The sequence below is a fragment of the Dryas octopetala genome, chromosome 5 (genome assembly GCF_963921425.1).
Source record: "Dryas octopetala chromosome 5, drDryOcto1.1, whole genome shotgun sequence".
Lineage (NCBI taxonomy): Eukaryota > Viridiplantae > Streptophyta > Magnoliopsida > Rosales > Rosaceae > Dryas > Dryas octopetala.
The window spans coordinates 14515016-14636911 of record NC_141370.1 but is presented as its reverse complement, the minus strand read 5'-3'; the positions used below and the strand labels follow the sequence as shown (position 1 = coordinate 14636911).

General features: G+C 35.5%; 15 protein-coding genes, 4 long non-coding RNA genes and 2 other non-coding genes across 29 annotated transcripts in view; 7 read left to right on the top strand and 14 right to left on the bottom strand.

Moving 5' to 3' along the window:
• Positions 1-543: 543 nt before the first annotated feature.
• On the top strand, positions 544-1561 carry LOC147284673 (GATA transcription factor 19-like). The gene is made up of 2 exons (XM_086245271.1): positions 544-1005; positions 1226-1561. The coding sequence occupies exons 1-2, from the start codon at positions 544-546 to the stop codon at positions 1559-1561; spliced, it is 798 nt and encodes a 265-aa protein (XP_086101397.1).
• Positions 1562-4575: 3014 nt separating this feature from the next.
• LOC147284672 (nucleolar protein) lies at positions 4576-13069 on the top strand. The gene is made up of 26 exons (XM_086244002.1): positions 4576-4828; positions 4991-5152; positions 5375-5540; positions 5656-5772; positions 5867-6000; positions 6079-6229; positions 6692-6759; positions 7209-7307; positions 7404-7519; positions 7670-7844; positions 7936-8046; positions 8127-8205; positions 8341-8484; positions 8600-8713; positions 9567-9688; positions 9777-9859; positions 9943-10067; positions 10191-10311; positions 10393-10530; positions 10782-10878; positions 10955-11080; positions 11680-11772; positions 11861-11966; positions 12094-12236; positions 12343-12429; positions 12559-13069. The coding sequence occupies exons 1-26, from the start codon at positions 4673-4675 to the stop codon at positions 12685-12687; spliced, it is 3162 nt and encodes a 1053-aa protein (XP_086100128.1). The 5' UTR covers positions 4576-4672; the 3' UTR covers positions 12688-13069.
• Positions 13070-14072: 1003 nt separating this feature from the next.
• On the bottom strand, positions 14073-16695 carry LOC147284671 (Maf-like protein). 3 transcript variants are annotated; one of them, XM_086244228.1, is made up of 9 exons: positions 16655-16695; positions 16487-16558; positions 16329-16403; positions 16035-16118; positions 15523-15592; positions 15352-15443; positions 14999-15040; positions 14829-14909; positions 14073-14367 (listed from the first exon to the last, which is right to left on the bottom strand). In XM_086244228.1, the coding sequence occupies exons 1-9, from the start codon at positions 16664-16666 to the stop codon at positions 14296-14298; spliced, it is 600 nt and encodes a 199-aa protein (XP_086100354.1). In that variant the 5' UTR covers positions 16667-16695; the 3' UTR covers positions 14073-14295. The 3 variants fall into 3 exon arrangements, with proteins under 3 accessions (XP_086100354.1, XP_086100355.1, XP_086100353.1); XM_086244229.1 differs by having other exon boundaries at positions 14073-14363; XM_086244227.1 differs by lacking the exon at positions 14073-14367 and having other exon boundaries at positions 14469-14909.
• A 387-nt stretch (positions 16696-17082) lies between these two features.
• On the top strand, positions 17083-23821 carry LOC147284669 (uncharacterized). Its single transcript, XR_015122511.1, has 3 exons — positions 17083-17357; positions 22347-22415; positions 23798-23821. It is a non-coding gene; the product is annotated as an uncharacterized LOC147284669 (long non-coding RNA).
• LOC147284670 (protein RADIALIS-like 3) lies at positions 17463-20125 on the bottom strand. The gene is made up of 2 exons (XM_086243106.1): positions 18723-20125; positions 17463-18068 (listed from the first exon to the last, which is right to left on the bottom strand). Exons 1-2 carry the CDS (start codon positions 18992-18994, stop codon positions 18047-18049), a joined length of 294 nt encoding a protein of 97 aa, XP_086099232.1. The 5' UTR covers positions 18995-20125; the 3' UTR covers positions 17463-18046.
• Positions 23792-28627, top strand: LOC147284668 (FAD/NAD(P)-binding oxidoreductase family protein). Its single transcript, XM_086243103.1, has 16 exons — positions 23792-24111; positions 24214-24375; positions 24447-24632; positions 24773-24830; positions 25240-25290; positions 25536-25618; positions 25835-25922; positions 26046-26087; positions 26173-26247; positions 26398-26466; positions 26557-26672; positions 26754-26866; positions 26973-27052; positions 27388-27508; positions 27896-27962; positions 28102-28627. The coding sequence occupies exons 1-16, from the start codon at positions 23846-23848 to the stop codon at positions 28235-28237; spliced, it is 1713 nt and encodes a 570-aa protein (XP_086099229.1). The 5' UTR covers positions 23792-23845; the 3' UTR covers positions 28238-28627.
• A 168-nt stretch (positions 28628-28795) lies between these two features.
• On the bottom strand, positions 28796-30881 carry LOC147284667 (Clathrin adaptor complex small chain family protein). Its single transcript, XM_086243105.1, has 7 exons — positions 30749-30881; positions 30617-30659; positions 30450-30511; positions 30205-30301; positions 29635-29705; positions 29195-29286; positions 28796-29110 (listed from the first exon to the last, which is right to left on the bottom strand). The coding sequence occupies exons 1-7, from the start codon at positions 30815-30817 to the stop codon at positions 29044-29046; spliced, it is 501 nt and encodes a 166-aa protein (XP_086099231.1). The 5' UTR covers positions 30818-30881; the 3' UTR covers positions 28796-29043.
• A 2545-nt stretch (positions 30882-33426) lies between these two features.
• LOC147284666 (uncharacterized) lies at positions 33427-34271 on the top strand. Its single transcript, XM_086245720.1, has one exon. It carries the CDS (start codon positions 33474-33476, stop codon positions 34269-34271), a length of 798 nt encoding a protein of 265 aa, XP_086101846.1. The 5' UTR covers positions 33427-33473.
• Positions 34272-34323: 52 nt separating this feature from the next.
• EMB2754 (Vacuolar sorting protein 39) lies at positions 34324-40729 on the bottom strand. Its single transcript, XM_086245334.1, has 12 exons — positions 40264-40729; positions 39950-40161; positions 39726-39857; positions 39477-39620; positions 39262-39374; positions 38084-38519; positions 37287-37616; positions 36454-36675; positions 35997-36239; positions 35456-35908; positions 35062-35160; positions 34324-34813 (listed from the first exon to the last, which is right to left on the bottom strand). The coding sequence occupies exons 1-12, from the start codon at positions 40691-40693 to the stop codon at positions 34613-34615; spliced, it is 3015 nt and encodes a 1004-aa protein (XP_086101460.1). The 5' UTR covers positions 40694-40729; the 3' UTR covers positions 34324-34612.
• Positions 40730-41033: 304 nt separating this feature from the next.
• On the bottom strand, positions 41034-41107 carry TRNAI-UAU (transfer RNA isoleucine (anticodon UAU)). The gene has a single exon. It is a non-coding gene; the product is annotated as a tRNA-Ile (tRNA).
• Positions 41108-42045: 938 nt separating this feature from the next.
• Positions 42046-44379, top strand: LOC147284663 (MIP18 family protein (DUF59)). 2 transcript variants are annotated; one of them, XM_086244050.1, is made up of 5 exons: positions 42046-42230; positions 42359-42462; positions 42610-42676; positions 43366-43411; positions 43916-44379. In XM_086244050.1, the coding sequence occupies exons 1-5, from the start codon at positions 42117-42119 to the stop codon at positions 44014-44016; spliced, it is 432 nt and encodes a 143-aa protein (XP_086100176.1). In that variant the 5' UTR covers positions 42046-42116; the 3' UTR covers positions 44017-44379. The 2 variants fall into 2 exon arrangements, with proteins under 2 accessions (XP_086100176.1, XP_086100175.1); XM_086244049.1 differs by having other exon boundaries at positions 42050-42230; positions 42577-42676.
• Positions 44380-46113: 1734 nt separating this feature from the next.
• On the bottom strand, positions 46114-49318 carry LOC147284662 (uncharacterized). The gene is made up of 6 exons (XM_086243522.1): positions 49092-49318; positions 48460-48556; positions 48029-48205; positions 47472-47570; positions 47115-47360; positions 46114-46682 (listed from the first exon to the last, which is right to left on the bottom strand). The coding sequence occupies exons 2-6, from the start codon at positions 48526-48528 to the stop codon at positions 46383-46385; spliced, it is 891 nt and encodes a 296-aa protein (XP_086099648.1). The 5' UTR covers positions 48529-48556; positions 49092-49318; the 3' UTR covers positions 46114-46382.
• Positions 49319-59340: 10022 nt separating this feature from the next.
• Positions 59341-61301, bottom strand: LOC147284661 (uncharacterized). Its single transcript, XR_015122497.1, has 2 exons — positions 61058-61301; positions 59341-60946 (listed from the first exon to the last, which is right to left on the bottom strand). It is a non-coding gene; the product is annotated as an uncharacterized LOC147284661 (long non-coding RNA).
• Positions 61302-68710: 7409 nt separating this feature from the next.
• LOC147284660 (uncharacterized) lies at positions 68711-71247 on the bottom strand. The gene is made up of 2 exons (XR_015122298.1): positions 70851-71247; positions 68711-70687 (listed from the first exon to the last, which is right to left on the bottom strand). It is a non-coding gene; the product is annotated as an uncharacterized LOC147284660 (long non-coding RNA).
• An 807-nt stretch (positions 71248-72054) lies between these two features.
• LOC147284659 (late embryogenesis abundant protein) lies at positions 72055-72891 on the bottom strand. The gene is made up of 2 exons (XM_086245134.1): positions 72564-72891; positions 72055-72480 (listed from the first exon to the last, which is right to left on the bottom strand). The coding sequence occupies exons 1-2, from the start codon at positions 72755-72757 to the stop codon at positions 72270-72272; spliced, it is 405 nt and encodes a 134-aa protein (XP_086101260.1). The 5' UTR covers positions 72758-72891; the 3' UTR covers positions 72055-72269.
• A 2364-nt stretch (positions 72892-75255) lies between these two features.
• On the bottom strand, positions 75256-77869 carry LOC147284658 (GRAS family transcription factor). Of its 4 annotated transcripts, none has more exons than XM_086245243.1 (2): positions 77711-77869; positions 75256-77603 (listed from the first exon to the last, which is right to left on the bottom strand). In XM_086245243.1, exon 2 carries the CDS (start codon positions 77569-77571, stop codon positions 75706-75708), a length of 1866 nt encoding a protein of 621 aa, XP_086101369.1. In that variant the 5' UTR covers positions 77572-77603; positions 77711-77869; the 3' UTR covers positions 75256-75705. The 4 variants fall into 4 exon arrangements, with proteins under 4 accessions (XP_086101369.1, XP_086101367.1, XP_086101366.1 ...); XM_086245241.1 differs by having other exon boundaries at positions 77707-77868; XM_086245240.1 differs by having other exon boundaries at positions 75256-77598; positions 77707-77868.
• A 7526-nt stretch (positions 77870-85395) lies between these two features.
• SDH1-1 (succinate dehydrogenase 1-1) lies at positions 85396-90733 on the bottom strand. Its single transcript, XM_086244909.1, has 16 exons — positions 90468-90733; positions 89807-89974; positions 89597-89684; positions 89207-89353; positions 88960-89100; positions 88370-88455; positions 88167-88259; positions 88014-88077; positions 87704-87847; positions 87419-87606; positions 87135-87309; positions 86882-87052; positions 86612-86681; positions 86409-86529; positions 86290-86327; positions 85396-85735 (listed from the first exon to the last, which is right to left on the bottom strand). The coding sequence occupies exons 1-16, from the start codon at positions 90570-90572 to the stop codon at positions 85633-85635; spliced, it is 1902 nt and encodes a 633-aa protein (XP_086101035.1). The 5' UTR covers positions 90573-90733; the 3' UTR covers positions 85396-85632.
• Positions 90734-95388: 4655 nt separating this feature from the next.
• On the bottom strand, positions 95389-100142 carry DWF4 (Cytochrome P450 superfamily protein). 2 transcript variants are annotated; one of them, XM_086245036.1, is made up of 8 exons: positions 99723-100142; positions 99272-99596; positions 99027-99179; positions 98686-98928; positions 98468-98560; positions 98287-98365; positions 98036-98145; positions 95389-96112 (listed from the first exon to the last, which is right to left on the bottom strand). In XM_086245036.1, exons 1-8 carry the CDS (start codon positions 99932-99934, stop codon positions 95837-95839), a joined length of 1491 nt encoding a protein of 496 aa, XP_086101162.1. In that variant the 5' UTR covers positions 99935-100142; the 3' UTR covers positions 95389-95836. The 2 variants fall into 2 exon arrangements, with proteins under 2 accessions (XP_086101162.1, XP_086101164.1); XM_086245038.1 differs by having other exon boundaries at positions 95389-96109.
• Positions 100143-113877: 13735 nt separating this feature from the next.
• On the bottom strand, positions 113878-116377 carry LOC147284655 (uncharacterized). Of its 2 annotated transcripts, XR_015122366.1 has the most exons (4): positions 116246-116377; positions 114916-115043; positions 114393-114829; positions 113878-114301 (listed from the first exon to the last, which is right to left on the bottom strand). It is a non-coding gene; the product is annotated as an uncharacterized LOC147284655 (long non-coding RNA). The 2 variants fall into 2 exon arrangements; XR_015122365.1 differs by having other exon boundaries at positions 113878-114829.
• Positions 116378-116470: 93 nt separating this feature from the next.
• Positions 116471-116542, top strand: TRNAE-UUC (transfer RNA glutamic acid (anticodon UUC)). The gene has a single exon. It is a non-coding gene; the product is annotated as a tRNA-Glu (tRNA).
• A 270-nt stretch (positions 116543-116812) lies between these two features.
• CHR1 (chromatin remodeling 1) overlaps positions 116813-121896 on the bottom strand; it is a 6212-nt gene continuing 1128 nt past the window's right edge. The window contains exons 4-15 of the mRNA XM_086244808.1: positions 121297-121643; positions 121000-121189; positions 120725-120900; positions 120014-120083; positions 119740-119929; positions 118933-119028; positions 118755-118849; positions 118558-118677; positions 117876-117995; positions 117674-117772; positions 117466-117570; positions 116813-117317 (exon numbers count right to left, since the gene is read on the bottom strand). Of these exons, the coding sequence (XP_086100934.1) occupies positions 117081-117317; positions 117466-117570; positions 117674-117772; positions 117876-117995; positions 118558-118677; positions 118755-118849; positions 118933-119028; positions 119740-119929; positions 120014-120083; positions 120725-120900; positions 121000-121189; positions 121297-121643 (1845 nt within the window). The 3' untranslated portion in view covers positions 116813-117080. The remainder of the gene's footprint in view (positions 117318-117465; positions 117571-117673; positions 117773-117875; positions 117996-118557; positions 118678-118754; positions 118850-118932; positions 119029-119739; positions 119930-120013; positions 120084-120724; positions 120901-120999; positions 121190-121296; positions 121644-121896) is intronic.

The following is a 121896-nucleotide window of genomic DNA, read 5'->3' as shown; positions in this document are numbered from 1 at the left end:
AGTCTTCTTCTACTTGGGTCCATCTCTCTCTCCAATACTTTCTCTCTCTGGAACATGCAAATTGGGTCCCTCTCTGTCTCCATCTTTTATCACCCCACCCTTACCATATATAATAGAGAGAGCTTATATATAATGCCCTCTATATGCATTTGACGACAACGTGGACTGCAGGTGCTGACTGGTATTTCGCCCTTTTATTGGCTTATAAAGCTAACAGACAACAACCCCTTCTCACCCTTCTCACTCCATCTCTCTCTCTTCCCCTTGTACTACCTTCAGAGCTATCTCTCCCAAGTTTTTTTCAAACATTTATTATTACACTTCGCTCCCAGTATACTATTTGGCTCGTACCCTCTCTGCCATCAGCTCTCTCTATCCCTAACCCCCTTTAACTATAAACCCACCTCCCAGTTCCTCTCCTTCTTCCTCATACATACACACACTGTCTGTCAGTCACTTTGCTTTCATTCAAAGCAACTCCATTTCACTACCTTGCTTCCACAAACAGTTTTGACTAGCTACCATCAAGATCGGTGAAAAACGATGCCTAGGTGCAGCAGTAGTACTAGCTCTCATGGCAACATGATGGGGCCTTGTACATGTGGTCTGTTTCACCACCACACCCAAACCAATTCCTCTTTCTCCATGCTATTTTCTCATCATCAAACACCTGCTGATCATCATCCCATGTACCCCTTCACATCCCCACCTTCCTCTTCTTCTGTCGACTGCACTCTATCTCTCGGCACTCCCTCCACCCGTCTCACCGAAGACGACGACAAGCGAGTCCGCCATGAACGCCGCTCCGTCTCCAACTTCTGCTGGGACCTATTGCAGCCCAACAAGTCCGCAGCTTCTTCTCACCACAAAAATGGTAGCCGCGGAGGCAACAGCGGCGGCGGCGCCACCAACACAGCCTCCAATGATCCCCTCCTCGCCCGCCGCTGCGCCAACTGCGACACCACCTCCACCCCTCTCTGGAGAAACGGCCCTAGAGGCCCAAAGGTATTACCAATAATGCAATTAACAATAACGTACAACAAACAAACAAACAAACATTTCTTTGTAATGATGGGATTCCATTCCAAGCTTCTTGTCTATAATCATTGTTACTTCCTCTGCCAAGTCAAAGCACCAATGATATGGACTTTTATTTATATTTGCTTTCAACTACATTTTTTTTTTAAATGCTAATTATAATTTCAAATTCCTTTTTTGGCTGCAGTCGCTTTGCAATGCCTGTGGAATTCGGTTCAAGAAAGAAGAGAGACGAGCAACTGCAGCGGCCGCCACGTCATCAACGACAGCAATGGAGCCGAGCTACAGCAACAACAACCACATGTTCAGCCACCACCACAACAACAATTCGTGGATAAATCCCCACGCGCAGAGCCAGAAAATGGCGTGCTACTCGCCGTCGTCCATGAACGGCAACGAGTTTCGGTTCATCGAGGACGACATGAGTGGGACCCACGATCAGCCCGACACCGGCATTCCATTCCTCTCTTGGCGCCTCAACGTCACGGACAGACCAAGCCTCGTCCATGACTTTACGAGATAGATGATGAAGATCGATCGGTCGGTCGATGTTGATTCATATGATGTCAATGGCGATGGCGATGGGTTTTATGTGTCTATCTGCGTCAAAATTCTTTTTCTTTTTCTTTTTTTGTTCTTGTTCGTACTTGGCTTTTTTTCTTCTTTTCTTTGAACTTCTTAATCTCTTTAACTTTTTACATATTATAAACCTACCTTTCTGTTGGTTATCTTTGGCAGTTAGTGAGATTATAAATGACAATCACAATGACGATGATCATGATCATCATATGATGATGATGATTATAAATGCATGCGCACCGTTTGATTAATTTCTTGATCGATCAGTTTTGGGCATTCGCTAGATAATACAATAACCTAGGACTAGTACCACTTGTGTTAAGTACGCTATCATATATATGATGAACTGCAAGTTCAGCTCACCTGAACCGAATCCGAAGCTTTTATAATTTTGCTAAATTTCACAACACACACAGAGTGTGTGTGAGAGGTGCAATACGATTGTTTACTTTCTGGGGATGCATCTGATTGTCCAATGCGATTCTTAGATTACTCTGCGTTTCGACTTGGACCGGACACGAGTCTAGTGCGGTTCAGAACAGTAATATGGTTTTGTCTTGTTCTGTCCCATTCGATCTGACCGTCCAATTAAAACTGTGGTGGCAGAGTTTTGGGGCACTTTTTCTCACGTCATTGCAGATGAACAATTTCCTAATGTGAAATGACTCAAATGAGGAATGTTAGTTGCATACTTTTTTTTCTTCTACTATTTATTATGCAGTTTTGTATATAAAAAATGTTTGTTTTCCAATTCACTGTTTTAAAATTATCTGTATAAAAATTTAATTTGACAGCGGTTAAACTCACCATCTGTCATGCAAATATATGTGTGAAAATATGTGATTTGTCTTGTCGGTATTTATGTTTTAACTCATTCATTCTAAAGAGGGTGCAATTAATTGAAACTGGTTTAGTACGTGAATGTAATTAATGAAATAGAATGATTTGATCGGGTCATGCGCTTTTGGATGTCATCATCTTTGACCATATTGTGGCATTATGTGTCACATATGTACTAGAAGAATGCCTAGGACAGTTTCCCGTGAGCACGTGACTAAAATTCCAAACTTTTCAGGTATCTTGGATGGATGGTGAGGGGTTTTAGATTTTGTGGTTGAAAGTATTTAGCCACATTTGAGATCACGAATATATATAGTACACTTGCATTTGAGATCACCCACGTTCGTATGACCAGCAACTGTTCATGGTAAATTAGTACATCTCTAGTTTATACATAGCAAAAATTAGAGTTAATCATTCTAATATTTCTTATTTAGAAATTTTTTTTATAGTTTTTATTTTTTTCAAATAAAATCATTATTTTTTATAAAAAGAGTTTTACTATTGCATTGTCAAAGAAATATGTCATTATTTTTTTATTTTTCAAAAATATAAGGTATGGGTTCACCTCATATATTCTTAGAATATAGAAGGAGGTTTGTAGAAGCTGCATGTTAGTGTTAAAACTTAATATAAAATTGACAAACTAGGACTTGATGAAGAAGTAAAAAAAATAGGAATTAAGGGCCCGTCTAGTAACGTTTTACAAAACAATTTTTTAAAAACTATATTGTAAAATGAAAATGACAAATTAAATTTTATATTCTCAAAATATGAGAAGGCGTCTGGTAGCATAACTGGAAAACAATTATATAAAACAAAAATAATGAAAACACATTTGATATTAACAAATTATTACAATCAAATAATTATATTCACAAAAGATATTAATTATAAATAATTATTAACCAATTTCATAAAATATATAATTAAAAAAGAGAGAAGTTTCATAAAACCCAACCCATCTCGGCCAGCGCACTACCTTGGAGGTGGAAGAATTGTTAGTAATCGTATTATTAATGGAGACAAGACTACAAACACCTATGATTTGGTTGAACGAATGTATTTTTTCTATGTAAGGGTTGTTAAGGCTTGTGAGCTTCCTATCATGAATGTTACTGGGAGTCTTGATCCGTTTATTGAAGCGAGAATTGGAAACTATAAAGGGATTACAAAGTATATATTTTGAGACAATGGTCAAAGTTTAGGTACTTAATTGGAACAAATAAAAGTTTAGGTACCACATTAAGACAATGGTCAAAGTTTAGGTACTAAATATGAAAAAAAAAAAAAAACCCTTTTTTTATTTGTATATGTGTTCTCTATGTTTTCTAAATTAACTGAAAACATCATTTAGTCGTTTTCTGAATTTACACTGTAAACTAGAAATTCTATTTTGTGTTTTTCAAAAACTGTTTTCTCAATACGGCAACCAAACACATTTTTATCATTTTTTGAATTTGTTAAATGAAAAACCGTTTTGTAAAACGTTACCAAACGCACCCTAACAGACCAATATTATGTAACATAGAATAGTTACAATATTATTAGACTTTAGTTAGCATTTTAAAAGTCATAAAACTTTAGTCAATAAATTGTAAAATTAAAAAACCTAAATGAAAGTCTCTCTATTAACCATTAGATTTAAAATTTAATCACAAGATTTACGTAAATCCAATTAATGAAAATATTACGCTTATGGCTCGTTTGGACGGAGGGATTTCAATTTAAAGAATGAATTTGGATTTGGCTCAAACCCATAATGAATTTTAGAGGCCCAAATTTATGAATTTCAAATTCCTTCTCAAGTATTTGAAATCCCATCTCCCTACTTTATCTCTCCCTCACCTTCAGCCACCATCTTCAGCCACCACCGCCGGCGACATCTCTGGCAACCACCGTACAGGGTTAGGATTTCCAACAATGTAACAAAAAAGTATAGGGTTAAACTGAGCTCATGCCAAGATTGGGCCTTTTCCAAGTATTCTAAAGCCCAACGGACCGGCCAGTTAGTATCCTAATTCGAACGTTGAAAATACATTGGGCCCAGCTTTGGTTAACCTCTTATTCCCGTTCTGAGTTCCCTCTCTCTCTCTCTCTCTCTCTCCCTCTCCCGCCACCCCTTCCATTAAACCCTAAACCCTGACTACCAGAAGCTTAACACTTACTAGTTCGGTTTCAGCTCAAAAAGCAAAAGCAAAGCCAACGAAGAACAATGGAATCCGGTACAGTCACGGACTCGATGGACCTGAAGGTGAGGGAGCTCTTGAAAGAGGTCCAGCTAGACTATTCACCTGCATTCACCAAGTCCGTGGACGACGTCGTTTCATCCATCCAAGAAGCCATCGATAAAATCCCAGAAGACCTCACGGTTCGAATTAGTTGTGTTTAATCTCGGTTCTTGAAATTTGAAAACAGCTTATTAGGACACATTGTTGTCAGAAATTGATTTTTGCTCTTATTTGGCTTATGAATTTTTGTTCAACCATTTACCTTGAGCTCCCTGGTCATGCTTGGACTGAAAAATGGGCAGGTTACGGCTGACGAAGCTCCGGGTTTCATCAGAGACATTGGTGCAGACAAAGTTGAATTCAAGTTTAAGAAGCCAAAATTCATTGCTGTTGGTGGGAGTTATGCTATAGAGTGCATTGCAGCACCAGAGGTTAATGTGGACCTTTTCGTTCGGTTGCCCAAGGTATCCGAATAGCTAATTTCAAAGTTGTAACATGTTTTTGTTTTGATATTTAAAAATAATGTGTTATATCCGTATTTTTTTTGTTATTGATTCCAGTTAGTGGTTAGATTAGTTTGTGGGTAACAAAATTAGGCAATGAGGAGTTAATAGAGATTGTATTTGCTAATGTGGGAAGTTCATAAATCTTTAAAAAAAAAAAAAAACTAATTTTCTCTGTTGCAGGAGTGTTTCCACGAGAAAGACTATTTGAATTACCGTTACCATGCGAAAAGGTGCATGTACCTTTGTGTGGTTAAAAAGTATTTGATGTCTTCTTCATTAGTTGATAAGGTTGAATGGTCCACCTTACAGAATGAAACCCGGAAACCTGTATTGATTGTCTATCCAGGTTTGTTTTCCTGCAGTCCTGTTCTTAAATTATGTTTTTCTTCCATCAAATTGCAAGAGTGAATATATGATAATATATGTGCAACCTTTTGAATACAAATAAATTGGTATCACAGGCAAGAAGCTTGTTGATGCCCCTGGGTTTTCTGTAAGGATAATTCCGACAGCACCATCCCTTTTTAGTATCTCAAAATTGGACCTGAAGCGGAATAATGTTCGTGCTCTGAATGAAGGTAAAGTATGTTCTTTGTTTTGAGCTATTTGATGATGTTTTCAACTCACAAGTTAGAAGGTCAAATATTTTTGGAACTTTATTTCTTTTTCAAGGGGGCATTCCTCAGGCTACTCCTAAGTACAATAGTAGTATTTTGGAAGACATGTTTATAGAAGATACTGAAGAGTTTGTCAAGAAAACTTTTCTGGGATGGAAGGAATTACAAGAGGCTTTAATCTTGCTGAAGGTATAATACCTGCAGTCTAATGCCTTTTAAAATCTTAATTTAATAGATTTGTGACAAGGGTTTTTCTTATTTGTGTAGGTCTGGGCTCGTCAGAGGATCCCGATATATTCTTATGATTGCTTAAATGGATTTCTAATCTCTGTCATACTGTCATACCTTGTGGATAGGAGCCATATTACTAAATCAATGAAGGCAGTGCACATATTTCGTGTTACAATGAGCTTCATTGGTATGTTTATTTCATCCCTTTGCCACAAACACTTTCTTAAAAGTCACCAAACTTAGTTTTGTACTCTGTTTTATTTTGCATGTTTCCTATTTGGATATACATGCATTTTTTATGCCTTAGCAAAATTTATTTGTAAGAGTTGATGTTGATGAAAAGTGAAACATGTTTAAGATATTAACTGTTGAACTTGAAACAATAAAGAAAAATTGAAGCAGTCTGCTACAAGCCATAGAATTTTACCCATCACTTATATAAGAATATTTGGCACATATACTATTTAATTTTACAGGATTTTCTTTTCGTGTAATACAAGTATCTGCCTTGCACTGCAGAAACTAGATTCTCCTAGTTGGTTTTTTTTATAGCTCAAAGATGGCCTTTCAGGGCTCTACAAATAATTTGATATCAGAAATAACAGTACTGTGATGAAAACTATACCTACTAATATTTTTTCATTTGCAGCCACTTCAGATTTGTGGAAACATGGGCTCTACTTTATGCTGAAAGGCCAAAAAACTATTCCAAAGGAGGTCTGCTGCTTATTGGACCTTCATGTTTTCAATTATGGTTTTCACTTGCATTGTTGTTTTTGTTCTGCATTCTAGATCACATGTAGTGTACTCATCATTGTATGTCTGTGTGTGTTTTTTCAAAAACTATGAAAAAGAAAAAGATAACATGATTGTGAGATCCAATGACTATGTATTTCTTACTTATGAAATTCACACTTAGTCAATTTACCCTTTATTATAGTGTCAGCCTTGGGACTTCTATTTGCTCATTGAGAAGTCTATTGATGTCTCTAATCAGTTGAAATAATTTGAAAAAGTTAGTTCTTTTTTTTGGACTGAAGCTGAGCAAACAAGCATCCTTTGAGACTTGGTTGTTTCTTCAGTGTCTACTTGAAAGTTGTACAAAAATGCTCTCCCCTCTATTGTATTTTACTGATGTTAATCAACTATGATCTTTGGGATTGCAGAAAAGGTTACCTTTCAAAGAATCATTTCCGGTTGTTATTTGTACTCCATCGGGACACTTTAATTTGGCTTTCCGGATGACAAGAGTTGGATTCCTCGAGGTAGTATTTAGCAATTAAATTTTGCTCCACAATAATGATTTATAGTACAAACTCGATTAACCTCTTTACAAAATAATGCATCCCTCGTCATTTCAGCTCCAAGACGAGTCTGCTTTGACACTTGCTTGCATATTGAAATGTAGAGATGGTGGATTTGAGGAGATTTTCATGACTAGGATTGACTATCCGGCAAAATATGACCATGTCATAAGGCATACTTTTTTAACCTAATTCTTATTAGACTTGTCTTTATTGCATACAATGCCTTGTGCTAACATTGAATGTGATACTGCATTATACCTTCCCTCTTTTCCTGCTTGTGTTTTGATTTGCCCTTTTCATTTACATGTTTGCTCTTTTAGGTTGAACTTAAAGGGGATCAGTGAAGTTCATACATCAGGATTTTGCTTGGATGATGAATGTTGGAGATTGTATGAGCAGAAGGTGCATGGTATGTTAATTCATGGGTTGAGTGACAGAGTGAAGTCTGTACGTGTTACCTGGAAAAACATGTTATCTGAATGCATCATAGAAAAGGTATGGCATCAAGTATTTAACTTTAGCATATCATGTCAAAGATATGTTTATGTATCAGATCAGCTTGTTTAAATTTGGTCTGTGACTCCAGGGCTTGTCAACACTCAATGCAGAGCCATTGCTTATTGGAATTTCAGTTAGCTCTTTAGATAAAGCTTTTAGGGTTGTTGATATTGGTCCAGATGCTGATAATAAAGAGGAGGTATATAGTACCTGTTTGGAATTATAAGTCTATTATTTATTTTTATGAATGTAGTGATTTTACTCATGTTCTCTCACTAGGCTCTCAAATTCCGCAAGTTCTGGGGGGAGAAGGCAGAGCTCAGGAGATTTAAAGACGGTAAAATTGCAGAAAGCACAGGTTAGGCATTTGTTTTGGCTTTTTTTTTTTTACTTAATTGATCTTAGTTGTATTCAATATGATCTAACATTCCTTAGTCTTGCTAAAAATTGTCAAGATGACTAAAATGATGAAACTGTTTGCACAATTCCTTAGTTTGGGAAAGTGAGCAATGGAAAAGACATCTCATTTTAAAAAGGATTTCTGAGTATGTGCTTCTGCGGCATCTTTCTCTATCAAAAGAGAATATCATGCACATCTCGGATCAACTTGATTTCTCTTTGCTCTATGGTGCTGGAGGTAACTAGAGCCATTTATTACTGTTAATTTTCTTATAAAAAGAAAATTTATGTAATTTCTATGCCTCCTTAGTTTTATACATCGCTTTATGGAAACAACATTGTAATTGCTTCAGATCCTATATCATCTTCTCGGAGTTTGCTTGGGGCATTCGACATTCTATCGAAGCGCTTGCGTCTTATTGAAGACATTCCTCTGAAGGTTTCTACTGTGCAGCCCCTAGATTCGGGTATAATTCTTAGCTGGAAAAAAAAGCTCTGTTTTATTGGGTGTTGCATCTTTCCTTTTGTATGGGTTGTTGCCTAGATGGGAACTATTGCATCTTGTATTCTCCGCAGATTCTTGGGTATTATGTCTTATCCTTTTCCAAGAAGTCTACAACTATTGAATTAGTACTGAGGACCTACAATGCCTAGCTTGGATATCTACTCCAAATATTTGATTATGCCTTGTCTTTCTACTATTACGAGATTTGTGGATAAGATATTCTCCCCATGTTTGGGATTAGGAGGTGTTTCAAGTTATGCTGCATTTTGTCTTAGATCAGATTGTTGTTATTCATTGTGGTTGTTAAAATCGACCCTATGTTTCAATAATTTTACTTAAAAAGTTGGACCCTCTTTTTGAAATAGAACAATAGTATGAAAGGTGGTGGAAATATTCTCATTATATTATCCATTCTCCTCTGTGTAACTCATCAAAAGTTTTTGGATGTTTAAATTAAGGTTTTCTTCACATACACACATGTACACACGCAGACACACACATACTCTAAAAGGTTGGGGTAATTTGAATCATTTTTCAGTGTTGTAGATCTGTGCAGACACTTCGGCCCACCTGGGTCTTTCTCAGCACGTTTATACCTTTGCTTGATCAAACGGACTAGCAAATTTTATTCATTGCTAAAAAAATAATAACAGTCATATGGATTGTAAAAATTCATTATTAATTTGATTTTGAAATGTTTTGGGCATGATATAATTTGTAATAAAGGTAGTCTTTTCATATGGCTTTTCCTTAGCCTCACCCTCATCTGCTCAAGGTCAAGCAACATGAGCTTATCATTCTATATATATACACAGCTTTCAGGTTTTCATCTGTCTTCCCACCTGAACCTCATCCGCTTGCTAATGAAAAGGGTGCTTTTCTAAGACTACATAGGTTCACTCCTTCCTGCATTCAGCCGCTGGAAGTTATGATCCAGGTACGACACGATACTTGTTGACTATTCATGATTCATTTATTATTTTTTCCAGTCAATTAATGAAGCCTTGTTACTTGATCCAATTTAGTTGGAAGGTTCTGGAAACTGGCCAATGGATGAAGTAGCGATTGAGAAGACTAAATCTGCATTCCTTCTTAAAATTGGAGAGAGGTGGGAAGACTGGGATTCCTAGTTCTTAATACTAAGTATACTGTATATTGAAACAATTATCTGATGGTATTATTATATGGCAGTCTCCAGAATAATTGGGGGATGACATGTACAGCCACTGAGGATGATGTGGATGTTTTTGTCTCCGGATATGCTTTTCGCCTTAAAATTTGGCATGAGAGAGGCCTGGCTTTATTGAAACGGGAAAGTAAGAACTCACTTATGATTTTACATATCCACTACCGAGATGTCAATTTTTTTTTCTCCTTTTTGATTAGAAGGATGCCAGATTCTACTAATGCTGATCCCTTCAACTTATTTCTGACTGCAGTTGGAAATGATCATGTGAAGCCGGTCTCTTGCATGGATAAGGAACTATACTTTCGCAGTCAACATTCCAGCATGATTAATGGATTACAGGGTTGTTACCCAGCATACGGGCCAGTTGTTAGGTGAGTTTTAGCATTCGAGTCCTAATTTATTTCCTAGATATAATCTTTTACTGCATATAACTTGTTTGATCTCATGTGAAGGCTTGCAAAGCGATGGGCTGCTTCACATCTGTTCTCGGCTTGCTTGGTGGAGGAGGCAATTGAGCTACTGGTTGCATATATTTTTTTGAAGCCCTTACCATTTAATCCTCCATGCTCACGGATCACTGGATTTTTAAGGTTGAGATTTCTGTATCTAATTTCCCGGACATTAGATGGTTCTCAATGATACTTTTGCGTAAAAGATAGAATTACTAAAATGCTTGCTTTCACTTTTTAATTATGAACATCTAATGCCAGATTAAGTGGCAATTAAATATAATGTGTAGTGCACACGCACACACATAATTTTTGCCAAACTTTACAATGGTGTATTTCATGTCTTATTTAGCTAAAACTGTCCTCTCCTATGCATGGTGATTTAATTGCAGGTTCCTGCGATTACTATCAGAGTATGACTGGACCTTTTCTGCATTAGTTGTTGATATAAATAATGATTTGACTCCAAATGATGAGAAAGAAATAAGTGTAAGTTCTGCAGTTCAGCCATTAATTTGGAGCTGCATTATTTTCTTGACTGCTACTAATTGCAGCTCAACTTCAGGATAACTTTATGTCAAGTAGAAAAGCTAATGAAGAAAATGTGCAAAATGTAAACCCAGCAATGTTCTTAGCTACAGCTTACGACAAGGCATCCGAGGCTTGGACCAGATTCTCACCAAACTCAATGGTTAGTAGTTTAATTATTTTTCTATTATTACATTCCTTTTTTGTTTTTTTTAAGTTCTTAATGCTCTCTCTAGTAATCAGGTCTGTGATCTTTGTTCCCTGTGCCGATCCTGCCAATTTAATAGCTTTATTGACTTTTCAATGCATGTTCCCTTTCCATTAGAATGCGTTCTCTCATTGTTACACTCCGTTACTCTCAGCAGAGAGAAAAACCAGAAGAATGCGTTCCCTCATTTGCTTTTTTTTTTTTTTTTTTTTTTTTTCCAGTCATGCCATAATATCAGTTTGAAACTCAGTTTCCATTAATGGATGTATCCCTAAAATTTGCGACTGCTGGCACTCTGGAAGCCTATGTGGCTGCACTGTGCAGAAACTCTTTTGTTCTGAATGGAAAATTGGGATTTGTTGAAACCATTAATTGACAGAACATTGAAATGAATAATATCCATAAATGCATGTATCTTATAAATTTGTGATTGCCAACATTCTGGATCTGTATGGCTGCACCAGGTGCAGTAACTCTTTTTTAAGAATGTGCTATGAATTATGGATATGTTCTTTCTTATTTCTGATCGACATATTGATCTTGTTGAATGAAAGGAGCTAAAACGGTTGATGGCTTATGCGGGAAGCAGTGCAAGCTTGTTGACCAAACTCATATTGGAGGATCATAATGATTCTTATAAATGGGAGGTGAGCCTGACAAATTTATTCAAGTGTTATCCGCCAATGATTTTTTCTTAATGCATGTTTTGATAAATACAACTATTGGAACTTGCAGTGCCTTTTCCGAACTCCTTTGAACAATTATGATGCTGTGATTCTTCTCCACAGAGATAGATTACCTTATCCCCAACGTCTTCTCTTCCCATCCGAATTAAATCAAGGTATAATCTTTAGGGTACCCATATGTTTGCATGGTTACGGCTTTATTGTTGTCCTCTCCTTTCCTGAAAATGCAATACTCCATTTTTTAGTATAATCTAAGTTTCATAATGTACATTTCCTGGTCAGGGGTGCATGTGGCCCGTGGGAATGCAAGCACGGTTTTCCACCCCTTTCTTTTGCCTGGAGACGTGAAAGGAAGCTCAGAGGAACTAAGAAACAAGCTATTGGTGAACTTTGATCCACTGAGGTGCTTTGTTGGGGATGTAGAGGCAAGTATTATGCAATGTCTTGATTTTGATCATGATACCATTGATGTGTATTTTTGTTTTTTGGGGTGATGCTGTCTTTGCTTACGACCTCCTTTCTTGAATGTAGAGAGAGTACTCCAACACTTTCAAGCTATGGTATGATTCTCTTGGTGGTGATGCTGTTGGCATAACGTGGGGGAGATACAGTTCAAAGGTATAATTGGACGCACACCCTTCCCGCCAGAAAAAATGTGTATCCTAAATTCTCAATAAAAAAATTAATAAATTATTCACTGTTTACATATCTAAATGACTTGTATTCTTGGATCCTAATGTTTTGCAGAAACGAGGGCGGGAAGAAGCAGCTGAGGAAGTAAAAGATCCAGTTGATTTATTAAAAGGCGTTGGTAAAGTTGGATTAGGGCTTGTGAGGGGTGTTTATCTTCTCAAATCCCCGAGGCGGAACATATAAAGGGCCTAAGAGGGGCCATGGCCGCTGCAAAGTTTTGATAAAAAGAATCAATATAAGTTGTAGAATATCATTTTATTCTTCTAAAAAAATTAATGTGTTGAGCATATGTGTCACTTGTAAAAACAGTTTTTCTTCTCTTCTATTCTATTTTCTCATGAACATTAAACTCAAACTTCACAACATAATTAGATACTTTCTTTATGGTTATGAGTAAATACGAGTTTATTTTTCTTTTGTATTTAAGTGATTAATATTGTGTTTTTTTTTTGTTAAGAGTGGGTTTATTTGAACCCAATTATTTTGTATTTAATTATTGGCTCAACTTCTTTTATGTCATTTTTCCCTTACATTTATAATTGCAAAAAACTACAACCATTTGTGATTTATTCTTGTAATATCTTTTGTTTTAAGAACTAGACTTCTATAAAGCCCAATTTATTGGTTTAAACCCCTCTTAACCTAAATACTAATGTAAAATAATTAGCCAATAAACATCAGTTAAAAAAAATTCAAGTATACAATTAAATCGAAGAAGAAAATCAATATTTAAGACCTGGATATTACACAAAGAGTCAACAACATGCTTATAATAAATAAACTATAACAGTAGATGTCCAGATGAATATACAAAATTCTTATAAATATATTTTGAGGGTATATAATCACTCAAAGAATGTGTCATACTATTCATACTAATCATATGATGATTTAATATATGTATAATGTACAATTTCATACTACTTTTTTTTTTTAAATAATGAAAAATACCTATTAATTTTGGACACTATTGAGAATTATGTGAAAAGTATTTTGAGATATTGGTGAAAACTAAATAGTTATATTTCAGTCTCCCAAACATAAAATTATGTCCCCATCCTTAGCAAAGCCCTATGGCTCGTTAATTAATCTATTATCTTGTCAAATGTAACGCTTCAAGGATCACAAGATTTATTGGTATAATTGTACTACTTATAGCAGAAAAAAGAAATTATTATTAGTTGTATTTAAGCCAATGAATCTAATGACGTGAAATTGTATTATAGAAAATGAACAGCTTGAGAGCTATAAGTAGATAAGAAATTCTGTCAAATTGTTCCATCTTGTTGTGAATTAAGCTTATGTTACAGTGCTTAATTTTCTATTATACATAATACTATCTCAAATAAGGTATCCTTTTGATTAAATGTTTAAAATATAAAAGAAATTGAAAAAAATTGTAATCTTTTTCATTTATTGTAATGTGTTTTGGTTGATTGATGAATAAAAGCTGAAATTTCATAACTTAATAGTTAATGTTATATGAGACACTTCACCCACTGTAACCATGATAACTAAGAAAACTATGACCCTTGATTTGTCTTTTCTATAACTTTGCTCAATTTCAAATCATTATAGATCTAAGATTTCAACATCAGAGAGTCGACTTATACATAAGCAATCATCATTATCAAAATGTTTAATTTTGATGGTGTAAAAACCATAAAACAACTTCTGTTGAAATCAACAATAATGGGGTTCAAACCCACAATTCTGAAAATGAAGAGCTATATGAAATTGTAAATTCATCTGCAGCTATCAATAAAAACCTGGTCGCCACTACAGCAGTTGTTAGAGTGCTGCCTGAATGAGTTTTTCTGTGAGTTCTTTAGGCAGCCCCATCACTGTGTCAGTAGTCCCTACCTGCCACAAGCCAAATGATGCACATTGCAAAGAGAATATTGACAAGGCAGATGTATAACACTAGCAACCAGTCCGGATAAAGACACACGAATCATGCAAGTTGTGCGCTATAATTAGCTACGTAACTTGAAAATCACTTCACCCTTTGATGGACGAGATCAAAGGCCATATGATTGAGATAAACTGTCATGATAAATAATATGATCATATATGCATGCTGCATGCACGATGGAAAAATATAGTGTGGCTAAAGAGAAACTTTGTTTGGTTGCTGACTCATTTGGAAGATGAAAGAAAATCTAGAACCCATTAATGAAGCATAAGGAACAAGGGTGAAAAAAGAAGATAAGGACCACTAGCCTGCATTCATGAGTCATTTAGACATTCATCAAGTATATAGCACCAGTAGACTCGTAATTGTATCTCAGCCTGCATTGACATGAGAAAGAGAGAGAGCTAACCACTGCTTCTATAAAGGGCATTATCAGTGGATGTTCCAGCATCAACCCCCCAGCCACATTGAGTGTAGATCCCTCCTCTATCTGTCCCAACATCAGACTCATAAACAATATTCAAAAAAGAAAATAGCTCAGAACTAAGTACCTAAAGTGATTATGGGTCAAAAATTTACCAGGCTATCAATAACCTCCTCTGGTATGACATGAAAATAAACCTGTATAAACATCATCATCAAACAGATATTATCCTTCCCAAACTAACCATAAAGGATTTCCCTATCCACTCCAGAGAAACAGGAGTACATCCTCAAGTTTTAGAATATAGTTTTAAAAGAACTTAATCACACAAATATATTAAAATTGTAAACATTGTTGATTAAAAACTTGAACAAAAAGAAGTTAGAAAAGAAGGTTATTTCTGACATGTAATTAGCATGTATTATAATAGGTAATTGAAACTAGTTGGTTGTTGTTCTTTATGAAAAGACAGCTAAAAAATGAGCTTAAGCAGTGAAACAATAATTACCTCCGCTCTGTCCCACGCCCCTTTTCTTTTTCCTGTTTTAAGGTTGGTCACAAGTACAGATCCTATAACTGCTGCTTGACCACCAGAATAGCCTGCAAACCATGAAGACTTAATCACTACATTCAGCTGACTCTAACAAAGGGAAAAGGTGACAGTTTCCATTAAGCAAACCTTTGATAAAATTCCATGCTTCTTCCTTGCTTAATGGTTTTTCCCTTATTATCCCTTCATACACCACCACCTCAAAATCAATAAGATGCAGTAGTGAGAAATAATCTTATTTACAAAGTGCCTGCCCATCAAGAGACAGTCACCTTTTGGATCATAGGTCACATTTAAAACATAGATGCAAAGTCTCTCTTTAGGTTGTTAAAAGAGGAATAAGATTAATTAATGACCAGAATTATGGCTATATTGGTCCTCTATCAATTGGCCATATTGTACTGATTTTAATTATAACTACAGACCACAGTAATAGGTATTTGTATTTCAATTACTGATTTTCAGAATGGAGGCCCAGCTATACCAAAGTATATCATTCAGTCATAATATGCAAAATTTTAGTATAATAAAGTTTGTTTAACCAGTCCACTTTTGAGACATGAGGAACTAATCTACGTTTAAATCAGTGAGGTTTCAAACAACAAGAAGTTGAAAAATGTATAAATATACATAACGCATACTGTGTCTGCAGTAATCAACAGTTTTGCATGAGCATCACCCAGTTGACTTGTTGTACTTTGGAGCCTTGAAATGATGGCATCTGCCTAACAAAAAAGCGAGGCAAGCCACTTGAATGAAAGTCATTAGCATGAGTACTCAAAGTCATGCAAACTGAAAAGTAACATCTTTTATCACAACCACAGAAAACACATTGCAATTCTTGTAACAAAAATTCAACCCACTACTTATTCAACCAACAAAGTAAAAACAAAAAAGCAAAGTTCTTTGACTGCTATATAACAAAAAAAACGTACTTTTGCCTCAGCTAGCACCATTACCAATTCTTCAGGCTTATCCATCCTAATACTCTTCTCGTCTATGTCTGCAGTCTAAACCCATAAACCCAATCAATAATTCAAAGCTACCCATTAAACAAGAATTCAAATTGTTGCTTCTACTTGATACAATGTACCATGATTGTGAACTCGTATCCCATCTCCGCAAGTATTTGCCGGCGTGCCATTGACGCCGAACCCAAGATTATCTGTCACAAAAGATAAGAAATTACTGCGAGATTTATTACTTTATAAATTGGTGGGCAATGCGGCTTATTATGCAGAGTTTCGCGATGAAGAAGAACCTGAAACGACATCTTTTGCTCTGCATTCACGTCCTGCTTTATCGGAGTATTGGACTGCGAGTCTGTGACTGTGAGTAAGTATACACTTTCCGTTTTGGGCCAACGGTTCAACCCGGCCCAGTTAAAATCGGATTTTCGCCGAATATTCCAACCAATGCGGGAAACGACGCCGCTGTTTTACAAATACCTTACGACGTCGTTTATCAGTTATTAACATGGCTGTCTCTACGACTCTACCTCCTTTCCCAAGTCCATATTTTCCGTTCTGGGCCTAATGGATCAACTTACTTGGCCCAGTTGAAATCGCATTTTCGCGGATAATAACCAACCGACGCGCGAAACGACACCTTAAAAATACCACTAAGACAGACGACGACGTTTTGAAGTTATTAAAATGGCCGCCTTTACCTCCTTCCCAAAGTCATATCAGTTTTTACCTCCTTGTCTAGCTTTCTTTCATCTCCTGCTCAGCTGCTCAGTGCCACCAAATACCAAAGCGACGGCGTTTTGTGTTACACAGTAAAATTTACGAATCATGGATTCTCCAACATCATCTGAACCAGCGCGGGTTGTGAGTTCTTGTAGGAGGCATAAGAATTTTGGGAGTGGCAGCTTTGTGTCGAATTTAAGGGATCACATTCATGAATTTGTTCATGCTTCAATGGATGAACACAGAACTTGCTTGAAAGACACGGTGCGGAAGGTAAGGTTCTTCTACCAACTCACTTTTGCTTACACTAATAAAAGGAGTGATTTTTGTGTTGTTGGGAATGGTGGTAAATGTGATTTTGGTTTTGGTCCAAAACAGATGTTTGAAAAGGCAAAACTTTAGAGAGAGAAGAGTGGTGTTGACCCAAATGGAGGAGAAACTTCGCTGCCTCTACAAACCACGACAGATTAGGAACATTTTGCATGCATTTTTGTTTTCTGGGTTGCTAGAAGTACTTTGTTTTTATGCACTGGAAGACCCTTTTTTAAGTTTTTATCTAGCACCTGTTGGTTCATGGGGTTTGGCACATGTGTTTGATGAATGACTAGAAAGAAAATGCTAGCGTAAATGATACTAGAGTGTTCCAAATATTTTTTGTGAATTTTTTTGATCTTATAATTTTAGCCTCAGTTTTTCTTAGTTTCAAATTTATTATACATTTAGTTTAAGAACCTGTTAGACAATTAGAGTAATATGTTACTGAAATATTGAATGGATCCATCCTGAGAAATAAATAATTGCATATGCGATGATTCTTCCTTGGCACATGTGCAAGCCAGAAGAAAAGTATATTACATTAAGAAGTTTAAGGAAAAGCAAAAAAAGAAGGGGGTGGGGAGGGAAGGGAGATATGGGTTAATAAGGAAATTGGTGCTGTGTCTACTGCTGGAGAGAATCTTTCTTTAGAGCTTTAGAATCTTCAACCTGTAGAAGATAAATCAAAGTTAGAACACATCATACAGGCAGGTTGTAGTGTCTTGTGAATTAAGTGCTTTCTGCTCGTGCAGATCATCATCAATCAACAGATTTTCTGCCAGTATAGGAACAAAAGAAATGTGCAAGGAGTTAGCATGTTTTTTGAACCATCCGCTATGCTATTAACTGTAAGGATTAATATCAGATACTTCTCACTGTCATGTGATCGTACCCTCATCAGATTTGAAATGTAGATAAAGGGATGGGCATCGAAACATGTTATTCAAAATCATAGATAAGAAATTAATGAATCAATGTTGAAAGTGCAACCCCACATATGAAGAGTCAAGCCATGCAAAATTAAGAATGAGACGTTTTAGTGTATCAAATTGTACTTGAGGGTTAATGACAGAGAATATAAGATGGACTTCCATTCTCTGACAGGTACAATGAAGATGCATAGAATCATTATATTTTTAGTTTTTGAGTATGGATTTAGAATAGAAGTGAGTTTCTCTTGTTGCAGTTGGTGATATCATAGAACAGTTTATATATCTTGAGGACCAGAGACACCTCAAGGTCTGAATATTATCAATCAAGGATTTAGAACCTGTTCATCTAGTCTTCGTCTTATCAAGTGAAAGGGAGAAAAAAATGTATTACCTGGTTTCTTCATTGCTAATGTTGCTTCCTCCGAGTTTCCTATACTTAGGAAGGGGAACTTTGCCGGACTCAATGCGGTTGATGTCCTCTAGAAGGATCTCATACTGCCTCTTCACTTCCTCTTCAGTGGTCCCTCCAACAATCTTCGCTATCTTGTGCCATCGATCAGGGGTTTCTCCATCATGTATTGCCAGAGCATTTTCGAACAATTTATTTTGCTTGGCTGTCCAAGTCAAATTCCAGTGCGGGGAAGAAAGCTTGTTAGGTGCCATTTTTCTGAGATATTAGAGCAAGATTAGTATGGTAAAAGTGAAGGGAACAAAGTTCCTTTGGTATATTTAAAAGAGAATGAATGTAGGTGATGAAAGGAATTGACGAAATTGAAAGGAAAAGCCTAAGGTAGAGAAGCCAAATGGTGTAGAAAGTCTGAAATATGAATGAAGTTGGTATACTTAAAGTCAAGGGACTAACATAGAAGAGACCAAAAGATCACTATTCATGCAAATGGGGTGATGCAAGTTGACAAAAAAAATTTCTGAACTGCATATTATAAATAATTATGTACTTAGTATAAGAAGCAGAAACTAGAAAGAGAGAGGGAGAGAGAGATCTGTGATTCCAAGGACAGTCAATTGCCTCCTTTCCAAGTTTTTTGTGATTGGTAGTATGATGATCTTATATATTTTATAAGCATGTGGGGTTTCATAAATGGAGGAGAGAATCATTAAACATTTTTGAAAGAAATGAACCCACTAGCCTGCTGAAAAAAATTATAATATCATTCATGTAAAATGTTTTTTCTTTAAAATGATGTCATTGCAAATCGGTGTTGGTTAGGAGAATCTGGATTGCTTGCTTAGTTGATTTCACCAATCTTGCTTCCCAGAAAATGATTGTAGAACTGTAATTCCAGGTTTATATAAGCATGTGGGACAAAATGTCTTCCAAACGGCTTCTTTCTTGATATTTCTTGATAGAAAAGAAACAATGAGGTGTCCTGAAACAACAGTGCCCAAGAAACTCAAAAGAATATATGGTTGATAACTTATCGTACATGTATATATGTGTCTGCATCACATTTCCATTTGTTAGTTTATTTAACCCTTCCCAAATTATATCATTAAAATAATTATTCTTCCTGGTTTTCTGGTAGTGCTAGGACCACATTGTAGTTACTTGCAAGAATTTTCCTACCAGAAACTATTCTTTTTCTGGCTACTATGTAAAATATCCTACCAGAAACTAAGTATTTTAGTCTCACTCTCTAGGAAGAGAATAATTTTGGTCACCACCTTTAATCATAAAGTAGCATTACCACCTCATTCAATGCATGTCACATGTTATACGCGCACACACACAGATATATATGTATATATATATATACATACATACATACATACATAGGTTCCTTTAACACTAAATGTAGAATACCTCGTGGGGCCCACTCCCATATATTCCTCATATATATATGTGTGTGTGTGTGTATATATGATATTTGTCATGGTTAGCTATGATTAACTATTTTATAATACCTGACACAAAGAAGTGATGCTACACTATAGTTAAAGGTGGTGATTAAATTGTTCTCCTCTAGGAATGAGAATTTGGTAAGGGCTGATTTCTTGTGTGGTACTGGTCATTCATTTCTTGCGTGGCCTAATTTTGTATTAGTCATTTATCTGTACCAAATATCAGAATGCGTATAACATGCTTATGACCTTAAGGGAAAATGATAGCTTATGAAGTAGTGGTAGGATTGGCATAGGGTTCCATTCTTGCTGTTCAAAAATTTGTGAATTTACTCTTCCAACACAGGTTTAGCTGTGTAGATTGTTTTATAAAAGAAAAGGGCGTGCTATTAAATTTCGTTTGTCTAGCTGCTTGCTGCATTGGCCATTGTATAATATAGTATTCATCAACGGGGACGAAATCTTTGAGGCCATGTGAAGTTTCTCATATTTGCTCTTGACTTTTCTTGTCCACCTTCCAAATCGGCGGATTTGGAAATAAAAGTGAATTTAAGGTGTCCTTTTGATGCTTGTTTATCCTCTTTTGGAGACAATCGATTATTTTAGATATAAAATGACCATGTTAGGAGGGTTAAAGCTATATGATAGGGTCTCCCTTCATGCTTATCTTGAGCTCTTCCCCCACGAAAGCATCTTTTGACGTGATCTCTAGACTATTCACCCTAAACATGTGATACATACCACCTCATTTTTCTTGTGCTTAGTCCATTAAGAAATAAAACAAAGAAAAAAGTACATACAAGAACAAGTACTTTCCTAGCCTTGGACTAATATAATCAATCTCTTTCCCCCAGAAAAAAAAAAAAAAAAAAAAAAAAAAAAAAAACTGAAGCTCTCTCCTCATTGGAATTTCCAACTGTTTCAAAAAATCAAAAAGAAAAGACAAGATTTTCGAAAGCTATGGAAGCATTTGCCTGCCAATGTCAACCCTGGGCCAGCGATGTATCTAATCTTGTGGCCCATTCTATTGCTAATTATGCCCTTACTTGACAGCCCAGTAAATCTGGGTTGAGGAAGGCCCGTGTGCTTCAGTTGATTGATTCATGAAGCATGCTGAGTCAATGATGTTGTAAAAAGCAAACTCCATCTAAAAATTGATAAAAGTTTGTTTATTATTAAAAAAAAGAAAAAAAAAAGAAGAAGCATACGTAGTAAAACAAAAATTCCCCTTATATTATGATCGGTTTGTACTTATGATTTTTCGTGATATTTTGCCTCTAGACTATGCACCGCCCAATACTATACTTACATTCAGTTAAAAAAGTTATTAATTTCTACATAGCCCTTTGTTTTTTAAGACATTTTTGTGTATGACGAGAATAGAAGTACACTGACAAAGATGAAAAGCCCTCAACGTGGTGCCGCATAGGTGTTAGTGTGTTACGTATGCAAAATTAAAAGAATTTGTAATTTTTTCAACAAAATAAGGTAAAGTTTTGAAAAGTGCATAATTTGAGGAGTTAAGTTAAAGTGTTAAAGAAAAAAAAAATCATAAGAAAATAAAGTGCAAAACCGGTCTAGTTGTTTTGGTAATTAGCCCAATATATATCAGCTGGACTGCTGGAGGTCAAAATGCAAGAGAAACGTTGTGTGACTCCCACTGTACGACATGGAGGTCAACATTAATTCTTACATTGATATTAATCATCATTACCGTTTAGTTTCTTAGTTAATTGCTTGTTAATTAGCATGTGTACGTCTTTGGTTGGAAAAATGGAATTGGCGAGACTTGGATTGAAGGTATTGAAGCCAAATGTTAGTGGCATAAATGTTAAACTAAAGTGCATCTGGTTCTTCTTGGTTAACCTTTTCGTATCTGTTTCGTATGTAATAAGCTAGTTCATTTTACGCTCTCATCTCACAACTGATGATTGGAGACCACGGCATAGAGAATGTGGTTCGTTCAGTTGCTGAATTGCCTAGATTTCCTCAACCAAGTAGATACTTCATTCAAATTTTGATAAAATATTTGTAATCTAGCTATAAAATTTATTGAAAACCTGATATGTCAAATTCACATAAACTTTTCAACCTGCTCTCTAATGGATTTTTTAATTCCTTTTCAAGTTAAACATTATGCTTTTTTCTCGCACAGGAGTTGGTGCCCCGAGCTTTTCTTCCCGATTACTTCGTTGACGCTGTAAAGAACTCCGACTACAGCTCCGTAAGATCCCTTAGTTGATAACTTTCAGTATTTGATACATCGATTAGCATTGAACATTTGAACATATGTTTCTTTTAGTTTTAAACTTTCAGTAATTGTTGTTTACAATTATTATCAAATATTAACAACATAATATGTAGCTTGCTAGCCAGTCTAGTACCCTCTTCTGTAAATTTAAATTTATATAGTATTTCATCTAATACAGACATCGTATAATATACAATTTACAAACAAATCCAACAGTAAAAAGATTTATATCCTAGTAGTAGAAAATTGAACCTGTCAAATTTAAAGGTGTAGAAAATTTATGTCATATAGTCACTATATAGCATATCCATGTTGTGTTGTAAGTTGTAACTCTTAAATGTTGATAAATTGACATTTTCACTGTTAATAATATAAATTTTCCACCATTACATATGATAATATATAAAGCCCGCAATTAAAAGGAACATATTAAAAAAACTAGGACAGGGTCCCACCGCAAGCAATCGCTGTATATGATAATATATATGGTTCCGTCATCCGTGTTGTATAATGTCACACTGATTCATTCTGAACTCTTCTACCTGATAATCAGTAGGGGTGGGCACGGGATGGAGGGGGATGGGACTTACCTCATCCCGTTCCCATCTCATGATTTGAGTTCGGGATCGGTACGGGATGGGATGGAGGTTTGGGATTATGGTACCATCTCGTCCCGTACCAAAGTGATTCGGTACGGGTTCGGTACCATCCCGATCCCAAACAAAAAAATAATAAAAAATTAATTATTCAATTTTTATTCAAGATTCATCTTCAAATAATAACCTATAAACAATAAACATAACCTATTTTTATTCAACTATACAAACAAAACAAGAATTCAAGTAATAAACTGTTTTTATTCAAAATTGAAAATTCATCTTCAAGACTTCAACAATTCAACCAATTATTCAACAATTCAAAAAAAACAACAATACAACATAAACTTCAACAATTCAAATATTCAAAGTTTCAAAGTTCAAACATAAACTCATAAATCAGTAAATCACAATTAAGCCTCATGGCTTATTTACTAAATCCAAACTAAAAAACATAATTAAGTCTTATGACTTATTACATCCCAAACTAAAAGTTAAAAAATAAAATGGGTTTAGTGATATTTGCCTATTTGGGCCCATTAAATTATTAAATAATTAAATTTTTAATTGTTCGGTACGGGACGGGATCATCCTGGTATTGAACCTTCAGGACCGATCCCATCCCGTTTAAGATCGGTACGGGACGGGATCGGTACGGGATTGAAAAAAAAAAAACGGGATGGGACCAAATGATACGGAATGACACGGAATGGGATGGTTTCGGTATTTTCGGTCCTAATGCCCACCCCTAATAATCAGACTCATCCAGCAAGCAGTAGCTAGTAAGCAGTAAAAGCCGGTAGACAAATGTGGCGAAGGAGCTTTAGCAGCAGCAGCAGCAGCAGCGCTGCCGCAAGCGCGTTGAAGGACAACAAATGGGACGCGCTGGTCATCGGTGGCGGCCACAACGGCCTCACAGCGGCCGCGTACCTCGCACGCGCTGGCCTCTCCGTCGCGGTTCTCGAGCGGCGCCACGTCATCGGCGGCGCAGCCGTGACTGAAGAGCTCGTTCCAGGCTTCAAGTTCTCTCGGTGTAGCTACCTTCAGAGCCTCCTCCGCCCCTCCGTGATCAAGTAAGTAGCGAACACACCCGTTCTTCGTTTATTAATGCATTATTGCTTGAATTGCTTGCTCAACCAAACAATGCCTTGTCTTATGCCTCTGACGAATAACAGGGAATTGGAGCTGGCGCGGCATGGAATGAAGTTGCTCAAGAGGAATCCTTCCTCCTTCACGCCTTGTTTGGATGGACGGTATCTCCTTTTGGGGCCAAACAAGGACCTTAACCATTCCGAGATTTCCAAGTTCTCCAAACAAGACGCCGATGCTTATCCAAGGTTATACTTATCCTATTCCAGTATTATTCCACCCTCTCTGTTTTGCAATAATTCATCTAGTTAATTTACAGATATGAGAATCAGCTAGAGAAGTTTTGTGAATTTATGGATCCCTTGTTGGATTCAGCTCCTCCAGAGTCTTTGCAATCCACCTCATCTTTTAGTTATAGTGACCGCTTGAAGAATAAGATGCACAACTCAATGTTTTGGGGACGATGTCTCAGACAGGCTGCAACCTTGGGCCAAAAGGATATGGTGTAAGAATTCATTTTCCTAATCATCTGGGTTTGGGTTTTCCTCTAGCTACAAACAACATGCTACTATGGCTATGATAGAGTCATTTTTTTCAGTAAAGATTTCTGTTTTATGATGTGTATGTAATTATCGGTTTCGACAGGGACTTTATGGACCTTTTATTATCCCCGGCTTCAAAGGTTTTGAATAACTGGTTTGAGGTTGTTGTATATAATTCCTTCTTTTATTTTTATTGTATGGTTTCTTTTAAGTCATTGGATAGCTCATGTAGTCATGTTCATCTTTTAGCCTGAATGTCTTAGTTGCCTTTGTATTTTGTTGGAAACTCTTCAACTTCTGTAAGATGTGAGTTAACATAAGTCCTTAAATCAGTACAATTTTCAATGCTTAAGTGATTCTTATCTGATTGTGCCATTTATGTTCTTAATGTTCTATATTTGGGGCCATCATCTCTCTATCTAGGACTGCGGAGGAAATGATTTTAATGTTAAAATGAGATTTTTTTTTTGTTTCTACATAATCATTATCCATGATGATTAGTTCAAACCTTGTGAAGTTTTATGCATAATAGTTTATTGGTTTCTCTCTAATTGACTTTTCTTTTCACAGTCAGATGTTCTTAAGGCAACCCTTGCAACGGATGCTGTAATAGGAACTACGGTAAGAGTTTCTCTAAATAATTCTAGATAACATACATACTATACTCTCTTTTTTTTTTCATAAATGACACACTGCACCTAAGAAGTGCTGTGCATCTGGGACTTATGACTTTTCTCTGGCAAACTGTCATACTGTGGGAAGTTGCTTCATGTCAGCATTCATAATAAATTTATTATACAGGATACATTTCCTGCTGTATTATACTTATTGTTTAATCATTTTAACTCCTCTATTTTGATATGTAGGGAACTGTCCATACACCTGGGAGTGGATATGTTCTGTTACATCATGTGATGGGAGAAACTGATGGTGAGCGTGGAATTTGGTCGTAAGTTCTCTATTGCTTGCTTGACATATCCCTGCCCACAACTTTTCAAAATTAATTTCACATTATACTTTGGTAGAAATTCTTGGATAGCAGCATTGTTCTTTTCCTGTCAACATTCATATCATAACTACCTTTAGCTCGAATTTTCATTTTAAACAATTTTGATTTATCCAAACTTAAGCTCTCTTAGTACTGGGATACCAATTTTCCTTGTAGGTATGTTGAAGGTGGGATGGGTTCAGTATCCTTGGCTATTGGTAATGCCGCTAGGGAAGCTGGGGCTCATATTGTAACATGTGCAGAGGTACTTATCTCTAGAAAAGAGCTAGGATCAGTTCATGCTTCAGTTCTCGAACTTTTTGTTTCATTGATTTCTTTTATATTGTTCAGCTGTGTTTACCTATAGCTTTACAATTTTGTTGTTTAGGTTCAGCAAGTGTTGATTAATGACTCTGGCACAGTGAATGGGGTTCGTTTCTTCTTCGTTTCCCAAATGAGGCAGCTCTGAAGCTTAAATCAAACTGATTGGACACTGTGGACATGTCTTATTGTAGGTTTTGCTGGCTGATGGTTCACAGGTGCACTCTTCAATTGTTTTATCAAATGCAACCCCTTATAGAACATTCAAGGTAAAATGTTGGCCCTGCTCATGTAATTCCCATTTACTGAGACAACTCATGTTGCATGAAATAAATGGGAAATAACATTTATGTGAAACCTTTAATCTTGCTATTATAAATGGTTTTAATGTAGATTTTAGGTTTCCATTTCTGACACAGGAGTTGGTGCCTGATAATGTTCTTCCTGATGATTTCACCCGTGCAATTAAGTACTCTGATTACAGCTCTGTAAGGTTCCTCCTATTACATCTTTTATTGTTTACATGATCTTCTTAATTTTTCAACAATAATAATCTTTCATTAAATTTAACCAAATAGGCAACTACAAAAATAAATCTAGCGGTTGATAAATTGCCCCAGTTCAACTGTTGCAAGTTAGGTCATCCTAATGCAGGTCCTCAGCATGTGGGCACCATTCATATTGGTTCTGAGAGGTATGTTCTTATCTCACCATTGTCATTTACTTGGTTCTACATGCTTTGCTTTCTCATATCTTTTCTGTCACTCTTCTAAAGTATGGAGGAGATTGACTCGGCCTGTCAAGATGCTGTCAATGGATTACCATCACACAGACCAGTTATAGAGATGACAATTCCTTCTGTACTGGACAAGACCATATCTCCACCTGGTACTTAAAACTACTTTGCCTTAAAAATGCCAATGCATCATATATTACATTCCTCTTGGCAATCATTTTTAGTTCTCTCATATCGGCATAATTCAACTCCTTGTAGGTAAGCATGTGATCAACTTGTTTATTCAATACACACCATATAGTCCGACAGATGGCCACTGGGGAGATCCTGTCTATAGAGTGAGCTTTTTATTTTCCTGTGTTTTTCCCATTTTCTATATGAGGCATCAAATCTGTTTGCGGAAAAAAAAAAAAAAAAAAAAAAAAAGAGTAAAACGGCAAAGGTAGCTGAAAAAAAAAATCACTGAAAAAGAAATGGAATCTGTTAAAATTGAACTCATCTATACTTTCATTCGGGTACTGTGGAAAATATTGTACATCAATGTGTGTTTATTTATCCCACTTAAACAAAATGCCTGCTTCTTTTAGCACTCAAACAAGTTATTTGTTGTCCCACAGCTCCGTTTCTCTGAGCCTTTGACTAATCCTTTGAAAATGGAATGGAATCCTTGCAGGAATCGTTCGCCCAAAAATGTTTTACATTGATTGATGAATATGCCCCTGGGTTGAGTTCATCAATCATTGGTTACGACATGTTGACTCCACCAGACCTTGAGAGGGAAATTGGTTTGACAGGTAATTAAAATCTCTCTAGAAATCTAGGCAGAATGTTCAGGCAATTTAACTTTGCAAAAAATGGTACAAGGATATTGGCAGAAAATATCAGCCATTGAAAGTATCATAATCCATGGAGATGGGAAGATTGTCAAACAAGCTTGATAACTGGTTGATTATTTTTAACAGCAGTGTTATTTGTACTATAGGTTTTGCTGTGCATTACCTGTGGCATAAATATTTAAGTACCACATCAAGTTCTAACTAAAAAATGTAGCTAGTCTTGAACTTGAAGTACACACCAGACATTTTCTTCATTTTATGCTGTTCTCCATGAAATAGCTCATCATCTCAAACAACAAACAAGACTTCATAGAGTTACACTGATTATTAAATTATTCTTGACAGGAGGGAATATCTTCCATGGTGCTATGGGATTGGATTCACTCTTTCTCATGCGACCTGTAAAAGGATGGTAAATCTTACGACATATCTGATTTCGCGAGGGACATAAACTCTGTCCTGTTTTAACTATGCCTTATATTTACTTGTGCCTCTATGGAAGAGAACTACTCAAATTTATGTTTGTTCATGTTATTTTGGGATGCATACAGGTCAAATTATAGAACACCACTGCCCGGACTGTATTTGTGCGGAAGCGGGGCCCACCCGGGGGGTGGTGTCATGGGTGCTCCTGGGCACAATGCTGCACATGTGGTTCTTGAAGATGTGAAGAAGCCATTAAAATGATGTTGCTGCGATGTCAAATTGTCAATCTTATGCCTGAAGGTCCTTAAAATTTATAATGTCTACTGTGGGGCTGAAATTTACGGGCATACCACAGTTCTGTGTTTGTATCATTTATCATCATCCAGCATACAAAGTGATGAGATCGTAGTATAGTTAACTGTTTTTTATCCCTAAGATTCTTTGGATTTCCTGCTATGCATGTCAACAAGTAGGATAGACGTTAGGTGGACTCACTATTTTCTAGTTTTTCTTAGACCTAATCCTTTACTCGCTCTTTCCCAATACCACTTTTTTATCTTTATTCAACTTTCCAAAATCACTTGTGCTAAAGCTCTTGTATTACTATTTGCTAGTTTGACACTCAAAGTCGTTGTGGGAAAAGCTTGAAATGTCTTATTTTTTTTGGCCACTGAAGCTTGAAATGTCTTAAAGCTCTTTGTTTGATGACTTTAGACAAGGATGGGGACTAGGAAGGGGTTCATGAGAAGGATAATGTTTGGTCCTTAATGTGTAGACCAACTACTGGACCCTTAAATTTTTTTTTTTTAAAACAAAAGAAAAAGAAAACAGCATCCTCTATGGATGTATTCCCGAAAAATGGGAAAACAATTCATATAACATAACCTCGAGCTGTCAATTTTTTCCTATTTTTTCAGAGACATTGGGCCTACATCAAGCATCCAAACTCGCTCACAAACATGTCAATGATATTGCAAGCGCTCACTGAGATTCCTAATGAGATAATTTGGAGACTTGGTGTGACATCACAAGCCATGCAAAATAACAAATCACTACAAATTGCCATCCTACCGACTCCGCCAGCTCGAAACAGATTTTGGGACTAGTGAGATGGCATTTGAGGCTGTTTCTGACCTGCATCAAAAGTAAACAGCATCTTCCAATAAATCAAATGAAAACAAGCCACAGACATGAGAGAGACAGAGAAAGAGAAATCACTTTGAGATATCTTCAACGACTTTCATAACTTCTGTTGAACTTGTTTCCAGCACTTGACCTCCGAAGATGATCTCATCCAATACGATATGCATCTGAAAAGAAACACCAAAAAAAAAACAGTTGAAGCATAGTTCAATAGAAATCCTAATATGCAATGCAAAAGGTTTCACGAACCCATCAAGTAATATCTAAACATAAGATACACCATGAGCACTTTCTTTCAAAGCAACAATGATTTAATCCAATATCCACCCTTTTCTGCAACATAGTCCAATCACAAAGCAAAACCAAATAATGTTTATTAAGTTCCTGATGAATGTTAACTCTATTTATTCCTTCCTTTTTTTATTTTTATTTATAGAATGTAACATTTCTCAGGTATTAAACACATGCAACACATCACAAGTAAAAATCAGTCACACCCAAGGGGAGTACACAACCTTGCTGTAGTTGAGCACTACGTCAAGCTCACATACATTTTTGAAGCATTTGTCCAGCGTTTCCACGAAAACTGAAGGAATGCGAATCGAAGTAAGAAAATCATGCAATCAAAGCAACACTTCATATAAAGAAGCACAAGCTTTATCATTAAGGATAAGCTAATCACATTTATATTCAGCTTATTTTACATAGAGAAGACACTAGTAACATAATCTTTAGTCCAAATCAGGCAACTTAGTCTTCAGTTCAAATCAGGTATAACTTAGTCTTTGTCCATAACTTCAGCAAAACAAAAGCATGGCTATTAAATTTGTTTTAATATTAGTAAAGTAACTTAATTAAGCTACTAATAACCCTCATTTCCCTTGGCATATTATGCATAACATATGATATTGTGCAAGCAAATTTTCTCCCTAAATTTCACTTATTGCATTTCCAATTCGTAATAAGTCATCTCATTTGAAAACTAAATTACAATCAATCAATTTGTGATTGTCAAAGGTACTGTAACTTCTAAATTTCAAAACTTGCATTCATTGCTGGCTATATAATCTGGTTATGCTGCGTACCTTGTATCAAGTCAAGCATGGCAAGCTCGTTTTCAGAGCTATCAAATACAAAGACGAAGTACAAAGTTGCAAAGTGCTTGTACACAAGTCGAGTATCCTGCACAACAAAGGAAATGATTCGTATAGAGCAGCCAATTCGAGTAATCAGTGCGAATAGAACATGAACCTTTGTTTCAATTCAGATCATACAGAAACGTAATAAACACAAATAAATTGAGAATTTGAGAGAGAATGAATTGAAATACCGGACCGAAAATGGACTCCGCATCCACGAAATTGCTCACATTCTCAGCTCTACTGGATAATACTGTGTGGCAAGAAAATCAAACACGAATCCCTAATTTAGAGTAGAGATATAAACAAACTAAATATGATGATGCTAAGATCCACGTTGCTTATGCAGAAAACAAACCTCCATAGACGCTGCGAATGAGCTCCTGCTGCTTCTCCACAGGCTGACCTCAAAAATTGGAAAGTCAGCCATTTTATTTGTAATCGTAGCATTAATAAAATGCAGAAAAAGAAAAAATGGAAGGAGAAGGACCTGAAATTCGTAGAACTTGGCGAGGCGAGGCTTGCCCTGCGTGTTTATCACCATCACCGCCGGTATCATCTCGTCTCGAAAAAAGAGTAGTTTTCCGGTCAATTCAGAGTACACAGAAGAACAGATCCATACTGTTCTGGTCACTGGTCCCTTGTAAATCAACAGTTTATAGTTTTATACTTTAACCCCCACAGCTTTCTCACCTCGGGGGTCTATTCGTAAATTTCTTAAAAAGGAATATAGATGTCAAACGAGCAGTGCCATGTCTGCCTGGCCTATTTAACTTAGGTCAATTGTTTATTTAATGGGGTGAGTATGTGACATTATATTTTTAATATAAGTTTTTGAGAAATTATTATGTGTAATTGATACACCGTCACCTGATATAATTAATTCAACGTATTATAATATGGGTAGATATTATTAATTCTATACCCTACTGATATAAATATACAGTCCAATAATACCTTACATGTTGGATTGGTTATACCACGTGGCGGATGTATCTACCACACCTAATAATTTTTCTAAGTTTTCAATAGAATAATCTGAACCGTTTATTTTTTAAGTCTCCATTAAAGGATCAGTCTTGAAAAAAATTAGGTAAATCAGAAACCATTTACCTATAAATATTAAATGTTCAATAAAATAAAATAAACCCTTGAAATATTGACCATATAATCTTTATAGGTAAATGATTTTCGATTTACTTAATTTTTTGCAATGATTATCTTTTAATGAAACTCTAAAAAATAAACGATTTAAATCGTTAACATTTTATATGAAATAAACCCCACTAAAAATTTGTGTAAAAAATAGAAAGTCATGAATCCTTCTCCTTATTTAATCATCATGCTCCTTATTTAATCATCATGAAGTGTTCATAATAATTTAGACAACTGTAACATAGGCCCTATATGACTTACGACTTGTAATCTATTCATACTCGTGACGTGCTTCTGTTGTGGCTTCAACGGCCGAATTTATGAGCCCTTTTTTTTATTTATCTTTTCAAGGTTAGAAACTTATTTTATGTTATTTTGTGCTTTTTATAATGAACTAATGAAGTATTGTTGCCTTGTTGGGGTGTTTTTTGTGTGTGCTCCAACACTCACCGTTGGTTCTTTAGTGGGGCTTGGTTCACTCTCAGATAAATGTAATGGATTTCTAGGGTTGGGCTTATAAATAGGCTAGCTTTTGTATGTACTGTATTAGCATGGGCTTATTTATTGCTCCTTCATCGGCCCCTATTATTTATTGCATTTGAATGCGGACCCTTGACCCCCCAAGTGGGCATGGACCTACTTGAACTACATAAACAGTGCAGGTCTAAAGGTGCCCTATAGAGTAGACTAAATCTTCCGTGGGCATGTCCCAATGGGTATCTCTCACATGGGTATCTCTCACATGAAATGAGTCCTACAAACACGTGATCTCACCTCATGTGAGAGATGCCTCGTTAAGGCATGCTCCATGAAAAAAATCTCTCCTAAAGAGTAGCTTAGGTTCCTATACCTGGCATGGCGAGTGTTTATGTTTACGGCATGGCATGGCACGACATAGCTTAAGAAATAATATTTTTATTAAGTGGGTTTGCTCGGGCCTTTTGATCAAATTTTAGACTACATAAGTTGATAAGTATTAAGATGTTTTTCTAGAAAAATTAAATTCTCTAAAAAAGAAAAATTAATGTGAAACTAGTCATTTCAATTCATTTTGTATTCATGTTCATACTCCTGTTGTGCCAAGATTGTTTTATGCATAAACTTGCACGCGACCCATTTCATACTCGAGTTAATTACACTTACACTTTTTGAGGTTTATCATACACTTTGTAGGGTTTCAATATTTACACATACACTCCCTGAGATTTCAAAACTATTGCATATAACCCCCTATAAGAGAAAAAAATAAATAAACAAAAAAGAAAATATTTGTATTGAGGTTGGACCTTACACCTTCAGTAATCTTATTAGGTCATTTTACCTCTTAGCATGTCTTTTTGTATAATTTCTCATCATTTTTCATCTCACTATAGGGGGTTATATGTAATAGTTTTAAAACCTCAAGGGGTGTATGTGTAATTATTGAAACCCCAGGGGGTGTATGTGAAAAGACGATAAACCTCAGGAGGTGTAAGTGTAATTAACTCTTTCGTACTCAAACCGTGCTTGTTTTAAGAGTTAATTACACATACCTCCTCTGAGATTTCAAAACGATTACATATAACTCCCTACAAGAGAAAAAATAAATAAACAAAAAGAAAAATATTTGTATTAAGGTTGAACCTTACACATTGAGTAATCTTATTAGGCCATTTAACCCTTTAACATGTCTTTTTGCATAATTTATCGTCATTTTTCGTCTTACTATAAGGATTATATGCAACAGTTTTGAAACCTTAGGGGGTGTATATGTAATTGTTGAAACTCCAGGAAGTGTATGTGAAAAAATAATAAACCTCAGAGGATGTAAGTGTAATTAACTCTTTGTTTTAATCATGCTGGTGTTAACCCGGTCCGTTGATATATCTAATCTCACTGTACGTACCATGTGGGGGCATAACATGAGATCAAATCATCCATTCAACGTGGACAATATAAATAATCAAAATAGTGCGTGAAACAAGCCCTAGTAAACGAAGCACAAATGGAAAGGAATCAAAGCCAAAGCAAACCACCAAAACCCTTGGCTACTTTTTTTTGGCGGCGATTCAGCATCCAAAATGGAAGCTAAAGAAGACGATGAAGACGACGTAGCAATAAACCCCTTCACGATGCTCCTTTCAGACGACCAAGACGAAGCGAAGACTGCAGAAACCCAACAGCTCCAGCAGCATTGCCTCCGCTCCATCAACTCCACCATCCTCACCAGGCAGCTCCCATCCCAAGGGCTCTCCTTCCAGCTCTGGCCCGCTGCCACCACGCTCCTCACTCTCCTCGACGACCACCGCCGCGACCCCACCACCAGCCCCCTCGGCCCCACCCTCTCCGCCTTCTCCTCCATCCCAACCCGCCCTCTCAGAATCCTCGAACTCGGCTCCGGCACCGGCCTCGTCGGAATTGCCGCCGCCGTCACGCTCGGCGCTAGCGTCACGGTCACCGACCTCCCTCACGTCATCGACAACCTGAAATTCAATGCGGAAGCGAACGCCAACGTTTTGGCCGAGAACGGCGGGGAAGTCCGCGTGGCGGCGCTGAGGTGGGGAGAGACGGAGGACATGGAGGTGATTGGGCGGGAGTTTGATCTTATCGTGGCCTCGGATGTAGTGTATCACGATCACCTCTATGAGCCCCTCTTAAAAACGTTGTCGTTTCTGGTGTTGGATGAGAAAATGGTGTTTGTGATGGCCCACCTCAGGAGGTGGAAAAAGGACTCGGCCTTCTTCAAGAAGGCCAGGAAGCTTTTTGATGTCGATGTTTTGCACGTGGACCGTCCGTGCCACGGTTCAAGGGTTGGAGTTACTGTTTACCGTTTTACTGGGAAACCAAGTAGTAAATTGTCAAGCAAGGGCAATGCCTAAAACAATCGCAATCAATCATAATTTTGGATTTTTGTTTTATAGAGCTCACAACTTTCTTTTTATAACCACAATGCATTTTTTTTTAAAACTCAAAATCAATACAATTCTTTTTACAATCTTTACAAATTAAAGGCCAACAAAGGAACACTCACAACCTCACACTCCCACACAATGTACAATATGAGCCTTGGCCGAATGGCACACCAGCATTGTAGCAACACCCAGAATGCTTGGAGTGCCTGCAGAGTGCAGAGTTAAGACCCTGCCTTACACAGCCTTGCATTTGCTGACTGAATTTGGGGGGTAAACATTTCTTTTGCCTGCATATGAATACTTAGTCTTCATCGCTTCCTTAGTGGCGATCCTCTTCCCACAGTTTTCATACTTTGCGAGTCTCTAAAGCAAACAAAGTGCACAAGTGTTTTCCCGTTCGGATACACGGCAAAAACACTTGTTCCTATTTTCTTCTTGCAAAGGGAGCACATGCTATCACTGGTGATCTTTACCACTCCTTTCCTTTGCTCATAAAGTTCATCTTTTACCTGTTTAACATAATGGTTGATTTAGAAGAAGTTCAGGTTGTGGTCCAAGTTTAAATTTTTCAAAAGTAAATAACTGGGTGAGCTAAGTATTCAGTATCAACTGCCAACTAGATCAAGCCCAAGTTTAAATTTGTTAAAGTAAATAACTGGGAGAGATAAGTAAGTATTCAGTATCAACTGCAACTAGATCAAGCCTAAGATACCCTACTAATTCCCCAACTAAGATTTCAAGCAGAATATATGCATACCTGCAGGTTCTCACTTTGTCTCAAATTCTTTATCACTGAAAGATTCCTGTAAGCTTCACTGGATTTTCTCAGAAGGGGTCCCATAAATGGAAGCATGTTCTGCAGAAAAATGATGATAATACATGGCTTCAGCATGGAGATCAGGATAAAACCATGTCTGAACAAAGCCGATTGAACATATCAACATTGATGCTTTAATATAATTTTTAAGAACAAATTTGAAAGATTCTTTTCCACAATTTGCAAACACATTATGTTGTGATAGATAAAATCATAAAACGAGAGTGACACTCATGATCAAATATTCTTTGAGATACCTTGCCTTGTCAGGTTATCTGATATGAATTTAGCTAGTTGCTTACGCCCATAAATCATTAATCAATATGATCAATACCTGTAGTTTAGTTTCCCTCGGCAAAAGTTTGAGTGCCTGAGCTCCATTTATTCTGTCCCACCTTCGGCTCAACAAATCAAGGACCTCATCAAGCATGATTGTTGATCCTCCTTCCTCACTAGATTCATCAGCATCTCCATCACTCCTACCACTGTCAGTGCTACTTTGACTGACTCGCATGTCCTCTGCCCCCTCTATTGCAGCAATTTTCTTAGTTCCACGACCTCCTCTACTTTTAACAGTATTTGCAGAACCAACCTTTGGTGTGCCTATATTCTGAGGAGTTACTAAATTTGTAATTCGCTTCTCAAAGTTCTTGGTTGTTCTCCTCGGATTAAGATAAATTTGCAATAGAGTGAGGTATATATTGCCAGAAGATTTTGAAGACGGTTGATGAACCAATGACTCGTATACTCGATCACAATAGGAGAGCGCCAGCTCAGGAACATGAAGCTACAAGAGTCAAGAACTTAATCTATTCAAAGAAGATTCATAAGAAAAAAAATATATATATATATATATGTGAACATATAGAAAATACCTTATGAACATATAGAGATAAGGCAAGCTCATGTTGGTTCATTTTTCCCAACAAAACTGCACGCTCTTCATATAAAGCATCCACAGGAAGACGTTTCAACAAAGCCTCTGGGCTATATCCTGAGATACTCTCTAAAGCAGACAATAATTTCTTTCTGGTCGAGGAGTAAGTTTGCTCATCCCATTTCTTCTGAGCAGTTAAATCTGCATGCCAATCAAGTACTTCTGACAAATAGATATGTACCTGTCATGCACTAATCTATTAAAATGCAGTTTTGATTGGGAAAAACAGGCACACTATTGCCATCACCTAAGTTTGTAGAAACTGCTACAGAGTATTGGCACCACAAATCTGTTCTTCCAAATTTATCTTTTTAGCTCCATGGCAACTCCAAATGGATCCTAAATGCCAACTGATAAATGCTTTTACAATTTGTGAATAATGCATAAATCTTTACCATTTCATTTTGCAGATTTCCAGAGATCCCATTTTCATCCATTGCAAGCATAAGCTCTAAGTATCGGGCCTGCATGTTCGGAGCATGCTGCTTCAAATAAGAGTTGACCAGGTCCGCTGGAATATTTCCAGTCAAAAAGAGCTCAATTGTCTGTGTTGGACAACTTTCAAGAACAAGCATTGAATACTCCAAGACAAGCATGGGATCAGTCCCACAAAGAGGCTGCATAAGAAAATCCACCAAGTCTACTTAGGTATTTAACACATATACTGGTTTCAAATTAACTTATCAAATAATCAAGTTCCTAACACAAAGCATTCTCTAAAACAAATGCAAAGTTGTGTGCTGGTTGCTAGAAATTCAAAGTCTATCTGTTGTATGAAATAATTAAAATTTTATTGTTCTATCATTCACAAAGGAAACCCTCACATCACAATCTTCACTTTTTATATAACACACTATTTGGAAAAACATCAGATGATAATGATGCTTTCAAAGCTTAATACGAACAATTTAAAATCTCCCCAACCAAATCAAAAAAAAAAATTAAGTGTTCAATGGCACAAATCAAATTGGAGGAAGCTGCTGAAATAAATAGAAAATTAGCCCTCCTTTCATAGTTTAAATTGATCTAGCAACTTATGCTTTATTATCAGTCACAATATTCACCAAGGATTGCTGCAAAGCTACCATCTGGTTCCAGACTCCAAGTGTAGAAGACTGACTCGGTGTAAAGCTTTCATATCACTAACATATTTGAATTCCCACTAATATGACGACAATATTTAATTGGACTTATGATCAAAGTCATCAAACAAATTGAGAAAACTTACCTTGAGATATTCAATGATTGACTCAGGCTTCATCCTTTGAATCAGTTCAGCATGCACTTGGTTAGATTTTGACTCTTCTATTAATTGATGCAAAAGTTTTAGAGCTTCATGGTGCATTGCATTGCACTTGTAAAGTTCTAACAAGGCAGCGTAATGATTAATTTTTTGGAGAATCTCCTCGCATATTTTTACATCACAGTAGTTAAGACCTTTCAGTAATTCCAATGCCACTGAAGACTGTCCAGTAAGAAGTAGAGCTTGGAGTAGTGCTGTATCCAGTATTGCTGCCATCTCCCTAGCACCGGAAGTAACTGGGATGCTGCCACGCCCCTGAGGTACCAAACATATGTCAATTGTTTGTTGATATCACAATTGAAATAAAAAAATGCGTGCAAGCACACGCACAAGGTCATAAATATTGGACTTAATTGGAAAAACTAACTTCTGAAATTTGAGTTATGCAAACAGGTTAATCTAATATAACAATGCATGGTCATTCAGTTTGACAGCCCTGTGTTTCATATGGTATCAAGCTAACTTTAATTATGAGTAAACTAACCATAGCCTATACTTTTTGTATTTACTATTTAAAGGCATAAGGAATTGTTTGACAGAAATAGAACTCTTTCTTCTTTTTCTATCAAAGAAGTCACAATATCTGAGTTTTGACAAAGAAAACTAGCATGCTGCTTATGGTTGGACACAAAATCCTAATTTCCAGGCTCATAACGCATATGAAAATTTGTGAATCAATACTGAAATATGGAAACCACAAAAAAGAAATATAAGTATTTTACCTTGTTTGATTTCTTAAACCTATTAGATTCATAGGATGCAAAATTGTCTCCAACAGCATCTAAAACCACCTCTTCTGTCCCCTCAGAAGTGGCCTTTTCAATTATACCGTATCGTTTTTTCTGTAAGAACTTAATGAGAGCCATGAGAGTGTTATGGCTCATTTTCTTGGACTCAAGTGCTGCACTCTCCTCAGAGTCCAGTAGATGTGCTGGGGGAGAGGGTTCCATATCATCTGATATACCAGATGAATCTCTTGAGAGATATGACGAATCCCCAGAAATATCCATCAGCTTCTCTGGCTCAGCAACCATAGTTGTCTTAGGAAGAACAATAGATGAATACAAAGAAAGTACATAGGTTATATCTACTTGAGATGCCACAAAATGCTCCATGGCGTCCTCATAGGCTCCATTATCAAAAAGGTGGTGAGCATATCTGCAACATAATAACACAAACTCCTTTAACATATAATAAAAAGGCATGGAACAAGTTTACATGCAGCAGCCAGTGATGAATTCTTTTTTTTTTTTGGCCAGTCCAGTGATGAATTCTTTAAATCTACACAATTCAAGCATTTTTTAGAAAACATGCCGAGTAAACTTTCAACACAGTTAAGCATTACAAACCATACTTATGTATTGTCTGATGTACTCCACATTTAAATAGAACCTATATATCTGCATAAGACAGAATATCATATTACCATAAAGTTAGAGCTGCTTCAGATCCAACACAATGGCCAGTACAGGAAACCTACGTAAGTATAAACAGGCTGAACCTAAATTTAAAAAAACCCAAACCAGCCCAACATTTGATTAGGCTCTATAACCTAAGGCTGATAAGAATAATATTACATGTCCATATGTGGTGAACAAATAAATTGCTCCAGCAATGTAGCCTTGGCCATTGGCAACCCCGAATTTATAAATAGCTCCAAAACCCAAAACTCTCTTTTCAATATGAAAGGATCTAAACCTCTGCAAAAACTCACACAACACAGACATGGCTTTTACCTTGAGATAATAATTTAAATTCATGATAATAGATACAAGTCAGTTTCTTCGAAATGCATGTTAAATGCAATACAAAGACATAAATTATGCCGTGATTTTAGACCAATAAATTAGTGCATCCACATAAATGAAATGAAAAAAAAAAAAAAACTGAAAATATTTACCTTATATGAATTGACCCCTCCTTTGCAGCTCTAAGATTTGCTTCTTCTGGAGGAAGCATCTTACACAATGCCAACGCTTCCTCGAAATCGCCAGATGCTGTTAATTGTACAATCTGCAAGGAAAATACACAATTCTTACCTTACTTCCCAAAGAAGATGGTGCATCCACACTACAAGCTGTAGTCTGCTACAATTAGTAATAGCATTTGGAATACCTGGGCACCAAGAGGAACAGGGAAGAGACCATAAACAGCATTCTCTAATGCAACAACAACAGCGTTGTTGATTTGGAGAATACGACGAGCATTTCGAAGAACAACGGTTTGTATCAATGGATATGGAGCTCGGAGCGAGCGAACCTGCAAAACATAATTGGCAGAAAAAAGGTATAACTGGCCAGCGTCTAGTAAAAGTAGAAAATAAGAAAGAAGTCATTCTTGCTTAGCAGATGAGGGCTGGCCTACCTCTACATATCTTGGTAACAGAGCTATTGCATATGGCTTCTGAATAACAACAACCGTAGGAGCCTCCGACCAACAAACCCTGCCTTCTTGAAGAAGTTTCCCATTTTGGTCCACGAAAACCCCAATGTTATCCTAAAACACAGGAATTCTAATCACTCATTGGTAACACTTTTAGTCCTTAAAAACACAAATCAAATGGGAAGGAAGAAAAAGCGACTGAATACCTTCCCGAGTAGAAGCTCCCCAGAAGGAAGAGAGACCACCAATGGCGGCGCTAGTCTCCCCGACGGAAACACCTCAGACAATGCACCATTTGTAGCATTCAATATCATGTACTCTCTTCTAATCCCTATACATATATTCTCTCCACACCATGACATGGACTTCACCACATCTGGAACTCCAAATTCTTTCACTTCCACAAATCCTCGTCCCCCTAAAACCATTCAAACCAATTCAATTTCGTATATATTAAAAAATTTGAGCATTTTTTCAGTAAATTCTCTAAACAATAAGAATGAATTCATGAGATTATTACCGTCGTGTCTGAAAATACAGACCCTCTTCTGCCTCGCGAAGCACAAGAAGCCTCTGCGGTCGTCCCAGGAGTAGACATTGGCGCCCTTGGCCTTCGTGATGACCGCGATGGTCCCCAAGTTTGGGAGGCCATGAAACGCAATCGATTCCGAGAGCGATAACAGGAGCTCTCTGGACTCCAATACCTCCATTGAAACCAGAGGCTTCTTTGAAAACCCGGACACGTTCCTCTCCAGCGAGTACCCTTCCTTTTGCAGCTGTGAGTGGTAATCGGACGGTGGGGAACGGGCACCGGAGTCGTCTGGAGCGTAGATTCGGAGAGATCCATCGGAGCAGCCGAGGAGGAGCTTTGAGCCGTACGATTCGATGGCCTCGATCTTCGTCGGGCAGTCGCTGATGAGCTTGAACGAATCATAGGCACTGTGTACCATGTCGTCGTCGTTCGACGTTCGCTTCCGAAGCGTCTATGTTCGGACTTTCAGGACCAACTGGTAGTGATGATGATTATAGAGCTCTAATTCATACGACGTCGTTTGCCCTTCATACTTTCTTTTAACATGAATTTTTTATTTTTTTTGCCACGTTCTTATAACATGATTTAAAATTTTAAAGTTGCATTCTACACCCAAACTATAATTTGAAACACCAACTGGCTAAAAAGAGAAATGACACAAAAAAATGAAAGTGGACAAAATTGTAGTGCGTTCTATCTAAAGAAAATATAAAATATATAGATAAGTTTCATAATAAATAAATCAAAATGGTCAAGAATGGTCCCGGCGGGGCTCGAACCCGCGACCTTCGGCTCATAAGACCAACGCTCTAACCAACTGAGCTACGGGACCGTGATGTTAAATTTTAGTGCAATTGTTTTATATAACAGGTTCAAGAAAAATACAGTACGAGCAATCTAGGGGCGTTTCGTCATCGTTAGCCGCTGTTATCTCCCCGTGAGTATATCATGCGAATATCTAGTTTGTACAATCGTACGGTCTTAAAAATAATAATAATAATAGTAGTTTGTTTTGTTTATAAAAGGCTAGTTATGACTTATGACAACATAAGGTCAATTTTCAGAAATTGTTTTAAACCAGCATTGTATTATTTAATTAACTAATAACGAACCTTGAATGAAGTCATTGGAGCTGCAGTATGGTTGCTCATGATCATGGGTGGTGCACCTTTTGATCCAACGATGTTTGTTTATGTGAGAAGAATAAAACTATTTCTGTGCAAATCTCAAATTATTTATACGAGCCCTACTCCTATATAGATAAATATCATTACTATTACAAAATATGATACATAATATGATTATTTGATATAGTTCAAATAACAATATTTATGTAAGAAAGAGACAAAATTACCTAAATATCATTAGATTAAATGATTAGTTAATCTTAATAAGCTTTATTTGATTATACGATAGTTAATAATTTAATTACTTCCAAGATAATAAAGAATTTGTAAATATCCAACACGAGAAAGCTACACATGATTTTATTATTGAGTAATGCTAACTTGCTAAGAATATCTCAATATCATATCTTTTGTTCCATATACGTGCGTACACATGTTAGAACAAAAAACATGCTAGCCTAGTATTTTTTGTTTTAAATTAATTATTTGCTTAATGCTAACAATAACATTATCGATACGTGCCCATTGAGATGAGCCAGCTCCAATAATTCCATGAAAAAGTTTCTTCTTTCTATTACGTGGCATATTTTTATTTGATTATCAGAAAGTAAAGATAAACAAATAATCACCCACTCTGAGGTCTTGACTCTTGACCAGGTTCGTTGGTTCGTGACTGAGTGAGAGTCCGTGAGTAGAGTGAGTGAGAGAGCAAAGATGACGCTGGGTCTGATCAATGCGAACCCTGTGGTTCACGCTAAGAAGGAAAGGGTTGCTCGTACAGAAGATCTTCACGCTGACGATGCCGTTGATCCTCTCGACATCTATGATATCCTTTCGATCTCTCTCTGTGTTTTCTTTTTCTTTTGTATTTGGTTCTGTTTTCTTAAGTCAAATGATGGTAATTTTCTTTGTGAATTCTTCGTGATATTTGCGATCTTTGACCGGAAATTGTAAATTTCGTGAGGGATATCAGAGATCCGGAGCACCCATATTCCTTAGAGCAGCTCAGCGTGCTCTCCGAGGAATCGATCACCGTCGATGACAAGCTCGGCCGTATTCTGTGAGTATTTCTCAGCTTCAATTCCACTTTTTCTGATAATTTGGATTCTGGGTTTCTTGCAAAAGGGCCAAAGTTTTGATCTTTTTCTTCTTCTTTTTTTCAAATTCTTTTAAGGATAACTTTCACGCCGACCATTCAACATTGCAGTATGGCAACAGTGATAGGTCTATGCCTGAGAGTCAAACTAAAACATTGCTTTCCTCCTCATTACAAGGTTAGTTTTTGCTTTGTTAGAGATTCTGGTGTATTAGCTTTCAAGCAATTAAATTACTCGATCCCATATTGAATGCTTTCTGTTTTATTTATGAACATGGTTGATGTTCGGACCATAATTTGATATTTATAGTTCAAACACTCATGGCTGACTTAATTAAGTAGCATTTTGATTAATGTGATGGTTGGTGTGTATTTGTTGCATTATTGCAACCAGCTATTACTTGACACATTAACTTGATCGGAAAATGTGGTCCTCTAGCATTACTCCAAGTCTCCAACTATACATAATCCTCATTTCTCAAGGACCCCATTTATCTCCCTCCATATTCAGAGAGTGCATAGAGAATCTACCATAGTGTTTTGAAAAATTAACCTCCCTTGTGCGTTGTGACTGCCGCCTAATCTACGCCCCACCTGGGATTGCTCAACTCTCTCCCTTTGGCATCTTTTGATCCCCTTCTCAACACATAATTGACCGCCCTGTTTTGACCCAACAACAGTCCCAAGCTGAGTCCCTTCTTTTGGTAATTAGTCTATGTTGAGAAAGAAGTTTATAATGATAATGAGAAATCACATGACCATAGAGACTTGTTCTTGCAGTACATTTAGATTTTCTAGTTGATCTGCCTCACTTAATAATTTTTTAGCTATTTGCTTACCCATTTTCTTGGTGATACATTTTAACAGGTTGACATTAAAGTATCTCCAGGATCTCATGCAAATGAAGAATCAGGTAAAGTATCTCTCTTTCCTTTTTATAGAATCTGGTAATGATTAAGGAATTTCATTACAAAAGCATCTTTTGTAAAGGGTTGGGATGTTATGAAGATTCTAGGCATCCTGTTCTGGCTGATGATGTGGCACTCATTTGAGGCTGATAATTTGTTATGATTGCATTATGCCTAGCGGGATCCTGGGCCAATGGTTATTAGATTGGTATTCATTCCGCTCACTTTGTCTATATTTTTAGGCAAGAAAAGTCCTGTACATACATTAATTGTCTTAAAAATATGTGATCAAACCAATTATTTGTCTGTCAAGATGTTTTTTTCACAGACACCAGATCCATCAATGACATATCTTGACTTTCACTGATAATTTGTCAAGTAACAAGAATGCATCAATCTTATTTTGAGAATTTTTGGTGTGCAAGAATAACTTTTCGTTATTGCATGCTCACATGCTCATTGTCAAAGCTAATGCTAAGATTTTGAAATTTGTTCATTCATTATTGTAGTTAATAAGCAGTTGAATGATAAAGAAAGAGTTGCTGCTGCCCTAGAGAATCCCAACCTTCGCCAACTTGTGGATGAGTGCCTCTATTCCAATGAACTCTAAGTAAACTTCACTGCTCAAAACCCACTGTACAGAAGAAACATAAGTAGTTTGCATATGCAATAAGAAATAGCTTTGTTGTATTATTCCTCTGCTTTTTTGCCTCTGTTAAGTGGAGTTGCTTTTCGGTGGATGCCCCTGTCATGTTATGTCTACACTCTACATAACATTGGTCTGCAAATATCTCTTGTAAAATAGGAAAGCATAGGTTGCAACATATATTGACTCTCCTTCAAATGGTATGCACCATGTCTACAGTTTGTTTTTGGTTTATCTTGTTTGGTTGGCCATTTAAGTATGGGAAACCTGTCACATAATGAACAATTTTATCAGTTTTATGAATAGAAAATTCAGTCTGAGATGTAACCATGCGTTTCCATGGTTTGTCAGTCGAAAGTCTTGCATTGTTTTCCTTCATATATTTTTCTAATTGAAGGTTACACTTGACTCAATCCACAGTCCTCAACTGCAGTGTGATTCTACGTGGTCAAGACCTTAAATTGTGGTTTATATCCATGAAAATCTGAAGTTATAGGGGCTAAAACAATGCAGGCGAATCTGTTAAACCGCGGACTTTTCCCTCTCTGAATGATTAATGATGCAGTTTTCACATTTATGTTTCAGAAGTTATGTGCCAGCACCTTAAGCTTTGGTCCTGGGTGACTATTGAGAAATGAGCCTACCTGCGCACCTGGTGCTGATAAAATAGTTGTGGTCTGGTCCGTCTGGAGGTTATTTATCATCTCCAAAGTAATTTAAGCAGGTTTCCTACCATCCTGATAAAAAGCCTCCAAAAAACAGCCTGGTAAAAAGGCAAACATACAGACAAACAACAAAAAACAGAAATTGATCGATATGGACTAGTTCCCTGCTTACATAATCTGCCAAAAGCATCGCATTTACTGAATGTTGAATTATCAACAACAGACCTTAAAGGCCTAATTACCCATATCTATATATATATTGAATTATTTGGTACCCCCAAGTACGTCTCTCTAGAATCAAATATTATTAGATTTCATCATTTGATAAGATATAGTTTTCAATAATCTTTCTTGGCTAAGCCCTAAGCCCTAAGCCCTAAATCCTAATTTGTTATGTCCATGTTGAATTGTTGATATCTGGCATGTCACGTTATTAAGGAATATGCTAGTATACCCATTGCCAATTGGTTTTGTGTTGGATGCTCTAATTCTATGTTGGCATGTCATGGTATCAGAGCTTGGTTATCCGCGTGTAAGGCCCAACGGCGCCCACACGTGCTCCCACGTCACCCAATACAATTTGTTCACGTGTAAGGCTCAAAATATCGTCACACGTGTGGGCGGCTTGTTGAGAGTAATGTGGAGCAATATCTCACATCGAAAAACTAGAGCTTAGCATATGTGCTTATAAGTCTTGAACCTCTCCACCCATTGCCAATTGGTTTTTGGTTGGATGCTCTAATTCTATCACTGCTGAAATAAAAGGTAATAATTTATAACTTTGGCTCGGGTGCTTGGAATTCGTAAGCTGTTTATGGTCTCAGTCCCAGTCTCCCAGGGTTGGATTTTATGCCCCCATGGCTCATCAAATAGCCACAGTTGGAACCAAAAATCTTCAAAGAATTTTTAGCCTACAATCGAAGTTGGGACTTGTGGAAGTGAGTTTGCCTCCGTATCGATCCTTGCTTGGGTGGAGTGCCTTCTGAGGGCACTTCGATGCTCAAATCAGTGTTTACTCAAGTATTCTTAAGTGCATTATAATCATAATAAAATTACGTATCTTCATCTTCATTGACACATTATTTATAATTGGGATTGCTTGGGGCCTCAAGCTCAATTCCTTATTTCGTCCACGTATTACGTGCCCGGTAATTCTAGGGGTATTTCATGCTTCCCAAGTCTAAATGCATGCGCATTGTTTATGTGCGCGTTTGGAGCTACGCTTGAGCTCTTCTTCTCTTACGGGCTCTTCTTGATCCCTCAAATTAATTAAGTTTGTTATTTGGTCTTTGCTTGCTATATGCGTTATTTGGCTGTGAATTTTATCCACCACAGCCACCAATGTTTTTACAAGATTCAAATCTATATGAAAATATTACACAAGCTGGCAACAAAGTTAGAAGCAAGAGCAAATAAAATATTTCATTAATAAAATACAATAAACATTACAATGTATGTTTAAGGTGAGAACATCAGGAAAACAACATGAAGAGGATGTCTCATTCCCTCAAAGTTAGCAGTTAAGCACAGTAGTAGATGAAATGATTATTAAACCCCAACAAGGAACTGAATTTAAAACTAAGAGGACTTCTACAAATAGGTGCAGCTTGTCCTCATTGTACAATTCTTTAGATTCTTACTATAGTGAGCAGTAGGCAGGGTTACTCAGCTAGCTGGAGGTGCAATGGGGAGAGGCTCTGGTGCTACCTCTGCTCCCAAATGCCCGTTTGTTAAGTGAGAAGGCTTGTCATCAAATCCCCAGAACTTGGCAGTTTTCACATCATCCAGGGCCATCATTCGCGAGAACTCCTCATGGTCGTACTTAAGGCTGGCTTGTCCCCCAAACTCGCTCGGAAGATTTTCAACATCAAAGAATGACTTCATGAGCTCCACACTTTCTTTACCTTTGGGGTAAACAAACTTCACCTTCTGAAATGTCTTGGGGTCCAGGAAATACTTAACAGCCTGCAGAAGTGAAAGCAGCAGAAAGTTCATCAAATGACAGATATCACTGCTAAGCTAATTTATTGTAGCAGTCAAAACAAACATTAATGAATTCATACTGCAACCATTTCCAAATCTTTTCTAAAATGAATTTTCAGATTTACGGAATTTAATGTGAGAGGGAGAGAGAGTAATGAGAAAAACTGATAATTAGAGTTAAATGTGTTCCTGTCAGTAACAATTTAAGCTAGATCTTTCCAGAGCCTAATGAATTCTCACCAAATTGCCTTCCAGTTGAATTTAATAAATGACTGCATTTCTATTTCTGAATAAAGAAATATTGGTTGCTCAAACTTCATTTGAAAGTTATATGTGTTTCAGTGTTTTGTGTGCCTGTTTCAGTAACAGCTTAAAAAATTGCCAACAGATCATTGGGTGTTCAGTAGTTCAAACCTTCCAGAATGCCTGAAAAATCCTAGGTGGGTTATAAAGAAATGCAACTGCAAGCCTCTCGGGGTAATGGTTTTGTAGGATGTTAATAATCTCACGGGCTGTCTTGACGGAGACGTTGGTGTTCAATGAGAATCCAGAGAAGTCAATCAACCACGACATTTGTTCTTGACCTTCAGCAAGGTTAAGGATACCATTTTCTATAAGATAGACTAAATGGCGGATATTATCTTCTGGAGAGTTTGTGTTCTGAAAAAAAGAACAAAATACAAAGAGTTAAATTTATTTACTGATAAAGCCTACTGACAATGTAACCAATTTTTTTGGGCGGGGGGGAGGGGAGGAAAGCCTGCTACAAACCTGCTTTGCTGGCCTCATTATAAGCACAGTCCTCCCAAATCGATCATGAAAATTGGCTCTGGACACTTTTCCGGTTTCACCTTCATGTGCTATTTCATGCTGAACAATGACATGTTTCCATGGTAAGTGCATACTTAAATTGAACCATAGTAAAATACTGAAATTCATCATCAGTGTGACAGATGATAGCCTGTGTGTAATGCACACAATTAAGCTGCAGATCATGTAAAGGAATTAAATGAATGCAACTCAAACAATCATCTGAATCCACAATCAATCTATTCTGCCATATATTTGATGAGAACTAGAGGAAAACAGTGTATACAAACTTTGCTTTTCTTTGGTAAGGACAAAGAACACCAGATCCCAAACTCTAGTGGATGTTATTTTTTTTCAAGAGAATTTGCATTGATTGCCACAAGAATTCACCCTTAAAACATGATCAACCAAAGTCCAAGCAGAAATAATAAACATATAAAAGAAAGAAAACAGTACTAGAATCACAACGTATGTATTCTACTTTGTGCATATCATCAAAGTTCATCTGAATTACTTACCCAACGGATTTCTTCAGGCTTATAAGTTGCCCTCCACCTGAGTGTCTCTTCTATCATTTTCTTCGCCTTATCAAGATTCCAGTTCCGAGCTTCCAAATATCTTTGAAGGCATGCATCTGTGCAGTACTTCAAATTACGCCCAGAAAGGGGGCCGAGTGCAGACCTCAGTTCTGCGACCTGATTGTAAATTTGCCACATTTAGGGTCAGTTTTCAATATATGTTATGTAAATTTACTTTTTCCATTCATATTGCATACTGCTTTGTTCTGCAAATAAGAGAGGAAGGTAAGGTTTAACTTTTCTTGCTCACTTATCAATTACCATCATACGTATGGCAGATTGATTTATTTGAGATTTAAAAGCCCTTTGGATGGACAATTATACACTTGGTTGTTACTGATGCAAACCAAAAAAGTAATTAGATTTGTTACCTTTGTATCTTTTTGAGCAGGGTCATTCTCTTGGTGATGAGTTTGAGACTGTCTTCTGAGAAGATACATGTTGGCCACCAATGGACTTCACTTCAACCTATAACATTGAAAAAAGTTGCAAGTCATTTCTTTTTGTAATTCCTCTTTCAAATAAAACCAGTGAATCTGCAACAGTGTATGAATTTAAGGAACCAGCAACAAAATTCACTAGGCACTTCAAGTTAAAAAACCAAAAACTGAGACAGCCAAAGCAGTGAAAGAATGAAAGAAAAGCACTTTGTTTTTCTTCTTTTTCAACATATTGAAGAAACTACTTGATGAAGGCCTTCAAGTTCAATCTATAACTCATCAGATTTAACCACTTGTTTCACATATCAAGACAACAGGCAATCATTCAAGATCCATGCTGAGAAATGGCCAAAAGGGTCTAAACTACAATTGTTGGGGAATCATTTGGGAGAGACAGATCTACTTCAAATTCAGAAAAAATAAATATAAAAACATGAACATGCAAAAGAAAAATTAAACAGCAAATTGGGTAAGCCTTAATCAGTCATGTAATTAAAATTTGCAGGAGAAGCTCAAAAATCTCTTTTTTTTATCGGATACCGGAATGAATTAACCAAACGTACCTGGCTGAAACAGAGGAGGAGAGAATGAGAGAGAGGCTCTTGGTTTGGTCAAGCTATATCCTTCTTCTTAGCCTTTTATGGCATTAAAAAGAATGTTAGAGAGAGAGAGAGAGGGTGTGCGTTTGATGTTGTTTCTTGACCTTACGATGATGTCATTTAGTTGGTGAAGTGGACCTGAGGAATGTAATGTGTAATGGAAGGAGATCCTTGGTGTGTCCAGTAGTCTTTCGTTTATAGTGGGAAACAAAAGCGAGGGACTGACTGACTGGGAGGACAGGGAATGCTGTTGCTCAGACCACCAAAGTTGGCTTTAACAAGGCCTATGACTTTATGACTTTATGACTTGTGACTCTATCAGTGGGGCCTACTGCCATTTGGTCCCCTTTCCATTCATGCTGTGTTTTTTTTTTCGAGTTAATGATTTTTATTTTCTACATGTTCGCTATTTTTTATTTTTTTATTAAGCACTTTGTAGTTTTTCATTTTCTTTATTCCTCATCATATGATAAAGTGTTATACTCACTTAAGAGAGTTTTTTAATATGGAGATAACACATACTTCGGATTAACTTCAATTGTGATAAATCAGAGTTATCTAACCATTGAGATGTCTTAATCCTAATTCATTTTTTTATCCTTCTTCATCGCAAGGCTTAATCCCAAGGGATTAGTGTAAATATTTATTTCAATTTCATAGAATACTAAACAATCTCTCCTAGATTTTCTATTAAACTGTTTTGAACGTGCGATCTTAATTTATAATCTAATAACAAAACATATTTTATGTATGTTATATTATTTATTGGAAAATTTTGTGAAATAAAATCTTTTAATATTAGAATTACTTTTTTTACTTTTACATCCAAAACCAATCTTTTTTTTTTTACTCTTTGGACACTTTTTGGACCAAAACACCCTTTTAGTCGACATGGCAACACTTGATCAACCAAAAAATTGAATTTAATAAAAATGCAAAAAAAGTGGGAAAGATGAACATGATAAACTGGCTGCAACACCATTTAGATAGTGTTGTAGCACCACCTAAAGTGGCGATCATTTGTCAACCATATGTCAACCAACGAAATTTTAGATCTGAATTTGAGTTTCATTGATGCTGAGCTTTGAAGATAAACATGAACAAAAAATTCAGATTTTTGAATCTAACAAGATTAAACTCCCAAAGCAAAAGCAAAACAAAAAGTTATTTCATATATTGTGTTAATTTTTTACATCAATATAACAAAAGGTTCTAAAAGAAAAAAAAAATGATGAGATTACAGATTGTCTCTTCAGAAGAGGTAAATCCATTAATATATGGATATGCGATTAATATAAAGGAGGAGCTTTAATATCTACTTATTATCAAGTCTACTATTGAAGTACATTAAAACCAACAAAAATATGCCGTAACTAGAAATGGCTACCACCATGATTCCTTTCCATTGGGGATTGCAACTCTGATAGGAGGCTGGAGTGAAAGCTTGCCACCAATAGGCTGGGCCGCTAGCTTGGAATCGAAAGGTTAGGCTTCGAGCTTGGAATCAAAGGGATAATTTCTTAAACAGTAATGCTACACTTACCACATTTTTATACTACAATTTAATATAATTTTACATGGCATTCATATATTGGACACTACAAATTAAAAAATAAAACCTAAAAAAAAAAAAATACCCTTCAGTAAAATAATGACATATCAAGTGGGATACAAATGTGGAAAAAAATATGTGGGACAACTAGCATTATTGTTTCTCAGATATGTAAGTTAGATCTTAATTGGAGTGGATAAGAGAGGTTAAAATCTAAAAATAATTACATACACTAAAATATTGAATTATGTTAAAATTAAGATAAAAAAATAACAAAAATTCATTAAAAAAAGCACATGTCCATTCTTTAAATAAAGAACCAAGGTCCTAAAAAATTCATTTATATATAGGTATAAATAATGTATAATACAATATATATCCTTCATAAATGTCTACACGAATTATTGGAAATGGACCCGAAAAGGCGTTGGATTGACTGGCCCCGCCTACCAAGAAATAGGGTTTGAGGTATGCCACATGCCACTCACATGTGATTAAGCTCTTGGCTGACTTTATGATCGTTCCTTTTCCCTTTCATATTTTATACATATATTTTAAATGTTTCTAGAAATGTTTTTTTATTTTCCTCCTAAGAACCAGGTGATAATTCTTAGGCTCTATATTGTGAATATCGCCGGCTATGGAGGAGAAGAGGGAGGGAACCTTTATATGTATATTCCCATTCAGAGGCAATTTTTGTTTGTCCCCAAACGAGTATCATATAGCAGGTTCTTTTGATTGGCATGGGTCGATTTTTAAGACAATACAAAAATCACTCTCGCTTATTTAAGAAATAAATATTGAGCAATTGCGGGCACATATTATATTTAGTGAATGAATTTAATACATAAATGAGTTATTTATTTATAAGATTATACATTCAATTCAACGATAATTAGTCAATAAGTGATTACAGTTGCTCAGAATTATCCATTTAAAGAACATTTCTGATACAAAAACTACTAAATTATTGTCTTAAAAATTTTATAATTAACAAGATTTTTCATTTTCCATATGAGCTACTCAGCACCTCTACAACAAGGGTCGATAGCTCTAGTGATAGCCATAGTCACTAGGCATGGTTGGTATAAAGTCTTCTTATTTGAAAAAAAAAAAAAAAAACATTTAAAGCTTGCAAATCTTCTAATTTGAGGGACCAGTTCATTAAACTTGTGATTTTACATACAATACAACCACCTAGATTTTTGGTAATTACTAGCCAAACCTATTCCTTTGTGTTCCACGAATGAAAATGAAAATTAAATGCAAAGGCAAGTATTGAGTGGACTACAAATAATTGCATCTCTAAATAAATAAATAAATAATGGGCAAGTATTGCGGGGTTTATGTTTAATTCTCCTTCTTTCTTTATTAGTGCATGAATCACACTTAAATTATAATTAATTAGAAGATTATTATAGAATGACCACAAGGCCTGCCTCTCTTGAACAATAGCGAGTGGTAATTGGTTGTTGGGATTTGGAATCAGGCATCCGCCAGCTTCAATATTATGACCAAATCCCTGCCCTTTGAGGCTTTGAGAAACAGAAAGCAACTCGAAGCCTCGCTTGTCAAAACGTGCCTCAAGAGTAAGTCAATCAAACCTTCATGTGGCCTCTGATTTTGTTCAAAGCATACAAGTTGATAAATTAAACTATTTGAACTATCCTGATCACTTTGTAATTTCTCTCTTTGATAGAGCTAAAATTTACATGTGGCTACCACGTGGATGAATCTGTCGGAAAAATTGGGTTTAATTACTATATTTATTTAATAATAAAATAATACACATTAAATATAAAACTTAATACAACTTAAGACCACAATCGAAATAAAATAAAGAAAGAAAAATGTTAGAAGAACCTCCAAATTTGGTCAGACTAGTGTTTGACACTATGTTCTCAAGACGAATTACGCCCGCTCACTAATGCTACGGTCAATCGGCGCTCGTCTTCAGGATACAACGACCACGTTCTTGTGATAGTAGCACTTCAAATCACAAGACTCCAGCAAACCAAGATAGTGTTTGAACTCTCACTAGAAATTCACTCTATAAAAATATGAAAAGTGTACTAGAAACACTCTTAACAAGGAGGAGGGTACAAGACTCAAGATTTAATGACAATGACCTTGTGGCCTTTATATAGAAGACAAAGTGCCACTTAAGAAAAGTTATACCTGTTAAATTGTACTTTTCAAATTCAATAGACAGAACATTTACAAACAATACATTTCTCATACATGTGGATTGGGTATACAATGATCTCTCTTCACCAAGTGATGCAATTGGCATCTTTTAGGTATGTTATTTAAAAAAAAAACATACATTTTCCTTTGAAATGAGATCATTGCAATTTTCTTATTCATATTAAATTTCATATATTAATATGAAATTTCCAACAAAATCTTAACTTTATTAAAGGGATGTTCTACAAGTGATCCGTTAATATATATTATCCTAGAAGCATAGTCTAAGGAGGGTGTATTCAATTAGGATTTTAAATGACTTTGGCGGAATTAAAAAGTCTGGTGGTATTCAATCAAAACTTTTAAAGAGTTTATAAAAGTCTGGTGGTATTCAATTAATACTTTTAAAAAGTTTATAGTATTCAATTAAGACTTTTAGAGAGTCTATAAAAGTGACATGGTATTCAAAAAGTCACTGACTTTATTAAATGATAGACTTTAAAAGACTTTCATGGATTTTGTAGTGTAAATTATGTTATATCAAAGTCAATAATTCTCCAGCGTTCCCCCTGCAGATTTCAAAAGATTTCAAATATTAAAAAGCTATTAAAAAAGTTGTATTTATTTATTTTTTAAAGAGTGATGCTAAACCCCCTAATCTTATTTTTCCACTCACCTCTTAATTTATTTATTTTTTCTAATTACTATATCCTCTTATATTAATTTTATTTTTCTCTTATATTTAATTGACTCCTCATCCTGGGTTGGAACCAACAGCGTTGCCACAATGCAATGTAACAGCAAGATATTCAAACCAACCACTTCACAGTCTTTAAGTACTCAACAAAATCACAAGATTATATATTTATAATTTGAGAAATAATGTTACCACCACATCATATAATGTTCTCAACCTGTCAATTCAATTAGACAAATTCTAACAACTCGTTAAAACACAATATTTGACAGTCTAACAACATAAAATTCAGAACACTTATAATAAATTATGGAACAAAATAATTTTGGTTCCTATAATTCTAGCCCCAACTTTTTATATTGTTTGCAATATTAGGACAATTTATAACACATGCATCTCGGTCTCATTCCACTCACTCACGGAGGACAAAAAAAAAAAAAATTGGAGAAATCATAAAATAAATAATAAAAAATTATATTAAAATTATTAGAAGTCTATAAAAATTCTTCAAAAGCTATGAGAAAAGTCCGGGAAACTTTAATAGAATTATATCAAAGTCTATGTGGAGTTTATAAAAGTCATTAAAAATGACTCAACTCTACTAAAGTCGATGACTTTTAAAAACTCTACAAAAACCCATTAAAATCTTAATTGAATACACCTATCTAAGGCTACCTAAGCAAGTTTCTCCGGAAAATTTTACTATATAAACGCCGTGTATCATGTAAATATTGACAGGTTGATATTTTCACTAGAATATAGATTTCCTTATTGAACTCCACTCTCATATCATAATTAAACAGACCAAACAATTTGTAGGTGCCAACGGCCAAATTAGTGAGGCCAAGATCATGATATCTGGCTCGATTGGGAGGTCCAAAAATGGACGCATTGTACAAGTCAATTCAGAGAGAGAGAGAGAGAGAGAGAGAGTCTGAAAACAGTGTTACTTGGCATATTGTTTGGCTTTGATCCAGATGATGAAAATCACGGTATGTATAGCATGGTTTCGATTTTACAGTTCTTTTCTTGTTTGGTTTTTTTGGTACCCTTTTTTTCGAATAAAGGAAGTAACATATGTATGCATTCAATTGTTTGAAGAATAATTGACGCCAAACTGAAGCCATACATGCAAAGCAATAATCATCTTGAAGTTGTTGTAAAGAATTAGAGACAAAATTGTACTATTAGAACTACCCAGAAGCCCAAAAAAAAAAAAAAGAGGTGCTTTAATTAAAAACTCAAAATGAGACATAAATTTAAGTCAAACTTCAGCCGGCAAAAAAATTAAGTAGAAACTCAATTTATCCACCGAGCACTCGACAGAAGCATTTGTGCAACCTAATCTGCATCTGCAACTTTTTTTTTTGTCAAGAACTTGAATCTGCAACCTAAAGTATATATGTACAACCTAAAGTATATATGTACAACCTAAAACATGTCATCTGCAACATAAAAAGATGCATCTACAACCTAAAAATGTGCTGATGCATCTACCGAACACTCGAAAGTGTATTTTTTCGTGCGTCATACACTTGAAAGTAATTTATTAAAAAAATTGAAAGTAATTTTTAATTGGCTGGGTTGTAATTAAATATTTTTTAAAAACAAGACTTGAAAGTAATTTATTAAATAAAAAAAAGTGAGTCAGATGCCCATAATAATTAAAGTGGATAAATAGAGTACTAGCATTAAGTTTGCATTAAAAAACAGAGATCTAAGCCAGTTTAGATCTCTGTTTGTGACCCCATCCAGCAGTTTTATTATTGTGGGCTAGCAAGTCCCAAGTTGGCATTGGGTTCAGATATACTTAAGGGTTAAATACAAAAATAGTCCATGAATTTTACAATGAATCTCAATTTGGTACACTAACTATAAATTGTCAATTTGGTCCATAAACTTTAATTTCCATCAAAAAATTTAACGAAAACTGGTCATGTGTACAACAAGTAACCACATTTTTAGGGGCATTTTAGTCCGTTCATCACATTTTCATGTGACCAATTCCGTTAATTTTCGAACGGAAATTAACATTTGTACTGTTTTGGTACAACTTGAAAAATTCGTAGATCAAATTGACAATTTTTATAATTAGTGGACCAAATTGAGAATCAGTATAAAATTCATGAACCATTTTTGTATTTAACCCTATACTTAATATGAGATCGAAATTAGACCAACAAACAAAAGTTGAAAATATACTGACCACTTTAGCCGATGTAGGCTCAAACCACTTTAATTCAGTTCCTCACTCGGTGTTAATTTCAGTTGGAATGGAACCATCAACCTATCAAAGTCAGAACTAGCTCGAGGGCTCTTCCATTTTAAGCTTACAGAAGTGCAAAATCATTGATTCATTGATTGTATTTGACAACACATTGTAAGACTTATTGTTGTCTTAAACCATAAAATGTTGGTCTTCTAATCACATTAGGAATAAAGGGGTGCAGTGTTTGATTAGGAACTTAAACCAGCTAGAATTTTGGTCTTTGTATGCCATAAAATTTCGGCTGCAATACCAAATATCATAAGGATACCCATTTTCAGTTTTCCTTGATGGGAATAACTCTTGCTGTGATGCATATAAATAGAGGTCCCTCTCTAAACGATCAATGCATTCTCAAAATTAATATTCACCCCTTCTAGAATCAGAGACTAAGGGATCAGATTGTGAGTGAAGAGCTCTGTTTTCCTTATTTCTTTGTTCTGCAGAATTCTAATTTCCTTGTTGCTGCACCAGTTGATCTCATATCATTTTCATGGCAGACAAGGTATGTGTTTTAGAACATACAACTCTAAAGTATTACACACATGTTCAAAGTACACATACATAGCTAAGGGCCTAAGGCATCAGCTTCCTTCCACACCAGAGACGATGTGGAGACAATGTAGACAACCACACCAGGTACTCAACCTAAAATGGAGACAATGTAGACAACCACCTCAGAGACGAGCTTTAAATGGAAGCATTAAAGACAAAGCCTTAAATGGAAGGCGCTTGTAAAAGTTAGAATGATTGCACTGCAAAATGAATCAAGCAAACAAGTTATAAAGAAGAGGCCCATGAAAAGTTAATTAGGACACTTAATCAAATGAAATAGGTTACCACGTGACATAAAGAAGAAACATGATCTACAAGAAGTAGAAGAATGGAAGATTCAAGGTTCACCAGCTTAAAGCTAAGACAGAAATACCGTCTTTCTGGTAATCGAGAAATAACTAGCAGCTTTAAGACTTGAGAATGATACATTTAGAAACAAACTATGCAATGAATTGAATGCACATCAGAATGGCCACTGAATGATGAGACTTACCAACTCATCATGTCTGGTTCATATAAGTCCCTTTCATCTGCATAGAAGGAGACTTCGATTCATTTCCAACTCCAATCCTCCTCATGATCCTGTCATCTTGATTATCGAAGATTTAACCTTGAACTATTTATGATACCAACAATCTTCACTTTCAAAGAGAAGCTGTCATCTACCTCCCTCTCTAACCCAAACTATTTATGATACCAACAGTCTTCATTTTCAAAGTGAAACTGTCATCTACTTCCCACTCTAACCCCAAACCTCAATGCTGTTTGCATTTGCCATTGTCAGGGAAGAAATGCAGACCCATCCTTACCCTTTAACTACTTGAAACATACACACATACATACTACTAGTATAACTTAAACTTGTATGTAGACAATTTGATATGGCAACCCAAAAAGGTGATTGAATAGAAACCGAGGTATTGCGTGAGAATGTGTGAAAAAGACTCGATACAATTTTGGTGTATGCATATGAAGATCGAAAAGCAATTACAGTTTACGACCATAATCCAGGGGTTGTACCATTTCCTTCCATAGTTTTTCGCACATTCTCAACTGTTTTTTTTGGGTCCGAAACCCGTTCTCTTAATTTGAAACTCCTTTCAACTTATTTACAATAGTTACCTTTTTATCTCAACGTATCCCATCAATGATAAGCACTACTGTACAGATAATAAAAATTAATTCATTACATTATACATTTGTATTATATTTATGGTAGAAAGTACATACAATAGTTAGCCAAGCCCAAACCAATACTGTTCAAAACACATGATATATAGGAGATCTGGGTGGAATCGAACCACCAACCTCTCGAAGCCCAATAAAGGCCCGAGCGCTCTTTACCTACTTGAGCTTACAGACCTTGATTTCAAATATAGAGAGCCCATTAATACACCAAAACCTACTATTCTGAAAACAAATACCAAACAAAGACTAGTTTTTTGGGTTATATTTTTATATCTTTCTACATAAACTTTCTCCTACCTCCCTCATCAATGTTCTAATTCACTGCAACATATTTCCCTGATTATAACATTTTAGGCTTGCACTTATATCATAGGCCTGTTTGATTAAATGAATTCGAAATGTTTCATTCCTCTATCTTGAATTTTCAATTCAATTATTTTTTTAATCCTTTTCAATTCCTTAATTGTTTAAGTTCTGTTCTACAATAATCGATTTCCTGAGAAGCTTGGGAAAACAAAAAAACAAATAAATCAAACATAATGTTAGGGCTCGTTTGGCACTGCTTTTAAAATTATCAAAAGCGCTTTTAAATTTGTAAAAGCACTTTTGATAGCGTTTGGCAAAAATAATTAGAAGTGCTTTTGAGTTATAAAAGCACTTCTAAGGGATTTTTTGAGAAGCACCTGACAGGTGCTTTCTCAAGAAGCACTTTCAAGTGCTTTTGCATAAATAATTTAGAAGTTTTATAAAAATTTATACGTGCTTCTTAACATAAGCGCTTCTGATAAAAGCGCTACTAAATAAAAGTGCTTCTAAGAAGCAGTGCCAAACGGGCCCTTAAATATTTTGACATTGCTTGTGAGTCTCCAACACAAGTACCACTTTCCCATCTTTTGTAAATAGTATTGAGAGCGTGTTTGGCAATGCTTTTAGAGAGTTTAAAAGAAATTTCCAATAATTAAAAGCACTTCCATTTGCGGCAAAATAAGTTTTAAGAGTGCTTTTGGATTGGAAAAGCACTTAGATTAGGAAAGCATTTGGGTGCTTCTCCAAGTTTCCAATAAAAGTTAAAAGTGCTACGCTACTGGCCAAAAGCCAAAAGCACCCTAAGAAGAAAATAACTTACCTGTCCCTGTAACAGGGACAGGTGTTATCCCCATTAGAGAGAGAGAAGAGAGAAGAGAGAAAGAGAGAGAAAGAGAGAGAAAGAGAATGAGAGAGATAGAGAGAGAAGGGGGGGGGGAAGGGAAGTTCTTCTCCCCTAAGAAACACACAAATCATTTCTATTAAGAGATACCAAAAGCTTAAAAATAAAATCCCACCAGACAGTTGAAACAAAAATAAAATCTATTCGAAAGAAAGAACCAAAAGCCTAGTCATCCCAAAAGTAACAAAACTAGATTCAGCCTAATACCAAGCAAAAACGTTCTCGACTGACCAGGCAAATGTATCAGGCAGAGAACATCAAATGAAACCCAAAGGCAGCACTATAAAACTGTGGACTGAAAATTTACTAGGGACTGAATAGTGAAAAAAAATATATAAAAACACCACAAAACAAACCAATAAATAAAGCAAAATAATATAATCTAGATAAAAGGTGCCACAGAATGACATCCAGAAACAAATTACTGAATTAGCAAAGAGCTGAGAGAAACTAACAGGAACTATAGGTGTAATTAAGAACATAAACTACTTAAGAGACATAATTAGCTAGTGATGCCTTCAATTATAGAAAAAAAAAAACTCATAATAATGCTTCCAAAAATAAATAAATAGCCTATAAATTACTCTTTGTCAAGGATTCCATAAAAAAAACCAAGGGCAAGTGAAGCTCAATTTGTTTCATTAATCACCTCAAAATTCCAGCATAAGATTTGAACCTTCTCACGATCACAGTGCAAGAAATCACCAAGCATATGGAAACTCAGATGTCATACAACCCCAATCATGCAATTGGGCAGAAACTTCCACTCCGAGCCTTCAGCAAGAATCAGACAACTTCAACCAGAATCAGCCACCACCCGGAAAAACAAAGAATTTCCAGCAGCAGAAACCGTGGGATATATATTTCATAACTCGCAGAAATATCAGCCACAAACAATAGGATTATACAAATATTACATGCACATCTGGGAGAGATCCCCAGAGAACAATTACAACTGCCACCAACACCCTTTGTACAAAGCTTACAAGGTCTGGTTTACAGTGACATATTTGGAACACCACAAAATTTTGCAATAATACATAACTAAATTTCAAGTTCATCCAATATAACAAGATCTGGAACAGTACTAACTATTCGTGATAGCATAAGAAGGATGCAATACTTGAAATAGATTCGTTGGAATTTTTCATAATTACTATTAACTTGCAAGGAACGAAATATTCATTGAAAGCACAGTAGCTTGCTGAAAATTGATATGCAAAATACCATAAAAATAAATAAAGCTCGGGGAATAGTGATGTGTAAAATTTGGAGGGTATTCTTTATTATGGAAGCACGTGAATTTTTTTTTTCCTGGATAAAATAGTGTAGTGTAAGTTGTAACTATATCTTCTAAATATAACATGGGGAAATCAAAACCCCTTTACCTTGAAAATCAGTGGATGTGGTTTGACGAACTCAACATTTAGCAAATTGTCAACAAACATTATTATATAGGTCCATCAATTCTTAAGTAGTCAAATATTATTGGGTTATATCCACATAAGCTTTAACCCGAGATTGATTAAAAGCACTAAGCCTATTCCAGAATTAGAGTAAATCTAAATTGTGCATGATAATCATGAGTTTGCTGTGTAACCGAACAAATTAGTGCCATAATTAGATGCAAGTTAATTGAAATAATATAATTAGGCAGATAATACCTTTGGTGTTGTCGAGAAGTTGTCGAGAATCCGATTCGTCTGGTATGTATGGAGCAGGCGAGCAAATATAAAAGAGAGAAAAGAAAGCAAGCAGGAAACGGCACACAGCAGAGGGGAGACCCTGAGCAAACAACCCCATGCGGTCTCCCCTAAAACCAAAAAATCGTTATTTTTTTATTAAGATATTGGTGACCTGCCATGCAAGCGCACCTGCCATGGCAAAGGTCGGATGACAAAGATCGGTCGAGACTCAGCTCATCCGCTGAGCCCTTCGTCCCGATATCTTTTACATCCGGATCAACAACCCGACCCCAATCCCCAAACCTTTCAGCTTCCACCTCATCAAATTACAATTTTGCACATCCAACAACCAATACACATGTTCTTCAGTCACCTTCAGGTTTCAGCCACCGATTCAATCAGATCTGCAACGGAAACGACGTCGGATCTGCCTCTCAACCTTCTTGGCATAAGATGAATTGACAACAGCTCTGTCGCCGTACCTGCTCGATACAAAGCACATCCATAAGTAATCGTACAAAGCTTAAACACCAACGCTTTGTTACAGATCTAGAAACGTAAAACGAAACGAAACGAAAGCTTATCATACAGACCTGTAAATCGGTATTCGAGCATGAAGAACTGCATCTCGAGCTGGCAGAACCAGCTATTTAACAACTCATAGCTTCCTCTGCCTCACAGCCTCAAACAACCATCAACATGTAGATCGGGAAACGATCGAATCGAATTCGGGAGTAACAGACACAGAAAATAATTCATGCAGAACAGATCTGGAGGAGACGATTAGAAATGTGAAGAGAGAGAGAGAGAGAGAGAAAGGGAAGGCGCGGAATGGTTAACAACGAGAGGCCCCCATGTTATTATATAGCCGGATTTATGCGATGGACGGTTGTGATTAATTGATTAATAATACCTTACAATCGTGAACCACGGCTAACATGCGGTGACGTGGCCTTGTCGTTAAGGTGGTGGCACAACTATCCACGTCTGTGACTCTGATGCGCGCTGGAAACAGTTACCCCTTGCGTTGTTTCTAAGCACTTTCGTGTCCTTTTTTTTGTTTGGATACGCGTGCTAATCAATTCTTTGACCCAAATCCCATTTTGGGTCACACATGGGTATCATTTTGTCACTACGGGCTGAAAAGTGTGGCCCAAATTCCCCATAGACCCAAATTGATACCAATATATTGGTATAACTGTGACCAAAACCCAAAAGCACCCGGCCCACCCACGTGAGAAAAAAGAGAGAGATGCTGACAACGGAAAAAGATGCGGGCCCCACATGTCAGGTGCACGTGGCTGGACGGACGGGGATGCTGCGTCGACCGTTGGCAAATCAACGGCTATGGTTGATCCGCAATGCCTATTTAAAAAAAAAAAAATTAAGGACCCAGATCGCCCCTTTGTATTTTTTTTTTTAAACTCATATAAATGTTATTTAAATCGTTAAAAATTGTATTAAATTCCAAAAAATTTTAAAAATTAGTGTTGATGCCAATCTAAGAAAATATTAGTCAGCTATGTCTCGATTGTGAAGCCAAATTGAATATCTCATATTGCTATAATTAGATGGATATTTACGTGAACATTTGTGATTCACCCTCAACCCATGGGAAGTGGGAACCACTGAAGAATGTCATGGATGCATTCCACCAACAAAACAAATTGTATCATTGTTTCTTTGTTGGGTATTGTTGTTGTTAATTTTATGTATTCGTTCTTTTATATGTGTTGGCGTAGTTTGTATCATGAAATAAAATGAAATGTGTTGTATTTACTATTTTTATGCATTTCAAACATTAAAAAATAGGGGTGGGCACGGTGTGGTTCGGCTCACTTCACCCCGAGAACCATGCACCGCACCATAAATGTTTTCTCGGTGTGGTTCGGTGTTGTAAACCGAACAAATTAGAGAAAAACTAAACCAAATCAGACCATTGCAAAGACGGTTTGGTTCGGTGCATGCATGGTTTTAAAATAAATACAACCTGCTTCAAACAAAGTTAAGAACCTACTTAAAAGTTAAAACAAATACAACCTGCTTAACACTTAAAAGTTACTAGTTTACTACAACAAAAAAAATAACTACAAGTCTACAACCAAACAAAGTTAAGAACCTGCTTTCTTAATTTCTTTAGGCATTACAAGCCAACCAAACAAAGTTAAGAACCTGCTTTCTTAATTTCTTTAGGTTTGTCTGATGACTTGAATCACTTGATGAGTGAATGTCTTCTTCTTTTTTTTTGGTTGGAGAGTGAATGTCTGAATGAATATGTGATTTACTGATTTTTTCATTTTTTATTTTTGTTTTTGGTCTATTGACTTATTGAGTATTGAGTCTATTGACTCTATTATAATATTACAGACTTTATACTATTAATTATTTAATTAGTTTAATTTAGGTATGCCACTATCTGATGAGTGATGAGTGATTTCTAAGTGATTTTGTGATTTTGTGATTTTTAATTTGTTCTTTTTGTTTTTGGTCTATTACAGTATTTATGTATTACTCTATTTGTTTGGTTTTTTTTTTTTTTTTTTTATGTTTTAGTTATTTGGGGTTTCGTTTGGGGTTTGGGTAGATTGGGGTTTCATTTGGAGTTTTGGCAAATTGGGGTTATATCTAATATAAGATTATAATCTGTAACTATATATATATTATATAATCTATTTGTTAGTCTATTTGTTTGGTTTTTTTAATTTATTTTATTTGGCAGTTCGTTTGGAGTTTGGGGAGATTGGGGTTTCGTTTGGGGTTTGGGTAGTAGGGGTTTCATTTGGAGTTTTGGCAAATTGGGGTTATAAGTTATAAGTTATATCTAATATAAGATTATAATTTGTAACTATATATATTATATAATCTATTTTTTGGTCTATTTGTTTGGTTTTTTAAATTTATTTTATTTGGGGTTTCGTTTGGGGTTTGGGGAGATTGAGATTTCGTTTGGGGTTTGGGCAAATTTGGGTTATAAGTTATAACTATATATAAGATTATATATAAGTATATAACTACTATAGAGTAATGAGTATAGTATATATATAACTATATACTACTATAGTATATACTAGTATACTACTATAATTATAGATTACTTATATTGTTATCTATAACTATTGTAGTATGTATACAACTATATACTAAGTTACTAACTATATAGTTATATATAACTAACTATACTAAGTTAATAACTATATAGTTATATACTAAGTTTATATATAACTCTATATGCATAAAACATTATTATATAGACTATACACTATAGAGTATATAGAAATAGAATACACTAATTTTATTATATAAGATATAACTAAAATTATATACTAAAACATTATTATATATATAATATTAAACTCATAGGGTTAGATAACATATATTTTAGGGTCTAAAATAAAAATGTATAAAATGTGTATAAAAATGTATAAAATGTGAACAAAAATGTATAAAATGTGCATAAAAATATATAATTATATTTTTTAAAAATTACTCGGTTTGGTTCGGTTTGGTTCGGGTTAAATGAGCATAAAACCAAAACCGAAACCGTCCATATACGGTTTGGTTCGGTTTTCTCTTACGGTGTTGACTTTTTGGTCAACTCTTTTTTTTTTCAATTTTTTTACGGTGGGTTTGGTTCGGTTTTTCGGTGCGTCGGTTATTATGCCCACCCCTATTAAAAAATACCAAACAAATTGAAAGACAATTTGATGGAGAGAAAATATAAAAATTATAATTTGAGTAATAAAAATATAAATTCAAATTTATTCAATATTGACCTTATATTAAAGATTTGGTTAAACTAAAATCACTGGTATAATTTTCATAAATATTAAAGTTATAAATTATAACTTAACTATCACTTAATTAACATTATTATGCATATTTTAAGATCCAAAATGAGTCTCAGCACAATTGGAGTTCAAAATTTGATACCACACTGTTTATGACCCAAAATAGGTGTTGGGTCACAGGATTTGGGTCTTATTGTAGTAGAAGGCCTTAGGGTTTGTGTTGGGAATACTTCGGTAGGAAACACTTTTACTTAGTAACGCTTTTATTATGAATGCATAAATTTTTTTTAAAAAAATTTTAAGTATTTTTTGTGAATGTACTTGAGAGCGTTTATTGAGAAAACACATGTACGCTTCTTATTAGAAAAGTCAAATACTTGCTTTTTCATGTGTATGCTTTTGAAACAAGTACTAACATACACATGAAAGGCTTGAGATGTATGTTAGTAGTAACATACATACATATGAAAAAGCAAGTATTTGAAACAAGTACAAACAAACTAGGCATCCTTCACAATAGCAATTAAAGCAGGACAATGGACAAGACTACAAGAGCTCACCATAATCATATATTCGTATCGGGTACAAGTGTACAACAGATAGAATTTTGAAACATATATAAGAGTATAAGACCTTAATAATAATGCTTATACACTGACTATTTGATATTGTACCAACTTCAACGTTAATGCTCGCTGGAAACAAAACAATAGGGAGATTCTGTATATGGTATTTTCCTCGCCCCTCTAATTTTTGTGAGTAAAATACCACTCAAACCTCTTTCCCACATTTCTTTCCTCTCTTAATTTGAAACTGTTTTTCAATTTACTTCCAATAATTACCATTTTATTTTGCCATTTCTTTACAACTGAGGAGTGTTATTTTTGTTTAGATTAACTAGACTATATGTTTTTTTATTGACACACTATTGACTATCTTTTTATTTTGGCCAAATGGCACCTTTGGTCTATGTACTTTCACAAAATTTCCACTTTGGTCCTGTACTTTTATTTTTAGTGATTTTAGTCTTGTACTTTTTATCTAATAACAATTAAGTTCAAATCGTTGATATCGTTTAAATTGTTGACGGAAAATCCAACGTAAAAACATGTGCTTCGTACATGAGCGACATTTCAAATATTTTAGTCTACCTAGATGTCTATTTAAGCCCTTCTCTTCATTTAACATATTTAATTTGACGTTAAAACTTTTTATTTTTCCTTACTGATTGTGTATAAGGGCACATATAGGCTTATATAAGCATCCAGATGAAGTAAGATGTACAATGTCACTCACGTGCAAGGTACGTTAATTTTTTTATCATCAATTTAAACAACGTTAACAATTTAAACTTAATTGATATCATATTGAAAATATACATATTCATTAATAGTATAGATCATGATACATATTTATCCATCTAAGTTAAGTGCCGGAGATATATCAATTAATATATATATATATTATGTATATAAAGTATGCAAAAGAAAATGTATACAAAAGAATTCGATATTTTTTCCTCTTCTTTTTTATTTGTTTGTGTTTCCTCTCGTCCAAAAATAATGTTAATACTTCATACATATTCCAAAAGATAAATTAGCTAGTTGAAAGACCAAAAAGCATAGTCTAGGGAAGTTGAAGGGCGGGAATGGCCAAAATTCATCTCAGATTCATATATAGTACAAATATAATATGATCCCCTTTCATTTCCTTAATATATAATGAGAGCAGTTTTGTTCACCTCCGGGAATGGCCAAAATTCATCTCAGATTCATATATAGTACAAATATAATATGATCCCCTTTCATTTCCTTAATATATAATGAGAGCAGTTTTGTTCACCTCCTTTAACTCAGGTGTATGTTCACCTCCCATCTAAAATGTTGTTATGTGTTTAAAAATTAACCATGAATTAATCTATTATATTTAATTATTTCTGATGTTATAATGATGAGAGAGAAAAATAATTTTACAATTCTTTTCTACTTTTATCCTTATCTTTTATTACTCAACTTTTTTTCTACTTTTTTATTACCTATTAATTTTTCTTTTCTCTTTTATTTAATTTTCTAATAATTTTTGCTTCTTTTGTTTTTTTGCTCTTCTCGAGTACGCCTCTAGTATCCAAAAAACCACATCCATTTAATAATTTTTGCTCTTTTCCGGTATGCCTCCGTACCCAAAATACCACATAAATTTTTTTTTTTTGGTCTTCTCTTGTATACACCTTTTATCTACTTTTTTAATTAATTAAAAAAATATTTCAACAACACTTTTTTTTTGCCTAAGAATTCTTCTCTCGTCTCATACATGATCTTTCCAGATCAAACAAATTTTTAGGCCAATTCAAGGTGTTGCAGCATTTGAAGAGAGAAAAATAGTTGCAACGACATAATTTTTTTTTTTTTGAACTCATGTAACATTTTTATTGGATTTTCTATGTATGCAAATGAGTTGTTTTAGATTTTTTTTTTGCCAACATTTTAGATTAAACTTTGCAAATGAGTTTTTTGTTCAAATTGCAAATGTGTTGTTGAAATATTCTATTTTTTCATTAATTAAAAAATAGATAAAGGTGTATACAGGAGAAGATTTTAAAAAATGGATGTGATTTTTTGAGTACTGGAGAAGTACAAAAAAACAAAAAAAGTAAAAATTATTAAAAATAATTAAATAAAAGAAAAAAGAAAAATTAACGGATGATAAAAAAAGTTGAGTAATAAAAGACAAAGGTAAAAGTAAAAAAGAGTTGTCAAATTATTTTTCTCTATTATCATTATAACATCATAAATAATTAAATACAACAAATTAACTTAGGGTTAGTTTTTTAAACACATGACAACATTTTAGATGAGAGATAAACATACACATGAGTTAAAGAAAAGTAAGCAAAACTACTCTCTTATATAATAATAATATATATAAACTGCTCATGCCCGATAATGCAAGAGGAGCCATTGATAGGATACTGAAAGTCATCAATATTTTTGGAAAAAAAATATTAGGAGAACTATATCTTTGTACCATATTTGTAATACCACATGATAGTGGCTTTCTATCCACTTTTGATTTTTTCCTCTCTATAGATTATCTCTCTCTTAAGATTATGATGCCACATCATGTAGCACCACTAACAAAATATATTAAGATTAAAATTGTGAAAATTATATTGTAAGGTATATAATTATAAATTTTTAAGAGTTTTAAACTTTAAAAATCTTAATTTAATATCACATGACTTTTGTAAATTCTTAACTAAATACAAATTCTTTTACGGACTTTTTGAAGTCCTAAAAAATTTTAATTAAATAATACATAATTTCTAAATTCCACAAATTTTTAATTCCACAAAAATCTCTTTTAAAATCCATGTACAATACATCCCCACTAAGCCTTCAAAGCCTTCAAGTCAGACTGAGACCATGTAAACAATATCGCCCAAAGCTAACAGGCTAACAGGAAAAACATACAAAGGAGATCTGGATGGAATCGAACCACCAACCTCTCAAAGCCCAATAAAGGCTTGAGCGCTCTACCTATTTGAGCTTACAGATCTTGATTTCACATAAACATTTGTACCACACAAAATGCAGCAACTAATACCAACGAAGGCAAGGCTACATCCAACTTAATTTTTTTAAACACCATCGTTGATTCTTTTTTTCTCTTCCATTCCATACCTACCATACCACCAATTTCGTTCTCAGAGTCCCACCTTTCCAAAATAAAAATATTTTTTTTTGCAAAATTTTTATTTAATATAGGTGGTGGGATCATATACCAACCTTAATTATTTTTGATTAAATTGGATATTTTCCATTGTTATCTGTCGTTTAATTCTGAAAACGCATTAAATACTACAATTTCTTTTCCCAGAAATTAGTTAAAGGAAGAAAACAATGTTTTGAATCTTAGATCACAAATCAAGTCAGACATTCAAGTTAAACACAGCCATCTTACATCATTTGTCGTTTCTAAATATATACTTCTCACAAGCTTCGAGGCTCTAAAACAAAAAATGCAATTTCTCTTTAGAATATAATATACGTGTGTTCAAAAAACATATCTTTTACGCAAAGAATATTTTGCTATTATTCATAGAAATCTTAGCTTTTACTCAAAGAACATTGCTCTAACCATAATTTATTTATTTCCGTGGACAACAAAGAAAAAAAAACCATAATTTATTTCCAAAGCTAAAAAATGAACACGACAATGAACAGCAATGATGTGAATTTTTCCCATTTGATGTGTTCAATCAGAACTTCTCACAGAAATTCTAGAATACTGGGGGTAAATATTTACTGCAAAGGATAGAATCAAAACGTGGCAAAAGCAAATTAAAACATACGAAGAAGGTGCAAGAAAATACAACATTAAAAAACAAGGTAAGCAGAACTACCAACAACATGATGACAATTGACAGTTATAATGAGTAAATAATGAACACAAAGCAGCTGTGAAGTGTGAACATCCTAAATGAATAGAAATTCAATATGGTAGTTCTGAAATTAAAATATGTAGTAAACGCTGAATGGGATTCCAAAATAACAAAACAGAACAGACTATAATCACTCCTCCCAGAGGCTTTTTAATTATATAAAACATAAGGGAAGTGCAGCTCAATTCGTTTCATTTATCACCTCATAATCCCGGATAAGATTTGAACCTTCGGATAATCGGACTGCTGGTCCACCACGGAGAGGATATGTTCTGCACACTTCTGCAATTGAAAATAGGCTTCATTCCAAGAATCTTGCAGGATCAAGACTCCAGAAACTTCAGGCGGCAAACCTCCAAGCAACAAACCAATGGGATGTGTTTCATGCCTTGTACTAGATCAATAGAAGCTAGAGAAAATAATTATACAAAGACTACATCATGCTAATCTGGAAAACACCCCCGAGTAATTCACATAAGAGAGATGTTACAACCAGAACAAGCATTACAGGGTCTGAGTTACAGTGCCATATTTGAAATACCACAATTTGACCATAATACAATATAACTCATAATTTCAAGTTGATACAAAACTCGGAGCAATCTTGAATATTTGTCATTGCAAGACAAGGACGCAACACTTGTTATTGGAACTCTATGTTACCAATATGACTTGGGAATAATTTAATGTGCAGGGTAGCATGCCGAAATTTGAAACGCACACACTTAAATCTTAGCCAAAAGGCCAATTAAATACCATGAACCAAAATTATAGAAAGATAGAGAAACTAGTAGCGCCCAAAGTATATGCAGTATAATTTTAATTATGGATGCTCCAATATAACTCTTGGTTGAATCCAATACTAAAAGTACTTGTGGCCATTAATAAATCACCGACTTTTGTTTTTGGATAAAGTAGTGCAGTGTACCGGTATGTTGTAGATACAAATTAGGAAATTAAAACCCATTTACCTTCAAAATAAGTGTTAAGGGTTGACAAACTCCACGCTTAGCAAACTGTCAACAAACATTATTACACAAATTTATCAATTGTTAAGCTCCCATATATATTGGGTTATATCCAAATAACCTTCACCCGAGATTGATTTAACATAGCTAGACCAAGCATGAGAGAGAGTGAGTGATAATTGATAATTTGCTGTGTAAGTTGAGCATGAGAGATTGTGAATGATGATCCATGATTTTCTGTGCAACTTAAGAATGAAAGTAATTTTGAATGATAATCAATAATTAGCTGTCTAACTTAAGCATGGGAGTACTTGTTAATGACAATCGATAATTTGCTGTCTAACTTAAGCATGAGAGTAATTGCGACTGATAATCGATCATTTGTTTTCTAACTTGAGGGTCAGAGTAATAAATTGAAGATCAATAATTTGCGGTGTAACTGGATAAATTGTAGAGCTAAAGCTATGATTAGATGCATATCAATTGAAAGAATATAATTAGGCAGATAATACCTTTGGCGACGGCATATTGTTGGCGAAGTAGTCAGGAATCCGATGCAGGCGAGCAAATATAAAAGAGAGCAGATAAAAGAAAGCAGGACACAGCACACACACCAGAGGGGAGACCCTGGGCAACAAAACCCCATGCGGTCTTCCCCTCGAACCAAAAAATCGTTGTCTTTTTATTAAGATATTTGTGACCTGCCATGCAAGCGCACCTGTCATGGCAAAGGTCGGATGACAAAGATCGGTCGAGACTCGGCCCACCGCCGAGCCCTTCGTCCCGATATCTTAAACATCCGGAATTCACAAAACCAACTATCAGATCCCACAACCCCCAATCTTTCAGATTCCAAGTCGTCAGATTACAAATTCGCTCATCGAAAAAACCATTATACATGTACTTCAGAGCCGCTTTCAGCCACCGGTCGAATTAGATCTGCAACCGAAACGACGTCGTTGAATCTTTCTCGTAACAGAGAATAAGAGGACCCCTCCGGTATTGACAGGACCTCTGTCGCCATACCTGTTAGACACAGAGATTAAAATAAGTATAACGCAGAAAGCTTCAAACACCAACGTTTTGTTGCAGATCTAGAAACGTAAAACGAAACTACACGAAAGCATACAGCCTGAAACATAACGAAAGAATATAAGGCATGGAAACAAAGCAAAAGCTCCATACAGACCTTTAAATCCATATAGAAGAAGGAAGGACTCCATCTCGAGCTGACCAAACCAGCTACTCAACAACAACTCATAGCTTCTTCACAAGCTCCTCAAACCACCATCGACGTGTAGATCTCGAAACGACTTAATCGAATTCGAGAGCCATAGACAGAGAAACGAATTCATGGTGAATAGATGTGGAGCTGACGAATAGGAAGGTGAAGAAGGTGAGGAAGGAGACGATGAATGTATTACAACCAGAGACTCAACGTTGTTATATAATGGGATATATGCTCAATGGACGGTTGTGATTAATACGTTATCTTCGTGATCGACGGCTAGCATTCGGTGAGGACTTGTCGTTGAGGCGGTGGTAGAAATTTCCACGTCTCTGATGCGCTGGAAACAGTTCAACCTTGCGTTGTGTGGCACGTTTCTGTCCTGACCTTGTCAAACACGACACCTTATATGCCGGTTCAGTGGGTGGGGACACATGAGTGACATAACCTTTTTTGTATCATACACCATATACACGTACTTATCCATTTTTCTTTTTACTTTCGAATTACTTTATCAGTTGTTTACTATAATTAGGTTCCCTTATCTTATGCTGACCTCTTAATTTTGCTTCTAGATTGTTCGATATTTTGGACTTTGTGGTAATGTAAGACGGGCCAAGCTGGATCGACCCAAATCCGAAATAAGAGTAAGCCTAACAGTAGCGGGTTGGGCTTTTACAGGCCCAAGCATATTTTATTTTGTAAATAATAAGAGTATAATGCTAAAACCAAATTATACGGCAGAGGCTAAAGCTACCGCTAGCTTTTCTTATTATTAATCATAAATTGTGCAAAAGGTGATACTCGTTGATGGATAATATTATAACAAAGAGATGTGACCAATGGTGGAAAAAAGCCAAAAAGAAAGAGCACTATGGACAATAGTCGTTGATGGCCAGCTTGCTTGTGGCTTTGGCTGCTTGTTGCTGGTTTTGCTACAGCTAATGCTTGGCACTTGCTGGTGGTGCCTGCCTAATGCCTAGTGGCTTGTTTTTTGTTCACTTCTCTATGCTAGGGCTTTGTTTCTGTTGTCTCAGATTTGGGCTCTTTCCTTGGGCCCTAGGGTGTTAAGGTTGGTTTGTTTGGGCTGTGTTAGTTGGTTGCTCTTTGGTTGTACGTGTATTATGAACAAATCCAAATGTAAAATTAACCAAAAAATGATTAATTATTAATAACTAGCTAATTCAATGATTTATTCATAAAAGCCATGGAAAGACGAAAATTTTCCATAAACTTCAAAGCGTTACAAGAAGACATTAATATATTTTTACCAAAAAAAAAAAGGACATTAATATATATATATACATAGAAATTAAACTAGTCGCGTACTAGATAAAAAAGAAATATAATTAAGTAAACCCTTGTGTTGTTGATGATGATCTATGAGGATGCATTGGTCTGGTGTCTTGATGTCTCCTTCTCCTTGACTTCACTCCCCTGTGTCTTGTCATAATCAGGGTGGTTCTCATGGATCAGCTGATCGTGCTCCCCTTTCTTCGGAAAGGACTGGTTTCCTCCATATACCCCACCAAACCCTTCTTCATCGGACCTTGACGAATACCCCTCCCCAAATGAATGAGACATTGCTTCTCTGTTCATCATATAACATTAATATATATACATATATATATATATATACCACGAAAAAAAAAACAGGGGAATTTAGTGACTGACCCAGTTTGGTGTTTGGGGTTATGGGCCTTGTCCTCCATGTTTTGTTCACTCTCGGGCTGAGTAGACTGAGTTACGGCCTGTCTGAATCGGACCCCGGAAGCTTTCTTGCCCAAGTTTGCTGGCAGCTGCAGAGTCGGTGGTGTGAGTGTCAAAGTTGGTGATTTGGTTCTTACTAATCTCAGTGCATGAATCATGTTTTGCAGTTTTATACTTCTACCGCTTTGCTATTTATACACAAAGAACAAAGATTGATGATGAAGAAGCGTAAAATAAATGGCGGTCGAAAGGCCTAGAAATCACCAAATATGTCCACTTCTATTCAGGGACTGGTCCTGATTTAGGTACTTAAGCCACCAGAAGCTTTGCTTTCACGTCATGACACGTAGTGGTCGAGTGGACACGTACCATATCCGAGTGAAAAGATGTCTACGTGGGCTTTGAAGTTTGAACTGTGCCTGTCGGCTGTGACACGCCGTTTGACAGATATTTTGTTGTTAGAAGATAAGGATACATATAATGGGCCTAAAGTGGGCCTGTACCTCAAATCCGAAAGAACCAGTCCACCCAACTGAGCCCAAGCACAATGTCCAGCCCACTCCCAGTCTTATTTTCATTAATGACCCAGTCAACTACTGTAGTTGCGGTGACATGTCACTTTTATGACTGTTGTACAAGCAAGCCCCAATATCTCCAGAGGGTGGGACCAGCCGACCGTTGCCAGTATGTATGATGTCATGTAAGCACAATCTGACGAGCTTTGATAAACTCACCAACTAAAACGTCAAATTCAGAGGAAGTGATTTCCTACTCTGCTAGCATCTGCGGCGGTGAGAGCCTACTGAAGCACGCTGGGGGTATGGACCGTCGTACAATCGCAATTTTCAGGGTGCGTAAAACACTCGGTAGGCTGCTCTATGTAGAGAGAGAGAGAGAGAAAACTTACTTATAAGTTATAACGAGTGGATACAGGTTACGTACGCGAAAGTTTTATTTCTTCACTCAAATATTATGTTTTAATAAATAATTTTATTAAATACAAACACATCAAAGTGACAATTTTCAGATTAAAAAGAAAAAGCGAAATTTTTTTTTTGCATAAATAACAAAATATAAATCCATTGCTGTTTACAAATAAAAATAGTTAATTTTTGAATAAACTTTTATATAACATATATTATATATATATATATATACTTACTAATGTCAGTATCACATGAGTCATTAAGTATGGCAATTCTTGTTAATTAGCAAGTACCCGAAGAATTATTTGATGGGCTAAATTGATGTATTACAGTATCAGGCATCCAAAGCTAAAAATTTTCTGTCATACAGCGACGGGTATATACTTACTTTTGTATTTTGTCTATTGACAAATTCACTTAATCATGTACAATTAACAGTTGTTAAGTAGTCCAGTTTGAAGAGTCGTAAAATTACCCACCATACATCCAAGTTCGACCTGCTCCTCCTACTCAAAAAAAAAAAAAAAATGTGTACAATTACTTTTTGACCATAAATATATTAACAGGCTCATCTCAACATACCACACACCATAAATTTGAAGTTATACTATAACTATACTATAGATTTCCACTATAAGTTTGAAGCTATTTCTACTATAGATTTCCACTATTAATTTGAAGCTATGCTATAGATTTTCCACTAAAAGTTTGACATAACCACTTGATCAATTTGACATACAGCCAAGCCAGAGGGACTCAGGGTCCATTTAAACAACTGAGGAAGGTGTTATGCACAGGATGACACGAGGGGGGATGTATAATACACAAGTAACTGAGAGGAAGAGGTTGAAAGAGACGCATACAAAACCCCACATACGGATTTTTGGTTAAATCGGGACCCCCTTGAGCAAATCAAATTTCCATATACTCAAACGTTCCTTTTACAATGACCCTTTGAATGGTCACAATCACTCGGACCATAAACTGCATATTATCATGCAGTCCACTGCCTTCTTTGTCATGCTTTGGCCCCCATTGATTCGTACAGACCAGGAAAGGGGATGGTTCTCCTCCCTAGCTAGATATGTCTATTAAGCAAGAGAGAGCCAGAGAGGGATTGATCACAGAATGAAAAGGACATGCATTAAAAACACAATCAAGATTCAACAGAAAACATGGTCCATAGGTTCAGAATTACATCAGAAATTGCGCATTACACATTGGATGGTCAGAAAGTACAAGGTGCAAATTGCAACAATTTTGCTTTATTAACTCCCAAGTCCTTTTCCTTTGCACTTGTTTAGGCAAATTTGATTACCAGGCAAAAGCAAAGCAGCAGGGATTGAATATAGAAAGTTTTGAAGTAGGAGGAGAAAAGATTATGTTGTAGATCACTTACAAGTTCATTACAACAAGCAATGCAGGGAAAGGTCCTATTCATCAAAGACCCAATTGCAGAAAATCTCAGCTTTGTATGGGGCAGGTTATGGGTCTTCTTCATCAAACCTAATTACATACATTTACAGACAGGACCTGGTAGATAATGGGGCAATTAAATCTGTCAGATATCCATAACTGGCACTGCAAGTCATAAAAATCTGAATATCTGATGGCATAAATAACATTATAATAAATGGTAGAGTCACAGGCTTTGGTCAATGGTAGCTTATGAGCTAACCTATACCTCAAGCATCAAGCAAGTGAGAAATGAGGTCACGAAACAATGAAACTGAACTGAAACAAAATCTAAACTCAATATGAAGATTCAAATTTACAAACAGAATTACAGACATCGAAGGGGACAGAACCTTGTTACCCCTCGATTTTCAATGCCCCTTTTTTACAATTAGTCATATTCAGAATCTCAAACCTGTAAGAAAAGCCCCAACAAAAGAAAAGAAGCAGAAACTAGGAACAAACTACAAAACTAACAAGCAATTTGTGACCCAAAAAGTTCAAAAGAGATTGTGATGGTGGAGACTAGTGCTTTTATATGCTAAAAATTAAAAACAAAATGCTAATTGTAATTTGTAAGTCCATAATGAAGTCGGAGTTCCATCTCTGATCAAGAAGAAGAAGAAGCACCGAACAAGCCCTTCAATGGCGTAGTACTGAAACTAAGAGGCTCCCACACAGAGATAAAAGACCTGGTGAAAACCCAATTCCACTAACGTACGCCATTAATGCCAAGAGGACACAGTGAAAAGAGGGACTTCGCTCCAAGCCAAAGAGAGAAACCCAGGTGGGGATTCAATCAGAGAATACAAAATGTTGTAATTATAGTTCCAAAGAAGAATCCTGGCCTGGCTCACTGCGTAGTTGCTAAGGGTTACCGGCTCAAAACCGGAGCTTTCCATAAAAGACTTCCATTGCTCTTTGTCTTCGAAACGTTCTCTCTTGGTTCCTGGTTGCTCCGGCCCAACCACACCAGCAATACGACGACCCAGTAAAAGCCTCTCTACCTGGAGCCTCTCCGGCGAGTCTCGGGTCATGTTCGGCTCTAGCGATTCGAACAACGCCCTGTAGTACTTCAACGCGTTCTTGAACCGACTCATGAACCCGACCCGGTTCAAGTTCGCTTCGTACTCGCCCAATGTCACGATTTTCGGGTTCAGCGACCTGGCGAGTTTAAGAGCTGATTGAACCGCTGTTGGAGTCTCGTCCAGGAGGTTGTACAGCTGGAGCATTAAGTTCACCGCCAAGGCCTCGTCCGGGTCGACCCGGAAGCAAGACTCGTCTAGCTCCTGAATCGGAGTCAGAACCGGTTCGAACTCGAAGTTCAGTTCCAGAAGCTTAGCGAACTCACAGAGACGGTTCCCAGTAGCAAAAAGAGAGGCAGCCGGAGAGTTCCCCAGAGCAGGAGCGGGTATGCCGGAGATCCGAATTCTAATGGGCTTTCCGGTGGACCGAGTCGCCAAAGCTTGCAACAGAGCGGCCCATTGGACCCCTTGGACGATTCCGAAGTCGACGATATGGATCTTCGTAGCTCTCTCTGTGGCTTCGAGGATTGCTTGGTTCGCAGTCAAATGCGCGAACTTGGAGTAAGGGCAAGCGTCGTTTAAGGCCTTGTATGAGAGCGTGAAGTCCTCGCAAGTGGTGTCGTACGTGGTCTTCAAGCTTTTCTCTGCTTGCAGAGCTACTCTGCTGTATAGCGCCTCACAGAAGTAAAAGGTGACTCGCTCAGTTGGATCTCCGTGGTCTGACACCAAGTCTCTGAGTCGAATCAGTGATTTGATTGCACGTTCCGGTTCGGACTCGGAGAGTCGGGCGCAGTCGAGGAGTGACTTAATAAGCGGTGGTGCTGATTCGATCTCTGGTGACCTGGACGAGACCCCGACGGCGTCGTTTTTGTGGTGGGACGTCTGCGGCGGAGGAGGAGGGTTTGCTGACTTGGCGTCTTTAACAACCACCGTTGGTGGCGGAGGCGGTGGAGGTGGGTTCCACTCTGGCAATTGGGGTTGAAGAGGATTGGGGGTTTTCTGGCTGTGGGTGTCGGAGAATATGACTCGGTTGAGATCAGAGGGTGAAGAGGAAGGGTTGCTAAGTCGACTCGGGCATGGGGCAAATGGATCGGCAGCGTAGAGACCGAAATCAGCATTGCTCTGCCACGCGTCGCAAACAGAGGGCAGATTGGAACTATCCGTTGAATCCCCACCGCCTATTATGCTGTCCATCCACTCGTCCGAGTCGAACTCGGCAGCTGCACCGCCACCCAAATCGGAGAACCTGTAGCTGCCAGTGGACTGGTGATCCAGTTGCGGAAACGGAAACCCGGGTTCTCCTCCTCCGCTTCCTCCAGTATCGGAGCTTCCAGGCAGTTGAAACGGGTCGGAAAAACCCGGGCCCGTTAAGCCGTAACCCAAATTGGGGGGAGTGTGAGACAAGGTGTTGGGCCATGGGGTGAGAGAGAAGGGAGTGAGCTGCTGGTGTTGGTGGTGGTGGTGGTGGTGGTGGTGTTGCTGCTGCTGCTCTTGTTGCTGTTTTTGCTTGATGACTTGCTGAGCAATCGCCATTAGATTGCCGCTGTCCGCGCACATATAAGCCATTCTCCGGCCAAATCTCGCCGGGAAACACTGCACTTACATTACAACACAACCAGAAAGAAAATTTAGTGAAGGGTAAAGAGTGAGAGTGAGACTATATATACTCGGAGAGTAAGTGAGTGAGAGAGAGAGTAGTACATACACAACTGAAGGCCCAGAAACAGCGGAATCACAGTTTCACAAACTTGTTTGCCGAGCTTAGAGAGAGAGAGAGAGAGAGAGAGTGTGTGTGTGTGTTAGCTTTATTAATATTAATATTTTCGAAACCCAGCTGAGCCTAAACCTTGTAGTACTCCCTCTCAACCCCAGAAGAGGAGGACCAAAACCAAAGCGCAGATTAAAGTCCGTCCAAAATGGAACAGTGGCGGGTCCCACTTCCTCCATTCAGTACAAATTATAAAAAAAAAATTTCCCAAAGGATACTGTTTGGATATTCAACTTTGAGTACTAATTTGTAGTAATCTCGGATGATAATATGAGTTCATAATGAAATTTACTAAAAAAAAAAAAAGAAGACGTCACGAACTAATCGTAATTAATGATAAATATAAAATTGAAAGTTGAGTTACTTGAGTATTCAAGTATTTTTCTTTCCCAAAAACCAAAACATAAAATAGAAAAGAAAATTAATTAAATAAAACCAGAAATCATGAGGAAGAAACCCTACACCTAGACCTCCTTTTCTCCGCTCTTTCTCCCTCCGTGACGTGGCGCCCATATGAGGGTGGGACCCAGCTACTCAAATGACAATAGCGTGTTACGAACGTCCACGTGTATGGGTTTTTTCTCTCTTTTATTTTTAATTTTTTTCTCTTTCCCTGTCTCGTCCCGCCCGCTGTGCTCGGGGACCTTGTGGGCCCCGCCTGGATTTAAACGGCGCGTCCGTGTCACCGTCTCTGTGACGTCAGCGGCTCTGATCTTTTGGGGGAAAGGGAAAGCAAATCCTGACCGCCCATTTCTCTGACTTAGACATAAGCGGAAACGGGTTTGCGACTTCGCGCCTACATGCCTTGGCCTGGCTTCTGATTTATACTCGATATGATGTGTATTCAGTTGGCGCTTTGTATGACCACATACACATACAATTGAATTGAAGGCAATTACTGTACATGGCTAAAAAAAAAAAGGCAATTACTGTAGTCTGCCACAGTGCCACCTGGGTCAAAGAGGTAAAATATCAGTCAAGGCCCAAAAGTGTCAAGAGGTAAAAAGTCAGTCACGCCCCAAGGAGGGAAAAATCATTACATATAGCCGTTATACACACTATTTCTCTCACAAATCCAATTTGGAAAATGGATTACATTGCTTATTGCTCAAATGCGTGATCTAATTTTACCGTATAGCTAATATATTAGATCGTTTTAAATAATATTTGAGACCTCAAATTTGTATTACTTGTATCTCAAATTTAAATTTAAATTAATGTGTCATAATTGTCATTAGTTATCTAAATTTAGAACATAATTAAAATTCTTAACCAATAAAACATATTATATTGTCATAATATGATGATAAAAAAAATACAACTCATTAACTTATGTAAATGGTTTATAACAATTTGAATATGAATATCCCGTACAATATACTTTTCCCGTACAATATACTTTTCTAAGAAAAGTTTCATCGGTATTGGTGGGTTTATGAAATTTGGTTACAAACGGGACTTGAGATCACTTTTTTTATTCAAATTTTCTAAATCTCATTTATTTTTAACTTCATTTGTTGTATAGTCCAGTTGAAAAAGTCATATCAAGTTCAATTCTCTTTTCCAAACAACAAAAAAAAAATTATAAATTCAATAAATTTTAGTATTTAATAAGTGTGTGCAAAATTGTAGTGAAAATTTGGAAAGGGGAAAAACACAAAAGTATATATGGATAAGGTAAAAACACAAAAGGGCATGGAAAGGTGAAAATTTGGAGTGGGCTTTTAATGGGTTAAGTGGGAGGAAGCTCAGGAAGGAAGTCGCAGATTGGGGTCTGTTCTTTTTGGGCGGTTGGTGGGCCCAATAGTAGACTACAAATGGGGCCCCCGTGCCAAGGACTAATGAGGAAAAGTGGGTACAGTGGGGGCTCAGGTGGGCCCATGTGGATAATCATGGACCAACCAATATGCAACAACTGAAAAAAGCAACGGTGCAGGATATTTTGGCGGGAGAGGGAGCAACGGACAAACAAGCATTACCTCAGAGAAAGCAACGTCTCGCGGTGGCTGCTGGTCTACCTGGACCTTTGGTGGTGGTAGTAGTGGTGGGCATGTCTGTCCACCACATTCACAATTTCAGACCCCGAGTCAATTGGATACTCTTCTTCATGAAGACGACCTAGAAAAGGCACTAACATGCTCGTTACGTTTCACTTACACGAATTTAGGTTCTCTGCTAGTTTATGCTATAGTGTTTTTAATTATATTCATGTATTTATTATTTTAAGATATGAAGTAAAAGATAAAATACATTCATACCAATTTTTAAGTATGAATGAAATTATCTTTAGATTTACATTACACAACTAAAATTAAAACTAGTAAAAAAAATGTTAGCAGAGAATCTACATCTCACTTGAGCAATATTTTTGTTAAATGCATTACATATAACCAAATTTTTTAAGATATTTCACCGAATAATCCCTTTTAATGTTTTATTTACATATTTCTTTAATTTATATGTCAAAAAGTTTACAAATTTAACTCCTTGAGCCATTTTAGATCTTTAACGGTGGTCAACTACTCATGATCGAGATGGTTTTGATAACATCTCCACTACGAGCTTGGTCAATTCTCGACCATAATTTAAATGAATGGTAATTCAATTATTTCAAAGCTCGAAGGATTGAATTTGTAAACATTTTAATGGGGAGATCATAATAGTAAATAAGTCATAAAAAATAAGTCATTTAATGAAAAAACTTAAATAAAGAATAGTCTAACGTATAATATTATCATACTATTAACTTGGTCAATTGATCAATATAATGTCACAGAGAATACTACTTTACACTAAATGGAATTTATAGTTGTCGTTGAAAGATTCAAAAAGTGATATGCTAATGGTGCAAGTCAAGGAAATAATTATTTTGAATGTTATTTACTATTTTAAATTTTAGGCCACCTAGGAAATTATGCAGTTGGGTACTGTTTTCCCACTGCGTTTGCAATCCATGTTGCTCATGGTAGAAAGTTGAGAGTCAACCAAATGAATTGGTTTTAGTCATGAGTCATGATTTGTAATTGGGCTGTGGATTAAGGTGTTAATGTAGCTGGGAAAAGCTGTAAATTAAAGAACCCTTTTTCTCTCTAATTAATGTTATCAATTAATCTTTAAAAAAAGCAAAATAGACAAAATTAGATGTCTTTTTAGTCCGCCGTCAATGACTAGTCGGATGAATGGATGATTAGACAAGAAATCAAAGTAATCCATCCATTTAGCTTATCTTTTTTAGCTTGGATAGGCCCACACTGATACATCCACCTTATCATTTCTTTTTCAACAACTTCTTTTCACACTTTGAATTAACCAACGTCCTCATATTCTCACAGCCCAATCACCCATTCATTTCAATTGAGGACTACCCTTGTATTCCGAAAAAGGATTTGAATGCTCTCTTAATCTTAATGTTAATGTCGCCTTATGGTTAATACATATCAAATTATAATTGCTTCGTAAAAAAAAAATATTTCTTACGTTACTTTTTTTTGTCTTAAACTAACTCTATTTGAAATCAAGGTTATCCCACTTTTAGTGCATAATTAAACGACTGCCAAGTATAATTGAATGTGAATCTTATGAAGGTCGAGCTCCACATAAAAAGGGTACTTACGAAATAATCCTTATGATAAGATATCTTACTATTTGCTCAATATATATTACTTCTTCTTTTTTTATTTAGATAGAGAATTTGAATTTGAAACTTCTTTAACATTTATAATGTCAAAAGGAATATTACGAAATCACAAGTTAGTTGACAACAACTACTAATATTACTGTATTCTACAAATGGTCTTTCTTTGAAAGAGATATATATATATATACATATATCTCATTATTTTTGTCTATTAAGTATATTTTTTTAACAACTTAAATGTGATAACATTTGTTCTTGGTAAATAAATTAGATGATATGTTACTTAATTGTTCAATTCCTTCATCTTTTTAATTTTAGTTATATTTTTATTCCCAGTGCAAAAAGAACTTGAGGTCTAAAGAAAAAGCCAAAATGAGGATGAGAATCAAACTCTTAATATGATTAGTGAAAAGTGCTCTTCTTTCAATTGTATTTAAAATAAGCAAAACGTTTGCCAAATACAAAATTATGTTAACTATCTAACATTCAGTGGTAGTATTAGAGCTTTGAAGAAGATAATGGAGCTATACATCATTACATCCTACAAAATTTTTGCATTATGTTAATTAAGGGTATTGATGATTACTTTGTTGGGGTACGTGTATTAATTATAAGAGTATTATGGAATGCATAGGTTCACCAATTTGGAATCTAGGACATTATATCTTTTTTCTCTCACTTTAGCCAGTGCTGAATTAAGTGGGGTGGGGAATATTAAATATATATTGAACAAGGTTGATGATCATGTACTTAAGTACTTATTCTAATAATTGAGCCGGGTATACACTTTTTTTAAGTTCTCTGACAAATTTAATTTAGGCTATAACTTATACAAGCCCTGTAATTAAGTTATCAACTTTTGTGTGGTCTCACATAATTAAGTTGCTAAAGAACCTGACCAAAAAAAAAAAAAAAAAAAGTTGCTAAAGAACACTTTTGTTATATTTATTTGCCATATACGTAATACAATATTCATGTTTTCAAGACTTGAGAGTGGTGGAAACTTTTGCTCTTGTTAAATCAACCAGATTCCAACTGATGTAATATAATTTCATTTGCTCATATGTCGACATAATATTCTCAAACATACCATTCCACAAGTGGCACAATTCATCTGGATGCATACTAGCTAGTAGCTACTTGCATATTAATTTTTAAGATTTGTAAGAATAAGGAGCTGATTAAATTTAAATTATCATCAAACAGCTGATTATGTGTAATATTCAAAAGCTTATCATGGGCAAATTATTCTATTTATATTATACATGTGATCTTCTATTCCAATAAAATAAGAAACATGATATTTGTTTTTTTTTTTCCCTCAAATCTCACACATGGAATGAATCACATAAATTCAACAATAAAGATAATTATACAATTGGTCCACTTATTATTTCATAATTCTCGTGTTAGTTCACGAATTTTTTTAAGTGCCAAATGAGTCCATGAATTAACTGACGACCATCTTAATCTATTCCGTAAAAATACCTCAAGCGAGCATTAAGTTTTGCCACATAGGGTGCACATAGAGGGGCAAATTGGTAATTTCATGTCCCCTCATGTCCCTTATGCACTTCCATGAACTTCCCACATGACTAAAATTGACATATGTTTGAGGTATTTTGACAGAATAAACTAAGGTAAACTTCAGTTAATTCATTGACTTATTTGGAACTTAAAAAAATTTGTGAACTAACACGAGAGTTATGAAATAATAAGTGCACCAAATGTGTAATTATTTCTTCAACAATATTATAAGTTTCATATGACAGAATTAGAACAAAATATGAAATCAATAATTGGAAAATGAATCCAATTTTTTTGATGAAACTCATAATATCATAGTGGTTATGTAAAATTTATCGTATGTGACAGTGATTCAAAAATTATTTGAAATGTATAATATTTTTAAAAATAATTAACCAAAAGAAAATTATCTCAATTATATAATCTCTTTAAAATTAGTTACAATAAATTAAATAATATGATTTTCTTTTTGTTACATTAAGGGAATTAAGTCCTAGGTCTAACCTATTTCTAATCTTTACTCAATTTACCTTACCCACTTCGACTAACCTTAAATACTTAAAAGTATATATATATATGATTTATAAGTCCTTAATTAACACAGCTTATATAAATTTGATTAGACAACCATCAACACCCACAAACAAGGGCCGATCTACAAAGGAAAAACAGAGGTCAATTGACCCCATGAAATCAAAATTCTTTCCTTTGATCTTGCATTCTTGACCCCATAAATGTTAGTTTGATCCTTCGAATGGGGGTCGATGTGTTTGTAGAAATGCTAGGCAACTGACTTTGTAAGAAGAGTTTTGTTTTGATTAACATAAAGTTATATGAGTTTGTTATTTAAAGAAGCAGTAAATACAAAATGGAACAATCGGTTTAGGAATTTGAAGAAATACCGAGACCTTAATACCTTATAAATGTTGGATATTGTAATATGTCATTGTTGCTAACATTGTGAGCATTGTATCATTAGTTTTGTCACATCTTTTCTCCTCAAATTTATAGAGAGCTCCAGTTAAAATTTGACAACTACATACGGTTAAATTGGAGTTTGAGGGTTTATAGTTGTACTTCAAGGATCTAAAAGTTAATTTTTCTCATCAACTGATTCGTTGAAGAGAAGAGGAGAAGTAAGATATTTCTTCATCTTACCCCCACGTGGAAACATTCCTGGATCCGCCATTACCTACAAACATCATAGTGGGCAAAAGGGTCATCAATCATCCAGGCCAAGTGGGTTATATAATTCACCATTGAAGCCGATATTTTATAGGAATATTCAAATTGGTGACTGTAATGGTAATGACTAATGATTCCGGATTAAAGTGAAACAATTATGAAAAAGTTAAACTCTTATTTATAGATTAAAAAGAACAAAAAGATAAGAGTAAGAAACTAATAGTGGGTTTACGGCGAGTGAGAGTATGAATGAGTAGTTATTTGATTTTGTGAGGGGAACACAGTGTCTCCCACTAACATCAACATGACAACATGAAAGGTAGTAGTCATATATTATATGTACCAACGGCTTTCTCAATCAGTCAATCCAATCCATTTAGTCCAACTAAAAGCCACTGTTGTCGCCTACTTGCTACTAACTTACTCCGTGTTATTATTATATATACACTCAAATGTCCAATAATCAAGTGTTTGGATCAAGACACCACTTCATTGCACATTTGACTGCTCTTGTTAATTGTTTCTTTCACTGTTGTTTGTGGATGATAGGAAAAAGTCTAAAATATATATAGTAGTATATTGTACTATGTGAGAGCAAGGCTCTTCAGCCTCTTCAGCACAGTTCAAGCAGCATTATATAATTTAAATTTGGTTAGAAATTGTGAATCAAATATAATTGCCTAATAACTTACTTTCACTTTGTGTTGGATTTAAATGGTTAAGTTAATAAACAATATCAATACAATGTGGATTAGCTAAAAGACCTGGACCCCAACAGATTCAGAACTCTTTAAACTAATGTAATCCAATTTAGTCCAGCATGCCAAACAAGAAAATTACTAATTTTCCAAAATCAACATATAAACTTCACCTAGATGTAGCTTAATTTCTCTAAGTAGGAGTTGAAGGATCTACCCACCCCAATTCCATCCTTCTTTACCTAATCTTTCCGGGTCCTTGGGGAATGAGATGGCTTTATTATTAGGTATTTCTAACCGGTTTGGATCACAATGATTGAGAGAGGGATCTCATACCTAATATGAGAATATCTCCTCTTTATGAAAACGGCAATACAATTTCTATGAGGTTGCATGGATTTAACTTGAGGAATTTGAATTTGATTACTTGGCTTATAAAGAGAAAATTTTGATTATTTTTGTTATAAATTGGGGAAAACAAGTGACTTTGAAATGACGGGTATCTGAAATCCAACTTGACAGGCTCTCAACCAAAACACAGTATAAAAATTCATGAACTTGCTGGCAATGCAACACATAAAACTGGTTATCAAATTACATCCATTCAGAGAATTATTCTCCACGGCTGCGAATACATATTCCAATCTCTGATTGAAATTATTGATACTTTGGGTCACATCAGTTTAACACAGATGAATGCAACAATTATTAGTCAAAAAGATGTACCTACAACAATTGACAACATTCTTTTCTTGGGCAGTTACTACATGCTTGTAAAAGAATATCAGAATAAATATAAACGAACGGATGCCTCAGTAGACTCGAGCTTTAGGTGGGAATGTCTCAATTTCATCATCTAATGTGTTCAGGTGAACTGGTCTGTAGTCTAGTCGGACCTTCTCGTTTTCCCAGTATCTGCAGACAAAATTAACATAATTTGAGTATATATTCAAATTCAAGAATGGATAACTAGATATGTCCCCTACATTATCAGTTAGAAACTTAGAATGGACAGCTAAACAAAGAATGTATTTTAGCCCTTGGGTCTTTTGCTTTGGAGTGTTATATTCATTGTCTTCAAGTCCCTCTATGTCACACCATTAAGACTTAGGTGTCATGAATTATGTCTTTTAGAATTCCCAAGTGTATTAATTTTAGTCTTTCAGTATCTACAAATAACCCCTATTAAAAAAGGCTACTTTAGAAAATGCTTCAGGGAAGGCTGCACTGCATAAAACTCACATCATATGTGATAAACCTGTGATAGATGATGTTGGATCCATCAAATAGACAAGCTAAATCCTATGCTTGTCATTCATTATATTAGTTAATAGAATTTCTCATCGAAACAAATTATATTGTGAGACTGACCCCAATTGTAGTAAGAATTCTTACTATGAAACCAGCAAAGCATATGTTTACTCTCAAATTAGTATTACTCTTCAAGGGGGAGGACAAAGATGACTTACCCCACAGTATGTTTCATCCATTTCTCATCATCCCTTTTCTGCAAACCAGAACAAATTTCATTATATAGTGGTAGCCTGGTAGGGAAAAGACATTATTAACTCAAAGAAAAAGGACTAACCGTGAAATCTTCACGAGCATGTGCTCCTCTGCTCTCTTTCCTGGCTTCAGCAGAATGCATGGTGATACAGGCATTTATCAAAAGGTTTTCCAACTCTAAAGTCTCTATCAAGTCAGAGTTCCTGTCAAAAGATTTTAGATTTAGCTCATAAAAAATAAATGCATATAGTTATTCGTTGACATCCTCACACAATAAAATTTTACCATATCAAACTCCGATCCTTCAATTGAACATCACAAAAACTCTCCCATGCCTTGTCAATCAACTGAGCACCTGCAGAAGGAACACAGAAAAGGAAGTGACTAAAAGGTTGAAATAGCACCAACCCTACGAGTTTACAGGGGAGGATTAAAAAGCTCAAGATAATGGGTTACATGTGAGATCTTGAGCTGGAGAATGAAATAAAGCCACAATGTTCCTGGAAAGGGAGGGAATGGAAGACAAGGCATTGCAAATTTTGTAAAATGGAATACCTTCTTCTAATGTTTCTTGTGTGCGGAACACAGCAGCATTATTTTGCATTATTCGTTGCATTTTCAACCTGATTTTTGAAGTTGGCAGTGAGCCATTTGAATTCCTTATTTTGTCCAACCACGCAATGGTATTCTCACCAGAATCCTTTTCCAGAGGCTTTTGTTTCTCCCCTGCACAAGACCAAGAGAGACGTTTAAGTTTTTCAAACTTTTTTTTTTTAAATTTATCTTCAGTAACAGGGAATTAAATTACCAGGTCTATGGATCTCTGCAACTCTATTTGCACAAGCACGACCAAAAACAACAATGTCAAGGAGTGAATTTGCACCAAGTCGGTTGGCGCCATGAACAGATGCACAGGCAGCCTCCCCAGCTGCCATCAACCCAGGAATTACAGCATCTGGATCATTACCTTTAATGGTAACCACCTGAAAACCAAAAGGACATGTTGGTGGGAAAAGGAGAATTTTGCAGAATGAACTTATACGCCCTTGACTAAATTGCAAGAGGCCTACTGGTCATGAATTATATTAATACCTCTCCATGGTAATTCGTTGGGATCCCACCCATATTATAGTGCACAGTAGGTAAGACAGGAATAGGCTCCTTTGTAACATCCACACCAGCAAAAATGGCAGCGGTTTCAGAGATACCAGGAAGCCTCTCCTTCAGTACATCTGGCGGTAAATGATTCAAGTGGAGATAGATATGGTCCTTCAAAGGTCCTGATGAAAATCACTGTATCAGTTACTAAAACACACAAAAATTAAAAATAAAGCACATAACTGAAATGATTTATTTCATTACTATAACTCATCATACCTACACCTCGACCCTCCCGGATTTCCATAGTCATAGATCTTGACACAACATCTCTAGAAGCAAGATCTTTCGCCGTAGGGGCATATCGTTCCATAAATCGCTCCCCTTCACTGTTCCTAAGGATACCACCTTCCCCTCGTGATCCTACAAGTAGCAAAAATAACCAGAGAATAACATTGTCCAACTTCTAATGAACTACTATTAAAATGACATAAAAATAATAATCAAAAGATGAGATTATATAACAGATCATGTAACCAAAATTGATGCTAACCCTTTAAAATCTATCAAAAACTGAAGAAATACTAACCTTCAGTGATGAGACACCCAGCACCGTATATACCAGTAGGGTGAAACTGCACGAACTCCAAATCCTGCAGAAGGGATATACCAACAAGAAAATTATAAAGGTTAACAGGAAAAGCCTACAGAAGATTCAAGGTTGAGAAGGACCAAATCAAACCTGAAGTGGGAGCCCAGCACGTGCAACCATGGCATTGCCATCTCCAGTGCAGGTATGAGCTGAGGTTGCAGAAAAGTATGCTCTACCATAACCCTGCAAGAAACACAAAAGATAGATTTAGATATACTCCTTAGTTGGAATCAGATGAACTCCAATGACAGATATCTCCAACAGGGGAAAAAACAAAACAGCAGAAAAAATACCCCTGTGGCCAAAATTGTTGATGATGCTTGGAACCGATGCAAAGTCCCATCCTCCATATTTAAAGCAATAACTCCTTGGCAGCTCCCTGAATATGCAATTTCAATAATCAATCAACTTAAAGACAAGCACTATGGATATACAAAAAAGATCCTATTCATCAAATTTCCCTATGTGCATTTCTATCAAGAATTAAACCATGAAAGTGGATGCAGCTGAACATTTCAGAACAAGTGACTAATGTACATAATCCAGGGAAGATGAATAGAAGAGCATAATGATTTATATATTTTAAGCGGAAGAAGGGGTTCTCATTCCTTCACCATACCACCTCTTAACTAAGGCACTCAATGTTGATGATTTTTATGTATAGGAACATATGATCATAACAACTTCATTCCATGTGTGATGTGTGATGTGTCACAACTTGCTTCTCATGAAAGGCAAGTTTGACTATAATTTATTACTTCAGATATGCTTTGGGTTTGTAGAAAGGGTTGCATCCTACAATATTTTAATCATAGAAATATACATATTGCAACTTATAATGATCTAAAAAAAAGAAGCGTGCAGCTATTATGCATTAAATTACCATCACTGTTCATTAAAAGATCCAAAGCAAAATATTCGACAAAAAATTGTGTGTTATGTCTCATAGCTTGTCCATAGAGAGTATGCAATAGAGCATGCCCAGTTCTGTCAGCAGCACAAGCACAGCGGTATGCCTGTCCACCTATAAGGTAACAAGATAAAATAAAGGAAGCCAATATCAGACAGCTTCAAATAGAAATCATGAGATAGACATACAACTTCCAATCTGCATGGATGCATTATCTTACCTTTTCCAAAGTCAAGGCTTTGACCACCAAATGCACGCTGATATATTTTTCCATCTTCAGTTCGAGAAAATGGCAATCCATAATTTTCAAGCTCAATCACAGCTTTCGGAGCCTCTCTACACATATACTGGATGGCATCTTGATCACCTACAGGAACACGAAACCCTCACATGTCAAAATACAACCCAAGGAAAGATAACTGTGAAATTAGTCGAAAAACCAAAATGTGTGTGTTTGTCTGTCTAAAAGTGCATGCTGGGTGCAAATCCTTATACAGTGGAAATAGAATAATTACTTATAACCCATAGAAGCAATTTTTTCCGGTATAACACCCCAACCCCAACATCAAACTGAAAATCATAGATGTGTCCATTCTAACAAGTAACATACCCAGCCAATCACTTCCCTTGACCGTGTCATACATGTGCCACCTCCAGTCATCCTCAGACATATTCCCTAATGCAGCATTTATACCACCCTACACACAATTCAATGAACATAGTAAAGCATATCCGACCCAAAACTACGAAATTTACATTTAGTTACATTAACTCAGAGAAGCTATATGCAACAGTCAGATTAAATTGCAACATCTCATACCTGGGCTGCAACAGTGTGTGAACGAGTTGGGAAAAGCTTAGTAATGCAAGCGGTATTAAATCCATGCTCCGAAAGTCCTATGGCTGCTCTCAGCCCAGCACCACCCGCCCCGACCACCACAGCATCATAAGTATGATCGACCACAGTGTACGAGGAGCGGCCCGTAGCCTGCCAAAAGCAAAAAAGCATATATTATTACCAAATACAACCGATCACAAGCTAAAGAACTAAACTTGCATGTAGATTATGGAATAACCAACTGCATGTAGATCATAAAATGAAAAACAGTGTATTCAACTATAACCCAGAAAAAGTTTAAAGTGGGTCAAGAAAAAACTAAGCCGATTAGCAGCACTGAGCTCGTTTGAGTCGCGGCTGATGCCGTTTCAAATTCGAGAAAATGGAGAATCAGCCACTTGCAAGCACAGATTCTCTTATTTGCTGCTAATTCTCGGCAACCAAACAGAGCAGAAATGAAAAGCTCAAATACAGGAATACATATAATTAAGTAAAAAATCAGCTAGAATCCGATTAATTTCAATAAAATGAACCATAAAACTAACCAAAAACCAGCTAGAATCCGATTAATTTGAATAAGAAAACCTAACATTCAGAGAGTGTAAAAGAGAGTTTTAGAGAGAGAGAGAGAGTGTGATCGTACGGATTCAGTGGAGAAGAGCCTGGAGAAGTGAGATCTAAGAGGGTCGCTGAAGACGGATCGGTTGGACGAAGGTACGCCAAGTCGGCGAGAAACGCACCGCCACATCTCGGTCTAGCTCCTTTTGGGGTGGTGTTTGGTTTCGGGTTTATCCCTGTCCCTCTCTGTATCTCAGTAGTGGATGGTGGTGGATGCTGCTATCGGCGTCGCAGTGGAGGCGAAATATGGGAAGCGCAAAACAAAATAAAAACAGACACTCGTAGGTGGCTCTCGTGGTCATCAGCATTTGATTAATAGAAAATTTTATAAATTATAATTTGCAAACATCCCGGAAATTAGAATTTTGCCACATGTGCAGCTAAAAAAGCTGTGAAGTAAAATTATTAATTGTTATGGTCGTGTATAATTAATAAAATAAATATAATATTAATTTTGAATAAAAATTGAAGGTATATTAACCAACTCAAAAATTTTATTAATGTGGTTTACAATTTTTATTTATAACAATTTTAAAAAGTATGTGGATAGCTGTTTTTTAAAATTATAACGAGTGACCTAGAATTATGAGGTAATACAACTTTTACTTTTATTACCAAACACTAAAACTATTGTGATTGACATAAAATTATCATTTACAACCGCTTTTGTTTATACAATCTTAAACGGGCTCTAAGTCTAACGTCTAACATTCTAGTCTCTCTCATAAGGCAGTCATGTTTGATGTTTATAACTTACGAGTTACGAGGAGAATTCAATAATTTCAGTAATTAACTTTTTAGTCTCCAAATAAAAAGGATCATTCCATAAGGTCAAAACATTACTTTCCATGGTAGCGAAAATGTTGCCCAGTTAAAAAACTTGACCAAAAACAAAATATATATCCACATAAAAAATAATAATAATAACGCATAAAAAAATTCTAGTCCAAAAAAAAAAACTCATTATAGAACGATCCACTTACAAAAATACGGTGATAAGTCAATTCACTTAAATAAGTTGAGCCCCTCAGCAGTGTTTACCGAGCGCTTGGTTTTCAATAAGTACTCGGCATTGCCACTGTGCAACAATAACTATTTGAAACTGCATAAAAATAATATTTATAAATATACCTCATGTCTTTTATTACATAAATATGTCAAAAACTAATGAAATCAACATAAAATACAAAATTCAAGCTTACGGAGTTACATCCACCTACGTTATAACTTAAAAATTATTGTTATTAATTGCAATTGTTTGACAATAGCAATATGCTCAGTTTTTAAAATTTATGCACTAAAAACACGAGACATGTTATAACGTGAGTTTATTTGTTAAAATGTGGACCTATTTGTCATTGGAATCTTTTAGGTGAGTTTATTTACCATTAAGGACTGTAAAATAGACTTTAAAACAATTTACTTTCAAAAAAATTTAACCCTATCACAAAAAAAATTTAGACCTTAATTTTTTTCATACTTTAACAATAAACTTTAAATAGAAAAACATTGGCACCATGCCTGTTATGGGCTTAATGGAAACAAAAACTCTCACTTTTATCTCTATCAGCATTGGATGCTTTTAATAAATTATTATGATAAAAACGTACGTCATATGTATTTATCTCTCTCATCACATAGTTTTAGCTCATGTAATGTGGGAGATACGGAAAATATCGGAGAAGCTCTTGAGTTAATCAAAATAATAAGTGGTAAAGATGAGTAGAGTAATATGTTAAAATTAAGATATATCAATGATTTGATTATCTCCAATATAAAAAAAAAAAAAAAAAAAGAGTTTATCGAAAAACTATTAACTATGTTATTTTTCATTTATCATATATGCAATTGGTGTTTTGATTTTAATTCACTTTCACATATTGTGATTTGAGTTAAAAATTTATTTATAATTACGTTGATCGTACTATGCCCTATCCTATGAATGTGGTAATATAATTCACCATTCTATATAACCACGGTAGATCTTTCAAATTAAATCTACATTCATTTTGGGTGGATTAAAGCAAATATAAATCAATTTAAAGTTTTGCCATTCCCCGAATTTAGTCCAAAAGCTACCTATCTTTTTGTGACGCAGTTGGAACTTGGAACATCACTTTTGATAATTTAATTAAAGTTTAATCATTTTGACCAGATACTGTTTTTTTTTTTTTAAAAAAAATTTTAAATCTAACATTTGTCTATAAACATCGCATTGGAATTTTGTGATTGGGTTCTTAACACGTATTATGTGCCAAAACCTCATGTTGATCACTTCATCTCTAAGTTCTTTGGGTCGGTTGAGTTAGTGGTATCTAGAAATATAAAAATATCCAAATTTATGATTAACGTGATTGGATAAATGTTCCAATCAGAATAGTCCTACTTTTCTAAAAAAGGACGCTGAAGACCATGGTGATGCCACGTGGCTTAAATCTAAAGGGTGATCACATACACGACGGGAACGCCAATTAATGGTTCTTTGCATGTTTGGTAAAAAGAGGAACGGACTGGTGCTCTTTAAGCCACGATGGACATAATGAAGACAATTAGACAAGGGCCACGTGGCATTTGATCCACCATTAATCAAGACTTCTAATTCGACTTTGATTTGAATTAGAAAACTGGAATATTTATGTATTAATTGCCCGATGTAGCATGTTGTCAACTTGTCACATATTGATAATATCAAACACAATTTATGGACGAATACTCGCCACCCTCTGTTTTCTATATTTTATTTCGACTTGTTCTGTTATCATATCAATGAAGTGTAGTCTCATATAAGAATCATTTAGTATCACTTAAAAATATATTTGTAAAAAATTAAAAAACTAAAAATTAATTAGTCATATAATTTATTAAAAAAAATATATATATTTAATAAAAGATAAAAGGATAATTTATAAAAGATAAAAGGATAATTAGAGTAAGGGAAAGAGAAATGAGAAAAGCAATAGTAAGATAGGGCCATAGGGGTTGGATATTTTTCTAAAATTAAGTTAATTAACATTAAGCATATTTTAGAGCTCATTGTTAAAAGTGGACCTTCTATTCCTTGAGGGTTGTTAAAAACAATTAATGGTCTATGCGTGTGTGAGTGACTATGAGCAATTGGAAAAATTATTGAGTGTATTCGATACGCCGTTATATGTTGTAACAAATTTAACGTGTAAGAATATTATTGGACGATATATTTATATTAATAACATTCACCCATATTATGACATGTTGAATTAATTACATCACGTAACAATGTATCAAATACATAAAATAATTTATCGAGCAATTAATCAAGCTTATAGCTCTCAATAGTTGAGAGGTATGTCATTAGTATTTATAGATGAGGCAAGTGCCCCCATCCAACATTATCAAATAGGCTTACGAAAGATCCGGCCCAAGTTTATTGCTAGAAATTGTAAAGTCTCGGGCCTGTGGTAGAACTTTATATGATCGGATTGGGCTTGGTAAGAACCTATCACGATGATTATATTGGGTCGTCTTAGCCTTCTTCTGTCCGTCTGTGGTTGAGCTAGACCCACCCCAATGAACAAAAAACAGCGACAATAGGTTTGAGGCCTCAATTGGTTTATACAGAATACAAAGGATACTCTCTTGTATTGGTCCAAAACAGAATTGCACAAATATTATGGGCTGGGCTCAGCCCAAAGCTCAGTTTAGTATTATCTTCACTACCGAAGTCCAAAGGAAAGCTGAATCCTGCCTTTCACAATCACAACAGTCCTCTTGTTCTCCATATCCTTGTGTTGTGTTGTAGTAATGTTGTAGTAATGTGACATCTTTTAAGAGAAAAAGACAAAAATGAGAGAAAAAAAGAGAGAGAAGAGAGAGTCAATGAGAGAGGGGAGGATGCTATATGGTATTATATAAGGGATATGTAAGTTCTTTTCTTCACAACCACATTGAATCAATGAATCATTCACTCAAGGGTGTTGTAGGTTTGGGAAATGTATTAGTTGTATTGGACCCAAATCTGAAAACTAGAAAGCATTTAGAAATTTCTTATTGTAAATAGAAATGTCCCGTGGACTTAAATCAATAAAACACTGCCACAAAATTTGTGAACTAAATATGGCACTCGTTGATTACTTTCCTACTCATCGGAAGTTCCTCTCATCATATAATTCTTATTTCCATTTTTTAAATGCCAACACTAGCTCTCCTCATGGAAATGAATCCATAACGTACAAGCTTCCTAGACCACAGAGAGAGATCATCAACATAACGACAGCAGAAAAAACAAAAACCCATGAATAATTCAGAAGCTAGGAACAAACAAAACACACATTGGAAAGCGAAAGAAAACCTAACAAGGAGTACTGTTGCACTACAGGATCTGAAATAAATCATTTATATAAAAACCATAGATCAAATAAATCAGACATCATTTACAATTGGTTTTAATGTTGCTTGTAGAGCAACATGCAAATTTATAGGCATGCAATTATTCGCACCCCATTGGTGAGTTAGGTAGTCATAAAGATGTAAATAAGGAATGACAAATCATTGTTAATTGGTAGAGATTTGTTGCTTAGAGTAGGTGTTAAATTCGGGTAATGTTATTTCAGATTGGTGTAGAAGGAGAGATGTAAATTAAAGAAGATATATATTGTGGAAGTACAATACATATATAGTGATTGAGCTATGACTTACGACTAGAACCCAAGACATTAAATCGCAAGCATCAAACAACTAGTTAAAGTTTTTTAACTAGTTTTTGAGGCTTGTCTAAGTGGTGAGAGAGGGTAAGATATTGAGTTGGAATAAAATAGTAGTTTGCAGAAGATTAGATGTTGTACGCAAGTCAATTTTGGGATTAATGCAGTTCAAAATACGTAATATATCATGGTTGAACAGTTGACCCAAAAACAAAAAACTTGATGAAACTTTAAGATTTTACAGAAAGAAAAGATAGGAAAAAAGAAAAAAGAAAACCCATATCACATATAAATAAATAATTACCCACAAGTCCCAGTTAACATGCATGAGAGGGACTTGAGGCAAATAAAATTTACAATGAGAGAAAGATGAGAGATATTTTTGTCCTTTGTTGGGTGCATATATGCAGCAGAAGCTTGGTGGGTCTGTGTAGTACGACTACTTGAGGCTCTACATGTCTTCCGGCCTTTTACATATATGCATGTTCATGTGGAACTAGTACGTAGTGGTACTGTATTACTACATCATAATAAAGTAGTCAAAGGAAGTTGCAGTAGTAACTAGTAAGCCGTTTGTGAAATTACAAAACTCAATCCTGGCGTACAGATAATGAGGCTAATGAGCTATAGCTAGCTTTGTTGTGTCATTGATCAACTCTCTTAAATTGAAGCTTCCATATACGGCCATTAAGCACATAAGGTGTTTCATTTTTGCTTATGTGAAAGTAAAACATCTGCGGTGGGCTCTGATGGGCAGTCCTTTTGGAAAATCGACAAAAGGGTATACGAAAGGTTGGTCATCGATGCCATCAGCTAACTCCCAGTGGTAGTTGAGGACCAGATGGTGGATGAAAACGGCCATTTCGAGTTTGGCCAATTCGGACCCGGCGCAAAGCCGTGGTCCTCCCCCAAATGGCATAAAGTTGTTGCTTGGCATGCTCGTGGAAGATGATGATGAAGAAGAAGATGAACATCCGCCATTGGTGTTCTGCTACATCATCAAATCATCACCATCACACACAAACAAACAAACAGGAAGAAACAATTCATGGTAATGTTAGAATCTAATAAAGCAAAAGGTTGTTGCTCTTTTTTGGCCTATTTGGGTAGTGAACCAAATGGGTTTTTAGGGTGATGGGATTCAAATTAAGTCAATTTGCAAACCATATCTATTTGTACCATATCATAATCACATTATGGGACAATTAATGTGTCAATTACTAACTGGTCATGATAATTAATAGTTAATTAGACAAATGATCAAACCGCACTTGTTATATAATGTGGTTTATGAGACTCATTAGTATTAATGAACTCTGCCTCTACTAAAACTGTGGTATGCAATATAATCGGTGAATGTGATAAATTAGCACATATTACTCCCTGCCATGTGCAGGGTTTGCTTGTATATTTCATAGTGATTGTCACTATCGCTAGCTCTATCATCATTGTAATTTTGTATAGTTCCGTGGTGCCCTAACCTTTTTTTCTGATGAACCAGTTGTGGATACGTTTTCAATTCCATTGTTTGTTTGGGATTTTCTGGACCAGTTTGGGCTTCTTTTTGGTTAGAAAAAAGATCAAATTGGTCAGGACCAGTTTGGCATTTGACCCACTAGGCACTAGTAGAGAGAAAAGCAAGCAAGTACTCATGCACGTGCATGTGAGAAACCCCACATCCACATGGCCTCTAATCATCTCCAACCCCCAGTCTCTCCCCACACGCACACTAGTTTGAGAGAAATTAAGAAGAAGAAGAAGACGAAGAAATTGAGAGTTGGACCTATTCCATCTAGCTATCTATCCATCTCTATCCGTACAGTATGCAGCATCCATCCGTTCATTCATCAACATCCTTCATCTGAAAGGAAATCCATGAGATCGATCGCCTGCCTTTTGCAAGTATGTTTGTTATGCCGTATCTAAGAATATGCCATAGGTACATCTAATGGCTTGGATGGAATATTTGAAGGACACCATATCACATACAAATAAATCTAACAAAAAGATTTAGAGTTTAATAATAAACAAGTGATCTAGTCAAGATCTATGTGTTTGGTAGAATTTTCTTTATTTGAAGTATTCCCTCAATGTCTAACATGTTATAATGTGAATGATGAATCAGAACAATTGATCACGAAAAAGAGTCTTGTGCATATGCAACTGTTATATACAATAACTCTTATGTCGCATTCAACCTCTCACATACTAATTATGTGACTAGTTTTATGAGAGAAGTTATATACAACTGATGTATATAAGAATTTCTCGCTAATTAGGTGAAATTTTGTTTGAATGTCCAAGAGATCATTTATATATATCTATATATAGTCTTTCTCTAGAGAGAATGTCTGCAAGTTTCAAAATTTACGGACGCAGACACAGTGCTGACATGAGGTAAACAGTGTGTCGACACGAAATTCCAAAACTTGTTGCAACACATCATCTGTGTCGACACACTGTCTATCTCATGTCAGCACTGTGTCGGTATTCACAAATTGCGAACGTTCTCTCTAGAGAAAATCCCTATATATATATATATCCCATTTTGACTATTTTTGGTAGTGTGGTACTGTATGTATACGTCTAGATACATGATTAGGAAGAAATTTTGGATCCCCTAGTTGTTAGTTGTTACAATGGGCAAATTAACTTGGTGAAGCATCAATTGGGTCACAACAAAACAACCAACGGCTGCTTTGTGGGAACCACAAGAACACCCAACGGATGTCCTTGGGGACCTTAACAATTAAGCCTTTACCCTTTTCTTTCTTTTTTAACCTTCCCACACACAAATAATTATCTATTTATTTAAATAAAGAAAAAAATGATAATAATAATAATAATAATTATTATTATTATTATGAGGCATGCTCATGCCGTGTGTACAAAGGGCCAAAAGCTATTGACTGACCTGCTGCCATCTCCATGGATTGAAGTGTTGAGGGTGGTCAAAAAGCAAAGGATCCAAATGCACGGCTGCAATCACCGGAAGCACTTTCCACCCACATGGAATGTCATACCCTTTCAAGTATCAAACACAGAAAAAAAAAAAAAAAATTCAATTTGATTCTAAGCTTGCAGCCTCAGAGATTTCAGAATGACCAGGACTTTATGGCCCCCAACTCCCAACTCTTACACTAAAATTGTCCTCTTAACACTTACCTTTGTACCGAACATCTTTCACTGCCTTTCTGTGCAAAAACCTCACCACATTTCCAAGCCTAAGTGTCTCACTGATAACCTTCACAAACAGATACAAAGTTTATTAATTATGAAAGAATTAAGATTTAAGTGTGTAACTTATAAATTAATATACTTTTTACCCAAGTTTAAAAGGGCTTACACATTGGGTGAATTCCATTTTTTTATAGTCATCCCAATTCAGCTCTGTCTCTCCTGCTTGCTTTTTGGCTTTGGCAATTTCAATGTGTTCTTCCTGCAGAAGCAAATCAGACCCATTAAAGTAATGAAGAAAAAGAATCTGGCCCAGTTCTTTTTTTGGTCCCAATATGATTATAACAGTTGCTTAGAGATGGAGAGGAATTGGTTTTTGTTGCTTACCCTTAACTGTTGAATTGCATTAGGACAGCCAGGCAAAAAGTATATGGCCAAAGCTATGGAGACTGATGATGTTTCATGGCCAGCAAAGAGCAAGCTCAATATCAAGTCAAGAATCTGCTCTTTTGAAAGATTGGAATGCTTCAAAACCCATCCAAGAAGATCATCTTCCCCTATATTTTCACTCCCTTCCAGTTTTCTTTCTTCCATTTTGCGCTCTATGAACTTGAGAATGGTTGATCGAGACTGTGTTGAAGAAGAAGCAGAGTATGCACACAAAATGGAATAAAAACATTGGAAAAAAAGAAGAAAAAATCAATTCCATGTAAAAATGTCACAGCTACCTGTAAGGCTTTTCTGTAAGCTGTTCCTGGCAAATTCAATGGAGCAGAAACCACACCCTTCATGAAAGTCACATACAATTTCTTCAGCTGCTCGGTCTCGGGTTTTCCAGGATCCAAGCTCATGATATGTTTGGCCATCAAATTGAATGTGAACTGCAGTCAGTCACTTTGTTCATAAGCTGTTTGTTTTTTTATTTCTTGAATTGCAAGCATTCATTCATAAATTTCCTCTCTTTTTTTTTTACCTTCTTAGCTTCATCTTGAGCTGAAAACACAGAATTCTCTGCCCAACTGCTCAAAACAAGAAGCGTATGCTTCTCAACCTCTCTGAGCAAACAGGTCCTAAGTCTGGCATGGCTTAAGAAATTGAGGGATATGATCCTCATATCTCTGTGCATGTCACCAACCAAAACCAACATAGACCATTTCCCAAGAATTCCACCTATGCTTCTTGGGTAGCTGCATTCAAACAATCTGCCCTCATTTTGTAGTATGAACCTATTGAGCCCTGCATCTGCTGAGACTATGGTTGGCTCACCAAACAAATTGGACTTGTAAATTTTCCCATACCTGCAGATTATATTTTAAGTGAAAGTGTTCAAGTTTATTTTCTTTTTATCTCCTACATAAAACAAAATTTCAAAACCTGGGTTATGATATTTAAGGCTTTGTGCTTTCTGGGTCTTTATGGTTCACCTTGAAATGTGTTGCTCCATGAATTGGCCTGTGGAAGTTGCAGAGTAAGGCTTCAAGTAGCCAATGGTTTCACCAAGAAAAGGCCACCCCATGTTGCCTGGTGGGAGGTTGAGTCTTCTGCTCTGCTGCTGCTTCCTTTTGATGAGAATGAGGGAGAGGAAGAGAGCCAAGATTGATGGAAGAAGACAGAGAATTAGCTCTGAGTCAGGCATGGAGGCTGACTGAGTACTCTCTCTAATCTTTCTTTCTGTCTCTCTGTGGAATTTGCTTACCTGTTATTATATATGTATATATGTGCAAAGATGAAATTAGATTTCTGCTTTTTGAAGCTGTGCAACTGTTGAAAAGGAGGCAGAGAGAGAGAAACTAGCTTTTAGGTTTTGAGAGTTTAAAAGTGGCTTATTCTCAAGCAGGTGGAGGTGGTCTTGAAACCAAAAACTTACTGAAATTGAAAGCTTTAGAAGCCAATACTCAATATATCGCTTTTATAAGCTCCTGCCTTCTTTTTTATCTTTTGAGCAAACGGAGCAGAAAATAGTGAAGAATTTTTTAATTATGTGCTGATTATCAATCAATGTGTTTTAGGTGTGCCAAATTCAGATTTTAATCGATTTTAAAATTTATAGAATTCATCAAAATTCAAGAAAATTGAGTAAAATTATTATGCAATTTGTTAGGTGTAAAAAATACATTCAAATCAATCCAAATTCATTAAAATTCTTCACTTAATGAAATTTATGACTTTTTAAAAATACCTGAATTTTACTGGAATCAATTAAAATCTGAGTTGGAGACAACTTAATTTCTTTGGAATCCATTAAAATCTTAATTTGAGACACATAAATTTTATTAGACTTTTAAAATTCAATAAAATGTAAGTTGAGACAACCCTCTTAAATAAGATTGAATTTGTTTATGTCTGTTACAACTAAAGTTTGTATTAAGAACAAATAAACTCTCTGAGAAAAAAAATATTGTTACATATAACAACTATGTATATCTCTCTTACAGTCATCTCCTCACATATATGTTATACATTAATTGATATAAAAATTTATCCCAAAATGAGTGATAAGAATTTGTGTACAAAAGTCATACCACATCATCTGACGAACCATTCAAACATTAACATTCATTGATTTGATTATCAAAAAAACAAAATTTGGAATATAAAAAATGAGGTTTATTTATCTTCTTGAATATGACTAGAATAATATAAGAGAAATGTCTTCTGTATATGCACTCACTCACACATAAAAAATACAAGAGGCTAGAGTGAAATAACATATATCTTAGGATTATTTACATCATTGTCCCCTGTAAGATACATTTTTTTTTTCACTTTGCCCCCTGAAACTTAAATCCTCTTAGTTTGCCACCCGAACTTCACAAAGTTATTGTAAAAGATCCTATGCCGTTAACTCTGTCAATTTTTCCGTTAAAATAGCTGACGTAACACCTATATGGCATGAGTGAGACCCTTTTTTAGTTATGTAAAATTCATGTGGACAAAAAAAATAATTTTTAAACTAAAAATAATAAGATCCATGTCAATTTTTTATAATTTTGCTTGTCTACATGGATCTTACATAACTAAAAAAGGGTCTCACTCATGCCATATAGGTGTCATGTCAGCTATTTTAACGGAAAAATTGACAGAGTTAACGGCATAGGGTCTTTTGCAACAACTTTGTGAAGTTCAGGTGGCAAACTGAGAGGATTTAAGTTTCAGGGGGCAAAGTGAAAAAAAATGTATCTTATAGGGGCAATGGTGTGAATAAGCCTATATCTTAATATCAAATAAAGAAACATCTAAATATAAATATTATCCTAGGTACCATGAATTTCCAAAGGGAAAAAACTTGCCTGGACTAATGCTACTGAAGTGGTATCCTGATGTAGAGAGAAGGGTGGGCGTAAGTGGTACTCGCCTTTGTCCAACCTTTTTCCTACACCAGAATGCCGCCTCAGTGGCACCGCAAAGACATGATTAACAGAAAAAAAAAAAAAAAAAAAAAAGACACATTGTAATGTGAGCCTTTTAATCGGTACACTAATTGATTATCAAAAAAATAAAAAATCTTTAGCAGTTTTTTTTCTTTGATCAATCTTCTTTTGCAGTTTTGCCGCGCCTCTGCCCCTGCATCATCAATATGCATAATTAATTATAGTCAATTAATTGCTTTTGACCATATTGATGACCTGCAGACCTGAGTTTGCATACAGATGTAGAACTAGCTAGATGATGGTTTTGCAGCCCTGCAAATGACTTGAGTGATTTCATTTCGGAGTATTAAAAAAATGATATGATTTTTTTATTGATTTTATGGTATAGGATTTGAGGGATATGGTAATTATGAACGCATGTGCAAAATGAAATTTAGATGTTGGTAAGTTAATTGTTGGATACAAAATATATCATCTTTTTATATACTCACTTTTTAATTTAGATTGCAAAAACAAAAATGGGCTGAACGGACATAATTTTTAGAATTAATTAATTTGGGCTACACTTTACCTATTATTTGTAACATGTAATACACCTATTTATAATATTTAATAATTAGGTCACTTTATTGTAATATCTAGGTTAGTTGGCTTCACTCCACTCTCTCCCACCCTCCAAAGCCAAAGAACATGCCAAGTTCCTCACTATAACAATGCCCAGAGAGTTATCAGGGAAGCCAACTTCACCCCCATGTCTTCCTTATCAGTAACAGGTTTTTGATTTTTTTTGTTTAGCTCAGTTTCTGAAACTGCAACTTGCAGTTTCACCTGCAGTTTCTGAAACTGCAACTTGCAGTTTCTAAAACTGCAGTTTCAGTGGTGTAGAACACTTGATATGAATTCTTGATTTTTGTTTCTTTAACTCAGTTTCTGAAACTGCAACTATACAGTTTTTAAAACTGCAGTTTCAGTAGTGTAGAATACTTGATATGAGTATTTTCTGAAACACTAAATCCAATTATGTTAAGTGGCTTAGAAGAATGTTAGAAAAGAAACTAAAGAAAAAAAAAAACACATAAATGCTTTTTGGTTTAGGATTTAGACCTTTTAGCTAAAATTGTAGAGGTTGACAAAAAAAAAACTGAAATTGTAGAGATATGAACTAGTTCAATTAATTAGAGGGACCACTAGTACTACCCAGTTTCTTTGATAAAGATTTCGAGATATGAACTAGTTCAATTAAGCTACAACATAGTAGAGAGATGGACAGAGGAGAGAAGAGAGATAAAGGGAGAGGGAGGGAAGAAGAAAAGAGAAAGAAGAGAGGGGGAAAGAGAAAGGGTCTGATACAAACGGAGACCATGAACGCCCAGATTTGTAGAAGATGGCCAGCAAAGGAATTATAAGGCTTTTGGTGTGTTTTGAGTAATAAAAAAATGTGTCAGTACCTAATAATTAATAGACTCTAATTTTTATTACGGATTGCATAATAATATTTATTACATACGCACGTGTAATAAATATTATTACACGCACAAGGCCCACATGTAGCTCCTTGCACGCCAAGAAACTTGCATGCCAAGTAATCCTGTTGCTGACTTCGGCCCCAAGTATTCCTAGTATCTCCAGGACTTTCCTATGCTCTTATAAATAGATCCCTCCACCTCTTATTCATGCATTCAGTCATTTATTCACAATTCAGAAAATTAGAGTAGAAGAGAGAAGAGCTTAAGGAGAGAAAAGGGAGAAAGGGAGCCGAGAGTAAAAAGCTAGGAGGAAGGGCTGCCGCCATCTCCTCCCGCCATCATTGTCATCGCCGCCACTGCCATCCTTCTTTTCCCATAAGTTTTCATTTTCTTTATTTTAATTATGTTATTTTAATTAGTTTCTTCTAGCTAAGGCTAGGATGAAGCCCTAATTATGTTGAACAATAATTATTTATGAATATCTAGTTTCTAATTCCAAGTTTATGTTGATAAATTCTTAGTCTATGTTTAAATGTTATGATATTTATTTGCCCTCTTTGATTAGCTACCTTAGAGATGTATGCATTTAGCAAATGTTGAGAAATTGTGTGAAATAATCAAAGACATTATTTCTAAGTGCAATAAATGGATTGATGAAATTCATGAGACTAGGTTTTGTGGGCTCAAAGGGGACACGATCGCCTATGGTTTGTATGTTTTGTCATTTCATGAAACATAATGACTCTATGCATGAGTAACAACTCTAGGATAGCCGACCACAGCCGAAGGATAACATGTATAGTTAACTCCTTAGAGGAAATAATCAAAGCTCTAAGTTCATGCATAATGAAACATAATATGTTAATAGCAGTTGCCACTAGTAACTAACCAAACTTTTTCACTAGTAATTAACCAAACCTACTTGGTAGATAAACTTTATCAACATGTATTTGAATTGAATTACTCGATTCCATGGTAGTTGTTTGACATGATTAGTGGTAGATTTTAAACCCTAGCATTTCAATTCTCATTGTTTGCATCTCAAATATATTTTCTGTACGTTTTCTTACAGTTACCTTATTCAACGGCTGCTAGCTAATTCCTAAATCTTCAAACCCCCCCCCCCCCAATTATTGTGTGCGTGAGTTTGTGTGTTCTTCCTAATCAAGTTGAGTTAATTAGCAAAACCAATTCCAATCTTTGTGGAATAGACCTCGTATTTGCACCCTTTGTTACATAAATGACTCGTGTATTTGTGAGTATACTTAAAATAGAATTAATCTACCTAAGAAAAGTGCAACATTAATCAAAAGCTAATTTTTCACTCTCCCATTGGCAAATTTTAAAGTTTAAAATTCTTATACATATCTCTCTTGCTTTTACATTTAGATTCATGAGAAGAACTTACCTATGGATCCCCACCCTCTTTCATTGGCTCTCTCTTCTCTCATCTCTTAATTGTCTCTATCTTTTTTTTTCAAGGATGTCACATCACTACAACATGATATTATGTAAGTTTTTTCCTAGATTCATACTCTAATATTAGAATTAATATGAGATGTGAAAGAGTATCCCGCAATATTAGAGAAAAGTTCTTTATAGTTTTATCTTTTGATTTTCATCATTCTGGCAAAACTCTATTAATTAATAGGAGAACAAAAAAGGAAAAAAAAACAGTCTATTTGGCCTATAACATGCAAACGCGCGCATGTACATACAAAACCTTTGCGGTTTGTATTGTATTTGTATGCTAGCCTCTTGTTATGTGGGAATTTTAAAAACATATAAATTATTAAATTTAAAAAACTTGAGATGTTCTCACGTCCTATATTTTGAATTTTCATGTGATGTCATGATCGAGTTCAGCATCAAATACTACGTAAGTAATTACGCATGGCGACATGGAAGTGCTTACACAATGAATTGTCTATGTATACCTAATTAATTGATCGAAGATTATGACTAATAGCTACTAATCATATATATACATGCATGCATTAGCATTATTGATCACCATTCTCAGTTGAGCTGTTCCAATCATAGTGAAATGAAGGACAGGGCTGTTGCATGGCCCCACTACCTACTGACTTAATATGTATGAATTAATTAGGAGGTTAACTGGCCGGAATTTGGAACTCTATTAGGGACTTAATTGTATCAATTAAAAAATTAAACCATAATTGGGGAAAAAAGAAGCAATTCTATTAGCATTTCCAATTTTGCTCCTAGCACTCAAACCTGAGTTTTTAAGAAAATTTTATACACTTATGGTGTAGAGTGATAAAAGCTAAATAGGAGTGTCGTTTGCATTGGCAAAAAAAGACCATATCAATTCAATTGCTTACTTTTGTATTGGCTATGAGTGAGAGTTCGAATGCTCAGCACTAGACGTTCGAACATTCAAACGCTAACCTCATAGTATGCAATGTTGACATCCGCTCTTGAACATTTTTGGAGAAAAAAAAAACCATTAGTAATTTGCATGCTCTATTTATAGAAAAAGTTTCAAAAATATATTTATTGTATTCCTTTTCTTAATTTATGGAAAATATAGATATCATCAATTGAATTAAAATATGACTGGCTTTAATCATTTGAAGAAAATTCTTCTAAAGTATGGACCATTCCTCAGTTTACAGTTGTCTCTGTGAGCTATCTACTGAAAAAGTAATCATATAAAGGAGAGGTTTAGAGCTGGAAGTTGCTAGCTCCATGTATCCCATGTTCTATCATAATCTATATACTATGATCTATATATATATATAGTAGCTAATTATATTTAATTAAAAGGACAGCCTTGAACACATATTCATGGTCCAACTAGATTGTGACCAATCCAAGTGTATAATTAGTCTATCTTGGTCAATGATCACTAAATCAATCAATCAAATTAGTATTATCACAAAGCTTTCATTTCAAATTAACATAATTTAATTGCTAGCTCCCTTTCTTTGTCTTTGATTGTCTGTTGTGGAGGCATACAATTCCATGACGTATCTGGACCATGTTCTAAGGATATTCAAGATCTCTTGCAAATATTCCTACAAAGTTATTAGGATATTATTTATCTGGAAGCAAATTCGGTGATTGATTCGTTCATACATGAGTTCTGTTATTTATGATGAGCAACATTAAAGATGCTCTTTTCCATAAGCAATGTCAACTAAAACCTTGTTTGCATCGCATGATCACAAAGTTTTCGGTGTTTGGTAGTTCTATATAGAGGGAGTTTCAACTAAGGATGTTCTTACTTTTCTTAAAGTAAAAATATCCTCTTTAGATTTTAATTCAATATTATCAGAATCGTCCATATTGTATAACATTATTTAAAGACTATCTTTGCAAAAAATTAGCTAAATTGAAAACTGTTTAGCTAGTTTATTACAACAATCTTTTTAATTTTATCAAACAGACTGTATTTATTTGCACAGTTTAGATGACTAAACAATTATTGTTTTGATTGATTTTTTTTCATAGATAACCTTCGAGAAGAGACCTAAAAAATGAACAGTTCTGATCATCAAACTATATTGTCAGGTGGTATAGAGAAGAGATATTCTTACTTTTTTTTTTTTTTAAGTAAGAACATCCTTATGAAGCTTCTTCTCTCTTGATATATATGATTGTTTAAATACTAATGGATAAGTAAACTAGTAAGACATAACTACTCTTTAATTACCTACTTTACAGTGTAATCTTATAATTTGAATGATTTAATTCTTGACTCTCACTTTAATAATTATCTTTAGGAAGAATCGAAGAAATATCAATATATAAATATAAATTAATTGCTCTCTAATGATTTTTAATTAATGGGCCTTTGTTATAATCGGCGCTCATCTCCTAGAGCCATCAAAGGGTCGCTTTGATTTCACAATATATATATTATCATTATATTATATATATATATATATACAGGCTCCTTCTATTGAGGTATACCTCAACTTATTTATGTTGAGGTATGACCTTGTTGGGGCCCATATGAGTCGTTTTGTGTCGATCCGAACCGTTCGCAATGATCATCTTCATTGATAGATCATCCTTGCAAAAATTAGCCAAATCGGAAATCATTTGTCTATCTAACTTTGATAAAACAAATGAACGGTTTCATTGAAAATACTTGATTCGTCCATTTATTTGATCAAAGTTAGATAGGCAAATGATTTCCGATTTGGCTAATTTTTTGTAAGGATGATCTATCTATGGAGATGTAAAAATTGAACGGTTCGGATCGACATAAAACGACTCGTGTGCGCCTTATATATATACATGCTCCTTCTATTAAGGTATACTTCAACTTATTTATGTTAAGGTATACTTTATTAGGGCGCACACAAGTCGTTTTGTGTCGATCCGAACCGTTCAATTTTTACATCTCCATAGATAGATCATCCTTGTAAAAAATTAGCCAAATTGAAAATTATTTGCCTATCTAACTTTGATCAAATAAATAGACGAACCAAGTATTTTCGATGAAACTGTCCATTTGTTTATATATATATATACACACATGTACACATTATTGTCTTTCACGTGAAAACTCATCTGTCAACTTATGTTCCTAGGACCCAAGCTTTACCAAGATCCACATGATTCTTAAGAGTAATGTTTTATATACGCAAGAAAGTCCATACACCCAATCTAATATTCCTTTTTATTGGTCTGAATCTAATATTCCTAAGCACACAAAGATTGCACTCATTTCTTTTGTTTATAAAATATGTTATTAAATTATTTTTCTATTTTTATTGTTTTCAAACTTTTTCATCAATTCTCTCACATAAAGTAAGACTCGCAAGATTGTAAATAACTTGTAATATAATTCATTTCTATTTTAACTATTGATTTGGTAATATTTCTTTCACTTTGTTGAATGAAGTTCCAAATTTGAATTTCCCTCTCCCTCTAAAGAAAAACAAATTGAAGTATAAAGTATTTTTCTTTCAAAAATAACAAAGGTTTGCAAAATGACGTGTGCATTATGCATTTCGTGAAATGATTTGAGTTAAAGATACAGACAAATTAAATTAAGTGATATAACGCATAAACTATCTATTTGATATTATAAAATTTAGAATATTCAATCTAAATGAATTGATGATAGATAAAAAACACAAAACATATATATTGTAAAATAAAAATTTATATTTTCCTTACGTAATAATACTCCTGATATTTAATATCAACTATGAGTATGATTAACATTTTGACAATAAACATATATAAACACTCACTTTAATAATGATTTAACCATAATATCCGTGACAAAGATTTGAATGAGACAATAATAATACATGAGATGACTAGTGATGGTGCTGTGTAAATTTGTACAAAGTCCTTTTTTTTGGGGAAAATTTGTAGTTCTTAATGAATCGTTAATTTGACATAATAAAAAAAGAAAGAGATATTGACAGAAAAAGTTTAAAAGAAAAAACAATTACACACGAATAAAGAGATGCAGACCTAACTTTGTACCGAAAAAGATGCAGACCTAACAAGCCACTCGTGCGCGCTGCCAACATGCCAATCATTGCTAGCATAAGACTGAACTGGGTATCATCCACGTGGCGGACCACACGTGTGGGTGACAAGACCTATGCAGTGGGAAATTTATTGCGCACCAACCACGTAGTGTTGTAGGACTGGGGACGTAGAGGTCCTTTACAGCCCATTCGGATTTGCTCCCAACTCTCCTAAAAGTCAAGCCACACATCTCTAATAATCAAACAAAGCTTTTGGATTTTGGATTTTACCACCCTAATCCTACTTTATCTTTGCTTTTCTTTTCTTTTTTTCTCTTTTCTTTTCTAATACATCAATCACGAGTCTATCTTCTTCTTTTAATAAAACATTCAATCTAGTTAGTTTATATATTTAATTTAATTATGTAGAAGTACAACAAACGAAATCTTAATATACATGTAATTGTTTGCACCCGTCGGTTGTCTCTACACTCCTATAAAATAGTGCAAATAACACTATCTTCCAAAAAAGTGCAAAAATACAATTGAGAGTGTGAATAAGATTCTAAAAGAACAAGAAACTTGGTTAATGATTTACTCATAATTCTTACACAAACTTAATTATACACAAGCAATTTGTGTTATGTAAAGAAAAATAGGAAATTGTATGCCCTACAATTACTTTTTAAGTTTTGAACTTGATAAGTTTGCTTATTAATAGTGATTAGATTTGTGAATCATATTCATATCACATATGAATTTCAAGAAAAAGTCTTTATGTAATTCATAGAAAAATTCAATAACATAGTCACTGCATAAATATTATGCAGCCATATTTTTTATACTTAGATATTGATGGATTTATTTTTCGTATTAGGTAATAGATTATGCACCTTTGCTTAATATAAGTGACAGCACTGTAGGTCTTCTCATAATTCACATTAGCAGTCAACTCGTTGCTTTCATTCTTTTTGTAGTTTATGATAAATACGCATGCAATGACCGACGGTGTGTACGGTACATGCTATGCTGGTTTCGTGTAAGAAGACTAAAGTACCAAGCCCATTAATATTGGGTTGACCTCCACCTCTTTTGCGATGCATACATAAATTACCATCATCTGCATAGAAAACATGTGTCACTTGCATAAAGTTACTTTATTTTCAATTTGAATAGCCTTTGAAAACAAATGGAGACCCACGTTACAAAAGAAACAACATGGATGAAGAAAAAAAAGATAGTGGATAGTAAACTACCTCTATGTTTTTCTAGTGTGTTGTGAAAGGAAATTTTGTTTTTTAAAACAAACTACCTTTTAAAAAAAAAAAAAAAAAATCTTTGATTATAAGAAAAACTACCCTTTTGTGTATGTAGTCAATAGTACAAGAAAAGCATAAATTAGAAAGAAAAAAAATATGGATTAATTACACAAAGAAATTATGAGATTTTATCATACTCTCTACATTACTGACTAATATTGATAAGGGGAATGCTATCCACATTCTTTTTTATTATCTTCACTGCACAATGTATTTTCATGATCAGAACCATTCATTTAATCGTAATTATTTGAATATCATCTGTATAAAAAATTAACTAAATTGAAAATTATTTGGTCATGTAATCATATCAAATAAACAAATGATGGATCAAATTATTACTAAAACTGTATGTTTATTTGATCACAATTATATAACTAAACAATTTCTGATTTGGTTGTTTTTTTTTTTTGCAGAGATTAAAAAATAAATGATTTTGATCATAAATTTACATTACAGAATAAAAATAATAAATAAAAAAGTCGATGGAGAAACTAAATTGAAAAAGATGGATAACATTCCTCTATTAATAATGAGTTTTTATTCACTCATACTATCATCTCTTACACAAAAAAATTATGAATTCACCGTTCTTTGACTCACATGTTGTTCATACACAAATTCGGTTTACACTAACCCTAAGTCAAAATTGTGTCATATCATGACTTGTCAACTGAGATTGGGTAAAGCCAAGCTAAAATTGAGAGAGGAATGCAAATTTGTTCCAGCCTTAATTTGGCTTTGTATCATTGTTGACTAAAGACTGAGAAACTTCCAAGATCTTTCGATTATTATCAAGATCACGATAAAGCTTATACGGAGGCCGAGGCACCATACCATTAGTCCATACCATCCCATACCAACCTTAACTTATCTTTAAGTCTCCAAAAACGACAAGGGTTTGGTTTTCGTATTGCAGTGTAGAAGAAGTTGGTGCAGTGTCAAATGTCAAAATTCAAAGTTTGGATGGAAAGTACAGAAAATTACTTAAATGTCAGTGTTGGAGAAAGAGAATTCATGGACCAGGGCCAGGGCCAGGCCCACTGTTCAGGCCCATCATCATCATGATTGTGCAAACCAAGGATGGATGGGAATGGGATACCCTCAACTCAATCATTGCTCACGCGCGGGTTTGGCTGAAAAACGTGGCCGCACGATGCTCCAAGAGTTTCCACAGCCATTGTCAGCCAAATGATGGCACTTTAGTCTTTTGGGGGCTCTACTTTCAACGACTTTCAACCACTTTTGACTAGTTCTTTGTTCTTGATCTTCTGCTTCTTCTGCCTTTATTTCTTCTGAATTTTTGATGCTGCAAAGTTTGGCTGTGGGTTGGGTTTTAGAGGCCCCTTAAGAAATGATGTTGCTGCCTCTTGTTAATTGGTTGGTGTCCATTGCTTAATCAATGAGATGATGCTGTTGCTTTGAATAGAACCACATTGAGATGACAAAGAAAATGATTTGAATTTGCATGGCTGACCATTGCTCTCTGAGTCTCTTCAAATAGTTCATTTACTAATAGCATGGCAGACCATCTCAATTTCTTCTATTCACTAATGATGGTGCCTAGATTGAAGATTCTTCTGCCTAGCTACCAACAATGAAGCATATTTTTTTGAGTTCTTGATTCAATATCTTATTTTTGTTTTTTTTTTTTTTTAAACAAAGGGAAGGATATAGACACTAATTAAACTCTTATCGTAAATGTAGGGATAAAATACTCTACCATTTAGCAAAGTCATACTCTTTCCTAAGCCTGGCTACCAACAATGAAGCATATTTTTTTGAGTTATTGATTCAATATCTTATTTTTGTGTTTTCAACAACGGGAATGATAAGGACAATAATCAAACTCAAACGGAAAGGATAAGGACAATAATCAAACTCAAACGGGACGAATAATGACAATAATTAAACTCTTACCATAAATGTAGGGATAAAGTACTCTACCATTTGGCGAGTCATACTCTTTCCTAAGCCTAAGTTTTGATGAGGGGAAGAATGAAACATACTTTCCCAAGTTCATTTACTAATAGCATGACAGCTACCTACTCCATCTCAGATTCATCTCTTCACTATTGAGACTGCACAAAATGAAGATTTTTCAGCCTAGTTACGATATGTTGCCAAACAATAATTCTGAATTATTAATATAATCATTCACCTAATCAATAATTTAAATTAACAGTTTAACAATATAATATGACATTATCAAAGGCACATATCTTCGCCAAGAAAGCATTTCATATAATATCAGTCAACTAAAAAAATAAATAAAAATGAAGGCAAAATCTTTACAAGTGTTTTAATAACTTATTTAAGAGCCCAATTTAAGCATGACAGAATAAAGAAACAAAAGAAGATAAGTTGCACAAATAGGACTCTAGAAATGCATTAACAATCAATCTCAAGAATGTATTGCTGAAGAACCACTATGTCAAAATGTGCCACACGGGGGACGCCTTTGAGCAACACATAACCCAAGGCAAAGTAGGCCTGCAGCAAAGCAAACCAAGCAAAAAGTCAAAAAGAAGTGTCGATGGAGTTGTGGGGCTTCGGGTTACCTCTAATTATGGATTTAACAACCTCTAAACCATGATATCCTGAAACTAAAAACTTCCAAAATCATAAAAAAAAAGGTAGCATACAACCCAAAACATTCCAGCACAAAAAGAAAAGGGTGAGCCTAGCCTTTTAGACTAAGAGTGAGGAAAACCGATCAGGGTACACTTCAGCTTTTGCTTTCCGCTATGAAGCAAGTAGCAACCAAACAAATGGTCCCCCCAATAATTTGATGGTTCAGGGTTCGTGCACAAAGTGAATGAATGCATCTTTACGGCCAAGCCAACATTAACATCATACTTTGTCATGCATATCATTATTTAATACCAACAATGAAAGGCTTTCTATGATGGCATTAGGCCAGTATTAATTTAAAGATGCAAAAGATGTCACATTAAATTAGACTTGGTGGAAGAGAATATCATTAGTTGGCTGAGAATTTCGGCCTTTTTGTGGAAATGTAACTGAGGATTTGCCTTGTCTTATCATCTAAAAACAGGGGTTAGGCTAATAATCTTATGACAACCAGACCTAATGGTGTTTTGGGCACTAGACTAAAGAGGGGGTCAAGTTTTAATATAGTGTTATCTTGTTTCTGGATAAGTCATCTATCATATTATTCATATTCCAAAACCTGATGTGGAGATAAAAGGCCAAAGCATCAGAATGTTGTATGTTTCCTCTGAAACATACAACACCCACATCCACTTTCTTCCTAGACATGTAGCAAATGACAGATGTATTTGGTCTGTGTTGAGCAAAAACCCTGCAAACTTAAAATTCCACAGCTGTCTAAAAAAAAAGTTTGATGGACCTATGAGCTATTATTTTTAAAATTGGGGAAGAGGAAATTCGAACTTGGGAAATACCAATAGACAAATAACTAGTTGGTAATATGGGCCTATGAACTGAAGTTGAACTGTAACTTCATGACAACAATGGCTAAATATGGAGTGTTTGGACCACCGGACTACCTCCTCAACCAACCTTGAAAACTACTGTAAAAGAAGGATCATAAAAAATTGCTACAAGAAATTCTTAGTGGTGACTAATTACAGGCTTTGCTATATTTGAATACAACTAAACTATCCCAATCAATATAGTCTGTAAAAGAAATACATTTACGCCTATGTATTCTCTAGTGCCAAAACAGTGCTTCATATGGAAAACATGTTCCATAAAGTTTCTTGCCACTACTTCCCTCTTTTTTGATAAGTGGGCAACCTCATCATCATCCTTGCATTTCGGTTTGAGGGTTTAGCGTAAAGGCAGACTCCAATTGGCACCAGCTAACCCACTCCGCTATAGTAACTGCTACAGAAATTGCAGAATCCAACTGGAACCAACTAATAAAAAATAAACAGGCTATGTATGTATAATCGCTCTCAAGATCTCTGATGGAAACAGATGAAACTATGTTCTTAGAATGATACAGATGAATAGAGCTACAACAGATGAAACTATGTTCTATCTAGGAAACACTGAACAGTATATGCTATGAACATTGAACTACAACAACAAAGAAGCAAAAACAGTATTGGGAAGCAATAATTTATAGCAATGTTCATACTCATCTTCTTCCGACAAAAAAGAAATCCCTGCATAACTTTGATGTGTTGGAGGGCCATGCACTCATTAACTTAGAGCAATCATGTCACTTGTATGCCACCAACAATACTCAGTTTTTCATTCTATTTCTTGCTCTTCTTCTTCCCTTGCCCATCATAACTAGACCTCGAGCCATGTTTGAAGGAAAAAGAACAATAAGGTCCCATACATGGGGTACCATGAAAACACAGGTGCATCAGTGCATGCAAGATGATATGCTGTAACAAGTAAACAATGCATTCAATTTGGAGTAACTAAACTCAGAAGTTGATTTAACTGGCAACAATAACAGAAAGAAATTGCACTTACAATATCGAATACGATGTGCAGGTCTTAGTACAGCAGTGTAATCTATGCCTTTTCTAGTGACATCAGAAACAGATGTGTAATTTGAGAAGGGAAAAAGAAAACAATGTTGCACACCAATTGAAAAGGATCAACAATTAATCTTAGACTTTTAACATATTAAAAGAGAAATATTTCAGAATTTCTATTTTATCTAATCTTTGCCATCAAAAAAGCAAACAAAAACAAGCCTATAGTATGAAACCCGAAACTGTTATGGCGATTGAATATTACTTCCCCAGAAATAAAGCTATAATGAAAGCCTGCAAATGGATTTAATATCATAATACGAATCCAAGCAACTGTTAAGGTTGTTTCCTAACCATGTAGAATTAGTGAAGCACCTTGATCTTCTTATTTCCGTGATATTGAATTGTTATTTTCCAGGGTAGCATGCTGAGCTGCATGAGCAAAAACATTCTGACATCAATGCCTCATCCCGCAATAATTTGACCATAACAAGATTAATTGGGTATGATGAAGCTACCTGACATGCCAAACTCTCTCCTTATATCAGGCTGCTAGAAACCACATGCCAAATGTCAAAGCGGTTCCGCCTTTTCCAGAAAATACTAATTTTTACAATTCATTTGGAAGATGATACTAGTTTTGGACCTGAAAAACAATTTATTAACCAACTCCATCAACAGAACATTAAACATAAAATTTCTTGGTGTTTCCATGTGTGGAAACAAAGTGATATGCAAATTCTCAGTCTGTGTATGGGTGGATTGAAACATCAACAATGATTTGAAATCTTTAATGCATTATAGGCACTACTGAAAAGTTATAAAATTTTCAAGATCCACCTAAACAACAAGGGGAGGGGAGATTTGAGTGAAAAGGTGAGTCCAACAGGAGGGAGGAAATATAATGAAATATACTATGACTATATAAATTTTTTTACTGCAGAAATATCATCCTTGCCACAACCTCAGTGGGTCTACTGTTGTGGGAACAGTCCAGTTGTCCATCTTGGTCAAAGTTCTAAACAGGACCCAAGGAAACTGGCAATAAAATTATGGTTTTTCAAAAAAAGAACCTTTCCCAATTCCATGATTCCCAATTCCATGATTCCATGACCCTGACAGGCTGACACACCAAATAAAGACAATGTAGTGGCCATTCAAAAAGGGCAGGGGGAACATAATTCTGAATCCAACGGCAACCTCAAAATTCCATGATCCCAGAGGTCTTGGCTTGAAAAGACATTATCAGCTGTATCCCTTTTTAAACAGCAACAAAAACTGATGGTGGGGGATCTCTCTATTATTCTACAGTATTGGGCTGTCATGGATGTAAGGGAAAACCCAAACTTTTCTCCTCCAACTGAATTTGATAAAACACTCACAGCGAATTCCAACAGAAAACCCAATCTAGCTTGTTCATCCACCATAGCTTAAACCACAATGTGTATTACAAGGGCAGATTCAACCCAAAGCCCTGCAGGAGTGGGCACATCTTTGGTGACTGACAATCATCATTGCCCATATTTCCTTACACTTACTCTACCACTGTTTTAAACACATTATTTTCCAAACTCTTTGGAGTATGCACAACGCTTTTAAGACTCAGCTAAATGGATTCTCAGAAAACTAAATACTCAACCAAAAGCCCAGCTATCAAATTTTAATCCCCAAATCGTTTAAAAAAATAACAAGACAACGAGTAAACAGTTCCGGATCAAAATGAATAGTCCGAATTTGAAACTCCAGCCATAAAATAAAAATAATACAAAATGCATAAAAAACGTATTTTGTTAGAAAAAAAAAACTAAATAAATAGAAAAGTTAAGTACAGTAAAGAGGTAGAGGTACCAGTCCAGACCACCCTTGGCAGTGTATTGTGTCGGTGCATGGTCTGTTGACGTCGTTCGATTTAGCTTCATATTTCGTCTCAATCGAAACTCTAGTTTACACAAAAACTTTGGGACCCGAGACTCCGAGAACTGAACCCGTTGCGGCATAGCCGCATAGCAGAACTTAGACTATGTAACTTGAATGGCTATATAACTTTTAAAGTTTCATATCAAACAACAAACATCCGTTGTCGTCCAGCGGTTAGGATATCTGGCTTTCACCCAGGAGACCCGGGTTCGATTCCCGGCAACGGAATTTTTTGTACTTCTTGCAGATACTTCGTTTTGTAAATAATGTACATGTAATTTGAAAGATCCATTAAAATTCTGAATCTGAATATTGATTATTAATTTATTAGTTAAAGGAGATCAACTGGGGAAAACTTTTGTGAGTTTGGTGACCATAAAATATTCATTTATCTAAAAAAAAACACTGAATCTGAACCACCATTCTTGGATTAAAAATGAATCTTAGCAATAAATCTGACCGTTTGGGACACCACGAAGAACTAATAATCATGCCTTTGCATTAATCATGATTAAATTTTGACCAACAAGAATATCTTGGCATGGAACTTCGATATTCCAGTACAAAAATACAGCTCGATTTCTACCATATACAAAATAATCGAGCCCATATTCTAAGCATCTTTCAGCTCCCATATCACCATGGACAACTTGGCCTTCTCAAAAACATTAGCTAAAAACCCAACATCCAAAATCATCGCACATAAATAGCAATTGCAACTACCAACCACCAGCTGCCAAGTTCCAATGTCCCAAACACAGTTAAACTAACTATTGAGGGTGGAGAGCATGCCTCCACCTGCAGTTGGTAACACCACCTCCCAGCCAGGACCTTTAAGGGGAAGAGCACCGGCAACACCATTCGACTTCTTGTTATCATGAGGGCTGCCCACTAGATCACTACGATCCATGACCCTCTCCAAATCTTCCGCACTGATATCTATCTGTATCATCTTGTCTTCAGCAGATTCTTCGTCTCGGAGCAGTGCAATCAGATCCTCTTCCTGAAATGTTTTTAGATACAAACATAGTAAAGTGCATGAATGCAATACGCAGAAATACTGCACTCTGTACAAAGCATGATTTGCTCATGAAGGACCAACAAGGTACCATAGACAAAATAATTGAAAAAGAAAAGTGGATGCAGCAAACCTCCAAGACATCAGTGCTCTTATTTCTTTCTTGATGGAATTGCCCTTTCCCAATCACCACATGTTCAAGCTTCAACTTACTAAAAGCTCTTCTCAAAATCCGACCCTGTTAACACATTTTCCTCAGAAATTCTTAGAAATACCAAAATAAATTGAACCTAACTATATATAGCATTAAGACTAAGATACTACAAACATGACCAACTTACATCTACAGATTGTGCTGTTGACAACCTGTAAACATGAACAGGCTTAGTTTGACCAATTCTGTGGCATCTATCCATGGCCTGCAAATCCATTTGAGGGTTCTGGTGTGCACATGAAATATAACAAAACGGTTTAGTCCTCATGAATGTTGAATGCAGTAAAAGAAGAATAAAAGAAACAATTAAACAGAGATCAAGGATATACCCAATCACTGTCATACAATATACAAGTATCAGCTGCAGTAAGGTTGATACCCAGTCCACCAGCTCTGGTGCTCAGAAGAAAAACTCTACAATTGCTGTTATCATCATTGAATGCTTCAATCTGCTTGCAAACATTGAATATTTATCACTTAACTATAGTTGGTCATCAATATCTAATAAACTCAAAAGGAGGGTAACAGACTCAAATAAATTTGAGTAACAAAACCAGTCATGCAAGGAAAAAAAAACACTCTGAATCCATGTACTGTGGCACACACCCTAACAGTGGCAAACTGCTAAATCCATGGTCTAATAGGGCACATGGCAAGCTCCAATTTTAAATGGCATGGTCAAATTTATTTCTATCACTATTCTTCCTTGAATGATATTAGAAAGCAGTACGGAAGTCCCCAAAAAAAAAAAACAAGGATAGCTACAGTGTGGAAAAATAAGTCTAATTTTAATGTGGAAAAAGCAAGAGATGGCATGCTGTCACATTTACTATGATTATGCTTCCCTGACTGATTAGATAGCAGTACAGAAGTCCAAAAATAACGAGGATGGCTACAGTGTGGAAAATAACTAATTTTAATGCAGCAAAAACAAGAGATGACATGCATCTAAGCAACTTTGAAAATTTCCAATGAAACAATTAAGTCTTCTATTTCAAACCAAGCACGGACCTGTCTTCTTCTTTCCTCTAGTTTCACACTGCCATCAATTCTACACACTTCAAATCCTTTTTCACTAAAATAGTAATCCATTATATCCAAAATCTTAGTCCACTGAGAGAAGATCAGGACCTGAATACAAATGCATTGGAAGATAATTAGGCAACCCAATAACAAACAAGATATATTTGAAGTAAATGTACACATACTTTGTGCTTGAGGGCAAACAACCGTGTCAACAGCCGGTCCAGCAAGCTAAATTTGCCACACTGTTCAATTATCTGTTCAACTGGCGGGTAGAAATCTGTCAAGAAATAGAAAACTTCATAAGGATCGGCAGAGCACCCAGTTGATATGATAATACAGAATTAATTTAAACTGACGCACATGAGCCATCAAATGCTGACTCTAAAAGGTCAGGATGATTGCAGTTCTTCCGAAGCTGGATAACCAAATTGTTAAGCTTTGCTCTCAGACCCTGCACTGCAAGTTTAAGAATTGTTAAATAACGTGGATAACTGCATAATATACAGAAGAAAAAAAGTAATTATACTTTTACATGACATATCCTCATCCAATATCCTACCCATGGCTAAAATGTGATACCACATTACACTACCACCATATTGAAATAACAAGTCAAATCGAAAAATCATAAAACCATGGCTAAAATCCAACTTCCCCCCCCCCCCCCCCGGTGTCGAACAGAAGGAAAGACCGATACAAATCTAGGAAGTTGGAAACGGGTGCTGTTCCGACCACACTGCAAAAAAATACCCTCAGACGCCCTAACTATAAGATCATTCACAGGAAAAATATAAAATATAAATCAAGGAGCAATCAGAATTATAATAAAATTTATTTTTCTTCTGACTCATCTAATGACTATACATAAAAAAAATAAAATAAAATAAAACGATGGCCATCTGGTCAGCTATCTGCCACAGTAAGGTCTACTGCAACAGTTATGGCATATTGATATTGCCAGCAAGAGAATTCTCCCTGCAGTCTGTCTTCTTAAGTGTCTTAGTTATAATGATTTCAGTTGAGACAGAATCATTCCAGGAAGCAGAATGTATTTAAGGAGACTACAAATGCTTTCATGAATACAGAAGGCAGAAAATGAAGCCCTTGATTTTCTTACTCAAATGCAAATTGCAGCACAAATTTTCACAGTAAAAACAGATCTCATACCGCTCGCTCCCTTCTCAAGTAGATGCTTCTCCAATGTCTTATTGATCAAATGATCCTGAATATTCTTTTGATGTTCTGTCATGGATGCATATAATATAATTTCTTTTTTTCTAGGAAGCATCTGCTCAACATCAACTTTCATTCTTCGAAGAAGAAAGGGACGCAATATGGCGTGAAGTTTTGCTACCACCTGCAGAATTGAAACACCATATGCATCATACACAATACAGTTGCTTTATAAAAGTGAAGCCACAATGTTAGCAAGGACACATACTTGAGTCCTTCTCTTCTCTTCCAATTCTTCCTTCGTTGCTTCACTATTGCACTTTCCTGATAAGTCAAACCTGATAACATGATTGTAATATAAGTTGATTAATCTGGTCAAGTAGGCATTGACACCACAATCTGTGGTAATTCCTCTGATATGATTAGATGACTTCACACTATGAGTGGAACCATCATCTAGAATCTAGATCATTAATGGATTTGTGCTAGATCATTGAGCTAGAAAAGCAAGTTTACAATCTTATATAGATTTTTGCTTCCATACGACGCTGGACATATAAATTCATATCATACCAAAAAAGAGTGCTTCAGATTTATTTGTGTACTCAATCTTTACAGGATTACCACATTACTTGTATAGAAAATAGTGGTGTGTTTGTTATTCCAAACATTAATCTATTAGTAGTTAAGTTCATAACCATTGAGCATTTGAGCATGTCTTATCTAATGGCTTGAGATGTGTGTCAGATTTTGTAATGTGTCCCTTGAAACTGACCCAACCTGATCCTATATATTAGTACTTAAGTTGCATGGCAATTCCTAAGGGGCAGGAGGTTCCCACTTCCCACTACTAGCGAAGCATGAGGTTACCCACCACCTTAAAAAAAAGATTGTCCACCTTGGCAGATCAACAAATTTTAAAAATTAGCAAGATGCAAGCATCAAACTAGGGAAAAATGAGTTGGAAAACCATACTTACCAAGACTCAAATTCTTCATGGGATGAGAATATATCAGGCAAAATGAAGTTCAGCAATGACCAAAGCTCTGCCAAATTATTCTGCAGAGGTGTCCCGGTCAACAGAATCTTATTTTCTATAGGTAAGTATTTCAGTTCCCGCAGCAATTTGCACTTCGAGTTTTTCAATCTGTGTCCCTTCAATAAACAGATGCAAAATAGCTCAATATTCATGCTATAGTATAAGTATTCAAAAGGGAAACTAGATCTATGAATGAACTAGTCAGATCTACTTACTTCATCAACCACAAGATATTTCCATTTGTAATGTCTCAGATATTTTTTTGCATCAGCCAGTGCAACCTCATAGGAAGTAACAATTATAGGGAATTTAGGGCCAATTGCTCTAGGCATGTATTTCCTTCGTATCTCATCCCTTTGTTTCTTGTCACCATGGTAAATTATAGCATTTATTGAAGGCGTAAACCTATTTGAGGTGGAAAATAAGGTAAGAAAAAAAGAAACAAAATTAGCAGATCATAAGATAAAACTACATTCAGACCAGTTAACCAAAATTCTGTCTAAAATGTTTACCTTGAAATTTCATTCAACCAATTAGAAAGTGTAGAAAGAGGAGCAATCACCAAATAGGGCCCATCCAATCCCTTCCCTTTTAGATGAGCAAGAAAACCAATGGTTTGTATAGTCTTTCCTAGTCCCATTTGATCTGCAAGGATCCCATTCAGCCCATTTTGCCATAACGAGATCAGCCACTTTACACCTTTGATTTGATAGGACTTCAATTTTCCACCAGTCAACAGAGGTACAAGTTCCTTTTGCTCTTTCTCAAGTCTTTCTTCCTCAGTGAGGTTCACATCTTCAATTTTCTCACTCTCTTTAGATCTTGTAAGCATAGCTGCAACAGCCCTCGTGGCCTTCCTCTAGGGGAATGTTGATTGTAAAGGTCAAGAAGATGTCAAGATACAAGAATTCAATGCTCAGGAAGGCACTTAAAGAACATATAGAAATATCAAATATAGATATATACTGCTTCTAATACAATCTAATGGAATGAAAGTCTAAATGTCGGAATAATATAATAGACTTTATTATGTCAAAAAGCAAGCAAATTTGCTTTCTTCCCTGGGCAAAGACTAATCCACTTGATACAGAAAGTTTTGGCAATCAAACCAC

Bases quoted from the DNA above. Each gene is read 5' to 3' on its own strand.
- LOC147284673 (XM_086245271.1), top strand. From the start codon at position 544: ATGCCTAGGTGCAGCAGTAGTACTAGCTCTCATGGCAACATGATGGGG. The intron at 1,006-1,225 runs GTATTACCAATA...TTTTGGCTGCAG, and splicing joins ACGGCCCTAGAGGCCCAAAG to TCGCTTTGCAATGCCTGTGG.
- LOC147284672 (XM_086244002.1), top strand. From the start codon at position 4,673: ATGGAATCCGGTACAGTCACGGACTCGATGGACCTGAAGGTGAGGGAG. The intron at 5,773-5,866 runs GTAAAGTATGTT...TTCTTTTTCAAG, and splicing joins TGTTCGTGCTCTGAATGAAG to GGGGCATTCCTCAGGCTACT. The intron at 9,689-9,776 runs GTACGACACGAT...GATCCAATTTAG, and splicing joins CGCTGGAAGTTATGATCCAG to TTGGAAGGTTCTGGAAACTG.
- LOC147284671 (XM_086244227.1), bottom strand. The intron at 16,404-16,486 runs GTACATTGTATC...TTATGGGTTTAG, and splicing joins GATACGAGTTCACAATCATG to ACTGCAGACATAGACGAGAA. The intron at 16,119-16,328 runs GTACGTTTTTTT...CTTTTTTGTTAG, and splicing joins TGGTGCTAGCTGAGGCAAAA to GCAGATGCCATCATTTCAAG.
- LOC147284670 (XM_086243106.1), bottom strand. From the start codon at position 18,994: ATGGCACCTAACAAGCTTTCTTCCCCGCACTGGAATTTGACTTGGACA. The intron at 18,069-18,722 runs GTAATACATTTT...TATCTTCTACAG, and splicing joins ATTAGCAATGAAGAAACCAG to GTTGAAGATTCTAAAGCTCT.
- LOC147284668 (XM_086243103.1), top strand. From the start codon at position 23,846: ATGTGGCGAAGGAGCTTTAGCAGCAGCAGCAGCAGCAGCGCTGCCGCA. The intron at 25,923-26,045 runs GTACTTATCTCT...TTTGTTGTTTAG, and splicing joins ATATTGTAACATGTGCAGAG to GTTCAGCAAGTGTTGATTAA. The intron at 26,673-26,753 runs GTATGTTCTTAT...ACTCTTCTAAAG, and splicing joins ATTCATATTGGTTCTGAGAG to TATGGAGGAGATTGACTCGG.
- LOC147284667 (XM_086243105.1), bottom strand. From the start codon at position 30,817: ATGATACCGGCGGTGATGGTGATAAACACGCAGGGCAAGCCTCGCCTC. The intron at 29,706-30,204 runs GTACGCAGCATA...GCATTCCTTCAG, and splicing joins CATGCTTGACTTGATACAAG to TTTTCGTGGAAACGCTGGAC. The intron at 29,111-29,194 runs GTGATTTCTCTT...CTTTTGATGCAG, and splicing joins GTCGTTGAAGATATCTCAAA to GTCAGAAACAGCCTCAAATG.
- LOC147284666 (XM_086245720.1), top strand. From the start codon at position 33,474: ATGGAAGCTAAAGAAGACGATGAAGACGACGTAGCAATAAACCCCTTC.
- EMB2754 (XM_086245334.1), bottom strand. From the start codon at position 40,693: ATGGTACACAGTGCCTATGATTCGTTCAAGCTCATCAGCGACTGCCCG. The intron at 36,240-36,453 runs GTAAAGATTTAT...AGTGCATGACAG, and splicing joins GAAATCTGCAAAATGAAATG to GTACATATCTATTTGTCAGA. The intron at 35,909-35,996 runs GTATTTTCTATA...TGACTCTTGTAG, and splicing joins TATCTCTATATGTTCATAAG to CTTCATGTTCCTGAGCTGGC.
- LOC147284663 (XM_086244049.1), top strand. From the start codon at position 42,117: ATGACGCTGGGTCTGATCAATGCGAACCCTGTGGTTCACGCTAAGAAG. The intron at 42,231-42,358 runs ATCCTTTCGATC...GAAATTGTAAAT, and splicing joins ATCCTCTCGACATCTATGAT to TTCGTGAGGGATATCAGAGA. The intron at 42,463-42,576 runs GTGAGTATTTCT...AATTCTTTTAAG, and splicing joins GACAAGCTCGGCCGTATTCT to GATAACTTTCACGCCGACCA.
- LOC147284662 (XM_086243522.1), bottom strand. From the start codon at position 48,528: ATGTATCTTCTCAGAAGACAGTCTCAAACTCATCACCAAGAGAATGAC. The intron at 47,361-47,471 runs GTTTGTAGCAGG...TCTTTTTTTCAG, and splicing joins TAATGAGGCCAGCAAAGCAG to AACACAAACTCTCCAGAAGA. The intron at 46,683-47,114 runs GTTTGAACTACT...TCACTTCTGCAG, and splicing joins TTTTTCAGGCATTCTGGAAG to GCTGTTAAGTATTTCCTGGA.
- LOC147284659 (XM_086245134.1), bottom strand. From the start codon at position 72,757: ATGATTCATGCACTGAGATTAGTAAGAACCAAATCACCAACTTTGACA. The intron at 72,481-72,563 runs GTCAGTCACTAA...TATGATGAACAG, and splicing joins AACCCCAAACACCAAACTGG to AGAAGCAATGTCTCATTCAT.
- LOC147284658 (XM_086245243.1), bottom strand. From the start codon at position 77,571: ATGGCTTATATGTGCGCGGACAGCGGCAATCTAATGGCGATTGCTCAG.
- SDH1-1 (XM_086244909.1), bottom strand. From the start codon at position 90,572: ATGTGGCGGTGCGTTTCTCGCCGACTTGGCGTACCTTCGTCCAACCGA. The intron at 87,310-87,418 runs GTATTAATATAA...TTTGGTTTTCAG, and splicing joins CAACGAATTACCATGGAGAG to GTGGTTACCATTAAAGGTAA. The intron at 86,530-86,611 runs GTAAAATTTTAT...ATCTTTTGACAG, and splicing joins AAGGATCGGAGTTTGATATG to GAACTCTGACTTGATAGAGA.
- DWF4 (XM_086245036.1), bottom strand. From the start codon at position 99,934: ATGCCTGACTCAGAGCTAATTCTCTGTCTTCTTCCATCAATCTTGGCT. The intron at 99,180-99,271 runs GTAAAAAAAAAA...GACTGACTGCAG, and splicing joins CTCAAGATGAAGCTAAGAAG to TTCACATTCAATTTGATGGC. The intron at 98,561-98,685 runs GTAAGCAACAAA...TTGCTTCTGCAG, and splicing joins ATGCAATTCAACAGTTAAGG to GAAGAACACATTGAAATTGC.